At 45.9% G+C, this 144,179-nt stretch overlaps 1 protein-coding gene, 1 long non-coding RNA gene, 1 other non-coding gene and 2 pseudogenes across 3 annotated transcripts; 2 read left to right on the plus strand and 3 right to left on the minus strand.

The window, feature by feature from the left end:
• Positions 1-39,676: 39,676 nt before the first annotated feature.
• On the minus strand, positions 39,677-39,867 carry LOC142457425 (U2 spliceosomal RNA). The gene has a single exon (XR_012786172.1). It is a non-coding gene; the product is annotated as a U2 spliceosomal RNA (small nuclear RNA).
• A 20,571-nt stretch (positions 39,868-60,438) lies between these two features.
• LOC142457183 (tubulin delta chain pseudogene) lies at positions 60,439-64,954 on the plus strand (annotated as a pseudogene).
• A 4,182-nt stretch (positions 64,955-69,136) lies between these two features.
• Positions 69,137-83,331, minus strand: LOC142456318 (uncharacterized). Its single transcript, XR_012786061.1, has 3 exons — positions 83,194-83,331; positions 71,240-71,756; positions 69,137-70,034 (listed from the first exon to the last, which is right to left on the minus strand). It is a non-coding gene; the product is annotated as an uncharacterized LOC142456318 (long non-coding RNA).
• Positions 74,717-78,551, minus strand: LOC142456962 (AP-2 complex subunit beta pseudogene; annotated as a pseudogene).
• Positions 83,332-100,120: 16,789 nt separating the features above from the next.
• LOC142456732 (arpin-like) lies at positions 100,121-111,443 on the plus strand. Its single transcript, XM_075557966.1, has 6 exons — positions 100,121-100,372; positions 101,881-101,956; positions 104,668-104,800; positions 108,476-108,682; positions 109,281-109,444; positions 110,717-111,443. Exons 1-6 carry the CDS (start codon positions 100,125-100,127, stop codon positions 110,723-110,725), a joined length of 837 nt encoding a protein of 278 aa, XP_075414081.1. The 5' UTR covers positions 100,121-100,124; the 3' UTR covers positions 110,726-111,443.
• Positions 111,444-144,179: the final 32,736 nt, after the last annotated feature.

Below are 144,179 nucleotides of genomic sequence, written 5' to 3' on the forward strand. Positions count from 1 at the left end.
TGGGCAACCCTGATCGATCCCAGTGGCTGAATTGAATATACTTGGCCTAGGTGGGTCGAGGCAGGTGCAGCGCCCACCTAGGTGTACCTGCCCTTCCTGGTCGGAAAACTGGACCTCTGAGCACGCACAGTGCTCAGTAAATTTCTTGTTGGACAAAGGGGTCACCTCCTTGATTTAGAAAAGACTACAGGTGCCTTGTCAAAGGGAAAGATTTTAATTACAGGGGCCACACCCATGGACAACGGCGAGAATAACAGATTTAGCACAAGTGACAGTTACACGCTCCTTCCTGGTATTTCCTCAATGCCTCTTTCCCCTAATTGCTCGTGACTTATTATGAAAAATGGCGGCCATAATTACTTTCTCATCTGCTGCAACCACCTTAAGCCTTGAACTTGAAAAGCCAAAGGTTTTGCTCACCGCTCCAATGTCAGAGTGATATGTGCTTTATCAAGGAGCAGAAGAGACCTCCTCAAAGGAACTTCTTGATAAATGGCTAAAAGATATTCCTTTGTTTGGGCAGAGAACTACTTGCCAAACCTTTCTGAACATCAGGTACTGGGGTCGTACAATTTCTGTGCTCGGCCACACTGGTGTGTCAAGCAAACCCTACTCCCCCAAAAGCAAAGGTGGGTATTGCTGTTCACATATGCAGACTAAAGAGGACAGGCAGTTTGGTGCCCTGCAAGTCCACATGGAATGCTCCCCTGCTGCCCGTGCAGAAGCCGGGAACTGAGGACTTCCAAACGGTGCAGGATCTCGAGAGGTTAATGAGAGGATAGAAACTGTCCACCCCACGTACCAAACCCCGATACTCTGCTGAGTACTATTCCATCAAACTGAATTTGTTATACTGTTTTGGACTTAAGGATGCTTTGTTCTCCATACCCTTGCCCCTGCACATCAACCCAGTGAAGACTTATAGGAACACAAGGAGGAACACACCAAAACCACCTTGCTCTAGTATGCAGAGGACCTCCTCCTGGCCTCCGAAACCCTGGAGGAATGCCAACGGGCTACCAAGGACCTGCTACTAGTCCTTGGCCCATTGGGGTACAGAGTATCTGCAAGAGAGGCTCAACTGTGTGTCCATAAAGCTGTACAACTAGGCTACCAACTGGAAGAGGGAAAACGGACCTTGTCCCCCAACCGCACTGAGGTGACCCTCAAATCCCAGTCCCTGAGACGAAGAGGCAGGTGCAAGAGTTTCTAGGAGCTGTGGGGTACTGTCCGTTGTGGAATTTGGGATTTGAAAAAATAACAAAACCCCTATATGTAAGTACTGGGGAAACGAGAAAGACCTTAAATGGACTGAAGTAGAACAACAAGTGTTTGAATACTTTAAAAAGTCGCTCATATGGGCAACCTCTCTTGCCCTACTAGACATAGTAAAGCCCTTCCAAATGTTTATGTGAGGCCAGAGGCAGAGCAAAAGAAGTGCTAACTGAGAACTTGCGGCCATGGAAGAGACCTGTGGCCGATCTTTCAAAGAAACTGGACTCTGTAGCTGCAGGATGGCCAAGCTGCTTGCGAGCTGAGGCTGCCACGGCCATCCTAGTTATAGAAGCCAGGAAGCTTACACTGGGGCAGAATATTGCTGTGGTGGGGGACCTATGGTTGAACCACTCCTAACCAGTCCCCCGGACCGGTGGATCTAGAATGCCAAGACTATACCACAAATCTCCGAAGTAGTGGCTGTGACCATGCCATCCCCAGTGTTACTGCCACAACCTACATACTCAGAAAATGATCTAAAGATAAGCCAAGAGTTGGACTGCCAAAAAGACTGGGAGCATCCAGGGTGGCTGCTCCATCCTGATGGAAGAAGGTTCATGCCAGAAACTCTGGGAGAGATCTGATTCAAGGACTACATGAAGGTATGCATTTGGGATCCTCTCTAAACTGTCTCAGTTGCTCCTCAGGCACTTTTACATACCCAGGCTTGGACACTGGGTGGCAGATGTCACCCACCATTGATTGCACAGTGCTCGGGAAACAGCCCTAGAAAGAAAAGGAGCAACCCCAACCACGAGCTCGAGGTAGTAGTCCTGGAGAATTCTGGGAGGTGGACTTTATGGATATCAAACTTAGAAAGTATGGCTACCGGTATTTGCTGGTGTTTGTAGACACCTATTGTGCATGGGTGGAAGCCTTCCCAACAAAGAAGGAAACTGCTGCCATTGTGTGTAAATTATTAGTAACTAAAATTGTCCATAGATTTGGGCTTCCCACCACCTTGGGGTCTGACAATGGTCCAGCATTCATTGCTCAAATTACTAAAGTCTTAGCAATGCTTCTAAATATTAACTGGAAGCTCTACTGGGCTTATAGGCCCCAAAGTTCAGGGCAAGTAGAAAGAATAAACAGAACCCTAAAGGAATTGTTCGTTAAGTTGCATTTAGAAACTGGCGAGAACTGGGTTGATCCTTTCTTTACCTTTTGCCCTACTTCGAGTCCGATGCACTCCCTTTGTGAAAAGCATGACCCCATTTGAATTTATGTTTGGCAGACCTTCCCCAAATCCTCCCAAGATTGAGGGAAGTAGAAATAATGGAAGTGACTCCCTCATCAAGTGCCTGCAGGCTGTGCAGCAGGTGAGAGACAAATCCTCTGCTCTGACACCTTCATTTGGGGCCCACTCAAGGGATAGGTGAAGAGGCAGCCCACTACTTGCAACCTTGAAGACTGGACGTGGATAAAGAAGCACCAACCTGACACCTTAGAACCTAGGTGGACTGGCCCATACCAGGTGATACTTACAACACCAACTGCTGTTAAAGTAGTGGGGAAGGGGCCGTGGATTCATCAGTCATAAGTTTAAAAAAAGCCCTCCCTGAGCATATCCTGAAAAGATGGACACTCAGGAAGACGGAAAACCCCTCAAAATTAAGGCTTTACAGAACTTGTGTTTTCTCCGAGTATTGCTGACAGCACCCAGTTTCCCCCAACCACAAACACATCTGTGGACTGCTAGTCTAACCTCCAGCAGTGAATATGTAACCTCTTATACTGGGTATGACCCCGTTTTCATTTTCATTTGTTTGATTTGTTAGGAAAGAATTGGCATTCTGGATCCTTTAAAGGTAAAGGGCACAATGGGACCTATACTGGAATCCCGTCCTATGGGTGCGGAATACCCTCTATAGAAAGAAGGCTCCAAACAAACCATTTCTCTATATGCCCGGCTCATGGACTCCCTAACTGCCAAGGGGAGGGACATTACCATTGTGCAGCTTGGGGTTGTGAAGCTATCGTTTTCAGGGGGGAAACTTGTTAAAGACGACCCTATTATTTTTACAAGAATGAGACTCAAGTCGGAAGGGTTTGATCCCACCACATGTATGGTTTCCAAATGTAACCCAATAAGAACTGGATTCAAGCATTATTGGGTTCACTGGGAAAACACGGGGAATTCAACATTATGTAAATGATAGAGATCCCGGGACAACCTTTACTATGCAGCAAAGTAAAATATGGCAACCTGCCATCCGTAAAAAGGCCCAAACCTCGGGATAAATCCTGCAGAGCCACAGCTGGGAATCATTAAGATTCCTTTGCCGCACCCTCCAGCCTCTTCAGTAACTTTCCCGTTCACTGCCAGCCCAACTCAAAGGGCCATTCCCATTCAGGAGCCACCTCTGGGCTCTGTGTTTGATACTCTGGATGCTGTATTCAAATTTATGAACTCAAATCCTCACCTCACAGCTGACTGTTGGCTTGTCTGAACCCTGCTCCCCCTTACTATGTAGGCACAGGTACAAATAGCACTATTGGTACAGAGTGTAATCCAATTAAAAATGTTGGTAAGAAGGATTACACAAAGCAGCAGTCTGCAGGTGTGGTTAAAATGGACTCAATTCTAAGCTCACTTTAAAAGATTTGCAAGGGCAAGGACTGTTTTTATTCATCTAATTATCCCTTTAATATGTCAAGATATCGAGATTTTTTTATTTCAAGCTGTTCACATTGAACCAAATGCCGATCCTTATTTGTTATCTGCTCCAACGGGCACTTGCTTTACTTGTTCTACAAGACTAGCACCCTGTCTCTTTTCCCCAGTATTAGCAGCGGACCCGGGTATTTGTGTGCTAGTGCATGTTATTCCTCAGTGTACCTGTGTTCTGGTGAAGGAGGTGTAGGGATAACTTTGGAATTTCCGGAAGAGCTAAAAGAGCCCCAGTGTTGGTCCCACTGTAACAGGGCATGGGATTATGGGATTAGCTGCAGTCGGGTCAGTTGCTTTAATACAAGGAAACTTAAACTATCAGACTCTTAGTCAGCAAATTCATTTAGATTTACAGGGATTAAAAAACCCTTTTAGAAAGAGCCTTAGAATCCCTTGTAGCAGTTGTGTAGCAAAACCGCGGAGGGCTCAACTTGCTCTTTGTGAAACACGGAGTGCTGTGCACAGCGTTGGGAGAAACTTGTTTTGTGCAAAGCATTCGGGAATCACTAAAGGTAGTTCAGCCCCAGTTAGGAAAAGATTAGAGGAAAGAGCCATAAAAGAAATGAAGGAACCAATTGGTTTGAAAGCTACTGAATTGGTCAACCTGGCTAACTACCCTAGTAATGGCCCTAGCCAGACCCCTAATCCTCCTCCTGCTAAGCCTCACATTTGGACCAATAATAACCAATAAGCTAGTGGCATTCCTCACACAGAAAGTACAAGCCATAAAACTCTTAGTGCTGAGCCCACCATACACTGGACTGGCTACCGCAGATTCAATGACTTGAACTTGACTAAGAACAGGCGGGAAGGTAGCAGCTCTGGGAGAAGCTTAAACAGCCTTGACAAGAGAAGCCATTTTGAGCTGACAGAAGCCATTATGAACGGTAAATAAACTAGCTAGGAACTGTCAATGAACTAGCTGATAGTGGGGAAGTAGGCTGTGCAGACGTAGCCCAAGGAAATGTACAGAAGGAAATGGATGCTCAGAAGGCTTGCGAGAATGACCAGAGCAGTTTCTGTTCAACTAGGAATGGCTAACCCGAATACACCGCTTCTCACTCTGCCTGCTTGCATACCTGCACCTTGCAAATGTATAAAAACCTTTGGAAAATTAGACTGGGGCCGCTCAGTCTCATCTCAAGAGAGCTGATGGTCCCTGCGCAGGAAATGAAACTTGTTCTGATGGACTTTCCTTGGCACTCTGGGTGGTTTTCTTTCTGGGAACAGAGTGTAGCTACAACACACACAGGTGGCGCCATTCTGCCTGGGAGTGGAGTCACGTGTCTGGGAAAATGGAGGCCGCACATTGAGGCCTAGCCGAAAGCCGGCCTGGAGCCGGCCACCCAGCCAGAGTCCTGCCCAAACCAACAGGGTGGGTGCGGGCGCCCCCAGGCCTCCTGCTCTCCGGAGCCGCGGCACACCACTGTGTCCCGGTCTTGGCACAACAGACTCCAATTGGAGGCCTGCACCTCCATCTTAGCTCTCAAGACTGACCCCTAACTGACCTCCCCTCCCCTGCTCAACCCCAAATTCCTAGAACTAGTTCATCCCAAAGCCAGAATGTTTTCTGACGATAAGGTCACTCCACGCATCCCTGACATATAGGTAAGATTAACGACCTTCTCCCTTCTGAAGCACCTGTGTGCGCAGAGCCTTCCCAGCTATGATCCTCCCCAGCTGTGCCTGCCAGCAGTGGGCCTAAAAACGCCGCCAGGATTTTTTTCCCCCGGCGCGGCTTCAAAAGCTCAATACCCTGAGTTGCTGAACCCGCCCGCAAATTCACAATAAAGCCTTCTTCTAAAACTTCATTAATTGGGTCTTTAATTCTGTTTTCGCGTCCAAATAAACTTTATACACTGAGCCTCGCGAAGGCTTTGGGAGTCAAAATCCTCCCAACCTCCAGGCAGCAGCGTCCCAGCCCCCTCACAAATGCAGCCCGGGAAGGCAGGCGAGTTCCCGGGAAGGCAGGCACGTCAAGTCCCACACACCAGCAAGAAACAGCGCAAAAACGGACACCAGCAAAAAATGGCGCAAAGAAGGACACCAGCAAGGAACGGCGCAAAGACGGACACCAGCAAGAAACGGCGCAAAGACCGACACAAAAGTCTGGGGCTGCGGCAATACGGTACGAGCGCCCCCAGGGCACCCAAATTGGCTCACTTATGCCAGCCAGGTGAATTCAACACAACAATTCTCCCGAGGGGCCCCAAATCCGTGAGACCAACATGGGAGGGCCCACTCCTGGGGCCGGCTTACCTCATAGCTCCGAATCACACAGCACCGTTTCTGTTCGACCTCTCCGGGATAGGTGTGCCTCGTCCTTGGCTCCACGCGAGAAACAGCTCACGCGGAGACCTGGTTGGGGATCCCCGTGAGTTTTATGAGCGGTTAGGGAGGCGTGGTCGATGACGTAGATCGACCCCATTGGCTGAATTGTTGAATTGAATTCACCTGCCTAGGTGAGCCAATGCAGGTACAGCACCCACCCAGGCGTAGCTCCCCCTCCTGGCTGGAAACCTGAACTTCTGAGCATGCAGTGAGCCACTGCTTCATGAGCCGGTAGCTCAGACCTCTGAGCATGTGTAATAGGCCTGCCAGTCCCTATGCTAGCTCCCTAACAGGTTTTCCAGCCAAAGGTCTGCCTTCTGGAGCTGTTCTACAGAAAGCACTTAGTTCCTGACCCCTACGCATTCGGGGTGATGGATGCCCTTGCTTCCGTGCTTGCTTCTATGTAATTCTGGAATGGTCCTTGTTTCACAAGGTCGGCGAGGTCAGGAATTCTGGACTGGTTGGCTACCAAGCACAAAAGAAATAGCCAACAGATTGAAATCTCAACCCCTATTTTGGTTTATTATCGACCTCACACACTTGTCTTCTGGAACTTCCCTCCTAAATTTCTGAACCCTTGAACTCCTTGACACATGTACTTGGAAAGCAAGGATTCCAAACTCTGATCACCATATCTGACTGCTTCCCCAGTCCCTCTGCACTGTCAACCAGCAAAGTAGGGCCTCTCCATTTCTCAGAAGCTATAGAGTGTTATGTGAAATCACCTTGTGTTTAAATGTTAGTGATTATGCCATTTAAAAACAAATGTGTGAGCCAACTTGGGGCAAACAAAACTCGTTTCAAATACCAGCTCTGTCTCCTCTAAGGGCCCGTGTACAACTGCGACAACACAACAGTGGGTCCTGCTGGGTCCCCATTAGCATCTGGGAGGAAAGCTATTTATTACAGGGAATCTTACCTTGGTCCCTTGGTGTTAATTGCAGACTCACTGGGTGACGGCTTGTATCTGACACGCACCACAGTTCCCGCAGCAAACACCAACACTTTGTCAAACTCCGTTTGGTATTGCTCCATCCCGCCATTATTCTCCCTAATGACAAAAATAATTAACACATTCATATAAAAGCACAGGATGAGGAGAGCTTTAATTTATGCATCTAGTTCAGGGTCATCCCTGTTATCAATATAGGACAATCTAATGAGGCTTAGTCAAAAAGCAGCAGTGAAGCAATTTAGGAAACTGAGGGATTGTCACGAGTCCTGGTTGTGATAGCATGTTTTGTGCACCATGGAAGATAACAGATTGGCCTTCTGTGGTATCTCATATCCATCATCCCCAAACTACCTGCTCTTAGTGGTAGAGAGAGCGAGCTTGTCTTTTAAAAAAGTGCCTGGGTTTGGTAGCTGCTCACAGGATGGCAGGTGTAATGTATTATGAGAACTTAACAAGGCTCTGAGAAGATGGCTATTGGAAGGTCTGGCTGGAGGGCAAGGTCATGGCTCCTGAAGGATTCAGGATCCAAAAGTCAAGTCTGAACTGGATGCCAGAGACTTTTTCAATCCAGCACTCTTTGCCCCTCCCCTAAGGCCAATACATTTCTAAGGGTTATGGATTCTACTTCAGAATCTTTCTCAAACCCAGCGCCCTCTTCACCACTCTTGGCTAGACCTGGTCACCTCTTGCCTTACAAATAAAAATATGGGTTTATTGTAAATCTAGGTCTGTTAGGTTTCTTGGGTGGGAAATGTCTCAGTCCTGGGCTACACACTGGAAAGAAATTCACACCAAAGCCTGGTTGGTGATCCGAGTGGGCTTATATACAGGAGAGAAGAAGGTTTCGGCGTTACACTAAACTGAACACGGGCACCCTCATGACACTGCACCCCCAGCCCTGCTGAGTGGAAGGCAGAGAAGCAGCTGAAGGGAAGGGGCGGTGGTCTCCAGATTCCAGCCTTTTAAGGACTTTCAGCTGGGAGGCGTCAATTAAGCTCTCCTGGCTTGGGCTTAGCCCGCATTGGCTTCCAACCTCCTGTAGGGGGCCCCCTAAGCAAGGAGAGGAACAACCCCTTGTCTTGCTACCTAACAGGTCTATATTCCTGCATGGCTACATTGAGATGGAACTAGCCCCTTTAGACAGCCTGTGTGGTTCACCAGGAGCCACAGGCCCCAGCGTTCCCTGTTACCACCTTAAACCTTAAACTACTGTTGGAGTTTATATTACCTGTGTGGGTCTATGGGCATGGACATGTCCATGCCAGAGACCTGAAGTTGCACAAATAGGCTTCCAGAGCAGAACTCATCCAGGCTCTAATAAGATGCTCAGATGCTTCTCGCTAGGATGAGAATTCAACGAAGTGTGTGAGCAGTTCAGATCTTGTAAAGGAGAACAGGTCAGTAGTGTATCCAGAGAAGAGAGCAAAGGTCAGGGGAAAGGGAGGAGGCCCACAGACATCTGTGCTCTGTGTTTGGCCACAAGACAAGAAAACGGGTCTCCTTGCAAAAGAAAGCAGAACAGCAAGTCCCTAAGAATTAGGACATCTTTAAACCTGACCTATACAACACTCGGTTCAGGGAGGCACCTTGGAAAGCCATAAAAGCCCGAAAAGAGGGACTAGGAGGAAGCCCAAGTCTTTGGTTTTCCCTGCTGTGCTTTCAGTGTTGAAATGTCTGTGCATGGAGCCTTTGGAATTTCTGGATCAGAGAGTGGATTCACAAGCCAAGCTCCTGCTTTATTCTTCCATGCATTTTAGCCCAACTCCTCCTTGGTGACACGTGTAACAGAAATTCTGGACTTAGGAGCCACTTGGTCCTTGGACACTAGGAGATTTCAGTGGAATCTGAAACAGGGCTCTAACCACCAGCTGGACTGGCCTAGGAAGCCCAAGTATTCAGTCTCCCAAACACCAACCTCCCGTTGTTCTTCATCTGCCTCCACCTTGTTCCGCTTTACTTGTCCGTGGAAGCGTTTGGCACCCACCTGATGCGTCGGAACCCAGAAAGGAGGAAAGGTAAAGCTGGGATTCAAATGAAACAGACTTAAGCAGGACCATAGCCAAGATGTGCCCAGGGCTCCTCGCGGCAATTGTCACCTTCATTTCCCTCTTCGGACTCAGACGTGGCAAGGTTCAGAAACAAGCTTTACCAGAAAGAACAGGTGTGAACCCAGCCTGCTTCCAAGTGAGAAAAAGCCCTTTACACATGAGTTCCTGAGGTCAGCCCAGCCCTGTGTGCCCCCACCCCTCCCAGAGTCCCCTGCTCTCTGGCGAAGCATTAAAGCAAGTGGAAGTAGAGATTTGCTCAGAATAAAAAATCATTTTTCACAATAGCACGGCACGTTCTGGATGGCAATCACAGCTGCACAAACCGTGTCCGTCCTCCAGCCATAATGTTGGCGCCTCAGTGACCATGCACATACATTGTGTGGCGAGACTCAGAGCCTATTCCATTTGTGGTCAATTGTTTCCTCCCTCTCCATACTTTACACTTAGGAGACATGCTCTCTGGAGGTAGTTGAGGCTTGTCTTGTCACCAATAATCATCTCCTACACCTTCCTTTCGAGTCACTAATTTGATGTGTTCACTCAAAGAAATGCCAATAATATGAGGTTTCAGAGGAGAGCTCCCCCGGGCAACAAGGAGGCCGAGTATCACCGTCATTATCCTAGGCTGGGAGGGAGCACTAGTGTTCCGGAGGCTGGGAATCCGTCACTGCCTGCCCACCGCACAGACAGAGCAGGTGCTGGTTATAATTGCTTCCAGACGTCCTGCCATGCTCAGTTGAAAGTCAAACCCGTAAACGCTGCCCGACTACAATCAAACGGACATACACAGACATTTCTGCATCATTGCTGGGTGAAAATGTACTGAGTGGAGTTGGATGAGATGGCAGCAAGTGCCTAAGGAGGGGATGCTGCGGGAATACCCACAAGATGACTCTCAGTCTCCATTTCCTTCTCTCGTCCACTTTTTTTTTCTTTCAGCACCAAAAGACATGACAGACACATAAGGAAACAAATTTATCCATTTCCAGAGGAGTTTCCCACCCCACCCCCATCCACCTCTGGCCTCCTTTGAGCAAGTCAGTAGAAGCTTTTTTTAAAAAAAACCTGGCTTCTACTATGGCAATTTCTGGAGCTGCTGTGTGGCTGTGTTTAAAAATCGCCTTTGGGATCCAGAGTGCAATCCTTGTCACAGAGGCCTCCTCCCAGTCCCAAATAGCAATGCGACCTCATTTCAGAAGGTTGTTCTTGTTTCCGTAGACCCAGAAAGGAGTTCAAGCTGTTGATCTTGACCATGGTTGTTGAGTCAGGCTCTTATGGGCACCTCATGGTCAGCGGAGCAAACTGTGCCAGTCTGTGCTACCACCAGGGCTGGGAGGGGAAGCCAACCAGTCTGGCAACACCATTGAAGCCTGCTCAGTGTCGTAGCAACACACAAACCTTCACTGACAGTCTGGGGCACATTGGCTGCAAATCAAACCCAGATCTTCCCAGTGAAAGACTATGAGAGATCTACCGCTGAAGCACCGTGGCCCTCACCTCAAACCAGGGCACTCATTTCCCACAGATCTACCGGAGTTCAAACCAGACCACCATGTAGGATGACTGAGATTGCCACCAGAATCTGATACTGATGCAGGAAAAAAACCTAACTACCATTTTATTGACTCCCACTCATACCGGCCCAATAGGACAAAGAACTGCCCCTTTGGGGTTTTGAGACTTTAAAATCCTTACAGCAGCGGTTCTCAACCTGTGGGTCGCGACCCCTTTGGGGATCAAATAACCCTTTCACAGGAGTCACCTAATTCATAACATTAGCAAAATTACAGTAATGAAGTAGCAATGAAAATAATTTTATGGTTGCAGGTGACCACAACATGAACTGTATTAAAGGGTGGCGGCGTTCAGAAGATTGAGAACCACTGCCTTACAGAAACAGACAACCTCATATTTCTCCCATGGACGAGCTAGTCAGTTCAAACCCCCGACCTTGCGATTAGCAGCTTAATGCATGTCCACTACACCACCTGGGCTCCTAATGATATAATAAGAGATACTATTGTTAGATCCCTCGTGGGAGAGATATACCTCAGGCCTTGGCTTCGCACGAGAAAGAATTCACTCCAAAGGCTGGATATTGATCCAGGTGAGCTTTTTGAGAGAAGTTTCAGGTTTACACAGGCCCCTCAGGGCCCCTCACGGGGCACAGCCTACCTAGAAGCTGCTGGAGAGAAAGTCACTCAGTGGGCTCCGGGATCCTTCCTTTTCTTTCTTTCTTTCTTTCTTTCTTTCTTTCTTTCTTTCTTTCTTTCTTTCTTCTTTTTATTTAGTCATTTTATTAGGGGCTCATATTACTCTTATCACAATCCATATATACATCAATTGTGTAAAGCACATTTGTACACTCACTGTCCTCATTATTCTCAAAACATTTGCTCTCCACTTAAGCCCCTGGCATCAAATCCTCACTTTCCCCCTCCCTTCCCGCTTCCCCATCCCTCATAAACCCTTGATAATTTGTGAGTGGTGATGCTGGGAGGGTAGAGGGAGGGTGGATTGGAAAGAGAGAACCGATTACAAGTATCTACATGTGACCTCTTCCCTGGGGGACGGACAACAAAAAAGTGGGTGAAGGGAGACATCGGAGAGGTCCAGATCCTGCCTTTTCAATTCCTCCATAGGGAGGCATGGTTGATGGTCCTGGTCAACCCCATTGGCTGGATTGAATTTACCTGGCCCAGATGGGCCAATCCAGGTGTAACGCCCACCTAGGTGTACCACCCCTTCCTGGCCGGACTTTTGAACCTGAGGATATGTAATGGATGACCCAGTCCTTATGCTAAGCTACCTAACAGTATTTGCAAGATGCCAAGAACCATTTTAATATTTTTGTAAATACTAATTCAATTATTCCACTCAACAGGTCTATGTGTGGACTCTATTCTTGCCTCATTTTACAGATGAAAAATCAGTGGCACAGGATGATAAAGTCATGAGCCTATGACCACACAGTGAGGAAGTGGGAAGGAGAGATTTGGACCCGGGCTGCAGAGCCCATGCCTTGGGTGCCTACAGCTGCCATGTAGGACACAGAAAAGCATGGAGCAGACTCGGCGTAAGACATTAGGGAGTTGGGAGGACTGTAGCATGAATGTATGTGCTATGACTTCATGAGAGTAGCTGCTACTCAGATCCAGAAGAAAATACAAGCCTTTTGCAAAAATTATTTTTGCCAAGAGAGAGTGGAAAACTGCATCTTGTGTGAAATCCCCCAACCTGCACATGTGCATAGCTACTTCAGAAGGTTCCAAACAATGTGTGCTGTGCAGCAAACCAAACTGAGCTCAGGGGGAGCTGGTCTGTGGGTTATGTTAGCCAGAAGGTGAGCAGTTTGAACTCACCAGCCACCACTCCAAGGGAGAGAGAGGAGGCTTTCTGCTCCCATGGACGTACAGTGCTCAAAGTGCGAGGGAGCAGTTCCATGCAGCCTATGATTAGGATCTAGGAGGGTGAGGGTGGAGTTGGTTGAGACCTGGCTTCAGGGCATTTCCCAGAAGGGCTTCCTCCAGTGGGTCTGCCTTCAGGAATGTCTGGTGACCCTGAGGGCAGCAAAGTCCTAAACACACTCAGGCAGTGGTTCTCAACCTTCCTGATACAGGTCCTCTTGTTGTGGTGACCCCCGACCATTAAATGATTTTCTTGCTACTTCATCACTGTAATTTTGCTACAGTTATGAATTGGGTGAGCCCTGTGAAAGGGTCATATGACTCCCAAAGGGGTTGCAACCCACCGGTTGAGAACCACTGCACTAAGGGTTCCCCTCCCGGGCAGCTCTACCAGTGTCTGGGGCGCATAGTTCTGTGAGGTGAGAGAAATGAACTTAGTGTCTGCTTCTGGTGACAGTTGTGGGTGGGCTTTCTCCCTATGTCAAGTCCCTCTCAAGCCATTTGTCACCACAACAGAGAGGGCCATGCACATAAAGCAAGAAGAGGAGGCAGCACAGCAGGACAGCAAGCAGAACAAAGACTGAATAAGCACAATTCACTTCAATCATGAATCGGGTCCCCTTGAGATGTGAGGAAGACCCCAGTCTAGTGACATTAGATCAGGTTTAGGGATCGAGTGAAGGGGCCCTCTTGGCTCCCCTCAGCCCCTATCGTGCTTTCCCATTGACCCTGACCCTTACATCATGATTGGTCCTTATTCCAGCATGATGGCTGGTTTCATAACCACGGCATATGGGAATGTGTTAGTCGACAGGTTATACAGGCACAGCCTCTGGAATGGGTAAGTGAGGAGGCTATTTGGGCTCACTCATGCAGACCTCTAGTTGTCCTTGACATCACTGGTAGAATGGATCATGTGAAGTGTTTTGAGATCGGTGTTCACACCTGATAGGTCATCTGGGCCTCTAGCTGATCCTGGCAGTACCCTAGTTCAAGGAAACAGAATGTTTGGCGTTTAAGTCGTATTTGAGCTTAAATTTTGAGCTATAGGCTGTGGCTCACAGTGACAGTCTATGTGGAGACCCTACATCCATTTTGAGGGGCCACAGATTCAGCCGCCATTGAGTTCTTTCCTACTGCTGACTGGCAGTGGAAAGCTTGGCCCTCAGGCAGTGTGCTTGCGTCCACTCCCCGGGCCAGACTCAACGATATACGGTAGTGTGCACATCCCAATGAAGGTCCCGCTCATGCTCTCACAGGCCCTCCTGAAACTCCATGAATTGATCTGTCTTCAGTCACAATTTTGTGACAAAGTTGTTTGTTTTCTATGTCTTATTTAAGTTTTCAGGAGCCCAGGTGGTAATGCTGGATAGTGTTGGACTGTTAAGAGCAAGGTCGCTGGTTCAAAGCCACTAGTCATTCCACAGGAAAAAGATGAGGTTATTGCTTCCTGTAAAGGTAGCAACTTCAGGATCCCTACACAGAGTCACTATGAGTCAGAGTCAGCAGGACAGAATGGGTGTCATTTTATTTATGTAACTATGGCTGTGGGTCCTTCTGACACCATTGTGGCCTCATGCAGATGCTCTCCTTCATCCAGAATATCGGTTTTTGCCTTTTTCTTGTGCAAAACATAGCAAGGAGTTCCTAATAAAATATAGTTGAAGGGTGGATGATACTTCAGGACCAAGGGTGTGAGGGACGATGCTGGGAAAGTGGAGGGTGAGTGGGTTGGAAAGGGGGAACTGATTACAAGGATCCACATGTGACCTCTTCCCTGGGAGAGGGACAGCAGAGAAGGGGGGAAGGGAGACTCCGGATAGGGCAAGATATGACAAAATAACGATGTATAAATTACCAAGGGCACATGAGGGGGGGGAAGGGGAGGGAGGGGAAAAAAAGAGGACCTGATGCAAGGGGCTTAAGTGGAGAGCAGATGCCTTGAGAATGATTGGGGCAGGGAATGTATGGATGTGCTTTATGCAATTGATGTATGTATATGTATGGATTGTGATAAGAGTTGTATGAGTCCCTAATAAAATGTAAAAAAAAGAAAAGAGGAGGAAAAAAATGATTAGGGCAAAGACTGTACAGATGTGCTTTACACAACTGATGTATGTATATGTATGGATTGTGATAAGAGTTGTATGAGTCCCTAATAAAATGTAAAAAAAGAAGAGGAGGAAAAAATGTTTAGGGCAAGGACTGTACAGATGTGCTTCATACAATTGATGTATGTATATGTATGAACTGTGATAAGAATTGTATGAGCCCCAATAAATTGTTAAAAAATAAAAATATAGTTGAATTGGGAGTCTTTTTCCCCTAAAACAAAGTAAATACATAGAAATGAGACTATGGTGCTAATAACCAGTTGGAGTTGAGAGAGCTGAACTCTCAATCCTGATAGAAGCCATTGTGACTTTGAGCACCTGCTCAAGGTCATCCACAGCCTATGAGGTTGAGTTGAGCAGACACAAAACAGATGTGTTGGGGAGGAATTGTGTACATTTAGTAAACAATTTATCTTTCTAAAGATTCTGTCTAAAACTTACTTTAAATAGTAAGTTTTCCCCTGGGCTAGGGAAAGGTCAGAGAGCTTAACCCCCTAGTATCCACCCCCTCTCAGCATTCATCGTGTTAGGCCAGAGGAGCCAAATCACACTCACTACCCAGGGAGCACTGTTTCCAAAAGCACATTGCCTGTGCTGTGGCAGAGGCCAGGTACCCGGACCAGAAATGCTCACGGAGTGGAACCAGAGAGCTCAACCCCCAGCTTCCCCAGGGAGCAGCTGTGGTCTTTCACTTCTGGATGAATGTGTTTGAGCAAATGCCAATGCATGACTTGGGCAGCATGAAAAGCAGATGTGCGGAGGTTATTTCCTGCATTCCAGAAGTTCACACACTCCCCAGAGGCTCCTTGGCTCAATGGCAGGAAGTCATTGGTGGCTTCCACCTTCAATCCCAAAAGGCCGCTGCCATCCAGTAGATTCCAACCACAGTGACCCTATATGGAGTTTTCAAGACTGTAAATCTTCATGGGAGCCAGCAGTCTCATTGTCCCCCTTGGGACAGGGAGCTAGCAGCCCGTTTCGCCGCCAGGGCTCCTTCCTCTCTACTTCTGGATCCAGTCCCCCAAAATATCCTGCCCTGCCCTTTTCTAGGCTTCTTAAATGCTTATGTTAGTCTGGGTACATTAGGGAAACAAATCCACAGAAACTCGTATGTATAAGAGAGAGTTGTATGTAAAGGGTGAGTGCACATCAAGAAAACATGCCCGCTTTTGCTTATGCACCCGCTTTGTCTTCAGTGATCATGTCGGGGCAGGCTGGTGTGCTTCTTCCATGTGGGCTTTGTTGATTCTTAGGTAGATGGCCCCTTGTTTATCTTCCAGCCTTAAAGACCCCAGATGCTATATCTTTTGATAGCCGGGCACCATGGTGTTTAACTACTACACTCCCAGGGTTCATTAGCATGTGACTTATCTCCTGCCATTCACACTAGATGCTCCAAATAGCAGGAAACCAGGTTTCTCCTTTGTGGCCACAGCAGGTACTGACAGAACCAAGAACAGAGACACGCTTAGTTATATATCTTGACTATCATTTGCATATTATATGCCAGACAATCTGTAAGCCTTCGCTCCCCTGACCTCTCACAACCTCGGTAAAATGAAGCTAATAAGAGTAGTGATCTCACAAGCTTAGTAGGAGATTAAACAACTCACGTAAGGCTACACAACCCATCAACCAGGAGGCGAGATGAGGCAGTGTGCGGCTGCTGAACCCACACCCTTCACAACACCTCCATTAAAATGACTGAGGGCTATGGGGAATCAGACAGAAGCAGGTGCACACCCCAGATTTAGTCAATTAAACTGCCTATTGTGCCTGACCCTTCTATCTCCAATCTTAGAAATGGGGTTCACAACAACAAAACACTATAGAAGAAATGTCCAGCAGGTGCCAGGCACACAATTAAAAAACAAAAAATAAATCACTTAAGTTGACATTCTAACTCCTGGAAACCCCTCACATGCGTGCAGAGAAGGATTGAGCCCCATATGGTGTTTCCAGTCTCCCCGCCCTTCCCACCTCAAATGAGCAGTTGATATGGTAATGCCTGGATTGTTCCAAGCCCAAGACTGTGGAGAACTGAAGGAAAACCCAGCATTGTGAACCTTTGAGCACAGCCCTGCTGGGAAACCGCCCTGCAGCCACTTACTGTTGATGACTGGAGGAGGGACAGGGGTTGGGAGAAGAACGGGGACTGAATGTGACACATAAGCAGGGATGGCCTACATTCCATAAAGGAAAAAACGCAAGGTCTGCTTTTCTGGTGCCGGAAAGTTAGAACCCTTTCAGTGCAGTTGAAAAGGGGGTGGGTGGGTGGGCGATGAGTCAAAAGGATGAGCTCCATCTGCAATTGTGTCACCAACTGCTTTCCCCTGCTAGCCACACGATATTTGTGGCTGGCCTGCCCGGCTTTTATTATCAAGCCCAGAGAGGGCAAGAGACTAGCTCTAAGTCACACTGCAAGTTGGCAGCAGAGTCAGGCCTAGAACTCGGGATGCTTAGAAAGCTTCGCACAGACCTGAGAAAGTACCAAGGGAAGACCTGTTTGCTAACTGGGCAGCCCTCACTGCATACCAGCGCTGCTCCAGTGCCCCAGTCAGGGCACTGCTCCCTGTGTCTGTGTGTCTTCAGTGATGCACACAGGTGACGGATTGGCTTTTAATAGCATGCTTGGAAGGTTGAGTCCACCCAGCGGCACCTCGAAAGAAAGGCCTGCCAATCTACTTCAGACCAAGCAGCCTTTCAAGATCGTGGGGAGCACAGTTCTGCTCGGACACACAAGGGGGCTAGGAGTTGAAGTTGATTCCATGATGTAGTTGATTCCACGGTTACTGGTTGTAGCTATACCTAGAGTCACATCCACATTCATGTTTATATCTCTTCACTCCATGGGGTGCTCATGGCTGCAACTCTTCTGAAACAGACCACCAGGATTATTTTTAAGGGGCCTCAGGATAGGTTTGAACTGCCAACCTTTTGGTTTGTAGCTGAGTGCTAAACAAGCTGTGATATGCAGGGTGCTAAGCTCAGAAACTCAGTCGGTGCTTGATGATCTCAGGTGGAATTATAGAGAGGGTCAGTGATGACCCATTGACTGCTGGGTAATTGTTGATGTAGTCTCTCTGTGCAGACATGTAAAGTACCTGAAAACTTAAAATCCAGCTCATCGAGTGCATTATCCTGCCTTGCTCCAGCCCAGCAGCGTGCTCTGCAGGGGACAGTTGGCCATGCCTGGAGACATTCTGCAGAAGGGAGTCCCACTGCCATCTAGTGGCTTGAGACCAGGGATGCTCGCTTAGCATCCCGGTGCAGAGAACAAGACGGCCCCACAGCAATGATGTTGCCCAAAATGTCAGCAGTGCTGCCACTGGGAAAATGGTCTAGTCCAAGCCCTGACCTTCGTAGAGGAAGAAAGCCGATCCAGAGCAGCTAAGTGACGTGCTGTGGGTTGCACAGTCTGATTCCAAGCGCAGTACTCCACCCAAAGCTGTTACCACGTCCAAAATTAAACAGCAATACCTGCCCAAAGGCCTCTTCGTTTGAGGACCAAGTAAGACATTAATGAGAAAGCCCTTTGACAAAAGTGGCATGCTGCACAAACATGAGCTTTTATTACCCAGGATCTTTTAATATCTGTAAATGGATATTGTACCAGGTCAGTTAATTTTCTAACTGCTCTATCTGAGCTTTCAGATGGCAGCACCTCTGTCCAACCCAGTAAAGGTCTCCTGTGCAGGCTGAGCCACCCTGGAAAGCCTCATGCCTGGCTTCTCCACCCCTCAGCTAATCTCCAAGTGATTAATAAGGACTCTCACTATGCTGTGCCTCCCAGCTGACAGATGCTAGGCTATCAATGCATTCATATCACCTCCTTGATGCCTGAGAAGTAATATAGTTTAATGTGTAAGAGAAGCCACGAATATCTCCTTCTCACAACTGTGCAGCAAACGAGATCTCCCAATCTGATTTTCAGCCCTCCGGTCTTTCCAAGTGAAGTGGATGGTCCATTTCATGTTGTCTCACGTCTCTGCACATTGCATGCCAACATTGCGATACAGGGTGCGGCTGTGGGTCTTAGTAGACAAAGCCCCCACCCGGACCCCTGCCCCCAAAGCTCCTTGGTCACCCTGCACAGCGCAGGTCCAGGCCGGGCTCCACACTGCAAGGCGATCAACCCTGACCCTCCAGTGTGGCCGTCCTCACACCCTGCTCCCACATCCACCTAGAAGGACTGGAGATGAGAGATTTCAGGAGCTCCCTGCCTCATCTGCCTCCATCCTGAATGACAGAGCAGCTGTAACTGATGAGGCAGGATGCAGCCTCGTTCCCAGTCCCCACCCTCTCTGGGAGAGCAGGGCTGTGTGGCACCTCATCCAAGGCCTTTCCCCTGTGATCTCATTACTGAGGAGCTGCTCTTCTACCGCCCACCTCCATCACCTCATCTAAATACGGGGGAGATGACTATGTCTTATTTGCTGCTCCTTCCCTGACTCCATCCCAGGAGCTCCCTGAACAGATCATCAGTCACTTCTCATTACACCTGCAGCAGCCTTCAGATACTGCTGAAAAGAGACAGGCGAACCTCCCCTGCTGCTGCCAGGCTCCAGTGCACATGTGCACACACATTGTACAGGCACACTCACATGTACACACGTGTGCACAAACTTTGTTCAGAGGTGGGGATTCTACCCATTTTGCCTCTAATATTGCAATCAGAGAGTGGTAGAACAATGAAAGATGCAGGTGGATGAAGGAAGATCTATTTATTCCCTTACTTGTAACATAAACCATTCAGGGCTCTTTTTTTTTTCGTACAAAAACACCACCACCACCATCAACAATGATCAAGTAGCTGTCATGTATGCAGTGCTGCCCTATTCAAGGCGGTGCTGAGTATGTGAGGAGGGTTCTCTCTAAAACACAGCTCTGAGGAAATCTGTCTCCTTCGCCCTTTTACACACGCAGGGAGCGGAGCCTGCAGGAGGCTCCGTGAGTTGGGTGAAACCACACGATGAGTGAGGAGACCGAGTGTGAAGCCAGGGGAGTGAGAGCCCAGAGTTCACCACTTCACCACCATGCTGGTGTGCACAATTATCGAAAGGGGGCTACCAACAGCAGGACAGGAAAAAAAACAACTAAAGCATGTAACTTGTGGTTTTAGCTCTGGCTTACTTCCAAAAGGAATATTTTTGTTGTTCTAGAGAGCTTTATACCTCTATAAAAACAAAAGGCTACTGCTGTCAAGCACCTTCAGACTCAAGACAGAGGAGAGCAGTCCCAGTGGACTTCCAAAGTTGTAAATCTGCACAGAAACAGAATACCTCCTGTGGAGTGGCTGGATGGTTCAAGCCAGCAACCTGGCAGTTAACAAGTACTTCCCTTGTACCTGTAATACCTGTATAAAGGGTATTAAATATGAACTACTCCTGGTGTGTGATTTTTTAATTGAATTAATGGGCCTGGAACTTTTTTTAATAGCTAAGAATGGTGAAATCAGACTCCTTTAGATGTTATGATAAGAATACACACTGCACAGGGCTTGGACCCAACCCATTTCAATTCAAAGGAAGACAGATTTATTTTCTTCTTCTTCCCAGAAGGTTCCTTAGCAGAACGTGTGTTAAACAAAATTGTTCAGATATGGAAAAGAGCAACCTCTTCTTGGGAAGGTTCTGGCAGAAAGGGGCTTCGGTTAGATATCCAGCTCAACCCAGCCCCAGAGGCCTCATCATGTTTTATTTTGTTTTGTCCTTGACACTGATTGTCTTGGGAACTTTGGCCCCCGAGCAATGGCCAAGAAGTCAGGTCTTCTTGATGTAAATCCACTAATATCCCCTACTATGATTTTCAGTGCCAATGGTAAGTCCCACCCAGTGGCTGCCACATGCCCCTGAGCAGACACGTCAGAGCAGATGAGAGCATGAGACAGCATTTAAGAGAATAGTAGGCTGATCCTTGACGTAGCTGTTTGGCCTCTCCTCAGAAATCATTAGTGACACTGACTGGCTGCAGTCATGGGTTTCATTAAGAACAAGTCTATCTTTACCAAAGAAAACCGCAAGGTAAGAGGACTTTCAGCTCCAGCTACATATGGCCCCAAACTTACGTACCTATTGTCCTGTTTTCAGAAGAAAAAAAAATTTGCTCAGTGCCTCCCTGGCAAATAAAAACTTTGGTACTACAACCCACAATCCCAGATAAAGTGTAGGTATCTGCTTTGGCAGCTCCCCTGGATCAAGCTGCTCCAGTAGCTCTTCACAACAACCCTGTGAAGAGATGATCAGTCAGGATAGCCTAGTCTGTTCTGCAGAAAGAAGCTATCCCTGAAACCTCAGTGGCTTAAAATCTAGAAGTTTATTTCTTGTTCATGCAAATTCTGATGCTGGAAGGGCAGTTCCACAGGGTGTTTGTCCCGCACACAGTCACTCAGTGATTCGGGCTGCTTCACATATATGGTGCCACCAGATCAAAAGGTGGATTCCAGGTCATCACAGCAGAGGAAGAGAGAAGTGGGGGTTGTAGATCAGTCTTTGCATGCTTTGACACTTTAGTTGACATAGGTCGCTGGATACTGCTGCTTATATAAAGGTTATCAGTTCAAACCCACCTAGCTGTACCACGAAAGGAAGGGGTCATCTGCTTTCATAAAGGGTACAGTATAGACAACCTCATGCAACAATTGTACTCTGTACCACAAGGGGCGAGCATGAGTCAGAACTGACTTGAAGGCAACAGGCTTTTTGTTTGTTTGTTTGTTTGGTTGGTTGGTTGATTGGTTGGTTGGTTCATTGGTTGGTTTGGTTTGGTTTGCTGGTGGGAGGTGGTTCTACCTACAGCGTATTAATCTGAACTAGTCACTTTAGTTTTTTTGTTTGTTTGTTTTTTGAGAGATGTGGAAAAGCTCATTGGCTTTAATGGAGAGTTAACTCTGTCACAGACGGCCTCCTCAAAATCCCCCCCCCCTTCAGAAACTAGCAGAGATTTTCAATGAAGGAGCCCTGCTGGCACCCGCTGCACATCTCCCTGCAAGGTCAGTCCTTTGGAGCCACTGGGGGGAAGAAAAATGAGACTTTCTATTCCTGTAAAGAACTCCAGCCTCAGAAACCCTCAGGGGGCAATTCTACCCTGTCCTCTCGGGTCGCTGTGAGTCAGACTTGAATTTATGGCTATGAGTTGAGTTTTAATTCCATTCACTTACTGCTATTGACAGGTTTCTAGATTAGGACTTGTCATCCCAAATGCCAACACTAAATGAAAATGAGCTGTCCAGGCCACACTAAAGGGGTTGGAAATAAAGCAGGCACACTAATTAGACACCTATGGCAAAATTCAGAACTGAGCATGCCCTGACCCAAGTCATCTAGGCCCAGGTAGAAGGCACACAGAATATGACATCACACACATGCGCCTAAATCAGCCAGTAAGATCGACCAATGCCCTCCAGTGGTGCTGGGAGATGATCCAAGCAGGCCTGGGCTCTTTGTTGCCCTCCCTTGTTCACGTGCTCTGCAAGTGGAGGGTGAGGCCCTTGGGGGTTCCTGCCGGGGCTCCTCAGCTGGTTCTGCACTCCTGCTCAGGTATTCCTCCCATGGAACCACCATATTCAGCTGCAAACTTTCCCCACCCCTGCCATGCAACCTAGCGTGCTTGTGGGAGAGAGCGGGTACTTTTTGAGACTGTGATACCTGAAACTTTCCTTCATAAAATTCACTTGGATTTACAAAAGTGCTTCTGCCATGTGAATTCTTTCAGTGTTGCTAAGCAAGAACTGAGGGCAACCACCCCAGAAACCTAAAACTATCAAGTCGATTCTGACATATCAATCGAGGGGATCCTCAAACTATGGCCACGGGCCACATGGCCCTCCGAGGACATTTAGCCGGCGCGCCGGGTGTTTTGCCCCGTTTTGTTTTTTACTTCAAAATAAGGTATGTGCAGTGCACATAGGAATTTGTGCGTACTTTTATTTTTAAACTATAATCCGGCCCTCTAACAGGTCTGAGGGACAATGAAATGGCCTCCTGTTTAAAAAGTCTGAGGACCCCTGAAAGGACTGTTAGGCAGCTTAGCCTAGGGAATTGGGAAGTCCATTTACGCATGCCCAGGAGAGCCAGCAAAGGACAAAGCTGGATTTTCCCGCCAGTGGGCGCAGATGGGCGTTACACCTGGAGCAGCCCACCTGGGCCAGGTGACTGCAATTCAGCCAATGGGATCAACCTCAGGTCGTTCACCACGCCTCCCCCGGGAATCCTTGAAAAGGCAGGGACCGGAAGGGAGAGGGGCTGGTCTGGTCGTCTTCGTGGGAGGAGAGAGATCCTTGCGTGACCCGGAGCAGTCTCTGCCAGGCCGCATGGTCAAAGGAATCCTATGGGTGCCGCGTAAAACCTGAAGTTTCTTTTAATTCTCATTAAATTCAATTGGATCAAACCAGCCTGGCTTCGGCGTGAAATCTTTCTCGTGTGGAGCCAAGGACTGAGGTTGGAATCTAGCCAGGAGAGAGACACCTTACAGGACAACGTAGAACTGTGCCTGTAGGCTCCCAAGGTCATAAGTCTTTACAGGAGCTGAGAACCTCACCTTTCTCTGTGCGCCACCAGCGATTCCAACTGGCTGGGCTCATGGTCACACACATTCCACCAGGCTCCTTGAGCCTTAACTTGATAATTTAATGAAACGACACTTCTCCCAGTCACATCGTATCATTGTCTATAATCTTGCTATTCTAATATCAAATTTAAAATAAGGAATATATTTAAGCAATCAGATCATTAAATCTCTTTGAACGCTTACTTAAAAAACGAAAAAACTCTGTCCAATTATTTTCAGCACAGAAAAGATTCCAGTGTTTACAGCTTAGTATTTAATTGCTTTTTCTTGTTTTCTTTTGCATTGGTGAATCATTTTGAGCTTATAATAATTTCAAAAATAAATATTTTTCAGAGCCTCCAGCCATTCAATGTGCAATGATCATTTAAAAGATTTCTTGGTTAGAGGGTTCTCAAAAGAATAAAAAGCTTGTCCGCATGCCTGGTCATTTCTGTATTCAAAAGATGAAATTGCTCATTAAATGCTATGAGTCAATTTCTTCCTTCAGCCAAACTGCCCATTTTAGCAAAGATTCCATCACTGAATTAAGCAAATGGTTCTACATTTCAAAGTCAACAACGATACTCTTTTCCCTTTAACATGAGCATCTTAAATAGCTCCAAAAGTAGTCAAGCTCTTTATTTTGCCTTTTCCTGAGAAAGCTGTTTTGTTGTTTGTTTTATTTATTCATTTAGACTTTCATTTTAAGATTTGTGTATTTTAAGTTCTGCTAGTCAGGACATTTTAAATGGAGCCAGATATTTTTTTTGCACCTTGTCTTTTAAAATATAACGAGGCTGATCAGTACATTCCATAATGAAATATAAAGTCTTCCTGTTTCTGTTTGTTTGTAATTTCCCTAAGGATAACTGTTAATGTAGTAAAACCAACCCCCCCCCCCCCTAATGAACTACATTTGGTCTACCGAGGGTTGTGGCCAACCTTTTGATAGAAAAGCCCAGTGACCCCCTTCTGCATCTCCTTTCCCAACCAAACCCCGGTGGCTGGAAGCTGGAAGGAAGAAAGAGGCTGGGCTGCTAGGGCAGGGTGAAGAAGGTATGACCTTGCAGATTATTTCAAATTCTACCCTGAAGGCAGAAAGTTTTCCAAACGCGATAGCTAGAGATTCACTTCCTTAGAAAAAGATTAAAATGTATTTGTCCCTTAGAAAAGCCAAAGGAAAAAGTTGTTATTAATTTAGGCAATTAAAGAACTTTGAAAGCTGTGTCTAGTACAAAAAAAAAAATCTGTCCCTAGAGCCCATCGGCCTAGGAAAACGGAATTTTTATATCACGTAAAATAAAGAAAGGTTATTTCTTAGACTTGCTCAACAGAAGACTGTCATTTAAAAACGGTTATTGTAATGAGAAGCTGGGTTTTCTTGAGTCAGTTTGAAATGAAATTAGAGGTGCATGTTCTGCCCATGGCGGCATATCCGGAGGAGTCTGTGTTCCCGTGACTCTTGCTCTGTCTCGTGCCTTCTGGGAAACTCACAGCTTGGTGCCCACATCTAGTCTCTTGGACTTTCTTGCCAGCTTTGGAAAGGTGTTGAGTCTGTTGGATCTGCTGCACAGAGACAGCATGCATGTGGACCCTTCCCAGATTCCTCATAGAGCAGCCCCCCAGTGTAAAGCTGTGGGTGAGGTTTGATGACCGTTGCGCCTTCTATAAACCCTATATTCTTTGACAGACCCAAGCGCTCCCCCGAGGCATTACCGGAGAAGCAGCTACCCCATAGTTTCCAGATGGTGGGTATCAGCCTGTGTGCTCATTGGGATCGCCAGAGAGCTTTCCAAGAGATATCTTTGTCCCATCTCCATGGAGTCTGATTTTATTGGCCTGGAATGCAGCCCAGGTGCTTGGATTTTTTTCTCTCTCTCTTAAGTTTTTATTGTGAATTGGGTGAAGGTTTACCAAGATCATCAGTTTTCTATTCAACAGTTCATACACATTGTGTTTTATGCCACTTAATGCAATCTCCACAATATAATATCACTTGTTCCACTTCCTACTTGTGCCTTCCATTTCCATTCCTCCTCCCTTCCTACCCTTCTGAACTTGGGCCTTGGATTAATCCTGCCCTTTTGAGATCAAATGGTTTGCTGTTTTAAGGTTTGTGTACCTCACTTGTGTTATTGCTCCCATTGTAGACCGATCTATTCTTTGGCTGAATATTGAACCACAGGTATGGGTTCATTTTCAGACTTAGTGAATAAGGACCATCGTTTCAGAGGTTCTGTTAGTCCCTATCCAGCCAATAAACCTGGTCTCTTTTGTGACTGTGAATTTTGCTTCACTATCTAGGACCTTTTGATGTGATCTCTTTCAAAGAAGTTGGAATTGATAGTTGGAGATCATCTAGTTATTCTGTGCTCAGAGTCATGAAGTCTACTGTTCATGTGGCCCATTCACCGCTCTTCTTTCCTCCAGGGTGAGAGTGACAATACTTGCCCACTAATGGCCACTTGTGAGCTTCTAAGATCCAGCTGCTACTCACCAGCGTGGATGTCGAACATTGTCTTTACCGTCTAGATTATGACAATTGACCTTGGTGTCCCTTACAACTATAATCCCCAGCCCCCAAGCCCAGTAAAGCACTCCCTCCAGTTGTTTGGTTATGCTTAAGGAGTTTTTATGTCTTTATCCTCTGTGTGCTCCGGAATATTCAATTCCCTGCATGATCAGAATGCTCAGTCAGGGCTCAGAATCTTGGTGGTAAGGCTCCTGGTGAGATCCTGGTACATCAGACACAAAGTAGAGGGTGTGAGGCTAGAGGATGAGCAGAAGGGATCATACTGGGTCTAACAAGGAAAGAAAAGGAAATGAAGGGTATAAGTAATTAAAACCAAGAGCATAAATAGATACAAATACACAGATGTCCCTTGCAACATCATTCCCAATCTCGCAAATGTGTAAACAGTCTAAATACCCATCAGTAGATGAATGGATAAGTAAAACATGTTGCCTACGGTATATACAATGGACTGCTACTCAGCCATAAAGAGAAATGAAGTCCTGACACAGGCTACAAGAGGAATGAATCTCATAAACATTATGCTGAGTGAAATAAATCAGCTTAAAAAGGGACAGATTTTGTTTAATTCCACTTACATGAAATATCTAGACTAGGAAAATGAATAGAGACAAACATCTATCAATTGCTTCCAGGGATAGGTAGGAAGGTAAATATGGTTGTTACATAATTTCATGTCAATTGGATAAATAAGTGGGGTGGAGTCTTCCTTACACCTATATGAGTGTCCTTGGATTTATTTCTCTAGTCAACCCAGCCTAACCCAGTAGGGCCTGGAGGGGAAGTGCCAGCCCTGAGACGATACTGAGCTTCCATAAGGGTGATGGCATAATTTTGGAATGGGTAAGGATGATATTTGAACAACTTGCAGAATGCCACTTAATTATAATCTTGTAGAGTGTGGAAGTGTCAAGTGTTTTGATTCATGTATATTTACTACAATTTTTAAAGAGTGTATGCAAAAGAGCAATATGGCAAGTCTGCGTTACCATTTGCTGCTGCTCAGCTAAAAGCGATTCGGGCCTAGGTAGTCCAATGGGAACCGCAGAGGCTCAGGAGGAAAGCTGGTACCATCTGGAAACTAAGGCTTGTCTGACCAAATGCAGAGTCTCCCTTCAAGTAACTGACAGGTCAGAGGCAGCTCATCTCTGCTGCAGAAGCAACGATTTGTCTTAATTCCTAGACCACTGCCACAACCATGCCTTGTTGCCCTCGGTGCCCTCCTTCCCCACCACAATAAGTCACTAGAATGTTGTGCTTCATTGAAAAACAAACAAACACCTTCTGTCTCCATCCTGGCACTGTTTCCACTTATTTAACATCATAACATATGTCACCTGTTTCCGTAAACAATCTAACATGGACATGGCATGATGGGACTGATGATTTAGGCAAATGAGAAAGAGCCTGCCCTGCGAACACACACGACGGCATTTGATTTGCTGTCAGTAGATGCTATCGTGTTTCTGCTCCTCTTTCCTGGAAAATAAATACAGAAAAGAAAGAGGACATGGAAAGGGCTGCAAGATGTTTAGCTCTGGTCCTTCTAGAAAGTCTAGAAAAAGTATGTGAACCCTGCCTGCCTTTAGATGCCCCACTCATCTGGCAAACAAGGATTGCGCATTGACATCTGGATCTGGGGGGAGGATATGACAATTGCCCCCACCAGCAAAGAGCTTCTAGATTTACGGGAGAGCACAGGCCAGGGAGCAGCTCATAAAAAGAACAAGATTAATCACATAGGAGGGTGTGCTCCAGCACCACTTCGTCCAGCTGCAGACACATGAAGGAAAAGCTTCCTTTGCTTTGAGTCAAGTTTATGATTCCCACTGCATCCTTACCAACACCTTCACAAAGATCTAGGTTCTTGGGTTGTTTCAGTCCAGGGCTGACATCTCCTTGGTAAAGCCACACTTTATGGACAGGGCATGGTCCAAGAATTCCACTTATATGTTCTGAAAGGGGCCACGCTAAAACCCCTGGCTCAGACTTTCAGGACTGGGCACAACACAGCAAGCCCACCATGGGGACAGCGGGATTTGGTAACACTCTCATCTCCATCACAACCTGGAACTGGCAAACCTATTTTCTTCCACTCACCATCTTTCAATCAATAGTTACTCAGCTATTAATTGCTCCCAGCCTCAACATCAGAAAAGTGTTCAGACATTACCAAATTGTCCATCTAATGGTAGAGGTCTGTACAGAGATATGAGAGCAAGAGGCTCAAAGATGATCAGTAGGTAATGAGAGAAGGATTTGCCTTTGAAAGAAAGCCCCTGAGCTTTAGTCACATTGGCAGACTTTCCCTGGAGCAAGCAAATAAAGCTGCTCCTGGCTCAGCTCCATTCCTGATCTGATCTTGCCATGAGACTATCCAACCCCAACCCCACGTACTGGAAACCACAAGTGGAAGGAGGTGGGTCTTGGGGATACCATTGAAAAGAATGGGAATTACAGAACACTTCATTGTACTGATATGGAGCTTACACATAGACCAAGAGATAGGACAAGGTGAGACTGTGAACGGGACAAGGTGATACTGCATGGTTTAAAATCAGAAAAGGTGTGCATCAGGGCTGTATCCTTTCACTGTTCTTATTCCATCCGTATGCTGAGTAATTAATACAAGAAGCTGGTCTATGTGAAAAAGAACATGGCATCAGGATTAGAGGAAGGCGTATTTAATAACTTGTGATATTCAGATGACACCACCTCGCTTGCTAAAAGCAAGGATGACTTGAATTCATTTCTGATGACAACCAAAGATTGCAGCCTTCAGTGTAAAGAACACCAATATGCTCGCAACTCCATTTCAAGAATAGCACAATCCACAGAAAATAGGGAACATCATGACAGATGGAGAAAGATTACAGTTGTCAAGGCGTCCATTTGTCTCACATCCACAATGATGTTCATGCACATGTTATACAAAATATTGCATTGGGTAACTCTGTTGCGTATGACCTCGTCAAAGTGTCGAGGGCCAAGAACAGCACCTTGAAGACTAAAGTGGACCTGACCCAAGCCATGGCATTTCAATCACCTCGTGTACATGTGAAAGTTGGTTAATGAGTCAGGGAGATTGAGGAAGAATTTATGTAGTTGAACTCCGGCGTTGATAAAGAATCTTGAAAAGTACTGTGGACTGCCAGCAAAACAAATAAATCTCTCTTGGAAGACATGCATTTAGCATGCTGCTTAGAGGCCAAGAATGGAAACACTTCATCGCACCTACTTTGGGCATGTTATCAGGTGAGCGCACTCCTTGGACAAGGACATCGAGCTTGTTAAAGTGGAGGGGCTTGAAAAAGAGGAAGACTCTTACGGAGATGGATGAACAAAGTGGCTGCTTCAATGGGCTAAACCCAACCCAATTCTGAGGACGGCACCGTACTAGGCAGTGTTTGGCTCTGTTGCGCATAGGTTCACTAGGCGTCAGAACTTAATAACATGCACTTGTTGGACTAGCAGGGATCAGCAAATGCAGCCCAAAGACGTATGCAGCACTTTGAGCATGTACAGGTGGCTCTGAAGTAAAATGAAAATTTCTAAAGGATGTTATTCAGATAACGAGGATTTCATTTGTCTAGAAAAAATATATTTATGGCTCCAGAATTCTTTTTAAATGCTTGTTAGGGACAGGATTAGCTCTTCCATCTCAAAGGCTTGCCAACCCCTGGTCTTGCCTAATGCTTCTCCCCTGCTCCAGGTCCTTAGTCATTCATTCCCACCGAAATATTCACTACTTGGTTCTTGTAGACCCCAAATTCCTCTACAGTCCCGAGACCCATACTCAGTAAATGTTTAAGGGTGCTTTTCCATTCTCTCGGGGGGAAGAAAAGATTGAACATAAAAATTGTCACTGTTCATGTTATTCTCAAATAAGTTCTCCATTTCTCAGAAACATGCAACGTTATGATGCAAAGTCTCTCACCATAAACGGTACAGGTCTCGGCTGTGTGTTCCACTAAAAGAGGAGAAAGCTGGAAAACAATTGGGCTCAGACTCGGGCAGATGGACAAAATCAGGGACAGTGAACACTGATCACAAGAAGACAGACTGTAGCCTAAAAACTTTGGAACAGAGTGCTTAGGCACAGAATGAATCGACATGGAAGGTGGTGATCTCCTTGGCCCAGGGGACATGCAAACAGCTAATAGATCATAAATGGGTGAAAAAACTATAAAAGGAATTGAAAGAAGACGAAGAACTTTGCTCCAGTGTCAATTACGTGTCAGGCACTCCGTTTGAACTTTGTATCTGTTACTTCATTTAATACCCACCATAGTGCTGAGGAAGATCTTGTCATTTGCACTGTGCCCACGAAGCAACTATAGCTGGAAGAAGGGGGACAACATTAAAATGCTATAACTGGTGAGTGGGCCTGATGCAAAAGCTCATCCTTTTTCTATTGGAACATGCTGCCTCCTTAGCAGGGACCAGGGACAATGTACAAGATTCATTTGTTCATATATACAAATATCTGGGAGTTTCCACAGACTGGAGTGGACCTGGGGACACAGGGAAGAGTGCCCGTGACACCAGGATCCTGGAAGGCAGTTCCAGCAGCTGCTGAGCTCACCACAAGAAGGACTTGCCAGGCCAACACTCCTTCTCCTTCTGTGTATGTTTAGATCATGATTAGAGCTGTATGAGCCCCCAGCAAAATGAGATTTTTTTTTAAAAACCCAAACCATTTTATTAGGAACTAATCTAGATATCATACCATTCTATAGTTCAATAATATCAAGCAGTACTGTACAATTACTACCACAATCTATTTTAAAACATTTTCTCCCTTCTTGAACTCCTTGATATCAGTTCCCCTTTATCCCTACCCACCACCTCCCCTACTGCACCTCCCAGGGACCCTGATTCTAGTTGTCTCTGTAGGTTCATCAATCCTGGGTTTCATATACTGAAAAACATAGAAAAACAAAAAACGAGTCAAAGTTACCCACAATGTCAAAAGACAACAGAGATAAACCCCAATATGAAAAAAATAGAGAGAAAATATTAAATATCAGATCAAGTCCAAAGTGTATCAGAGGGAAAATCAAGAGGAAAGGTTCTAACCATTAAAGTCAGATTTATCATTTTAATCTACTATATATAGTCTTTTTGTCTCCTAGTCTCTCTGTCTGATAACCAAGTGATTCCCAGGCCTCAGTTATGGTTCGAGAAATTACTGGATGAGGTTTATTTCCTGTGTAGATCCTGAAAATGTATTTTGGGATTCCACTGTCGTCCATAACCTCCGCACATCAGAATCTCACAATTTAAGCTCTGATACTATTCCCTCCTTCAGATTTGGATTTATAATCCTTGAATCATGGATGTTGCTGTGCTTCTTCCATGTGCCCTTAGTTGACATCTCACTTAAATGGCTGCTTGTTTACAAACAAGCCTTTAAGATCTCGTGCATTATTTTATCTGATAGCTGCCATCATCTAATTTTTTCACCACACTTGGCTATAGCACTCATCAGGAGGGTTTCCATCATGAGGGTGAGTATCAAGTACTAATGCTCCTTTTGACCAGCCTACTGACAAAAGCATACAAAAAATATGCCCCCTCCCCAATAAAAAAACAAACCCACTGCCATCAAGTCAATTATGACTCACAGCACTCCTGGGTGGCTGGTAGAACTTCTCCAGAACGTTTCTGAAACCATAAATCTATATAGGAGCAAATAACTTCATCATCCTCTCCTGGAGCATTGATCTTGTGATTACAGCCACATATTTAACCCACTGTACAGCCAAGGTTCCTTGTGTCTAAACAGGGTTACCCAAGGGTGAATGTCCCATTCTTTTTCCAATTCATTCACCTAGAAGCAGTATTTCCCAAAGCAAGTCCCCAGAACACAGAGCCATAGTCTGCTGCTTAGACTAAGATGATGGGTCCAGGTGGTGAGCTTGCCTGCAGGTTGCTCTTGCCACTGGAAGGTATCAGTAAATGCTGGTCCCTAGCAGAACTTCTTAAACATTTTCCATTCTCCACCCCTTCTTGCCTGAGCAAATTATATTCAATCTCAGGTATATAGGTATGTAAAACAGGTAGACAAATCAAATGCTTGTAGTAGTTGTTGTGTGCCATGAAATTGGTTCCAACCCATAGTGACCCCAAGCACAACAGAGGGAAACATTGCCCAGTCCTGCATCATCCTCACAAGTGTCCCTGTGCTTGAGCCCATTGTTGCAACTATTCTGTCAATCCATCTCCTTGAGGGACTTCTTCACTGACCTGCTGCTTGATCAAACATGATGGCCTCCTCCAGGATCTGGTTTCTCCTGACAACATGGCCAAAGTATGTAGAAGGAAGTCTCCCAATCTTGCCTCTCAGGAGCACTCTGACCTTACTTCTTCCAACACAGGTCTGTTTGTCAATTTAGTAGTCCATAGTACTTTCCATAGTCTTCTTCAGCATCCAAATTCAGATGCATTGGTTCTCCTGTTTTCTTTCCAACTTTCATATGTATATGAGGCGATTGAAAATACCATGGCTTGGGTCACCTACACCTTAGTCTTCACAGTAACATCCTTGCTTTTCAGTACTCTAAATAAGTCTTGTGCGGTAGATTTACCTAATGCAAGTCTTCTTTTGATCTTTTTTTTTTGATTGCTGCTTCCATGAACATTGATTGTGGATCCAAGCAAGACAAACTCCTTGACAACTTCAACCTTTTCTCCATTTAGCATGATGTTACCTATTGATCCATTTGTAAGGATTTTGGTTGTTTTTACATTGAGCTATAATCCATAATGAAGACTGTCATCCTTGGTCTACATCAGCAAGTACTTCAAGGAATCCTCCCTTTTCTTGCACAGTGTTTGGAGCAAAATATTGAATGATGAGGAAGCATCCAAAGAAGCTGGAAAGAATACACAGATTCACTGTTCCAAAAAGAACTCGTCAACACTCAGTGAAATGCCTTGGCATAGTCAACGAAACCCAAGTAGACATCTTTTGGGTATTATCTGCTTTGAGCCAAGGTATGATATCAGCAGTGATATCCCTTGTTCCATGTCCTTTTATGAATCCAGACTGAATCTCTGGTAGTTCCCTGTTAATGTACTACTGTAACTATTGTTGATTGATCTTCAGCAACATTTTACTGCCATGTGGTATCAGTGATATTGTTTTATAATTTGAGCATTCTACTGGGTCTCCTTTCTTTGAAATGGGCACAGATATGGATCTCTTCCATTCAGTTAGCCAAGTATCTTCCAAATTTTCTGGCATAGATGAATCCTCATTCAAGTTTTTAATCAACTTAATGAAATATTTGGATTGGTATTCCATCAATTCCTGGAGCCTGTTTTTGGCTAATACTTTCAGTGCAGCTTGAACTTCTTCCTTTAGCACCATGGGGTCTTACTGGTATGCTACCTCCTGAAAATGATAGAAGGTTGACTAGTTCTTTGGGGTACAATGTCTCTGGTGCATTTTTCCATCCTCTTTTAACACCCACATTCATTCCACATCATTCAATATTTTATCCATAGAATCTTTCAACATTGCAATTTGAGGCTTAAATTTTTTTCTTGAGGTCTTTCAGTTTAAGATATGCTAAGACTGTTCTTCCCTTTTGGTTTTCTAATCCTAGGTCTTGTACATTTTAATATACTATTTATCTTTGTCTTCCCAAGTTACCCTTTGAAATTTTTTGTTCAGTTCCTTGGCTTCATTCTTTCTTCCATTTGCCTCAGCTATTCTATGATTAAAAACAAGTTTCAGAGTCTTCTGACATCCACTCTGATCTTTGCTTTAATGCTTGCCTTTTTAATGACCCTTTGCTTTCTTCATGAATGACCATCTTGATGTCCTCCCACAGTTCATCAGGTCTTATGTCATTATTGTTCAATGCAGTAAATCTGTTCTTGAGATGTTCTCAAAATTCAGGCGGGATAGACTAAATGTTGTATGTTGGATCCATGGTTTTGTTTTAATTTTCTTCAGCTTTATCCTGAACCTACATATGAGCAATTGATGGTATGTTCCAAACTCAGCCCCTAGCCTGATTTTAGCTGCTGATATTGAACTTCTCCATCATCTCTTCTCACAGATGTAGTTAATTTGATTTCTATGTACTCCATCTGTAGAAGTACATGTGTGTAGTCGCCTTTTGCATTGTTGAATACAGGTATTTGCTATGAGCAAGTTGTTGGTTTTGCAAAATTCTATTATGTGATTTCCAGTTATGTTTCTATCCCCAAGTCCATCTTTTCCAACTAATGTAATGTTCCTTCTGTTTTGTTTCTATATTTTGCATTCCAATCACCAATAATTACTAATGCATCTTGATTGTATGTTTGATCAGTTTCTGACGGAAATCATTGGTAGAATTCTTCAGTTTCTTCATCACTTACTTTTGTGGTTGGTGCATAAATTTGAATAATAGTTGTATTGATTGGATTTTCTTGAATGTGGATAGATAAAATTCTATCACAGATACTTCATGATGGATTTTGCATGTCCTTTTTTTTAAACATTTTATTAGGGGCTCATACAACTCTTATCACAATCCACACATATACATACATCAATTGTATAAAGCACATCCGTACATTCTTTGCCCTAAACACTCTCAAAGCATTTGCTCTCCACTTAAGCCCTCTGCATCAGGTCCTCTTTTTTCCCCCCTCCCTCCCCATTCCCCTCTCCCTCATGAGCCCTTGATAATCTACAGATTGTTATTTTGTCATATCTTGCCCTATCCGGAGTCTCCCTTCCCCCACTTCTCTGCCGTCCATCTCCCAGGGAGGAGGTCACATGTGGATCCTTGTAATCAGTTCCCCCTTTCCAACCCACTCACCCTCCACTCTCCCAGCCTCGCCCCGCACACCCCTGCTCCTGAAGGTATCGTCCACCCTGGATTCTCTGTGCCTCCAGCTCCCATATTGCATGTCCTTTTTGACAATGAATGTCACACCATTCCTCTTGATTGGATTATTCCCGACATAGTAAACCACACACTTTTCTGATTTAAAATGATGAATACCCACCCATCCACATCAGCTAACTACTGCCTAGCATATCGACCATTATGCCTTCCATTCAATTTTTGACCACCTCCAATTTCCCTAAACTTCACACATTTCAAGTTCTGATCATTAGCAAATGTTTACACCTGTTTCTCCTTGCCCTGAGTCGTGCCTTTTCAGAAATGAAGATCCTGAAAACTCCACTCACACAGCCTTTACTCAACCGAGGTCGCCCTGGAAAATGACTCTGAGAAAGCAGCTCTTCCTCAGTGACCTTTCTAATGCCTCTGACCTGCGGGACACATTCCCCAACAATCTCCCATAATGCTCTGCTTCCATTCACTACGCCTTCACTCTCTGACAATGTTTCTAAGCTGTGTACTAGATTTTCAGTGGCTCCTTCCTCTGACATGGGGAAATGAGTCCTTCTTTGTTGTTTGTTCTTGGTCTGGAAGTTCTGCTGAAACCTGTTCACTTTGGGTGACCCTGCAGGTCTTTGAAATATCAGTCACATAGCTTTCAGCATCACAGCAATACACTTAATTAATAATAAGTCCGAAATAAATGTATTCTAAAACATTCTTTGGTATACATATTATTTTACTATTTATTAAAGACTAAATTTTTCATAGTAATGAGATGTATGTGCTTGTTTATTTTTACATATAGAATTTAATCTTGGTGGATTATTTGATATTGCAGGGCACAGAGCATCTCTAACACTTTTCAGTTTAGCAATATTTTTATTTTATTATCATCAATGCTGAGAACAACATATAAATATGTAGTACAAAATTGCAGAAGTATGTTTAGGGCTATTTCAAAAATTGTTAGAAATTCTGTTATAGTCACAAGCCAGAATTTATTTAACAATTCTTTTAGGGAACTCCAGTTTTAAACCCGTGTCTCTTAATAATTTGGCAAATTCTTCATGAACTTTTAATGACCGATGATTGGCATTGTTTTATTATTTCAACTGAGTATGGTTAATGAACCCAATTTATTTTTTTAGAATCAAAATTTGAAGTCAAGTATTCTGAAACTGTATCTCCAGGGACTTCTAATGATCAATTTAACTCTTACAATTAAATATTTGGGAAGGTTATTTTCAATTTTAAAATAATCTGTAGCTGTAAACATTTCTGAAGGACTATTTTCCACCTTATTCTTCTAAATGCTAACTCTTTTAGTCAAATTTTCAATTTTTATCCTTTAACATAAACATGCTATACTTTTTTCTTCAAAGAAACATGTCATTGAGTTTTTCAAAAATAATTAACAGATAATATAGTTTGGAAAGTCATAATTCATTATAAAAATTAACAAATTCTTATTTATGCTCCATCAAAAATATAATTAGCTTCTCTAATCTGTTTAACCTTTGCCCTCTTGAGAGCCACCTTACTTCTACATGCAGTAAGAAGACTCGTAATTGGAGTCCATGGCTTTGCATAAGTTTAAAAACAAACAACTGTTAAGGATACTTAATGAAGTTAATAATCTTGATAGTAGCTTGAAGTACAACATCTAAGTCTGGTGATTAATTTTTATTTCAAATGCCTCCTGTTGGATTATGTGGTGAGTAAAAGTATGTTCATTGCCATGACCTTTAACTGTTGCTACAAGTCCAACATTCTCACGCATCGTGCTTCAGCACTGTACAGACTCCCATGCAAGTTTTCCAATGTAAACCCTTTATTTGTGGAAAATTCCTCGACTTTAAGATATATTTATATATATTCTTTTCTTGTGTGCCCTTTCAAAGGGCAGCCAGACAGTAATTCTTCGTGTATGCTTTCTTCAGAGACATATCTTACATAAAGTAATAGCTGTGCTATATTAGTTGTTTCATCTCACTGAATTGCAAATTTTGGCTTCCCTTAAACCTGATAAGAAGCTGACACAATTGGTCATCACTAATTTCAGAAATCCTTTTGGAAATAGTATCATTCAATAAAGGAATTTCATTAATTTCTTCCCATACATTTTCCCATGAACTATTTCTGACATTTTAATTGCAGCAGGTAACACAATATTTTCTTCTATCATATAGGTTTTTTAAAATAGAAATTAAATAAGAAGTTCCATTATGAAAGTAAATAGTTTCCATTAACATTAACAAAATTTTGACACATTATTTTTCTTTAATTTTTAAGGCATTTTAAATATTCCTTTGGTTTATTGTAGTGTGCTGCATAATTGCTATTAAAAGGTAATTTTCATTTTGCTGGTTTCATGCTCTCCACAGCTAAAATTTCACTACAAATTAAACAAAGAGGCTTCTCCACACCATCACTATCATTAGAAGTAAATTCATATTGCAAAAAGGCTGCTACCTGTTTCCTTTCTCTTCTTAATTTGGGTGCACTCGACCCACTAGTGAAGACTTAGCTGCCGTATCATCAGTATTTTTCCATCTTCTGTCTAAATTTAGCCACTTACCCATAATAAAAATATTTTATCTTAAGATATAGCTAAATATTGCTAATGCTTTCTACCAACAGAAATGCACTTGCTTACTCCAAAATGTGCATAGTCCCCTTCCCCTGTCTTGACTTGACTTTCCCCTCAGCATCACTTATCTTTCTGGTAGGAGTGTCTGTTCATTTCGGGTGACCTTAGCATAATTTTGTTTGTCAGCAATTAAAGGTCATCTCCCACTCGCCCAATCTTGCACATCTGACCCCAGCTGAAGTGAGGCCTCCTCTGTCAAAGTGATTTTTGAGAAATGCATACAAAGAGGATGCTGCATTCCAACACGATGCAATCCAGGGATACACTCTACTCATATGATATGTATATGCTGAGGAGTGACAGTAGAAAAATATTAAAAGTCTGTCTGTCTGTTATTAAACTATTATGTCTCTGCAAGAAACCTTGCAATACACAACACAAAACTGTCTCGACTCTGAGTCGAGGTGCCTGTAGCAGCGCTTGGTGGCATTGCCTGGCGCGAGGGCACAACACGTGCAAAGTGAACGTGCTGTGTGCTCAGAACCAGGGCTGCAGTGTAGCCCGCAATACAACATGGATTAGCACTGCCTAAAACAGCTCAGACCCATTACGTGTTTGATTTTGGATTAAGTTTGGGTCATGGTGCATTCAGAAACTTTATATTGTTGCCAAATTTTCGTGACCCACGGGTTGAGATGTTTTCGACTACCTTGGGCCAGCCCCTGTGAAGGCTCAAGCTCATTTCCAACCCGGATCCTGAGAGGGTTCACTGCTCTCTTTATAACAATTGCTTCCCAGGACAGATGATCCCTTCAGGACCGGGGCTGAGAGTGGCGATACTGGGAGGCAGGTGTGGAAAGGGGGAGCCGATAACAAGGATCTACATATAACCTCCTCCCTGGGGGACAGACACCAGAAAAGTGGGTGAAGGGAGACATTGGACAGTGTAAGACATGACAAAATAATAATAATTTATAAATTATCAAGGGTTTATGAGAGAGGGGGGAGCGGTGAGGGAAGGGGGGAAATGAGGAACTGATACCAAGGGTTTAAGTAGAGAGCAAATATTTTGAGAATGATGAGGGCAACAAATGTACAAATGTGCTTGACACAATTGAGGTATGTGTGGACTGTGTAAGAGTTGTATGAGCCCCCAATAAAATGATTTTTAATTGCTTTCAAATTTATTTGACTGTGGCATTTTATATTCAGCCCTACGCAAATCACGCCACTAAAGCCAATGTATAATGAAACAATACTTATCATTATTGTGTGGGGCAAGTGCAAATAGTTTCTGTCCTGTTTTCTTTTTACCATGGCTCAAGACCTTCTAAATCAATTCATGACACCATGGTTTGAAAAAACTGATCTAGAAACCATCTTGATTTCTAGGTAAGCTGACCCCACTCTAAATCAGAGGGTCAAAGAAAAGGTCACAGAACTAAGAATCGAGAGACTGAGACTCCAGCCCCAGCATCCCTGCTTCCTGGCAGCAAGACCTCAATCCAGGGGCTTCTCCTCCCTGAAACCCTGATCACTTCCATCCATGCTGGTACAACCTGGAATCAGACAGGAAGTAGATAAGGTTCTCAAGGAGAATTGAAGGGACATAAGCATTAGTCGCTGGGTCAAACCCACCTGCCACTCCTCAGGAGAAAGTTGAGGTTATCTGTTCCTGTGAGGACCCGATATAAGCCAACATAAGTAAGAACAGATGGTAGGATGGCGGTCAGAGAGTCCAGAGATGAGAAGAGGAAGCATATGCGGGAACCTGGAGGGAGAGCTGTAGGAGGACCCCCCACAGAGCACAGCCAGTACCCTTTAAGATGTATCCATTGCTGGATGGATCAGATATCACATCTGATGAAGCAGAGGCAGTGTTGAGAGGGGGAGACCCCCTGTGAGGGGAATTAGCGAAAGAACTACAGCAATGACCTGGACATGATAACAGACTGAGCAGCATTTCTTTCTTGTACCCAAGGTCACCAGAGCCGGGCAACCTGAAGGCAGCCGACAACAACCCAGTTTCCATGGTGGTTGTCTCTGGGGGTCTTTGAATGGAAGGTACTGCAATAAATAAGGGATGAATTCCATAGCAGGGCTCCATCCATGGGGCGGACCCTCTAGGACTGGACAGAGGCAGTGGCCATCCACTTCTGGCAGTCAGGGGATCTTAGCAGAACCATGAAAGTTCAAGGTCCTGGGCCTGTTTCTATAGAGGAAAGCACTGGGATTTTCCAGAGGAACATAAAGAAAGGGTTGCTAACTTTTGGAATTCAGACTCTTGGAAGGATTTTATTTTAAGCAGGGAAAATGACACAGCAAAAGCTTTCTTTTTTAAAATCCCCCGAAGGGGTGTGCCGTTCCTGAAAGTACTGCAATGCCAGGTCGATGCGTGGAGTGGACGGAGCAAGCTCCTATTCCAACTCCCTGCTCCAAAAATCCATTTAATCTATTGTCCTCAGATAGAGGACGTATCAGATATTAAACAGATAAGAACAGATACTACACTTGATCTTAGCCAAAAGGCTGAGAAGCGATTTAAAAAGGCTTTTTTAAAAAGAAAGAATTCCATCTGGCAGCTCTGTGGAGGATAGAAGGGAGAGAGATGCTGGAGTCTGTGAGAAGGGATTAAATTGGAATGCCCTGACCACTTCAGTTCCCTGCTGGACTGTAGGTAGCAGGGCTTGGGGGATAGAGAAGTGTTTTCACCTTCAATTTCTGCAAATTTAACGAGCTCCCTTTCAGCAATAGTGAAAGAATCTAAACATCACCAGTTTCCAGATTGGTTTGTGGGGCTCAGAATGGAACTACGAATCTCCTTGCCCTTGGCCAAAAGCACACAAAGGAAAGTGTTTGAGAACAGATGAGATGGCTGCTTTAAAAAACATCACACACAGGTATCTGCAGAGGAAATTCATCCAATGTTTGTGGATTAAATTCCCCATCAGTCATCGAAGATTTAATTTTAATTAATGGAACAGACTGGTAGAATACCTTTGGTTTCACTAGGGGAAAGTATCTGAGTCTAGATTTGTTCAAGATGTGAGTATTTGCTTGGTGCAAAAGACCTAAGGAAGATGAGAAGCTCAAAGCTAGCTAAGTGTGAGTGTTGACCGACTCCCAGATTGCAATGTTTTATTGAACAATATTTAGTTCATTTGCCATTTGGGTGGAAAGCTTTTCATTCCAGCAGTACTCCCAATCAGCCCTCAGAAGGTACTCTGAACACCTTAATTAGCACCTATGAAAAGTGGCCCAAACTTGAACTACAAAAAGTGAAATAATAATTGGGGGATTTGCCATACTTCAAAGCAAAGCCCTTCCCTATCCCTAGTTGGCAAGGATGTCTGCTGGGTTTCATGAATGCTGCATGCCATGTGTAATTATGTTGAGTAATCACAGCTCTCCCAAGCTCCATGCCTGATGACAAATGGGCTGTGGCAGGCTCTTGTGGCAGGCTCTATTTCTGATCTTCGGGTGCAATTATTCAGTAAGTAGACTTTATGCTGTTTGGGCACATAAACATACATATTTATCACAACCCTTTGCAAATCTGACACCATATACTTGAAGACACTGTCCTATCTGTGGGTAACCAGTACTTCATGAATATTAGATTTCTGTCTTAATTTCACTACCGTGACTTTTTTCTTGGCAGGGAAAAGTCAAGACTCAATCATGTTCATGCCACTAGCAAGCAGCAGAACAAACTCCTGTTCCGGGCAGAAAGATGTTATCATGGAGGAGGTGAATTAGATCTTTCATCTACCTCTTTACCCTGACAGTCTCCTAGGTTCTCAATGAAACTCGCTAACACCTCGCCTCCCAGTCTCATTGTCCAAGACAAAAGCTACCAAGTCAACCTCAAGTCCCGGTGGCTCCATTGTGTGTCGAAGTAGACCTGTGCTCCACAAGGTTTGCTTTGGCAGCTTCTTTTAAAAGTAGATCACCAGCCCTTTCTCCCCAGGAGTCTCTGGATGGACTCAAATCACACTTTCCATTAAGAGCCGAGTGTCATCTGCCAACAACTGTAAGACACACTAACAAACTCATCACCATGGAGTCGATTCTAACTCATAGCGACTCTGTAGGTCCGAGTAGAACTGCCCCTTTGGGATTTCCAAGACTTTACATCTTTCCATGAACAGACAGCCTCATTTTTCTCCCACAGAGCACCTGGTGGGTGCAAATTACTGACCATGTACTGAGCAGGTCAGGGCTCTTTGCCCCACCCAGAGAGCAGTAAGTGATTCTTACTGAATGACACAGCAAAGATGTGCCAATGGCACGATGACTGGAGAATAAAAAACGATAAGGAAGTGGTGCATTGTCCAAAGGGCCCTGCATGGCAGCCCAGCTGCAGTTCCTAAAGACACCAAACCCACTGAGAGATGTCTCTGTTGCCAAGATGGCTCCAAGAATGTTTTCTTACAACTAACAGACACTCAAATCTTCCCCCTAAATCAGGCACCTTCAACAGATAGAAAAGGAGACAGAATTTTTTTTAATTTAACAATTTATTAGGGGCTCATACAATTCTTATCACAGTTCATACATATACATACATCGATTGTATAAAGCACATCTGTACAGTCCCTGCCCTAATCATTTTTTTCTCCTCTTTTCTTTTTGTACATTTTATTAGGGACCCATACAACTCTTATCACCATCCATACATATACATACATCAATTGTATAAAGCACATCCATACATACCCTGCCCCAATCATTCTCAAAGCATTTGCTCTCCACTTAAGCCCCTTGCATCAGGTCCTCTTTTTTTTCCCCTCCCTCCCCTTTCCCCACTCCCTCATGTGCCCTTGGTAATTTATACCTCGTTATTTTGTCATATCTTGCCCTATCCGGAGTCTCCCTTCCCCCCTTCTCTGCTGTCCCTCTCCCAGGGAAGAGGTCACATGTGGATCCTTGTAATCAGTTCCCCCCTTCCAACCCACTCACCCTCCACTCTCCCAGCATCGCCCCTCACACCCTTGGTCCTGAAGGTATCATCCACCCTGGATTCCCTGTACCTCCAGCCCTCATATGGACCAGTGTACAGCCTCTGCCCTATCCAGTCCTGCAAGGTAGAATTCGGATCATGGTAGTTGGGGGGAGGAAGCATCCAGGATCTGGGGGAAAGCTGTGTTCTTCATCGGTACTACCTCGCACCCTAATTAACCCATCTCCTCTCCTAAACCCCTCTATGAGGGGATCTCCATTGGCCGACACTTGGGCCTTGGGTCTCCACTCTGCACTTCCCCCTTCATTTAATATGGTGTATATATATACATATACATATACACATATATACACACACTTATATCGTTGTTGGTTTTTTTTTGCATGATGCCTTATACCTGGTCCCTTGGCACCTTGTGATAGCACTGGCCGGTGTGCTTCTTCCATGTGGGCTTTTTTGCTTCTGAGCTAGATGGCCGCTTGTTCACCTTCAAGCCTTTAAGACCCCAGACACTATCTCTTTTGATAGCCGGGCACCATCAGCTTTCTTCACCACATTTGCTTATGCACCCATTTGTCTTCAGCGATCCTATCATGGAGGTGTGCAGTCAATGATATGATTTTTTGTTCTTTGATGCCTGGTAACTGATCCCTTTGGGACCACTCGATCACACAGGCTGGTGTGTTCTTCCATGTGGACTTTGTTGCTTCTGAGCTAGATGGCCGCTTGTTTATCTTCAAGCCTTTAAGACCCCAGTCACTATCTCTTTTGATAGCCGGGCACCATCAGCTTTCTTCACCACATTTACTTGTTCACACACTTTGGCTCCAGCCGTTGTGTCGGGAGAGTGAGCATCATAGAATTCCAATTTAATAAAAGAAGGTATTCATGCATTGAGGGAGTGTTTGAGTAGAGGCCCAAGGTCCTTCCGCCACCTTAATACTTGACCTATAAATATAGACACATAGATCTATTTCCCCATCTTCCTATATATATTTGCATGTACATGTCTTTGTCTAGACCTCCATGAATGCCCTTTGACTCCTAGCTCTTTCCTCCATCTCCCTTGACTTTCCTCCTGCCCTACTACCATGCTTCATTGCCACCTGGGCTAGAGTATACCTCTTCTCTAAGCAACCTTACCCTTGATCATTTCCCACCATGCCTGCCACTCCCCCTTCTCTACCATTTGGGGTCCCATGTTTTTCCCTTGTCCCTGGGTTTGTTAACACCACTTCCTTACCCCCCTACCCCCCCACCCCAAGTCCCCCCGGACAGAATTTTTTAAAGAAAAAGAAACATTGAGGGAATTAAGCAGTTGAACTCTGGGAGATGGTCCAGGGCTAGGCTAGGCCCTGATAGCTCCATCACTGTCTTCTGAAAAACTTCTACCCCATCAGGTAGCCTTGAATTCATTCGGTTCCCATTAGATGAGCACTGCCTATCTACCAAGCATGGCGTTAAACACTGACAAACAAAGATGAATTAGACGATCTGTCAGCCTGTGAGTCATTCATTTTATAATCATTAATTTACTGGTCTTCTCCTGGGTGACAAACACGGCCATGTTCTGGGTTTACAGTGAAGAACAAACCAGATGCGGACCTATACCCATGATGCTGAAAGTTTGTGTGGGTAGATGTGTGATTGTGTTTTTATTTGTTTGGTGACTAATTAAAAATTTTGCTAAGTATTATCAAATCAAGGAACTATATTTCACAGCAAGAATAACAGGAAAGATCTGATCTAGCCTGAAACATCAGAAAAGGTCATTGTGAAGAAGTGGCACTTGAACTGAGATGTAAAGAGTGGGATGAACATTCTACGCACTAGGGAAAGAGGTATAAAGACTTTGACATAGCAAGAGTTTGACATGTCCAAGGAGGCACTGCCAGAAGGACTCTGCTGGGGCAGAGGCCATGAGGAAGGGTGGCAAGAGATGGAATGGGAAGGTGGTAGAGCCTGACTAAGGAGGGTAAGCTGGAATTCAAAGACCCCACCGAGAATGGCTTTCATGGAAAGAAGCCATTGAGTCTGTAACCTTCCATGGGAATTTTTAAGAAGTGATGTGTCAGTTCTCTGGCTTCACAACTCAAGTCTGAACTCATTGCCATCAAGTTGATCCCAACCATAGCAACCCTGTAGAACGTCTCCCTATTTCTGAGGCTGTAAATCTTTTATTTTTATTATTTTCTTAAATTTTAATAAATCATTTTATTGAGGGCTCTTACAGCTCTTATAACATTCCATGCATCAATTGTGTCAAGCACATTTGTACATAGGTTCCCATCATCATTTCCAAACATTTTCTTTCTACTTGAGCCCTTGGTATCAACTCCTTTTTTGACTGCTTCCTCCCCCGATCCCTCCCACCCTCTTGAATCCTTGATAACTTACAAATTATTTTCATGTTCATATTTTATACCATCCACTGTCTCCCTTCACCCATGTTTCTGTTGTTCATCCTGCTGGGCGGGGCAGGGGGCAGTTGTTGTATGTCCATCATTGTGATCAATTCCTCCTTTCTCCCCTTCTCTCCCAGCTTCCCCCTGCCCTCATTGTATCGCTACTTTTATTTTTTGACCTGAGCGATTTATCTGTCCTGGATTCTATGTATTCGGAGCTCTTATCTTTACCGGTGTACATTCTCTGGTCTAGCCAGATTTGTAAGGTAGATCTGGGGTCATGATAGTGGGGGGAGGAAGCATTAAAGAATTAGAGGCATGTTGTATATTTTGCTGGTGCTGTACTGCATCCTGGCTGGCTCATCCCTTCCATGTGACCCTTCTGTGAGGGGATGTCCAATTGTCTACAGATGGGCTTTGAATCTCCAGTCCAACTCCCCTCATTCACATAGAAATGGTTGTTTATTTGGGGTCTTCTGATGCCTGATACCTAATCCCATCAATACCTTGTGATCAAACAGGCTGATGTGTTTCTTCCATGTGGCTTTGTTGATTCCCTGATAGATGGCCGCTTGTTTAAGTTCAAGTCTCTACGACCCCAATGCTATATCTTGTAATAGCCAGGCACCATAACTTTCTTCACCACATTAGCTCATACCCCCATTTTGTCTTCATCAATCATGTTGGAAAGGTGAGCATCACAGAATGCCAGGTGATTAGGACAAAGTGTTCTTGCATTGAAGGACAACTAATACCTAACCTATAAATATATGTACATAGACCTGTACCCCTGTCGTTATATATTAATAAATTTATACATGTACATGCCTATGTTTATACCTCTATAAATATCTTTTGCCTGCTAGTTCTTTCCTCTATTTCCTTTTACTTTCCTCCTGTCTCACTATCATGTTCGACCTTCATTCAGCTCTCTGTACTTCAAGGCTATAAATCTTCATAGGAGTAAAAAGCCTCATGATTTTCCCTTGGACTAACTGGTGGGTTTGAACTGCTGATCTTGTGCTTAGCAGCCCAAAATATAACCCACTACACCACCAAGACCCCTCTGGCTTCACAACTCACTGCCATCCTGTCAATTCCGACTGAAGGCAATGCTGTGGGACAAAGTAGAACTGGCCCTGTTCATTTCTGAGACTGTACATCTTTATGGAAGTAGAACGTTTCATCCCTCTCTGGTGGCTTCACAGAGGGGATGGAGAATCACCGCCATCCGCATCACCTGCTATAAGCCGGCTTCTAGGAGGCCGGGGTCTGACATGCCTCCGCCCTCCAACTGTCCTTGTCATTTCGAATACCAGCCATCCCTCCCACAGCACTCTCTAGCCTCTGTGCTGGTCATTCCCTGTCATGGCCACACAGAGCTCACAGACAACATTCAAGATTATGGGAGTTGTTAATAGGCTACAAATGCTCAGGATACAATTATTTAGCAGGGACTGCCTGCAGGCAGGCCTCTCTCTGGTCTTTGGTCTCTCAGCTACAGGGTCCCTTAGCCTCTACCCTGCTCATGCAATGTGACAAAGTTCTTCAGGGATGACAATAAATGCAAAAGGGCATGCCACTCCACTGCAAGCCTCAGTTCAAAGCCACTCAGCTCTAGCTCTGAGAATCAGCAAACCTAGCTCCTCTAATTATATGCTTGGCGAAATCTCATTCCACTAGGCAACCAATGGCACTCAGCTTGATTTCCTCCATGGGCTGGGAAGTCCACTGCCATGTCTCATTCTTTGACTCTTGATTCTGCTGCATCATTCCTCTGTCACTCATTGACTGCCCCTCCTGGATCAAGGAGTTTCAATACACAGGGATCTCAAGGTCCAAAGGACTCGTTTCTGGCTCTTTTCAATGGACAGAGGTTAATAAGATCCTCCCCCAACACCTTCTTATTCTGAGATGGTTCATTTTATACCCAACAAGATGGCAGTCACAATCAGCAGTCACTCATAACTGAATCCTATCAGCATCTCCCCACACATGGTCCCTTGGTCTCTACCCTGACTGAGACCCATCAGGAAGAGGTTTGGTGGGAATAACAAAGACCATGGCTAGAAATGCCGTGTTAAATAATTCACTGTGCTGAAGAAAATGGTCATGATGTTCTCTAACGTCTAACTGAAATGAAGTTGTCTCTGTGACTTTGCCATCAATAGAAACCACAGGTGTTTTCGAGTCACATTACAGTTGCTGCAAATTTAGTGCGATATCATTTATACCCACTACTACATTGAAATTAGCACAATGACCATAACCGCACCCATATCCTTTCTGTAGTGTGGTGCCAAAGAAAGACAGGAAGACATTGAATTGGCTCCCAGATCTTGGACACCAAAAGTGAAAGCATGACTGCGGACCCCTGTCAAATACGATTCATGACCAGACAAAGGAGGCGAGGCAATGTGCTCTGCTAAAGGAAATGAGGTTTGGAAGGGAGCCAAACCAAATGAGTCTGAATGAGAATCCTGGATTGGTGGAGGAAGAAGGGGCAATTGAGCAGGGTCACCAGGGCACCGCAGAGCCTTACAAGCCCCAGACAATGTCACCACCCCCTGTGTCTCTCGTAAGCCTTCATTGAAGAGGAGTTTTTCCAAAAAAGGTATTATCATGTGACACAGGTCAAAGCCTCTAGAAAGGTTTGTGGGAGTGATGCTTGGATCCAAAGGGGAGCCAGAGGTATCCAACACAGCAGATGCATCAACTGTAAGCCTACACAGCAGGTGCTTTCTCGGTACCACCTCTTACTACTGCTCCTGGACTGAGTGCAGTAAAGTTTCCCCAATGTCACTGAAGGAAATGGGTACACAGGTTGCTACTTGGAACAGTTTTGCATCTAGGCCTATGGTCCTTCTTGAACCCTCAAGCCATATGAAGATTCCTCGAACGGGACTCCAGGCTACTCCTTTCCACTAGACAGTGCAGAGAAAGTTGGAACAGAGAACTAGAGAGTGATCCAGTTGCTTGTTCATATGGTGGAAGTATTAGACACCTTGGTCTCTACCACACATTCTTTCGGCCTTCCTGAAAGCTTTACCCACCCAAACAGATCAGGAAACAGAGTCTTAAGAAGGTAAATACCATGTCTATAAACTTAGACAATGCATCGTCTCATGTGCAGCAGGCCTCATGACCCTCCAGAGGGCTGCGTTTGATCTCTTGGGAGGGTTGAGTCAGAGGACTAGAGTCCCTGTGAATGTTCCTGCTTTTAGTAACTGCACACTACCTACCCGCATCTTATTCTAGCCTTTCTTCTCAGCCAGAGGGACACAAAAGAAGAGGCAGTGCTTCAGAAAGCAGACATCCTAACCCAAGCCCTCCAACTTCTCTACCTGTTGAACAGAGCTGATGAAGATACGAAGTTGTTCAGTAGATGGTCTGTCAAAAAGCACATCAGCGAATTTAGGAAGGGCCGCAGGTTGGGAGACAAGGCTAGATGAGGATGAGGTTTCTGATGACAGTGATGAAGTTTGTGACAACCTCGCCCTTTCTCAGATGACTGGATCATGAAGAGAAGCCTTCATTTTTTCTGAGCATAGTGACAGATGGAAGTGCAAGGAACTAAAATGATGGAGGATAGAGTAAAGGTCCTAAGTTGAAATGCTACGTGTCCTGGAAGATAGAAGAGATGAGACAGAAGGGAGGGGACCAATATGCCTGTGGAGCCCACCCCATTTAGGAGAGAGGGTCATGGTGTAGGTTTCTCAGAGGGGTTCCCCCTGTTCCTGCTTCTCAATGCTGAAAGAATTCACGGGGCAGAAGCATTTTTGTAAATCTAAGTAACTTTTAGGAGGGAAAGGGAAGTTTCAGGTAATACACTACAATCTGAATGTGCTACATGCAGATACACATGCTATCTCTAGAAAGTATGGAAGGCCTCATGGTGTGCGGGGAGAGTTCACAACTGAAAATGGCCGCTTTGGAGGAGTTTGAAAAACCACGTGGGAAAATGGCTGGTTAAGAGGAGGCCCAGAACCCCAGCGAGAAGTGCTGGGACCCAAGGAGAGCGCCTGCCGAAAGAGAGCAAGCTGTGGAACTGGACAGGGGGCGAGGACGTGTGCATGCGTGCTTCACCTAAGGGAGAGACCCGGCCCTCCAAACTGAAAGAGAGGGCACCTGTCCTCCATTTCTGCTTCTTATCCCCTCCTACCTATACATGGCAGTGAAGACCCAATGTGACCAGCTTTCTGATTTTTAAAAAGACCTGAGAGATCTGTTCATTCATGTGATAGCTCCTGGTTTTTGAATGCTGGCAATGAATTCCAATTATAAAACAAACAAACCCTATGCAAGGTGTGTGTGTTTGCACCTGAGAGCTGGATGTAGAGGCCACCATGGGGTCACCTGTGAGACTGGACTCATTCCCAAAGGGATTCCTGGTACCTTGGGCCCAGTGTCAGGATCCAGAGCCTCTTTTTGGGGAAAAGGCGCCCAGGTTCAGACTTGTTTTTAAAAGCTGATTGTAAATGAGCTGGAAAAGAGAGGAATAAAAACAATTACGGTCACTCTAAGAAAGCATTTCTAGTCCATGGATCATTTACTATTGATCATCGAAACACATGCAAGTGTGCATGCCCTATGGCTGACTTTCAAACCTCTGTATCTTTGGAGTTTTTGATTTACTTAGAAGCACTATAATAAGCAGCACATGACAATTACTCCCTTCAGTACTCCCTGTAATCAAGATAAATTATCTTGCTATTGATGCAAATGGGATAGGAAAACCTAGAGTTCTCTAGAGGAGGATAAACTCCACATTATGCTCACCACATTTGAATTTTGCAGCAAAATCATTTTGGGGTCAATCAAAAACTTATTCTCCCAAACTTTTATTGTCATTCATCCTAAGTCACCTCCAGAAATAATTAACAAACCATACCAACAAGTTAGTGTTTAGCCTAGCAGTGAATTGTTTTGCTTTTATCACTTACCCCTTATAGAGCACTATGCCCTCAGACCAGGGGCATCATTTGACACTCACAGGTGTATTATTACAAACACATTTACATATTATTCATATTGATTTACAATTCCTTTCCTTCCACTGCCAAACCAAAATGGAAAGTACAATTAACCATATAGGAGTTTTTGTAAACCCAGTCAATTCAATTTGCATTCTCTCCCCTTTTATTTCTCCCTCTTCTTTTTTTTAAATACTTTTATAGTGGGCTCTTAGATCTCTTATCGCAATCCATACATTCATCCAGCGTGTCAAACACATTTGCATATATGCCACCATCATCATTTTCAAAGCATTCTCTTCCCACTTGAGCCCCTGATATCAATCCCCCCCATTTATTCCCTCTCCCTACCCGACCCACACTCCCTCACGAACCCTTGATAAGTTACGGATTATTATTTTCATATCTTACATTGTCCTCCATAGCCCCTCATCTACTTTTCTGTTATTCATCCCCCTGGGAGGGGGTTCTAGATTGATCCTTGTGATCAATTCCCCCTTTCTCCCCCCACCCTCCCCTAATCCTCTTGGTATCTCTGCTCTCCTTGTTTGTCCTGAGGGGTTTATCTGTCCTGGATTCCCTGTGTTTCAGGCTCGTATCTGTAGCAGTGTGCATTCTCTGGTCTAATCTGATTTGTAAAGTAGAATTGAGGTCATGATAGTGGGAGGAAGGAAGCATTAAAGAGACAGAGGAAAGTTTGTATTTCATCCGTGCTGTACTGGCTCATGTCTTCCCTGGGACCTCTCTGTGAGGGGATGGCCAGGTGCTTTGCATTTCCTAGCTAATGTCTCTTTCCCCAGAAAGGGGCCTTCCACGGTGGTCCTTGTTCTTCCTGCCCTCCGCCCAAGCTTTCTGCAGGCCAGTGGGGCGCCCCCAGGGCAGACCCCTCCAGGCAACCTTGAAGCTTTTCGTGTACCTAACTTCTCCTGTGCTGCTGCGGTTTAATTTGTTTTCTTCTTACTCCACATCTTCATTACAAAAGCTCCTTCTTTTCAGCCATCTTTCAGTCATATCTTCCCAAGTGACTTCTCAGTTTCAGTTCACCCAATCCTCCCCCTGCCAAGAAGAAAGGCTGCGGGGAGGAAGGAGGAGAGGAGACCGGAGAGCGAGGGAGCAGCTTCATCAGCTAACACTCCCTTGAAATCACAGTGGTGAGCCCTGTGCGGTAGGAGTGTGAGTGATCTTATTTTATTGTGTTCTCTGTTTTTGGGGATTTTACCACTTGTTGTCAGTGAAGATATGCGCTTGGTCAGTGTCCCTAGAAAAAAAGAGTGCAGCAAAAGTTTGTTTCTTCGCACTTGACTGGAGGAGCATTCCCGGGAAAGCGAAAGTGCGTGTAGAAATCCAGACCCATTGCCATCAGTTGGAGGCTGTGGCAGGGAAGGTTGGGTGGAAATGGAAAGCTAATAACGGTGAGTGCCAGAATGAAGACAATGCACCTCCCCCCAAACTATCATGATCCCAGGTCTACCTTACAAATCCGGCCAGACCAGAGCATGTACACCGGTACAGATAGCAACTGAAAACACAGGGAATCCAGGGCACTCTGGACCCCTCAGGATCAGTGGTGAGAGTGGCGATACCAGGAGGGTGGAGCGAAGGTGGGATAGAAAGGGGGAACTGATTACAAGGATCTACATATAACCTCCTCCCTGGGGGATAGAAAACAGAAAAATGGGTGAAGGGCAATGTTGGACAATGTAAGATATGACAAAATAATAAATTATCAAGGGTTCATGAGGGAGTGGGGAGCTGGGAGGGAGGAGGAAAAATTAGGAGCTGATGCCAGGGGCTTAAGTGGAGAGCAAATATTTTGAGAATGATGAGGTCACCGAATGTACAAATGTGCTTTAAACAATGGATGTATGGATTATGATGAGCTGTATGGGCCCCAAATAAAATGATTTTTAAATGAAGAAAATGTTCTAGAACTGACTGTAGTGATGATTGTACAACTCTTCTTGATATGAGTAAATTATTGAATTGTGTGATTTTTTAATTATTTGCCAATAAAACTGTTTAAAAAATTGATCGGCTCATAGAGACCCCAGAGAATAGCCTAGCACTTCCCCACAGGGCTTTCCAGACAACCATATTTACAAAAGCAAACAGCACATCATTCTCCTACAGCGTAGCTGCACCGCCAGGGCCCCATAAACATATCCCAAATGGTGCGAGCTGTTCCCAGCTTCACCAGAAAACGTGCCTGATTACTCGCACACTTTCCTCACTCTTAACTGCTTCTCACCCGAGAAATTTGCAACGCTGGCTGCCACGCACTGCCAGAAACCCCTCACCTTCATTACAAGTTTGATTTTGAATTAATTTTTGGTCGTGGCATATTCAGAAGCCTTTTACTCTCGCCAAATTGTTCACAACCCCGCATCCAGTTAGGGGATCCCCAGATGGGGTTGCAGCCCACAGCTTAAGAAGCTTTGACTTGGAACATATCCAGAATGGCCACCGGGAACGATGTCACTTGCTGGTGCCTTTGTCTCTCCTGTTGGCTTGCTAACTGCCCCACAGGTGCAGCTCATGCTACCCAGCTCCTTGGGCAGCCCCTGGAGAAGCCCGGGCGTCTTCCATGCGCGGGCCCATGTGGTGCCCAAGGGAAGCCAGCCCTCCTTCTCTCCCTGCCATGCACAGGGACCCTCGGCCTGCAGAGCTGACAGTGGGAGCAGAAGCAGGAGCCAGGGCTTTGTGAGCACACTCGTAGCCTGAGCTATTTCCAGGGTTGCTCCAGCCAGGAAACAAGGCACACAGCCAAAGCCCACTGATCACATTTACTTCTATCTAAAACAGGTCATTACACTGGAGATCCCCTCATAGAGGAGTTTAGGAGAGGAGATGGGTCCGTCAGGCTGCGATGTAGTCTGATGAAGAACACAGCTTTCCCCTAGATCCTGGATGCTTCCTTCCCCCAACTACCATGATCCGAATGCTACCTTGCAGGACTGGATAGGGCAGAGGTTGTACACTGGTGCATATGGGAGCTGGAGGCAGAGGGACTCCAGGGTGGACGATACCTTCAGGACCAGGGGTGTGAGGGGCGAGGCTGGGAGAGTGGAGGGTGAGTGGGTTGGAAAGGGGGAACTGATTACAAGGATCCACATGTGACCTCTTCCCTAGGAGATGGACGGCAGAGAAGGGGGGAAGGGAGACTCCATATAGGGCAAGATATGACAAAATAACAATCTATAAATTATCAAGGGCTCATGAGGGAGGGGGGAGCAGGAGGGAGGGGAAAAAAGAGAGGACCTGATGCAAAGGGCTTAAGTGGAGAGCAAATGCTTTGAGAATGATTGGGGCAGGGAATGTACGGATGTGCTTTATACAATTGATGTATGTATATGTATGGATTGTGATGAGAGTTGTATGAGTCCCTAATAAAATGTAAAAAAAAAAAAAAAAGAAAATGATTAGGGCAAAGAATGTACAGATGTGCTTTATACAACTGATATATGTATAGGTATGGATTGTGATAAGAGTTGTATGAGCCCCTAATAAAATGATTTTTAAAAAACAGGCCATTAAATTTAAATGTATCGATCCCTTTAGTCTTTTCTTATTGTTGGTCTGTTCCAACTCCTTTACATCCCAGGTCCAAACTAGACACAGTGCTTTGAGACAGAGGTTGTAAACCGCAAAGCCCACAGGGGCCAGACCAGTAGCATCAATAGCGACACGCGCTCAGAGGCAGCCATGCCAAGTGCAAGGGCTGTGGCATGTGGATTCGTTCATAGCTGCTCGGCTCCAGCCTAGCACTGTCACAGCTCATGTCTACTCTCCAAAGATTTTAAATTGAAAATCAAGACTGGTCTAGATTATCTTTTATTTTATGGTTGAGATCAAATAAAAGTGCCTGGTTCAAATATTTTGGATCAAATAAAGCACGTCAGTTGACACTAGATTTTTATCTAGCTGACCATCAACCTGTGACATTTGTTTTTAAAAGGACACTGTCAAACGTAGAATAACTTCACTTGTCCAGGCTTTGCATTGCCCCTAAATACTATTTCATACTTACTAAGCATGTTGCATGTACATAACATTATTCAATGTAATGCATGGATATCCTTCTTAATTTTCAGTACACTATTATTCTATATTGATCACATTGCTCATGTCAGGTCATCTTGGCTCAAAGCAGAGAATACCAGAAAGATGCTTACTTGCATTCCATTGACTATGAAAAGGCATTTGACTTCATGGATCATAATAAGCTGCGGAAAACCTTGAAAACAATGGGAATTCTAAAACACTTCATTGGGCTCATGTGGAACTTGTACGTGGATCAAGAGGCAGTGTGAAAACAGGTCAAGGGGATATTGCATGGTTTAAAATCAGGACAGTTGTGCAGCGGGGTTGCCTCTTCTCACCGTACTTGTTCAATCTACATGCTGAGCAAATATCCGGAGAGCTGACCTTTATGAAGAAGAGTGCAGCATCACAATTGGGGGAAGGCTTACTAAGAACCTGGATAAGCAGATGACACACGTTTACTTGCTGAAAGTGAGGAGGAACTGAAGCACTTGCTGATGAAGATCAAGGATTGCAGCCTTCAGTATGGATTGCAACTCAGTGTAAAGAAGGCCAAAATCCTCACAACTGTACCAGGAGGTGACATCTTGATAAATGGAGTAAAGGTTGAAATTGTCAAGGATTTTGTCTTACTTGGAACAACAATAAATGCTCGTGGAAGCAGCAGCAAGAGATAAATGCGATGTATTACAGTAGTTAAATCAGCTGCACAAAACCTTGCTACAGTACTGAAGAGCAAGGATGTTTCTTTAAGGACTAAGGTGCCTGACCCAAGCCATGGTACCCTCCACTGCATCATATGCATGTGGAAGTTGGACACTGAATAAGGAAGGACTAAGAAGAATAGATGAACTTGAATTGTGGTGCTAGAAACTAATATTGAAAGCACTATGGCCAAAAAAAGGTAAAACGGGCCTGTCTTAGAAATAAGGCCAGAGTGCTCATTAGAAGCAAGGATAGCAGGACTTCATCTTACATATTTTGGACATATTATCAGGAGAGACCAGGCTCTAGAGAAGGACATCATGTTGAGTGACGTGGAGGGATGGCAAAAAAGAGCAAGGTCCTCAAGGAAAGGTATTGTCACAGTAGTTGTCTCAATGCGCTCAGGCGTAGGATCAATTGTGAGGACAGTACAGGGCCATGCAGCATTTAATTCTGTTTTGAATAGGGTCACTATGGGTAGGAGCCAATTCAATGGCACCTCCCAACAATAACAACACTATCACCCTCACTAGACTACTTGTCTGTCAGTTGGTTTTACTGAGCTGTAAATTAACCAAAAAGTGTCCCTACCCATAATGTGCACAGAAATCCAATCTCTAGATATACTATCTTTTTTAAGAAAGAAAGAAAATAACTTTGTTGAGAAGCCCTGAGCAAGGATCCAAGAAGATTCCTAGGCTCTTTAAATACCTAGATATTTTCAGAATTACAGGGAAACAGAGAGGTAATTTATACATATTCACAAAAAATGGTGAGGTAAGACAAGGGATTGGGTGAATTTATGTGCGCTTCCATTTGTTAAAGAGCTATGTAATTTTTAACTTACTGTGCAGGTATTCAGAAAGCACTGGGGTTTGGGCTCCAGGAAACCAGGAAGTATGCCTGAAGGGTTTAATAAATCTGACATTAATCCAAGTTGCAATCAAGATATGTTGGTAATTATTGATTATTGGAATGTAAATGTGGCAAGCAAAGATGAAGGATAACTCAAAACTCACTTCTATCTAGTCAATGCCAACTCATAGTAACCCTTAGGATAGGGTAGAGTTCTCCTTGTGGGTTTCTGAAATTATAACTCTTTCTACAAGAAGAGAAAGGCCTAAAGCTGCTGTTTGGGACAGCTAGTGGTTTTGAACTGCTAACCTTGTGGACTGCACCCCAACACATAACCACTACACCACCAAGTCTGGTTTAAAAATAAGGCCTTGATGATAGAAATTATGCCAGAGAGCACATGATAAAACTTTATAAGATCAATCACTTATTCACTGCGATTACTTTTGTTCAACAACATAAATGACAGCTATGCATGCGGGTTCTTCCAGATGGAATAAACAAGAATCAAGTAGACTACATCTGTGGAAAGAGACAATGGAAGGGCTCAATATCATCTGTCTGAATAAAATCAGGGGCCAACTACATCAAACTTATTCCTGAAACAGTCTCTAAATTTAGGTTGGAACTTCCATATGGACAATTCATGGAAGTTTACACTGAACTTAAACAAAATCAAAACAAGTCAGGAAAGCCAAATTATAGTATTGAATCCATTCTATTTAAATCAAAGACTATTTCAAGAATGGATTCAACACATTGGATACTAATGACAGAAGACCACACAACTTGTGAGATGGCATCAAGGCCATCACACATACAGAACTGGAAAAGTCATTAAAAAGAAAGAAAAGATCAAAGCAGATGTCAGAAGAATCTCTGAAACTTGCTTTAGAACAAAAGAAGCAAAAGCGGTAGGAGAAATGATGAAGCAAAAGAACTGAACAACCACATGGCCAGCCCCACTATGAGATATGATGTCCCTCACTGACCCATGGCCCTGCAGGGGATAGCATTGGAGACACAGTGTGGGAATTGTGCCAAAACTGATCCCACCACACCGAGACAAAGCACTGGGGGAGTGCAGCAGAACAACAAGGGAATGGAGCGACAAGGTCCCCAGGGAATGCTGAAAATGGACTTTGGGGCCAGGGCATGGTGCCCCAACAGACTGGACTGGAGAACACTCCTAAAGGCCAACAAGCAATCCTTGAACTAACTACAAGCTTTTCTTTCTTGATGTCTTTTGTTTTGTTCTTTGTCAGTGGTTTGTTGTTGTTGTTTTGTTGTATACTGTTGCTTGGCTTTCCTCTGTCTTTCCTCTGTTTCTGTGCATGTTATTATCTCCACAGGTCTGTCTAAATAAGATAGGCAGGATGAAGTATCAGGAGGAAAAACAACAGGACCGACAGTTCCGGGGGGACTTGGGATAGGGGGACGTGGGAGTAAGGAAGTGGGGTTAACAAACCCAGGGACAAGGGAACAACAAAGGGTCCAAATTGGTGGTGAGGTGGGAGGGGGAGGCCTGGTAAGGAATGATCAAGGGTAAGGCAACGAAGAGATATAGCTATAACCCAGGTGGAGATGGAGCATGATAGTGGGGCAGGAGGAAAGTCAAGGGAAGTAGAGGAAAGAGCTTGGAGGCAAAGGGCATTTATAGAGGTCTAGACAAAGATATGTACATATGCAAATATATATATGAGGGTGGGGAAATAGATCTATGTGCCTATATTTATAGGTTTAGTATTAAAGTGGTGGAAGGACCTTGGGCCTCTACTCAAGCATCCCTCAATGCATGAATACTTTCTTCTATTAAATTGGCATTCTATGATGCTCACCCTCCCGACACAACCACTGAAGCCAAAGCAAGTGAACAAGCAAATGTGGTGAAGAAAGCTGATGGTGCCTGGCTATCAAAAGAGATAGCGTCTGGGGTCTTAAAGGCTTGAAGGTAAACAAGCGGCCATCTAGCTCAGAAGCAACAAAGCCCACATGGAAGAAGCACACCAGCCTGTGCAATCACGAGGTGTGGAAGGGATCAGGTATAAGGCATCATCAGAAAAAAAAAAATCTTACCACAGTGAATGAAGGAGGAAGCGCAGAGTGGAGGCCCAAAGCCCATTTGTCAGTCACTGGATATCACCTCACAGAAGGGTCTAGGGGAGGAGATGAGGCAGTCAGGGTGCGATGTAGCACTGATGAAGAATACAGCTTTCCTCCAGTTCCTAAATGCTTCCTCACCCCCAACTACCATGATCCGAATTCTACCTTGCAAGTCTGGATAGAGCAGAGGTTGTACACTGGTGCAGATAGGAGCTGGAGGCACAGGGAATCCAGAGCGGATGATCCCTTCAAGACCAGGGGTGTGAGTGGCAATACGGGGAGGGTAGAGGGTGAGTGGGTTGGAAAGAGGGAACCGATTACAAGGATCTACATGTGACCTCCTCCCTGGGGGACGGACAACAGAAAAGGGGGTGAAGGGAGACGTCGAACAGGGCAAGATATGACAAAATAATAATTTATAAATTATCAAGGGCTCATGAGGGAGGGGGGAGCAGGGAAGGAGGGTCAAAAAGAGGACTTGATGCAAAGGGCTTAAGTGGAGAGCAAATGGTTTGAAAATGATTAGGGCAAAGAATGTACAGATGTGCTTTATACAATTGATGTATGTGTGGATTGTGATAAGAGCCTTATGAGCCCCAATAAAAAGATTTTTTTAAAAAAGATTAGACCTTTGCTTGAGTTTAGGGTTAGGGTTACTGGTAGCTTTAGGTTTAAGGGTAATGGTAGGGCTCGGTTTAGACCTAGGGTTATGATGAGTGTTAGGGACATTTAAGTTTTGAATCCACACAGGTGAACTTGTGTGGGAAACAGAACCTGGGAAAGAGTGCATGCGGACAAATTCTCAACATTCATATGTTAAGGGGTCTTCGAGGCCAGGGCTTCTGAGAAGGGAACCTTCACAATCGTAAACTGGAGATATGTTCCAATAACATTCTCCTAAAAAGTAAGTCATTCCCCTCAATGTCCTCCCATAATAATGCCAAATTTAAGGAGATGTTTGCAAACACATGGTCACTTACTAGGTGCTTGCAGGTCAACTGCTTGAAGGCTATCTGCCTGAAGGGTGTCTGTCATCAAGAGCAATCAGACCCTATTGTCTGCCCCACCCTAAGTACAGCCCACTCCCTTCTGATAAGGATCATAGATGATTCCCCTGGAGGAGAACTCAAAGACACCTAAGGTCAAGCCAGCTCAGAGACGACCAAGTTTAGGCTGCCACCTTGACTACAGTCCATCCATCTTGTTACATATGTACCGTCTATGTATCTTCCTGTCACATGTATACCTCTAGTCCCTCCCTTTCCTATTGTGTGTATACACCTAGCTCATCCCCATCCCCATTACGTGTATGTCTCCAGTACGATCCCTTCCTGCTATGGATGTGTTTACCATGGTTTGCATGCCGGAGATTATATAAACTCATGTGATCACATTACACTCTCTCTAAGAACCAGGACCTACAAATCAAGCCTGTCTCCTCTGAAATGTAGGGTTCCTATGTAATGGCAGCTCTGTAACACAAGATCCATGTTAAACCAAAATTTTATTTACCCCAGTGTGTTAGGCAGGGATCTCTAGAGAAACAAAATCAGGACACTTGTGATTAGATAGATAGATAGATAGATAGATAGATAGATAGATAGATAGAGAGATAGATAGATAGATAGATAGATCTATGTAGTGAGAGGGAGTATAACAGCTAGTTAGCCCACACAGCAGTACAGAGGGCTCAGTTCAACTCACTTTCTTTGAACAGTTAATATACTGATAGCCCTACAATTCACAAGGGCTGCAGGTCCAAGGTCAAGGAAGCAAACAGCGGCATCTGCTCTCAGGCAAGACAGGTAGAGTTTGCCCACTGACAGCAGACAGTAGGGTGGGGCCGCCACAGGTAGTAGCGTGGGAACATGGTGAAGCAGGCCCCAATGGGGTCTCAAGCTCCAGGAATTTCTGAACAGCAACACCACCAGTAGAATGGCAAAGCTGGTCTCGAAGGAGCCTCAAGTTCTAGCAATGCACAGCCAGGCGACAGACACAATCCACAGGTTGGCTCAGCCCACAGGTAGTGCAGCACATGGTTGAGGCAAAGGATTAGCCCAAGCAACAGCATGCTGGTCCAATAACCAGGGAGAAAGAGAAACGGGAGGCCAGCCTTGGAAAGTATTTATCTCGGTCGCCCTCCAATCAAGCTGTGACCTGATTAAACTCCGTCCACATGTTCCTACAGAGGCCTAGTCTGCACAATAAACCTAACTATCACACTCAGTTTGTGCCCGTCATTCTATGATTTGTGTCTGACTGAAGAGCTATCCCACCAGCATGTGTATATATGTTATATACACAAAGGGACAAGGAGGCTAACATTTAGAGAGACACCCCCATGACTATCTCCCGCAGTCTCCTTTCCCACATATGTGAAAATAAAATTTAGAATCTTTCGAATCCACCTGTTTCTGTAACCTGGCAACAGTGACAGTGCAATATGGGGCCTCTCTGTTACCACCGTGCAACACAAGGAATTTAAGGATGTAGCTTAAAGGGTGTCTGAAGATAAAGGAAAAAAAGAATTTTGGAAAGTGTGAGGGAATGAAAATTCCCTGATCCTTTCAGAGAATTACATCCTGTTAACTTACAGACAACAGAATATTCTGGAGCCCAAGACAGGTAAAGAGCAATGAAGGGCTGACACAAGAGAACTTTGGGCTTAGACATACTTTGCTTTCCTTTTACATTTTCCTCACACCGCTGAGATCAGGTTTTCTCCATCACAGACTAACAGGCAGATAAATTCAAAATAATTACTCTACAGTGGCCTCAGAAGAAACCAGGGAGATTGACTTCAGTCCCTCTCTATTTATAATGGCAAGGATCACTCACATGCAACTTATTCTTCAGGCACTAGGGTACAAATCCACCTGCAGTGTCTCTGGGTTCTCCATCACCAGTAGTCACTGCTGGCCCTGCATCTGCCACTTTCGGGAAGGGACTTCAGTGGGTGGGACTCATATGCTATGATGGTAATACAAATTATAACCTGCCCTTCAAAAACCAACTCTCCATCACTACAGACACATCAAATACTCAGTTATTCCTGAAGCTGAGCTCCATGACTGCTGAGGACATGGTCATGTGTTACTGTGCAAGGTACATAGTGAGAGGAAGTCTGAGAGCCAGACACCAACCCACCCTGCAGGGAGGATGGCTGGGCAGCAAGGGGTGCACAGGACCACCCAGGATTTAGATACTGAAGCAGGTGCAGATGGCTTCAGAGCAGGTTTCATTTTGTGGTTTCTGATTCATATATATCTCACAGCTTCCCTAAGGTAGTTCTATTTTCTTAATTCTGTTTACTCCTGATATCTGGGAATTCAAAAGTTGTATTATAATAGGAAAAACTTTTCTGTCTTACAGCAGTCAAAGGAATGCAACCGGAAATGCTGGTGTGTTGTTGTTGTTGTTGTTTTTCTCCTGCAGGGGTGCAGCCAATTTACCCTCTCCAAGTCAAAGGAAGAAAGGAAAGTTTTGATTTCAAATGTATCCCAGTGAGGAAACCACAGCAGTCCAAAATAGAATGTCTTTGTGGTATTATGCTTGAAATCAGAATACAGAGAGAATATAAGAGGGTATGCAAAAACAAAACAAAAAATTATTTTCAAACTCTGTATTTAAATTTTTTAACAAAACAAGCTTACACTTAATACATTTGTCAAATCTGCAATTCCATTCTTGGAAACATTTTTCAAACTCAACTGTTTAGATGGCTAACAGCACCTCCCTCGTTTTTCTCTTCATGTCTACGTTCATCAAGTCACTGGCTTTTCATGTTCGTCTTCATTCATGGAAACAAAAAGAAGTCACACAGAGCAAGGTCAGGTGATTAAGGTCCGTGGGGCAAGAGAGGCATGCTGGCTTTTTCCACAAACTGGTGCACTGAGATAGCTACCTGAGCAGGTGCATTGTCATGGTTGCAAAACCAGCCCCCGTCTGTCACAAATCAGGACTTTTTTTGTTGCACTGTTACACAATCTTTTCCCCCATAGAAAGCTTAATTAACAGTCTGACCTGGTGGAATGAACTCCAAATGCACCAGGAGTCTACATTTTTGTCCGTTGGGGAAGGTGACAGGCCTTCCAAACAAGGTTTGTTATCAATGGACATTTCATCTTTTTTGAAATGAGAAAACCACTTGTACACTTCACACACACACCCATAGCGCTGTCCTTGTAAGCTGTGTTCAACATCACAACAGTTTCTGTGGCATTTTTCCTCAGCGGGGGGGGGGAGGGGATTTCAGAGCTGCATGCTGTTCTCTTAAATTGGCCATCACAAAAAAAATGAAGTTCAAGTGAAACTGCTTTTAGAGAAAAAATTCACTGTGACCAGTGAGAACCTTCCCAGGTGAGGCCAGTGCCTGTACTAATTCAGAAGGAGTTGCTCACAGGAGCCAGAGGGAGGGGGTTGGGAGACGAGGGGGTTAATGGGATGTGTACTGTTGGTTTTTTCTTGGGGATACCCCTCATACATACTTTTGGCTTTGGAATTTACACTTTGAGGAGTCGCATGTAGATACTTTATATTGCCTGGGGTTTCAGGTCATTCACGTGAAACAACTGTTGCCCAGGAGAAAACATACAGAGCAAGAGGGTCCTGTGAGCCCTGGGCCAGTCTTGGGAAGTCTTCATTGACTAACTACGTAGCAGGGTCTACATTTTAATCACTCATAGTCTGGTAACTAAGAGAAAACTCCCAGTATTATGGACCCTTTTACTTGGCCATCCACGTGCAACCTGCCTACTTCTGAGCAATGTAGCAAGTTACAAAAGTTTCATAGAGACCCTAAGGAAGCGCCCTTAGGCTAACTGTATTTTATAAAGGAGGATTTTTGTTACAACGGGAATAAAAGGAAAGGTGTCTGTGAGAGGTTTTGAGAAGGTGAGGGGTTACGTTATGCTCAGCAGGTACTGAGAAGAAGTTACAGAGGCTGGCATCAAGACCCCTTCACTCAATAAACCTTAAATTCCTGCCTTTTAATAATATGGAATATGGGCAAAGCTCTTTGTCTTCTGTAATTTCTTCCTGCTGGATGCTTGGTGAAGATATGTATACTTTTCTGCAAGAAAAAAAAGGAAAACAATGAAACAAAATATACATACATATTAAAATGAGGCATCCTAGGAGCAGCAGGACCCATGGATCAATTAAGTCTTTTTTAATCCAGAAATTCCAAATGTATTTGATCAGACAATGTGTCCAGGGGTACATATTTTGAGAAAGTTTATTTTACACTTCACATTTTAAAATTTCACATGGTGGAATTAGATCAATGTGTTTCATTTTAGGCTGATTCCTCCCCACCCCCCACCCCCCGCCCCTTCTCTTCTATCTCAATAGAAGGAAATGTTTTCCAACATGGACCAGGCAGGGATTCTTTTTTCAGGATTTGTCACTTTCTCCCAGCCAGCTTGTTCTTGCACCCAGTCTCAGTAACTGCTATCTGGTCAACTCTGACTCGCCGCGACCCTGTAAGACAAGACTCTTTACGGGCATAGAAGGCTTCCTCTGTCTCCCTCGCAGTGACTGGCGATTTCAAACCTTTCTTCCTTTCTTTTTAAAAATCATTTTATTAGGGGTTCATACAACTCTTATCATAATCCATCTATATATCAGTTGTGTCAAGCACATCTGTACGTTCATTACCCTCATCATTCTCAAAACATTTGCTAAGCCCCTGGCATCAGCTCATTTTCCCCTCCCTGCCCATCCCCCCTCCCCCATGAACCCTTGATAATTTATAAATTATTATTTTGTCATGTCTTACACTGTCTGATGTCTCCCTTCACCCACTTTTCTGTTGTCCGTTCCCCAGGGAGAAGGTTATGTATACATCCGATAACAAGGGATATTCGGTCACCCAATTAGAGTTTTGTTGAAAGGATGTCATGCTGGGTGCTCTACAGGCCAGGAAGGTGTTCATCAAGCTTTACTGTTTCCTGTTCGTTTATAGGAATTAACATGCAGGTACACCCCTGTCCATCGTGTTCCTGTTCTTAGATGCTGTCCAGATGATTCTGACCCCTAGTGGCCCCTTGGGACAGAGTTGCCCCCTAGGGTTTTCTTGGCTCAAATCTTTATGGAAGCTGATTGCCGCTGGGTGGGCTCCAGCCAGCCCCCTTTTGGTTGGTAGCCAAACGCTTCACTACAGAGCCCCTCTTCTGGTAGAGAATTAAATTGTCATAGCGATTAGATCAGGGCCCCTCAGACAATTGGCACCTCCAGCTCCCTCTGCCTGCCTCTGATGGCTACCGACGGCGGTGGTTCATCCTATATCAGATCCCCTGGTCCAGCAAGAGCCCTGATGGCTGGTCCCCTTCCCCTCCCCCACTTCACCTGTTCCCGAGATGACAGCTGGCCTGGGATATTCCCTAGTGCTGCGATGTCCACACCCCCAAAGCCCCCAGGGAATTCTTGTGCTGTCACCTTGGTGCTTGCTACTCAGTGTGTCCACCCGGGAGTCCGTGAGGGTGCAGACCAAGTTCAGCTCTCCACTTACACAAGTCTCCCAGGTGACCTGCCCGGTCACCTGCTGTGAGATTGTCCTACCCCAGCTGGCCGAGGCCTCAGTTCTTGAGCCACACCTGGTGGCCAGGGACAGTCTGGAGGCGAGGTGAGCCGCTGCTGCCGCTGTGTGGAGAGGCGCCTGGCCAGCAAATGTTTGTGGTGGCTAAGCCAGGATCAGAGAGGGACTCCTCTTTGCGCTGGTTGGCTTTGAACTTGCTGCTCTGTAAACTGTGCCTCATCTGACTGTGTGGGTGTTCTGACCCTGCCAACGACTTCCTTGGTTGATTGGGTCCCTCAGAGGGCTGTCCCTCCTGTGAGTCCCCACCCCCACTCAGCCTGAGTGCAAGCACCCTGGGGGCTGAGGGGGGGGGGGAGGGTCGGGTGCCCTTGCCCGCCTTGTCTGTGTGTCCCCGTCCATCAGTGACTGTGCCAAGGCGGTAATAAACATCTGTCAGCCGGAAAAAAAATTGGGAGACTTAATGGAGAATCTTGTTCCCCACCCTGAATTCAAGATGCTGGGTGTGCGGACCATTCCTCAGATGTCTGAGAACCCACTGGCATACAGCACATTTACTTGGGCAGGCCTCCTCAAGCATTTGAGACAGATGCTCATTTCTAATGCAAACGTGGAAGAAGGTATCAACTGGCAAGTACGGCCACCTGTATCAGGACTGCCTCCTCTTGGCAAAACACCTTTCACCAGGGAGCTTCATTTGAACACTTCTATTGCTAACTTGGTCATCCTTCGTGGCAAAGATGTGCAAAGTGCAGATCTGGGGGGATTGAAAGATCCAGCTCTCTATACTTCCTGGTTAGCACCTGTTGATGCTTTTAATGTATGGAAAACTCAACGAGCCTTCAACAAGTATGAGAAGTCTGCCACATTGGTCAGCAACAGCCAGTTCGTAGTCAAGCCACTTGATCTGATTGTCGGCAAAGCGTGGAATGTGTTTGCTTCAAAAGCCTACATCCATCAATACACAAAATTTGGAATTGAAGAAGAGGACTTCTTGGACACTTTCTCTTTGTTAGAGCAGGTCATTTCCAGTCACTGTAACCTCTGATCTTGAACAAGAGTGTTTTGGGACTAAAATAATTATTGTTAATATCATTTCTGTAAGGGTTTCAACGTCTTATTTGTTAAAGTAACAGTGGAATGCTGGTTTCGTTGTGCACACTAGACCCAAAGGAAAGGAGGGACATCTTTATATTACAAAATAATGTTTTCAATGAAAACATCTTCTACTTACTTTTCATTTTTAGGGGAAAAATTGGTTCTTTTACAAAGAATATTAGAAACCCTTGCTGAGCTGTTGAGACTCGTGTCTGGAGTAGCCAAGGAAAAAGAATATTCCACTTGCCCTCATATTCCTAAATCTTCCGTCTTTTCTGAAAAAGAAAATTCATTCAATATAAAGTAAACCTCTGCTGCAAAATGTTAAGCTAAGAAATTCCAGTTGCATACGTAAATACAAATGTATTTATCTTTGAAGTGCACGCTTTGAGCCAGCAGAGGGAGCTGTTGTCAAAAGCTACAACGAACATTTAAAAGTAAAAAGTCATAAAAATAAGTTGTTGTTTTTTTAAAGTAAGATTTTTTTCCCACTTAAGCAACTATTTAAGAAATGAATGTCAGGATTTTTATAATAAATATACATCATGTATTTCTTAGGGCTGTCCTCTCTGGTGGAAACTGAATTGGGTATCAGGAGGGCTACGTAGATTCCTCTTTTCTTCTCCATCTCACTCGATGCCTTGTTGTGCCTTTTTAACAGCGAAAGAAGCAGGGTCCAAAGTACATAATTATACATATTAAACTAAGAAGTCCCAGAAGTGGTAGGAGCCATGGGGCTCAAGATTTCAAAATAGTTTTTAATGTTCTTTTCTTTTAAAGAAACCAAGGCAAATAACATCCACTTTCCTCAAACCTTCTACAATGTACTGTATACCTTCAAGTTTAGCCTACTGTCCATCCTCTGGTACACCCAGACATCCTAAGACAAGCTCCTCTTTTTGTGTTTTTGTTTTTGTAATCATTTTTATTGAGGGCTCATACAACTCTTATCGGAATCCATCCATCCATTGTGTCAAGCACATTTGTACATTTGTTGCCATCATCATTCTCAAAACATTTCCTTTCTACTTGTGCCCTTGGTATCAGCTCATTTCCCCTCCCTCCCCCACCATCCCTCCTTCAGGAAACCTTGATAATTTAGAAATTACTTTTTTCATGTTTTACACTGTCCAATATCTCCCTTCAGCCACTTTTCTGTAGCCTGTCCCCCCAAAGCTACTTTCTTTAACCTTCTTACATCCTCATTGTTTGCAGGTATTGCAAACCCTGACAAATACAGTTCACCTTTCCTCAATCCTTCTCCAACTTACTGCATACTCTCAAGCTGCGCTTTGCCCTCTTTCATCTTCTGGCACAGACGTAAAATTCACGTTCTTCTTCCTTCTTCAGCTTACCGAATCTTTTCCCCTAGCTGGCATTGGAACTTCACTTCTTGGCATCTATGATTTTTGCAGTTAACATAACTTTTAAACCTGCCCAATTGCGTATTGGGCAGAATAGTGGAGAACAGAGTGTAAGGGTTGGGAACAATGGGATGAATCGGCAAGACAGCAAAGTTGATGATGCTTTAAGATCTTGAACTAGTCTGTAGTTGCTACTGGTTTAATGACTGGCAGAATTGGTAAGTTGTAGGGAGAGTGAGTGGGCCTTAATAGGCCCTCCTTCAGGGGTTTTGACATTATAGGTTTCAGGCTTTTAAGTGTCAAAAGTGATAGGGGACTGAGGCACATTAGGAAATGTCAAGGTGTCATTTAACCTGATGTAAACAGGTTAGTGACGCAAAGTAACAGCATTTAAATGATATACCTCACCCGTGGGTTAACCAGAGCAGGTAGTAAAGGAGGGAATTGACAGGGAGGTACCAGGACACTAGAGCTATTTTGGGAGGAAGTGAAGGCAGGTAGCATTGTAAGAGAAGTAATAGGTTGGGAGGCTGTGAGGCTTCTGTCAATTGTATAGATATTCCTGTTTTGAATTGAGTACGGGGATGGGCAATATGGAATGGGTAGAAGCTTGTGTGAGAACTGCACATTATACCAGTGATATGAAAGTGTTCGTGTAATGAGTGACTCTGATACTACACTTGTGACTGCTGGAATAGTGGCTGGTGCTAAAGAAGTGTGTCCTACGTGTGTAAGTAATGTAGACTATGCAGAGAGGAAAGAAATGGGCTTACCAGAGATGACAGTAGTTACCCTGGGCATGAGGTGGGTGGTCTCCGTGGGCCTCAGACCCTGGACCCAGTTCTTGATTGCTGAGCCTACGAGCCCTGATGGTGAGGCATTTTGAGGAGGTTGCTCCAGAGACATTATGGAAGAGGTGATCCTTCCCACTTTCTGGCAGAAAAGGCAATCAGCATCCTAGAGTCCCCTTTTGATTGTATTCTAGGACAGGTTCTGGCGGAAATCAGGGTCCAAGTGGCTTACCCACTTGTGGTTGAGTGTTAACTGGTTCAGATATACCCATTGTGCTTTGAAGGGTAAAGGCCAGCAAATGTATAAGCTCTTTCCTCACCTTGGGAGATGTGAGATAAGATGTGGATGAGGTAATGTAGTGCCACCTAGTGTTGAAAGAGTAAACCTGGTGAATTTATGAAAAGTCTTTGAGAGGCTATATGACAGTGGTTCTTAACCTGTGGGTCACGACCCCTTTGGGGATCAAACGACCCTTTCAAAGGGGCTGCCTGATTCATAACAATAGAAAAATTACAGTGATGAAGTAGCAATGAAAATAATTTTATGCAAAAAAAAAAGAAAATAATTTTATGCTTGGGGGGGTCACCACAACATGAGGAACTGTATTAAAGGGTTACGGCATTAAAAAGGTTGAGAACCACTGCTATATAAAAACTGTGCTGAATTTTCTCATGGGTTCTAGATATGAATTTCTATTGCTTCTCTGTAATGCCATATATTAGTTACATAATCTGTTGTCCATTTGAGAGGATTAAGAGCCAGGGGGTGGGGTGTAGCCTGTCAATCAGGTCACAGCTTAATGACCTTATTTGGAGGTGCTAAGGAGATAAATAGCTCACTGGAGGCAGGACATAGTATGACTCCCTGAAAGACATTCCACCTGAGAAGACATATGGAGCTAAACTAATGCCCTGAGCTTGAGGAGCCATGTAGAGACCCCTGCCAGTGCTGAGATGCTTACACACCACTGGATCCATAAGACTTTGCACCCACACTGGCCTGTGATATTTCTGCATTTGGCATCATTGCATGTGTTGTGTGAGTCTGAAGAGGAATTTATACACTGGAATCAGATATATGGCTAATATCGGACTTATGGATTTGATCTGGACTAGACTGGGACATTTTCTCAATATTCAATTACTCTTGCATGTAAAGCTCTTTCTTATTCACATATGAGTCTCCCTGGATTTGTTTTTCTAGTCTACCCAGACAAACCATGCTGCTACCCAGACACTCTTCCTGTCTTTTTTGTTTAATCATTTTACTGGGGGCTCATACAATTCTTTTTTTTTTTAACAATTTATTGGGGCTCATACAATTCTTATCACAGTTCATACATATACATACATCAATTGTATAAAGCACATCTGTACAGTCTTTGCCCTAATCATTTTTTTCTCCTCTTTTTTTTTTACATTTTATTAGGGACTCATACAACTCTTATCACAATCCATACATATACATACATCAATTGTATAAAGCACATCCATACATTCCCTGCCCCAATCATTCTCAAAGCATTTGCTCTCCACTTAAGCCCCTTGCATCAGGTCCTCTTTTTTTTCCCCTTCCCTCCCCTTTCCCCCCTCCCTCATGTGCCCTTGGTAATTTATACATCGTTATTGTGTCATATCTTGCCCTATCCGGAGTCTCCCTTCCCCCCTTCTCTGCTGTCCCTCTCCCAGGGAAGAGGTCACATGTGGATCCTTGTAATCAGTTCCCCCCTTCCAACCCACTCACCCTCCACTCTCCCAGCATCGTCCCTCACACCCTTGGTCCTGAAGGTATCATCCACCCTGGATTCCCTGTACCTCCAGCCCTCATATGTACCAGTGTACAGCCTCTGTCCTATCCAGCCCTGCAAGCTAGAATTCGGATCATGGTAGTTGGGGGGAGGAAGCATCCAGGATCTGGGGGAAAGCTGTGTTCTTCATCGGTACTACCTCGCACCCTAATTAACCCATCTCCTCTCCTAAACCCCTCTATGAGGGGATCTCCATTGGCCGACATTTGGGCCTTGGGTCTCCACTCTGCACTTCCCCCTTCATTTAATATGGTGTATATATATACATATACATATACACATATATACACACACTTATATCGTTGTTGTTTTTTTTGCATGATGCCTTATACCTGGTCCCTTGGCACCTCGTGATAGCACTGGCCGGTGTGCTTCTTCCATGTGGGCTTTTTTGCTTCTGAGCTAGATGGCCGCTTGTTCACCTTCAAGCCTTTAAGACCCCAGACACTATCTCTTTTGATAGCTGGGCACCATCAGCTTTCTTCACCACATTTGCTTATGCACCCATTTGTCTTCAGCGATCCTATCATGGAGGTGTGCAGTCAATGATATGATTTTTTGTTCTTTGATGCCTGGTAACTGATCCCTTCAGGACCACTCGATCACACAGGCTGGTGTGTTCTTCCATGTGGACTTTGTTGCTTCTGAGCTAGATGGCCGCTTGTTTATCTTCAAGCCTTTAAGACCCCAGTCACTATCTCTTTTGATAGCCGGGCACCATCAGCTTTCTTCACCACATTTACTTGTTCACCCACTTTGCTAGCTTCCAAAAAGAAAAAACCAATAGCCCACTTGAAAGGTGGGCAAAGTACTTGAACAGAAGTTTCACAGGCGCAGAAATCCGAATGGCCAACAAACATATGAGAAAATGTTCCCGATCTTTAGCCATAAGAGAAATGCAAATTAAAACAACAATGAGGTACCACCTGACACCCTCAAAGGTAGCCCAATTCAAAAAATCAGAAAGCAACAAGTGTTGGAGGGGCTGAGGGGAGACAGGAACTCTCATCCACTGCTGGTGGGACTGTAAGTACGTACAGCCACTATGGAAATCAATCTAGCGATACCTAAAACAGATGGAAATAGAGTTACCATATGACCCAGCAATCCCCCTACTGGGCATATACCCAGAAGAGGCAAGAAACAAACCAAGACCAGACATCTGTGCTCCAGTGTTCATTGCGGCACAGTTCAGAATTGCAAGGAGTTGGAAGCAACCCAAATTTCCATCAACTGACGATTGGATTAAAAAACTGTGGTATATACATACAATGGAGTACTAGGCATCACTAAAAAGCAGTGATGAACGTATGAGGCACATAGCGGCATGGGAAGAACTAGAGGAAATCATGCTAAGCGAGGTAAGTCAGGCACAAAAGGACAAGTACAACATGAGCCCGCTGAGGTAAGAATTAAAACATTTTTAAAAAAGCAAAAGTGGCATAGGGAAAAAAACTACTGTATACAAACATTTTTTTCCCGCCATATATACAAACATTTTAGGGGTGAAGACTGTGTAGTATGGAAGAGACCAGACCAAAACCAGGGATGTACATGGTAGACAATGGTGGAGGAAGCGGGGAAAGGAAAACAAAAGGATGAATACAAGGAAGAAAAGGGTAGTGGGGTCATGGGGCATTAATCCACCCAAGGGGAGGGTATTGTTTATATCTCATACAATTCTTATCACAGTCCATACATACATCCATTGTCAAGAACATATGTACATTGGTTGCCATCATCATTCTCAAAACATTTGCCTTCTACTTGAGCCTTAATATCTGCTGCTCATTTCCCCCCTCCCTCCCCACTTCTCCCCTACCTCGTGCACCCTTCATCATTCATATATTACTATTTTGTCATATATTACACTGTCTGACATCTCCCCCTGCCCTCTTCTCTGCTGTCCCTCCCCCAGGGAGGAGGCTATATGTAGATTCCTGTAATCAGTTCCCCCTTTCTACCCCACAGTCTCTCCACCCTCCAGGCATCACTACTCTCATCACTGTTTCTGGAGGAGTCATCTGTCCTGGATTCCCTGTGTTTCCAGTTGCTCTCTGTACCAATGTACACCTTCTGTTCTAGCCAGTTTTGCAAGGTAGAATTGGGATCATGATAGTGGGGAGGAGGAAGTATTTAAGAACTAGAGGAAATGTATATGTTTCATCATTGCTACCCTGCACCCTGCCTGGTTCATCTCCTCCCCCCAACCCCTCAGCAAGGGGTGTCCAGTTGGCTACCATTGGGCTTTGGGTCTCCACTCTGCACTCACCCACATTTTCAATGAATGGTGTTTTGTTCCTTGATGCTTGATACCTCATCCCTTCGACAGCTCATGGTCACACAGGCTGTTGTGTTCTTCCATGTGGGCTTTGTTGCTTCTGAGCTATATGGCCGCTTGTTTATCTTCGAGCCTTTAAGACACCAGACACTATCTCTTTTGATAGCCTGGCACCATCAGCTTTCTTCACCACATTTGCTTATGCACACGTTTGGCTTCATTGATCATATCAGGGAGCTGGGCACCCACTGATATGGTTTTTAGCTCTTTGATATCTGATAACTGGTCCCTTCTGCACCTTGGGGTCAGACAGGCTGGTTTGCTTCTTCCATGTAGGCTTTGATGGTTCTCAGCTAGGTGGCCGCTTGTTTATCTTCAAGCTTTAGGAGCCAGAGTAGTTATATGAATAATATGAATATCTTTCCAGGTAAGATTATAAGACTGAGTGATATTTTAAACTTTCTGGCATAAATGTCTACGTCAGAGGCAAAAGTTTCCAGACATCTTCCTAGAAAAAAATAAACCATAAATTTGAGAAAAGAATATGCATTTTTACCAGCCCTTCTGCTCCCATGACTTCTCGGAGAGGAAGGAAGGAGGCAGGGTTTGAGGATGGACTCTGGATTCAAAGAAGCTGCTTCTGTGCAGGGAAGAGTTGAACAAAAACTGGTGAGAGGAAGGAATGATGCCAGCAGCAGGGGAGAGATGTCAGATTGCTCAGAAGATGGTGCTGATGGGAGGGCACTCTGACACAGAAGGAGTGAGGGGAGAAACTTGTGGTGTGGGGAGGGAGAAATGACTGCAGAAGTTGTATAGATAACAGGGTAGGGGGTATGGGATTACAGAATGTCAGAAGGTGGTGGAGGAGATGGAGGTGGAGGAGATGGGATTACAGAATGTCAGAAGGTGGTGGAGGAGAAGGTGGTGGAGGTGGGAGTGGGAGGGGTTTAGAACAAAGGAAGAAGACATTCTTGAGGAGGGGGTGAAACAGCACTAAAGGAAGAGGCTGACTGAGGCTTAACGTGATCTGAAAAACTAGAAGGGCAATTTTACCCTGGGCTTGCAGGAATTGAGGAGGAAGGCAATCCTGATAGAGATGGGGATGAGAGCGGAGACTATAGAATGCTTGCAAGTATGGTTGTTGAAAAAAAGAATTTGATTTGCAGTAATCATTAGAATTTTTAAGTCAGGAGTGCCATCTAGTGGACATTTCAAATTGTGAGGATTAATTTGTAGTCGCTAGATTTTCTATAATCAGTTGGATACCCAGCAGTTCCAGGTTGCATTCACAGTACATCCTATAATCAAAGGCTGAATGAGTGAAAAATTGAGCTCGTGAGAGGAGCCACTGGCTGAGAAGGACATCTGACTGCAGATGACCCTGGAGTGGGGAGCTTTGGATTTTACACTCACAGATCCTTTCGAATTGGAATGTCTCTAACCGCAGACATACAAGACTGCTGTGATGGGTCCGGGAAGAGGCCACCAGAGAATCAGTATTAGAGAGGCTAATGTCTCAACAGTCCTGGCCACAAATACCTCTCTAGAGTTTCAGCACCATTATGTTGGAACGGGAATAAAGGAAAAGCAGAGCCAGATAATAGATTTTAATTAACAGGTTTTAGTAGAGTTAACGAACTGCCAGGGTGTTTAGATTGGAATGAGAGTAAAGAGGGCAGGTTAAAGGAAGTTTGGAAGACAGTAGAGAGAGAATATCTGACAGGAAGAAGGGAGAGCTAGAGAGAGGAAGAGACTGAGGGACTTGCGGCCACAGGAGAAGGTGCAGAAAGTCAGAGAGAGAGAGAACAAAGGAATCCCATGTTAATAATCTTTGGGGGCAGAAATAAATCATTATGTCTAAAAGGAGTCTACTATTCCCCACATTGCCTGTGGCACCAGGGGAATGGTGAAGAGAGGGGGCAAGGTCTCTGTGAGACTATTTTGAGAAGACGAGGTGTCACAGTATGGAGCTACCTCATGGGGGTGGAGAAAGGGTTAGAGACGCTGGCTATGGCTGAGAGCTGCCCCTTCGCTCAGATGGACCTTATAATTTTCTAAAAGCATTCAGTAAAATAACTTGAGGGATTAAAATCAATGAGTAATTTAATCAATGAATTTTTTCAGATGATAAATTTTATTTGGGTCAGTAATGGAAAGGATGAGAGTGTTACCGGATATGTATAGTATATTGTAAGCCTGTCTGATTATGCAGAATCTAAACCATAATGAAACTAAACCAAGAAAATAATCATGAAATAATTATGAAAAGTAATTTGATTATTTCCAAGCTGTATAACAAGGAGTATCTTAAAAGGAAAACACATAAATTCTTTGTAAGACCTCCAAAGTGAAAAATGCTACCATGTAATTTACAAAATTTCCAGTGATATATGCACTCAACCTCACTGCAGATCTATAAAATCTAAGTATCCCATTGTGTTGGACAGCAGAAGGAAACACTGCTTAATCCTACACTGTCCTTTAAACCAAAGGAGGAGGAGAGGGAAGAGGAGAAGAGAGAAGACTGTCATGGAGATAAAGTGACACATGGCTGGGAAAATTGGGCTCCAATATCAGCACTGTGAGGAGGGTACAGGGCCAGGCAGTATTTCCTTCTACTGCATGCAGGCTCTCAAGGAGTCAGGACTGACTCCAAGGCACCTAACACCACCACACTGTCTTAACAATATTTGCTATATTGGAGCCCAGTGTTGCAACAGCCACTGCATCAATCGATCTCCTGAGGACTTCGCAAAGGAAATGTCTTTCCTTTCCATGGTCCTTTCAGTCAGCACAGCCTGTTTTCAGATTAAGAGCCTGCCGTCTGAGGACACTGACACCGATGACCATGCAAGAAACAGAGAAAAGTCGCATCCTGAAAATGTCCGAGACCCACAGCAGAAGGTGGCTGTGCTGGACGGGGGCAGGGACTGGGGCAATTTGTTTGCAGACTTGAATTGACTTGCTGAATACAACTTTGTAAAACAGGAAACTTTCACTTCCTGTTAACTACTTTCAGTTCTGGGCCATTAAACTCATTCCACAAAATGGGAGAGAACATGCTTTCTGACTCCAATCATACAATCATACTCTGTCATTGAGTCTATTCCAACTCACAGGGACTTTATATAGGGTTTTCTGGACTGTAGATCTTTATGGACAGGTAATGTAATAGTTCTCCTTAGAAACTGGAGTTTCGATGGCCAGTGCTCTAATCACAGTGCCACCAGGATTTCTGTATCCTCATTGTATTAAAAAACAGAATAAAAACCAACCAGGTGTTGTTTTAGTTTGTGTAGAGGTGATTCTGGCTCAGAGTAAAACTGCTTCTCTTGTGTTAAAAGAGAAGAGCAGGGCTTATTCATTTGATTCAGCAGGGACCCCATATCAACCGATGAAATAAAACTTAAAGTACAAAATGAAACTTTTTTTTTCAGGAACACTTCCTTACTTTACTTTTCCCTCTTTTCTGCTTTTGAAAGGAGTGGTTGGTTTCAAAATATCAAATGACACTCAAAAGCAGATGTAGACAACACCAATCATTGGCATAGCATGGAGAAGGCCACAAGTAAGGACCAGATAGCAGCAGCAGGTGACAAATGGGAAGCGATTGAAGCAGTGGTTATACAGGTTCACACGAAGCTCAAAATATGCGGCAGGTGATGCCCTACTGTTAGTACAGGTTACATCAGTCACTACTTTAGTGGGTACCCTCAGTGTGTTTGTGTTTAGATTCTGTACATCAAAGCAATTTCCTCCAGTGAAGAGCTCATGGCTTACACGAAACACAGGGTTGCTGGAGGGCACTGGACCCGTCCATTAGTTTCTTAAGATGCTGTCATAAATCTGATAGATGTACTGAGAGACTTCAGAAGCTCTGCACTTCAGTGACAATATATAATTGGGTTTCCTGACTGGATAAAAAGTTTGGCCAAAATCCATTTCCCATGAGCTTCAGCGATTGGTACAGTATGTTCTGCTCTTCCATATTTTGCTTGGCAACAATATAAACATTGCTGTTTTGCAATTTTCCGGAAACAGTGTTGGCATTTAAATGACATTTCTTCATCTGAAACTGAAGTTCATTTTCATTAGGAATATCCTTCCATGTTGCAAAGAAGATCTGGCATTCCATTTTGCCATCTTCTACAAAAAGCATATTGAATGGAATGAGGTAGCTGAAGTAGAAAACATCTGTGTTAGTCTGGGTAGACTAGAGAAACAAATCCATGGACACACATATGGGTATAAGAAAGAGATTTATGTATGAGCAATTGGACATTGAGAAAACATCCCAGCCCAGTCAAGATCAAGTCCATAAGTCCAATATTAGCCCATATGTCCAAAACCAATCTATAAAGTCCTCTTCAGACTCACGAAACACATGCAATGGCACCGAATGTAGAAGATCACAGGCGAGTGGGTAGAAAGTCTTTGGATCCAGTGGCATTGGAAACATCTCAGTGCTGGGAGGTCTCTGCATGGCTTCTCCAGCACCTAGGGCTGCATCAGGGTGGGTCCATGTGTTGTGGCAGCTGCTTGTCTCCCAGGGTGTGAGCAGAGTCTCCCACCTCCAAGGAGGAAATAGTGGAATTCCCAGAATCCTTAGGGGAAGGCTATGCCCACACAGAAGCCTCATTGGTTATGACCTGATTGACAGGCTGGACTCCACCCCTACACGCTTAATCCTTAAATTGACTGTTATATAACTACCACGACATCCATATTATTTTTCACAACCACCTGCAGAAGTTCCATCTTCATGACTGGGTCTAAGGTGTTGAGAAGAAGGGAGATGTCAATGCTCTGGTTTGGCATCAGTGGTGTATAGATGGTCAGAGGTGTGCTGGGCATGGCACCAAAGTTATTCTTGTTTAACTGGATGGCAAAGTCTGTCATGTGCTGCAAACCTGTGTGGGTGAAGTTCATTTCCATATAGATGTCGCCTTGATGGTAAGTGAATGTTCCTGAAATCTCCAAGCCTTTAAACTTTGCTGCAGTCACATATTCTCCTGTTTCTGTGGAAAATTCAAAAAGGTCATTCAGCAGTAGTAGGTGGTCAGCAGTAGTAGGTGGAAGAGCAAATTTTGCAGGCACTGAAGATGGGATGCAGGACTGCCCAGCCAGACTATCTAGTTCCCCTGCCAAGAGATCCACTGCTCCCATTTGCATGGAAGACACCTGTGGCTCATTGACTGGGAGACTAAGATCAAGATTCAAAAGATCTCCTTGAGGAATCAAAAGGTTGCCTGAGTAAAGAAGCTGAGGTTGTTCCAAGTTGGTTGCAGTGATCGTGCCAACAGGGTTGTCACCAGAATCAGTGCTTCCATATTGAATGGGTGTTTGTTATGGATCCTAAGACTTCCTTCTACAAACGCATTGGGAAGCTGATGGTACACAGAGGCTACAGAGTCAGTGTGACAGATTAGTTCATCTAACAAGGTTGGCTCAATAAGGTCTGTTTCCTTGGAGATCAGTGGTTTCTCAGACAAGACTACTTCTTTGGCAGTGACGGAATCTGTTGACAGAAGGTACCAGTGAATGTAGCCCCAGTTGCAAAGTTCAGGGTTACCAGAGTCCTCGGTTGCCGAACTTTCTAGAATTCGTTGATTCCCTTTTCATGCACAGAAAACATCGTTCTAATACTATTTTCTCTTTTTACATGTCCAACACACACCAAACATACATCTTACCTAAACAAATCCACAGGTGTAGTGAAGTAAAAATCTATACATCTATGGAATTGTATGTTCTTGTCCCCTGAAAATGTATCACGATGCTTTTCTCACATTAATAAATGGTCCATGAGATATTAATTTTAAAACTTTACTCTTTCCTGTAATTACAAGGCATTTGAATTACCAATGATATTGGAGGTTTTCAGAATTATAGGGAGAAAAAATCAGAAGCAAAGTTCCAAGTCACATCATATCACTTGGAGACTGGGAGACTGGTGACAAGAAGCAGAAAGTTAGTGGAAGTAGCACTGTGCCATGGATCAGAAATACCCACTGAACTCAGAGACGTGGTGACATGATGATTCGGGGTGGTAGTAACATAATCTGTTGTCAATTTGAGAGAATTAAGAGTGAGGGAGTGGAGTTTAGCCTGTCAAGCATGATGCAGTTTGATGACCACATTTTGGAGGCAGGAAACAGGCCACTCCCAGAGAGACATTCTTGTTGACAAGCCACATGGAGACTGACTGATGGAAGTCAAAGCCTCAGAGGTGAAGGAACCACGTGGAGAACCCTGCCAGCACTGAGATGCCTCCTCCACCACTGGATCCACAAGACTTTCCCCCCACCAGCCTGTGGTCTTCCTACATTCAGCATCATTGCATGTGTTGCGTGAGTCTGAAGAGAAATTTATAGACTGGTACTGGACATATGGGCTAATATCAGACACACGGATTTGGACTGGACTGGGCTGCTTTCTTAATGTAAAATTGCTCTTGTACATAAAGCTCTTTCTGATACACATATAAGTGTCTCTGGATTTGTTTCTCTAGTCCACCTGGACTAACACATTTTGGTACAAAATGAGAAAGAATTAGGAAATTAGCTCTACTACTGTCTGCAACTCAATGGGACAGTTGGAACAAATTAAATCCATGTTGATAGAGGGAAGTGGAAGACTGTCGGCTGTTGATCAACTCTGTAAATGTACCATATTTAATTGAGATTTAGTTTGTTAAAAGGCATTTCCCATTGCCTCATTTGCATGTGAAAGTTGGACACTGAATAAGGAAGACCGAAAGAGAACCACTGCGTTTGAATTGTGGTGCTGGAGAAGGTCATGAAAATACCCTGGCCTAACAGTACAAACCAGTGTGTGTTGGAAGGAGTGAGGCCAGAGTGCTTCTGTGAGGCAAGGATGGCAAGACTTTGTCTTGCACACTCTGGACAGATTGTCAGGAGATAATTCCTGGAGAAGGGCATCGGGCTTGGTAAAGTGCGGGGGCAGCAAAAAAGAGGAAGGCCTCAGAGAGATGTATTGATACGGTGGCTGCAACGATGAGCTTAGACATAGGAACAATTGTGAGGTTGGCGCAGGACAATGTAATGTTTCATTCTGTTGTGCATAGGGTTGCTATGGGCTGGAACCATCTTGATGGCACCTAACAATAAGGATAAACCAGCTCTACAGTAAATTCATTAGTAAATTCTATTGTAAATTGACACCTGTTAATTCTTGAAGATCTGGGCCTGTGAGAAAGTCTGTTCTAGGGGCTCTCCCTTACCCCACCCCTGCCAGTAGCATACTCTGGGGTGCTGTAGGAGTGGGGCCCCACCAGAATCATGCTTCTTGGGAGACCCCTGGCACCCCCCCCCACTGGGAGCATGCTTGGGGGCGGCTGTAGAAGTTGGACACCACCAGAAGTATGATTCTGGGGTCTCCCTCTAGCACCTCCTGAAAAAAGCATGCTCAGCAGGGTGGGGTAGGAGTGGAACCCCACCAGAAACAAGCTCTGGGGAGCTCCCCCTGGCACCCCCATCAAAAGCAGTCTGTAGGGAGGTGTAGGAGTGGTATCCTGACAGAAGCATGTTTCTGAAGGGATACCCCCCTTCTCCCCCTCCCATCCCACCCCCACCCCACCAAGCAGGCTCTGGGGGTATGTAGGAGTGGCACCCAGGCAGAAGCGTGCTTCTGAGAGGGGCTCCTCCTGCCCCCAACCCCTACCAGAAGCAGGCTCTGGGGGGTGGTGGCAGGGGTACACCACCAAAGCATGCTTCTGGGGGGCTCTCCCTGGCAGCCCCTCATGAGAGATATGTCTCTGGTGGGCCATGTGGGAATGGGAACCCATCAGAAGCCTGCTTTTGTGGAGCTTCCCCTGGCACCTTCCCCAGAAACATAGTTGGGGCAGGTATAAGAGTCGGTCCCAGTCAGAAGCAGGCTCTGAAGAAGGTATAAATGGAACCGCACCAGGAGAATGCTTCTGAGGGCTCTCGTTGCCCCACACACACCAGAAACATCCTCTAGGGGGATTGTAGGAGTGGAATCCTGCCAGAAGCATGTATCTGGGGGGCTCCCCCCAGCACCCACCGCCAGAAGCAGGATCTGGAGAAGGGATGTTGGGGTGGGACCCTGCTAAAAGCCTGCTACTGAGGAGCCCCCCTAGGACCCCTCACCAGAAGCATGTTCTGGGGAGGGGGTGTAGGAGTAGGACCCCATCAGGATGCTTTTGTGGGGCTCCCTCTGAATCTGCCTGCAGAAGCATCCTACAGAGAGGGTTGTAGCAGTGGGACCCCAAGAGAAGCATGCTTCTGGAGAAACCCCCTTGCATGCTTGGGGGGCTCCTTGAATCTCTCTCTTAAAGTATTCTCCCCCTTGCACTCCACCAGAAGCATTATGTGGGGGGGCTGAAAGAGTGGGGCCCTGCCAGAAGCATGCTTCTGGAGCTCCCCCTGACCCCCCCTACAAGAATTATGCTGTGGGGTGGGGGAGGGGTATAGGAGTGGGATCCCACTAGAACCATTCCTCTAGGGGGCTCACCCTAGCACCCCTCCTCAGCAGCAGCCTCCCTCCGGGGTTGTATAGGATGGGACCTGAGCCTGCTACAGAGGAGCACTCCCTGGAACCTCCCTCCCCTCCAGAAGCAGGCTTTGGGAAGGGGCGTGGGTGTAGGTGTGGGACTTTACCAGAAGCATACTTCTTGGGGATCCCCCTGCACTCCACACCAGAAGTAAACTCTTGGGGGGGGGAGTGGGAACCTGCCAGAAACGTGCTACCTAGCAGGCTCGGTTTGGGTATAGGAGAGGGACTCCACTAGAAGCATGCTCTGGGGGGGGGTGTAGGTGTGAGACCCCTCCAGAAGCATACTTCTGGTGGGCTCCTCCTGGCACGCCCTGCAAAAAAGTAGGCCCCACTCCCACACTCCGGATGGAGGCATGCTTTTTGCTGGAGCTGGTGGGGAGCAACCCTACAGGAAACAAAGATTTCTCCCGAGTTGCCTCCCCCAAATATATGCCAAACTTAGGTGCTTGCTACGTATGGTAAATGACTACACTTGGAGGCCAAGGAAAGTAGTAGGTCAGGGGTTATTCTCCCTGGGGGTTATCAGCCATCCAGAGCAAGCAGACAACACTGTTTATCCCACAATAAGTAGGGCGGAGAGAAGTTCATCGGTGGGGCTTCAAGCTGAGTGCCCTGTTCCTTGGGAAGGTCTGAGACTAGGACCAGCAATGGCCCTAACAGGGCCTTCCCTGAGCCACGGGGAGGTGAGTGCCCAGAGTAAAGGGCTCAGCACAAGGGCAGACTGGCCAGGATAAGCCGTGGACTCAGCCTGCGGAAGGGACCGGTGGATACCTTCTTAGCTGGAGCTTGGAACACTCACGGCTGGCAAAGTTGAGTTCAATGGCTCCGGTGAGGCACCCTCTCCTGGGGCCACACCCAATTCAGATAACTCTCTCCTGCCCTCTCCTCTTCCATCTCCATGTGGACCACCAAGTGGGGCTGAAGTGAGCATACTACCATGAAATATGTCTGACTCCTTCACTTTACTCTCTCTTCTATCTCTCATGACCTCAATGACTTTACTACAGTAATGTTTACTTATTATCTCTGTACAATTGGGCCTACCAGACCTGCGATGATTCGTTAGGGGCTGGCTATCCTGACACAACTTCGAAGTATGCTTCTGGCAGAGTCCCACTCCTAGACCCACACCCAAACCCACCCCACAGAGGCATGGCTTTCGACAGGATGCCAGGGGGAGTCTCCCAGAAGCATACTGCTGGTGTACACTCCTACACCCCCACACCAGATGCAAACTTCCGGAGTGGGGACTGCCAGGGGGAGCCCCTCAGAAGCATGCTCCTGGTGGGATCCCATTCCTATACCACCACCACCCCAGATGCATGTATCTGGAGGGGTGCTAGCAGGGGAAGCCCCCAGCAGCCTGTTTCTGGCGGGGTCTCACTCTTACACCCACCCCAGAGGCATGCTTCTGGTGGAGGCTGCCAGGGTAGCTCCACATAAGCTTTCTTTTGGCAGGGTCCCAGTCCTATACCCCCCTCCTCAAAGGAATGCTTCTGGTGGGGTCCCAACTCCTATATCGCCCCCAGTGGCTTGTTTCGGGATTGTGGGGCCTCCCAGAGGAGCCCTCCACTAGCAATCTTCTGGCAGGGTCCCTCTCTTCCAAGTCCCCTAGCCATGCTTTTGGCAGGTGGTTGCCTGGGAGACACCCTCAAAAGCATGCTTCGCACGGTGCCCTACTCCTTCACCCCCGAGAGGCATGATTCTAGTGAAAGCTGCAAATGGGAGGCCCCCAGAGCATGCTCCTTGCGGGTCCCATTCCTACACCAACAGTGGGAGCCATCAGAAATAGACTTCTGGTGGGGTCCCACTCTTGCACTATTCCCCAGAGGTATGCTTCAAGAGGCTTCTGACAGGGTCCCAGTCTACAAAATCCCAGAGGATGCTTTGGCAGGAGGCAGCTAGGAGGAGCTCCCCAGAAACAGGCTCTTGGCAGCATCCCACTCTTATATGCCCCCAGAAGCATGTTTGGGGAGGGACCAGGGGGAGCTTCCCAGAAGCATGCTTCTGGCTGCAGTCTGACACTAGCCCCTCTCCCCTCTAGGCATGCTCTGGCAAGGGTATTCCAGAGGGTGTGTCCAAGAAGCATGATTTTGCATGCTCCCACTCCTACCTACCCCCACCCAGTGGCATGCTTCTGCTATAACCAACCCAAAAAGCAAGCTTCTGTTGGGGGGCTGCCAGTGGGTGTTCCCAAGATGCATGCTTCTAGCCCTCAAGCCCACCCAACTAGACTTCAAGGCTTCCAACTGGCTCTCAGGCCTCAAACTAATCCTCAAAGCCCCAAACTAGCCCTGAAACCCTCAAGCTAGCCCACAAGCCCTTGAGTGGCTGGTAGACCAGAACCACTGGCCTTCCTGGTCATCAGGGTGTAGCCATTGCCCCACCAAGTTGCCTTCCTTCGTCATTAGGGAGATGTTTGTAAATCACACACATAGGGTGGCTACAATAAAAAGACAATGGAGGTGTTTGAGAGGAAGTGGAGAAATTGGCACCCTTATTCAGTGCAGATGGAAATACAAGATGCTGCAGCCACTTTGGAAAACAACTTGGCAGTTCCTCAAATAGCTAAGTATACTGCTAACATATAGCCAAGCAAGTCCACTCCAAGGTATACAAAGGGGTTAAAAAAACTCAAAGGAAAAAACCCATTATTCATTATTTTTTAATTCCATTGATTCATTTTTTGAAGTCCCCTCTTATAATCAAAACTAAAACCCTGATAGCAACCCTATATGCAACTGGTGAATGGAAAAACAAACTAGTATATCCATACAATGGAATGTTATTCAGCAATGAAAATGATTTATGCTACAACTTGGATGAACCTTGAAATTATTATCCTCAGTGAGATTAAATCATTAAGTAGAAGATAACAGTCACAAAAGTCACCCCATCTGATTCCATTTAAGTGTAATGCCCAGAATAGGGAATTCTAAAAAGAGAGTAAATGAGGGGCTGGCAGACACTGGGGGAGGGGAGATGAAGCATGATCACTTGCTAATGAATATAGCTTTCCTCTGGATTGATGAAAATGATCTAAATTGATATTGGTGATGCACAACTTTGTAAATATAGTGAAAACCCATTTAATTGTACAGTGCAGTTAGGTGAGTGTGATGTGTGACATCTTACTAAACTTGTTTTTTTAAAACCGAAGAAAAAGCAGTAAACACAGAAAGTAGGAACAATGTTATTACATTGTGGGGATTGCAATTAATGCCACGAATCACAGAGTTTATGAGCTGTTGAACAAAAAAATCACTTTGCTCTGTAAACTTTCACCCAAATCACAAAAAGCTTTTTAAAAACAAGAAAATTCACACAAAGAATACAAGTGGAATGTGAATAGTTATACTCAACACTCATCTACCTTGATGTAATTTATTGGATAAAATGTAACCTACCTAATAAAAATCCCATGAAAAAGGTAAATTGTTTCTTGTCTAGCCGACAAAAGGCTATTAACTCTGTAAGAGGATGAACTGGTCGGGAACTTGGCTGAAACCTGCGTCTCGGTTATCTGTCAGCAGCTCTGAAACCTAATCCCTAAAAAATAAAAACGAAGTGAGTAAGGGCGAGTAACACTATTTGTGGTTGTCTCAGACACACTTTTGGAACATTCAAATACACAGATCATTTGAGTCCTAACGCGGCAGTACTTTTTAAGTTCTCATCTTCCCACTTAGCCTTCAACGCCAACACTGAAGCCAAGTACTAACTTTTCCCGACCCAACCACAGCCAAAGGGTTAAGAATCCGTCTCCTCCTCCAAGCCAAACGGTACAACCAGGTTGACAACCAACGCAATTAGGAGTTCCGAGTGAGACACACCCCCAACTGTTGCTTATACCTGGTATGCCACACAATGACGCCGGGGCTCCAGAAGAGGTGGGCGGGAATGCGGGAATGCGGGAATGCGGGAATGCGGGAATGCGGGCCTGGGCCGTGGAACAAAGGGTCTGGTAGCGGCCTCGGTGCAGGAAGGAGGTTAAGGAGAGTGAGAGGAGACTGAGCCGGCCAGAGGTGCCCCGGGCGCCCTGTGGGCCGAGAGCCAGGGAAAGGGCCCCCGGGTCGGCGACGCCAGGCGGCGCTCACAAAACACCGTTAGAAGCGAACCAGCTGCGGCTTTCCGAGGTGAAAACCAGAATGGACCGAATCACCTTCGCGGGGCGTGCCTCTCTCGAAACCAGCATCTGGCCCACAGTAGCTCCAACCTCCCCCACGGGAACTCCCGCCCACCGGGAACTCCCGCCCACCGGGAACTCCCGCCCACCGGGAACTCCCGCCCACCGGGAACTCCCGCCCACCGGGAACTCCCGCCCACCGGGAACTCCCGCCCACCGGGAGCTCCCGCCCACCGGGAGCTCCCGCCCACCGGGAGCTCCCGCCCACCGGGAGCTCCCGCCCATAGGGAGCTCCCGCCCATAGGGAGCTTCCGGTTGGTGCGCGGCAGCAAGTGGGCCCCGGAAACCCGTCTCCGGCGTCTGGGGTCCGGGCCGCCCGAGGGTCCGGCCTCGCCGCGGTGCGGGGAAGGCTCCCAGTGGGCGATGCGCTTAACCAGGGAGGAAGACCTAGCGATTCAGGGCCCGACTAGGACTCGACCCGGCTCCGAACCCTTCCCGGACCGACCGTTTGCCTCGGAATCCCGAGCACCTTAAGAAGCCGGACACGTCGGAAAAGCAGTCGTTAGCAAGCCTAGGGTTGTATGGAGATGCCAGCTAATTTGTCTGCCCTCTGTGTGGGAGCATCTGATTGTTCTGACTGTTCACTTGTCACCCCTCGTGCTGCAGTGAATTATATGGAGCACCTCCGCGAACAAATGGCCTGATATTTCTCTTTAGAAAATAATAAAGAACGATGGAAGTAAGGGGTCGGTCTTAATGGGATTTTATTAAAGGGTGTGCGCGATCCCAAATTGGTAACGTTTTTTAATTTCTTTTAATGACCTAATGTTGGGTGATAGCAGCGAAATGAGCATGTCCACACAAATAGCCTGAAAAGGAGAATCGCCTATTGAGTTTTGCTCGACGATAAGTATGTACTGTTAAGGACAGAACAAGGAAATTCCTGCATTTGGTGCCTTTTCCAAATAATTGCTTTCCGAGCAGAAAAGGGGGCTAAAACCACAAGAGCAGGGACTCTGAGGTAAGGGGCTGTACCAACTTGGAGCCTCCGGAGTAGGGGTGGCAAATGACTTAGATACCCTTAGATTCACTAGTATTGTAAAAGGCGCATATCCTCTAGCACCATGGCAGTTCAGAGCCCAACCAATTCAAGACAGGAGAGGGGTATAGCAGTTACATATTCTAGTGTCAACTTGAGACTATTAAGAGTGGAGGGGTGGAGTTTAGCCTGTCAATCGGGTCACAGCTTGATGACCTCATTTGGAGGCACTATGGAGACAAAAAGCTTATCAGATGGTAGATGCACTCTCCCCTTGACATCCCTGATGACAAGCCACATGGAGCTATGCTGATGGATCCACAGCCCTGGAGCTAGAGGAGCCACATGGAGACTCACACCAACACTGAGATGCTTCCACCACCACTGAATCCACAAGACTTTCCACCCACTAGCCTGCGATCTTGCTGCATTCAGCATCATTGCATGTGTTGTGTGAGTTTGAAGAGGAATGTATAGACTGGAATCAGACATATGGACTAATATCAGACTTGTGGACTTGATCTGGACGGGCCTGGAATGTTTTCTTAATATACAATTACTCTTTAATATAAAACTCTCTCTTACACACATATGAGTCTCCCTGGATTTGTTTCTCTCACTAGTCTACCCAGAGTAACACAAGGGACAAGGGATGTCACTCAAACTGGGCGGGGGTAGGAGGCTGGGGGAACATTCCTATTCCCAGAAAAACCCTGACTTTCTCCCCTAAGCATATATTTCACATCAAGATATAAAAGCCCTTGCTTTGTATCATAACTGAGTCTTCTCCATTCTGTGGAGAACACCTATCGTTCCTTCTTTAGAATGTACTTTAACTTGTAAGTAAGTGCTTGATGAGTGAGTTTGTGTGGTATTTGATGCCATGGCCAACTCTGATTCCTCCCAGAAAGGGGAGTGGCAAGCCAGGTAAGTCCATCATGGACAGCATCTTTGGTATCAAATTAGACTGCTCGATAAATCTCCCTCCCTACAATTGTGACATACCACAGTCCTATAGGAGTGAAACTAGGAGGAGTCAAGAATTGAGTCCTCCTGTCTCTGGTCAAGACTGTGAAGAACCATGGGAATAACACAAGATCATGCTGAGGTTGATCTGGGCTGCTATGACTCCCAAAAGACAGCTGGAGACACCTGTTCAAGAAAAAAGAAGCCACTCTCAGAAAGCTAAGCCTTCTAGTGTTTTTGTAGAATAAATGCATTCCTTGGGCAGGGATTGTTTTTGCAGTTCCACTTTGCCTAATCCTGGCTGTGACCAGAATTTCTTCATGATGTTTGCTTCCTGTAAGACAGGGGTTCTTATCACAAGCCTCCTTATAAGTTAAAATGAATATTTATTTGGAGTTGTAACTGGTGGCTGCAACTGGTCTTCACTGGAGCAGTGAGAGAGAATAATTATCTCCCCCTCACTAGGACTGTGATTTCGGGTCAAAATCTTGGTGACTGAAAGCTATGCCATCAATCCCCCAAGGAGAGGCTCTCAGCCTCTTCCACCTTTATCCCCACTCGCAAGTCTCTGTAATCCCAAGATTCCTAGGGCAGATCTGTGTCTCAGCACCCAGCAGTAGTAGGAATACAGAACCTCCATTTGGACCCCAAGTAATTTTGCTATACAACAAGTCCACAAGTGGTACTGTTCTTAAATGCCCTCAGCTATTCGAGGACTGGGGGGACAGATCACACCACGTGGCAATCATCCACCCAGGGCTCCTCAAACTTTTTTAACGGGGCCAGTTCACTGTCACTCAGACTGTTGGAGGGCTGGACTATAGTTTTTAAAAAAACTATGTACAAATTCCTATGCACACTGCAGGTGTCAGCTGCTAAGCAGGACAGGCAGCGGTGACAAAAAACACCCAGCAGGCCAGATAAATGTCCTCGGTGGGCCGCCTGTGGCCCATGGGCTGTAGTTTGAGGGCCCCGATCCACACTTTACTATTAACAGTTCCCTGAGGAATTCGTTTGGCAATATACCACATTCACAACCCAAACTCCACAGAACTGCACCATTGGACCCTTCTCTTTAATAAATAGCACCATAAGGACGATGAATGTATATTATTACACTGTCACCCCTTGTGCTTTATCCCCTTTACAACACCTCCAGAGCAGTTCCTGAACTCCAACCAGGTGACGTTCTAGTGTGGAATCAAAATGTAACTCAAGTGGATGGGCCAAGCATAGCCAGGCCCCTTGCATACATTTGTGGAAAAATAACATTTGGGACTAAAACCTGCCATCTGGCTGGGCCTTTACATGTAATTGTTATTCTTCCCAGATGTTTGCATATCACTGCTTTGATGGGCATTGAGCAATACACAAAAATTTAAAATCCGGACTTTAGACCCTTATATCCAGTCTATGTGGGCAGACCAGGCCAGTGGGACCCTCACCAATACTTCCAAAGATGTCAAGGCCAAGGAGGGGATAGCAGCAAGCTGGGGACCAATATAGGTAGGGCCTGAGATATACAGGGGTCCAAGTAACCTGCAAAAATGGGCAGGGCAGATTAACTCTGCCATTATAAACACCCCTCCCTACACATGGTTTGCATGTGGATGGATCAGTGCTTCCAGTGGTGGGGATTCACTTGGTTAGCCCAATCTTCAGTCAAGGGAATGTATTCTCTGGGCTGAGGGACTTCCCCCACAAGTTCTGTGTTCGTCTGGGTTGACTAGAGAAACAAATCCAGAGACACTCATATGTATATAGGAAAGAGCTTTATATACAAGAGCAATTGAATATTGAGAAAACAGACCAGCCCAATCAAGATCAAGTTCCTAAGTCTGATATTACCCCATATGTCAATACTAATAGTAGTCCATCAATTCCTCTTTAGATTCCTGAAGCCATGCAATGATGCTGAATGCAGGAAGGTCACAGGCCAGTAGGTGGATAGCTTTGTGGACCCAGTGATGGTGGAAGCATCCGCGCTGGCAGGGGGCTCCATGTGGCTGCTCCAGCTCAAGGTGCTAGCATAGTTCCATGTGTCTTGCCAGCTGCAATGCCTCCCAGGGAGTGAACAGAGAAAGTGTGTGTCTCCTCCTACAAGGAGGAGTAGCAGAGCTCCCAGAATCCTCAGGAGAAGGCCATGCCCACACAGAGCCTCATTGGCTATGACCTGATTGACAGGCTATACTCCACCCCTTCACTCTTAATCCTTTCAAATTGACAAACACTCATATAACTACCACAGTTTCTATTCATATATCCCAAGATTCCAGTCCTTTCTACCTCCACTCATTCCTCTGTTTCATCCCATGCTACATCCCCGAGAAACTACCTTACCTTACCTCCAAGGAGAGGACGAGGAATAGCTATGGAAGGAGTCACAACTGTAATTTCAGCCCCGGGCTTAGCTGGAAGAGTGGCCTACAAGGCAAACATTATCCAAACCACCTCCTGCATGTGGACAAGACCTGCGAGCCGTCAAATGTCCGTGGACTCTTGGGCTCATCAGACACTAGACTGACAAACCCCCCCGAGGCTGCCTATTAACCACGGTGGAGTCTGTGCTCTTGCCAATGCCGCAGGTTGCTTTCACAGAGGTCAGCCGGTAGTGTTGAGAGCAAGCAACCTATTTCACCAGGCCAAGTGGTGGAGAGAAAACCAGACAGAGTTCACTGAAGATATCTGGAGAAATAGAAAGAGCTTTCTTCCATCTGTAACGTGGTTCCTCTTCTGGGATGTCTTGATATGATCATATTTTGTTTACAGTTTGGACCATATACCATCTGTTAATTTATTAAAGGAATGTGTTTCCTCTTGCTTTCAAGCCATCTATACCCAGGTTCTTTGAGACCCAGATGGACACGCCCTCACAGGGATTGAGTGACTCATTCAAGAGAAATGGATCCATTGTCCAAAAGGACATTTAAAGATGGGTCCTGAAGTATAATGCTGTCTGTGATATTCCTGATTCCAGCAGTATCACCAGAGTAAACAGGTTTCAGTGGAGCTAAGAAGCCTACGAAGAAGGAATCAGCTGTCCACTTCAGAGGAATCGGTCACTGCACACCTGTGAACAGCATTGAAAAATTGTCAGACACCCAAGGCCAAATGGATAGAAGCAAAACTTTGTCAGAAACAGTGCTGGAGGACAGAACTTAGGTCAGAAAGCCCTCAGAATATGACCGTCGATGAGCTGCCTGCTCAAAGGAGGGTCAACCAGAATGACATGAATGGAGTAAAGTCTGTGAGAATAAAACCACTGGGGCCTTCGTTTATTGACGGGGCACAACTCAAAATGAGAAGAAACAGCTGTAAAAATCTAATAATTGGAACTTGGAATATAAGCAATCTGAATCTAGGAAAATTGGAAGTCATCAAAGTGAAATGGAACATGAATATGGATTTCCTAGGTGTTAGGGAGCTGCCATGGACTGGTATTGGCCATTTTTAATCAGAAAATCATATGGTTTACTACGCCGGGAATGACATGGTCAAGAGGAATGGTGTTGGGTCCATCACCAAAAAGGGCATTTCAAGATCTATCTTGAAGTACAATGCTGTCTGTGATAGGATTACATCTGTCCCCACTTCAAGGAAATCCAATCAATATGACTATTATTCAAATGTATGCACCAACCAGCAAAGCTAGTGATGAAAAAAATTGAAGAATTCTGCCATAGTTTTAGTCTGAAATTGATCAAACATGCAATCAAGATGTATTGATAATTACTGGCAATTGGAATGCAAATGTTGGAAACACAGGAAGTAACAGCAGTTGTAAAATAAGGTCTTGGCGATAGAAATAAAGCTGGAGATCTCATGACAGACATTGCAAGACCAGTGACTTATTCGTCACAAATCCCTTTTTCAACAACTATCTACATGGACTTCTTCATATAGAATACACAGAAATCAAATTAACTACATCTGTGACAGGATGTGATGGAGAAGCTCTGTATGAGCAGGTAAAACCAGGCCAAGGGATGACTGTGTGTGGTAGTTACATAATCTTGTGTCAACTTGAGGATATTAAGAGTGAAGGGGTGTAGTCTAGCCTGTCAATTAGCCTGATGATGCTTCCTTGTGGGTGTGGCCTTCTTATGAGGATTCTGGGAACTTCCTCTCTTTCTCCTGGGAGGCCGGCCACATTCTCTCTCTGCTTCACCTTCCTGTTGAAGAGCCAGCACTGAGACACTTTCACTGTCATTGGACCCACAAGACTTTTCACCCACCGGCCTATGATCTTCCTGCATTTGGCATCATTTCATCATGTACTGTGTGAGTCTGAAGAGGAATATATGGACTAGTATCAGACATATGGGCTAATATCAGACTTATGAACTTGATCAGGACTGGGCTGGGATGTTTTCTCAATATCCAATTGCTTTTTCCTATAAAACTCTCTTTTATACACATATGAGTACATCTGGATTTATTTCTCTAGTCAATCCGGTCTAACACATTGTGGAACACACACCATCCATTGCTTATATGGGAAGTTCAGGATAAAACTAAAGACTGGAGCAAGTCCACCAGAGTCTAAATAAGATCTTGAGTCTATCTCATCTGAATTTTGAGAACATCTAAAAAACATTGACCACTAATGACAGAAGATCTGATGAGCTGTGGAAGCAAAACAAGAATATTTAGTGACCATTAAAAAGACAGGAAAGAGATAAAAGCTCAAACTGATGTCAGACAAAACTCTGAAACTTGAATTTAACGGAAGAGTAGCTCAATCAAATGGAAGAAACCGTGAAGTAAAGAGCTGGATGGGAAATTTCAAAGGGCAGCTTGAGAAGACAGTCAAATATTATCATGAAATGGACAAACCAAAAAGGAAGAACACGTGCATATCTTAAACTAAAAGAACTCAAGGGAGAAAAAAAATCAAGTCTTGAGTTGCAATACTGAAAGATTCCATGGTAAAAGATGAGGCAGGAAGCATCAAAATAAGATGGAAAGCATATTCAAAATCATTGTACCAAAAAGAACTAGTTAACAATCCACCATTTCAAGAGCAAGAACCAATGGGGCTGAAGGAAGAAGTTCAAGCTGCACTGAAAGCATTAACCGAAAATAAGGCTCCAAAAATGGATGGAACGCTCGTTGAAATGTTTCAACAAGCTGACAAAACACGGAAAACACTTACTGGTCTATGCCAGGAAATTTGGATGACAGCTACTTGGTCAACTCATTGGAAGAGGTACGTATTCGCACTCATTCCAATGGAAGGTGACTGAACAGAATGCTCACATTATAGAACAATATTACTGATATCACATGTAAGTAAAATTATTTTGAAGATCATTCAACAATTGTTGCAGCAGTACATTGATAAGGAGCTACTAGTTCAGGCTGGATTCAGAAGAGATCTTGAAACAAGGGGTATATCATTGGGACATATCAGGGGATATGGCAAATGGATCTTGGCTGAAAGCAGAGAAAACCGAAAAGATGTTTACTTGTGTTTTATTGACTGTGCCAAGGCATTCAACTGTGTGGATCATAACAAACTATGGATAGTCTTGAAATAAATGGGAATTCCAGAACATTTCATTTTGCTTATGGAAAATTTATACATGGATTGAGAGGCAGTTGTGTGACTAGAACAAGGGAATACTGTATGGTTTAAAATCGGGAAAGGTGTGCTTCAGGGTTGTATCCTCTCTCCATGCTGATTCAATCTGTATGCTGAGCAAATAATCAGAGAAGGTGGATCATGAAGAAGGATGTGGCATTAGGATTAGGAAAGGCTCACTAACAACCTGAGATATGCAGATGGCACACACTGGCTTGCTGAAATGAGGAGGACTGGAAGCACTTGCTGGTGAAGATCAACGGCTACAGTTCTCAGTGTGGATTACAACTCAATGTAAAGAAAACCAAAATCTCCACAACTGGACCTGTAGGTAACAGCGTGACAAATGAAGGAAAAATGTCAGTTATCGGGGATTTTGTCTTGCTTGGACACACAATCAATACATATGGAAGCAGCAGTCAAGAGATCCAACGACACATTGCATTAGGTAAATTGGCTGCACAAGACCTCTTTCAAGTATTGAAAAGCAAGGATGTTACTTTTTTAAAATTTTTAATTTAAGGATGTTACTTTGAGGACTAAAGTGTTCCTTATCCAAGCCAGGGTGTTTTCAATTGCCTCATACACACTTAATGCAAGTTGTACATTGAATAAGGAAGACCAAAGAAGAATTGATGCATTTGATTTATGGTGCTGGTGAAGAATATTGAAGGTACCATGGACTAGCAGGTGCATAAGCAAATGTGGTGAAGGAAGCTGATGGTGCCCAGCTATCAAAAGATATAGCATCTGGGGTCTTAAAGGCTTGAAGGTAAACAAGCGACCATCTAGCTCAGGTATGGATCAGATATCAGGCATCAAAGAACAAAACATCATATCATTGTGAATGAGGCAGAGTGCAGATTGGGACCCAAGACCCATCTGTAGGCAACTGGACATCCCCTTACAGAAGGGTCTCAGGGAGGAAATGAGCTAGTCAGGGTGCAGTGTAGCAATGATGAAACATACATCTTTCCTCTAGTTCTTTAATGATTACACACACACACACACACACACACACACACTATCATGATCCCAATTCTACCTTACAAATCCAGCTATTCACTGGTACAGATAAGAACTGGAAACACATGGAATGCAGAACAGATAATCCCTTCAGGACCAGTGGTGAGAGTGGCGATACCAGGAAGGTGGAGGGAGGATGGGGTGGAAAGGGAGAACTGATTACAAGGATCTACATATAACTTCCTCCCTGGGGGATGGACAACAGAAAAGTGGGTGAAGGGAGATGTCAGAGGATGTAAGACATGACAAAATAATAATAATTTACAAGTTATCAAGGGTTCATGAGGGAGGAGGGAGTGGGAAGGGAGTGGGGAGGAAGGAGCTGATACCAAGGGCTCAAGTAGAAAACAAATGTTTTTAGAATAAGGATGGCTAGAGATGTATAAATGTGCTTGACACAATGGATGGATGGATGGATGGATTGTGATGAGTTGTACAAGCCCCCGATAAAATGATTTTTAATTAATTTAAAAAATTAAAACAAAAAAGGTAAAACAAAATAAAACGTACCACAGACTGCCAAAAGAACCAACAAATGTGTCTTGGATGAAGTCAGAATCCTCCTTAGAGGCAAGGATGGTGAGACTTAGGTTCATATACTCTGGACATGTCAGGGGAGGGCAGTCTCTGGAGAAGGGCATCATGCTTGGTAAAGCCAAGGGACAGCAAAAAGGAGGAAGGCTCTGGCCAAGATGGGCTGACCCAGTGGCTGCAACAATGGTCTCAGAGAACAGTTGTGAGGCTGGCCCAGGACTGAGCAGTGTGTCCCGTTGTTGTTCATAGAGTCGCTGTGGGTTGGAACGCACTGGACGCTGCGGCAGAGGCTAGGACAGGATAAGTGGCCAAAGGCTCTAGACACGTGAAGCTGAGAGGCTCTGACGTGGCATTAAGACATGTCTGCTACAAAGGCATAGGATAGATTTTCTTTCAAAACGAGGCTTACTCCCTTTGCATTTATTGATGCAATATGATGGGTGGGTGTAGTCCTCACTCTGGCATCTTGTTTTATGTTATGCTTTCTCTATTGAGTGCCTCCTTTGTTTTGTGGCTCCCTGCTCTCTGGTGCGTGTGTATGTAAGCATGTATCTATATTTTCCTTCCGGCTATTTCCCCACAAGTGAGCATGCGATTTCTCCTGGAACCACCAGGCTTTGTCAGGACAAGATGTGTCAGATATGGTAAGATGTGATCTCATGCATAAAGCCTACGACTCCACACACCAATGCACTCCCTCTTTGTTTCACTGCTACGCACACGTGCACAGCTTTAGTGAGACAATTCCTGAGAGAGCTTCGATTTGATCAGGGTCATTGAGAGCCAAAAGCTGCATGAAGAATTTCTCATGTCTGAGGCCAGGAGGAGTGTTCTGCATACCAGCTCCATGGCCCCCGTGGTCTCAAGCCTGGCTCCTTTCCACTGCCCACATAGCCCAGTGTAAGGGAGGCACTCGCTCTAGGGCATATTTCCAGCTCTAGCTTCACTCCTTTGGGGCACAGCATCAGATGAGTCAGCACAGAGTGTGGCCAAGTATTCCTGGAATTCTTACCACTGTAGCACAGCTGGCAACAAGCTAACCATGTATGGACATGACACAAAAATGCCCTTATATCCCACTAACCCAAATGAAACCTTCTTGTGTCAGCTGCTGCCGGGTTGGTTTTGATGTGTGTCAGAGAAGAACTAAGCTCCATAGGGGGAATAGATGGCCAGGCCTTTCTTCTGAGGGGCTCTAGATGGAGTGAAACCTCCAACCTTTGGCAGTAAAGACCATTAATCATTTGCACCACCCAGGGACTGCATATGACATGTTCCTCTTCTTAATGTCCCTTCACCCAAATCTCACTCTAATGTCACTTGATGTGTTACACAGGGTTCTCTAGAGAAACAAAACCAGATTGCTAGTAATTTTATATATATATTTATAAAGATAGATAGATAACACAAGAAATGAACAGTGAAATTATAAAGCAGTACAAATGGCTCAGTGCAACTCACTCCCGTGAGAGAGTTGTGAGACACTGGCAGTCCTTCAAGTCTTGAGGGCCACCAGTTCGTCCTCTGTAGAGAGAGCTGGGCTATATATCCCCAGGCAACAAACAGCAAGGCAGGTCCCCAACTGTCACTAACCATCAGTCCTCAGCTCCAGAGATGTGCATTCCAATCATGTGGTCTTAAAGGGACCTCAATTTAAAGCGACACAGTCCACCGGCTCATCATCCCACAGGTAGTGTAGCCTGTAAATTGAGACACAGAACAAGCACAGCTGGTCAGATGATCAAAGAGCAAGAGACAATAAAAGCGAGACTCACCAAGCCATTTATCTCTCTGCCCTTCAATTAATCTCACTTGTGTTTATCGGCCAGGCTGGCACAATAAACTAACTATCTCGCTTGACATAAAGCAAAGGAGACCTCTTGGCAAAGAAAAGAGAGTGGTCTCAACTTCAGCAAAACTACTTACCATTGAAAATGTCACAAAGCATACATACTCGTGTGAACACACTGTCAGTTCCCCATGGCACAGAGGGGTCCAAAGCTTACGTTTTTGTAGCCGAAATTCCATTTGTGCCAACAATAATTTCAAAAACAAAAATAAGTTGCTGTTGTTTTATTATTGGGGGCTCATGCAATGCTTATAACAATCCATACATCCATCCTTTGTGTCAAGCACATTTGTATACCTGTTGCCATCTTCATTCTCAAAACATTTGCTTTCTTAAAAATAAGTCTCAAGGGAAATGTGATGACTCCATATTCAGAACAAGAGGACTCCGTTGTTGAATATGAATGCCGAATGCTACTCTCAGGACATACCTGCATGCTGTGTTTCCAGACAGATGTTACACCTCAGGGCGTTTGGCTTAAAGTTAAATTGTGCCATTGAGCCGATTCCAGTGTAGAGTGGCCCTACAGGACAGAGTGGAACTGCCCCCAGAGGGTTTCCAAGGCTGCCACTTACCAGGAACAGATTGTCCCATCTTCCCTCACAGAGCAGCTGGGGGGTTTGAACCACTGACCTTTAAGTTAGTCATCAAGCGCTTAGTCATGGCTCTGCCAGGTGTCCTACGAGAACATAAACTGCAAAGTTAAATGCAAAAAAAATCTAACAAAGTTCTATTTTAAATGCTTCCTGGTTCATTTAGATTTCTCTGCCTTGGTGGTGCCTGGTCCACCTAGTGAGCTGACGCAGCAAAGTTGCAGAACCTGCGACCCAGAGGAGATTGGTCTTCCCAAGTGTAGTGCTTTCCAGCATTGGTGGCGAGTTGGTCTGCAAACAAGGTCACCCCTTCAAATCCACCCAGCTCTCTGCAGGAGCGAGATGAGGCTTTCTACTCCTGTAAAGTTACCTTCTCAGAAGCCCATCCTGCGCTATGGAGTCACCGTGGGTCAGAATGAACTCGGTGGCAGTGAGTTTTTGGTTTGTCCTACAGAACTTCCTGCAGTGATGGGCAGCTTCTGAATCTGCACTGTCCAATACGGTAACGACTGGCTGTTTGTTGGTACGTACTGAGCCTTCCAAACGTGGCCAGTAAGACTGAAGGATGGAATTTAAGTCTTCTTTCAGTTTAATTAAACAGTCTTAACTGGCTGCTTAAATTTGGAGCCACGGTGTAGGGGAAGATGACACAGAAGGAAGGTAGGAGGAGGGCAAGATAGCCAGGGAATCAGCCTGGGAGTGTTTGGGGGCAGGAGGGCCCAGGAAGGACTAGCTGTGCCCTGAGGGCTCCTGCAGGACTCTTCTGTTTCCTCCTTCTCTGCCTTTTACTGAGAAGGCAGAGAGGTCAGCCAGGGGTTGGGCTAACTTACCCAGGAGGTACAGTAGCTGGGTCTCCCTTGAGAAAGAAAAACCCGAGAACAAATGGTTGCATTCGAAGATGGTGTTGGCAGAGAATAGTGACCACACCAGGAACTGCCAGAAGGACGGACGGATCTGTCTGAAAGAAGCACAGCCAGAGTGCCCCTTGGAAGTGCGGATGGCAAGACTTCGTCTCACGGACTTTGGACATGTTCTCAGGAGAGACCAGACTCTGGAGAAGGACATTGCGCTTGGTAAAGTAGAAGAGAAGCCAAAAAAAAAAAAAGAGGAAGATCGTCAGTGAGCTGGATGGACACACAGGGGCTGCAACAGTGGGGCCAAGCCTAGAAATGACAGGCCAATTGTGAGGATGGCACAGGGCCTGGCAGAGCTTCAGTCTGTTGTACATAGCGGTTCTAAGAGCCGGAATTGACCCCAGGGCACTTAACTTCTATGTTACATACACATTGGCCTACACATAGAAGAAAATTATATGAATTATATACATATATTACAGACATATAATTTTCATAGATCTCCACATAACAAATATGTACAACATACACTAAAAGATTTAAAAGTTATATTTCATCACTATTGGCATCAAGATGAATAGTATATATCAAAATAATTTCTTTGACCTGAAAGTTCCTTTTTCTTTCTGCTGACATATGCGTATGCATATGTATGTTGTTGGACTTTCGGCGGAACGAAGCACTGCCAGGTTCTGTGCCAGTCTCACAACTGTCATTATGTGTGAGCCCATTGTCGCAGCCACGGCGTCAACCCATCTCATTGAGGCGCTTCCTCTTTTTCGCTGAGCCTCCACTCTATCGAGCCTGATGTCCTTCTCCAGAGATCGGCCTCTCCTGAACGTGTCTGTATTAGGTTGGGTTTGCAGGAGAAGTAAAACCAGTGATGCTCATTTACATATAAAAGGGAACTTGATATCCAGAAGGCGCCCCAGCCCAGTCCAACTCAAGTCCATGGGTCTGATGCTAGCCAAGCCCTCTGCAGACTCACAGAGCTGCAGCAGTGAAGTGGGAAGCAGGGAGCTCACAGGCCAGTGGGTGCTGAGTCATATGGATCCAAGGTCAGGGGATATGTCACAGGACGCTGACAGTTCTCCAGGTCAGCAGCTCACATGGGGTCACTCTTGGAGGCAGACTCAGTGAAGTCCCAGCCAGGAGGAAGCGAAGAGCCAGAGAGAAGAGAGAGAAGAGCCTCACTCTCTTTCTTACCCCCTCAAAGCAGCAGCATCAGGCTGTGACCTGATTAATAGCTTCAAGTTAACAAAAAATTAAATGGCTACAAATATCCAAAACATGGGAACAAAGTCTCACCATCCCCAATGCTAAGGACATGCTGGTGCTCATCCAACAGAGGTTTGTTTATTCTTCTGGGAGTTCGTAGTATCATTCTTCACCAGCGCCAGAGCTCAAAGGCATCAATTCTTCTTTGATCTGCATTATTCATTGTCCAGCTTCCAAAGGCATCCAAGGCAACGGAAAAGAGCATGGCATGGGTCTGACAGGTCGCCAGATTAGGGATCAGGGGGTTGACTCCACCAAACGCCTACCCTAAGCGAAAATTAGCTGGTCATGCCACAATAAAGGGGTGGGAAAGGAATCAGGCTCACATTAGACGTCCGAGGGGACAATTCAAAGCGGACCTTGCTCAGATCCTGGGACATAATACATCACACGCGTAGTCCTGAATATAGCATGCTCCTGAAACGGAGCATGCGCAGACTACACTCACCTACTTAGGTGCAGGCGCAGGTCAGCCTTCACAGGTCAACCTCACAGGTGCCCATGAACTTAGCCATCAGGCATGGTAATACCCACAACCACGCCCCCTCAAGGAATGTAGGAGGGGATAGCAGCAGGGCCAGCTGTGTGTCTCTTGGTGGTTCTGCTCTGCTGGCACCACGCTCTGGTTCCACTCGCTGCTTCTGACACTGGTTTCACGTGGGTTTTAGCGCTCTCCGGAAGTGGCCTTCTTCAGTGGGGAAATCTTGCACAACCTCCTCTCAGCTTTGCATGCTTTCCAGAGATAGTGGGTACCCTTTGAGACTGTAATACCTGAAACTCCCCTTTCCCTCCTAAAAGTAACTCGGATTATGAAAGTGCTTCTGCCCCATGAATTCTTTCAGCGTTGAGAAGAGCCAAGGTAAACCAACCCAGAAATCTAACAGGGCAGACGCACCTTAATCTTCAACATGGCATTTTTGCTTTTTCATGCTTTGAGGAGCAGATTTCCCCAATGCAATACGTGATTGGGTTTCCTGACTTTCGCAGACCTCGATTGTGAATCCCAGGAAAATGCAATCCTGGACAACTTCAGTCTCTTCTCCATTTATCATGATGTTGTTTATTGGTCCAGGAAGGAATCTTCTTTTCTTTACAACAACAACCACAACTCCAGTTGGTGCTGACTCATAGCAACCCGACAGGGCAGGGTAGAGCAGTCCCTGTGGGCTTCTGAGACTGTAACTCTGTACAGGAGTAGAAAGCCCCATCTTTCTCCTGCGGAGTGGCTGATGGTTTCAAACTACTGACCTTGCAGTTAGCAGACGAACTTGTAACCATTAGGCCACCCAGGGCTCCTTGTTTTCTTTAAATTGAAACATCATTCATATTGAAGGCTGTCCTCTCTGATCTTCATCAAGTCCTTTTTGCTTTCAACAAGATTGTGTCACCTTCAAATCACAGCTTGCTAGTGAGTCTTCCTCCAATCCCGATGCCATAGTCTTCTGCACATGGTCTAGCTTCACATGCTATCTCTTCAGCAAACAGAGTGAGTATGGTGAAATGTACACCCCTGGCATACACCTTTCCTGGTTTTCTTTTTAATTGAACTTTTCAGTGTGAAGTAGGTGAAGGTTTACAGAGCAAATCATCTGTTGTATATTCACTATCTCATCAAACCTCCCAATGTCTTGACCTTTCTTTGGTGAATTGAAATCACACGGTCTCCCCTTGTTCTGGTCCAACAACTGTCCCTGGCTACAGGTTCCACATGAGCACAATAGATGTTCTGGAATGACAGTGCTTTACAATGTTACCCATGTCCCAATGTTCTGATCTACGCAAATGCCTCCACATTGTCAATAAGACACCAAGATCTTTGTCTAACTACAAGGATATTTATTTGGGGGGAGGGGGAGGATGGCTGTTGTCTGGGGCCCACGGAAACCCTGAGGTGAGAGGGGGAGGGCACACAGCGCTCTCACACTGTCTGGCTACCTCCCTTTGAAAGAGCCCTTCGGCCAGAACAAGGTCTCCCTGAATAGCCCCACACACTCCTGTGCTCACTCCCAGGACAGGTTTGAAAAAAGATTCTGCCTTCTCTCTGCCTCAACCTGAGGGCCACTGTGCCAGCACAGGAAGGGATGGGCAGTGGTAAACTCATCCAACCCCCTTTTACAGAAGAAGGAGCGTGGGCGCAGAGAGGTTGAGGAGTCCGTCCAAGCGCACACAGCTGCATCCAATCCTTGCTCAGGTTCCCAGGCTCAGAGTTATTTGTCCCAGAGCTCTGGAGCCCCTTCCTCAGCCACTGTGGGACCACGAGAGGGCACAGGTCGGCATAGCGTCATTCCTGAGGGCTGTCCCCCTCTTCCCCATTCCTGCTCCCCCCAAACCCATCCTCCTACATATCTCCTTTGTGCATGTGTTGGGACAAGGGCCTCCCTCCCCTCGCAGGGAAGGAGGGAAAGTACCCTGAGCCCGCGGACGCAGGTCCCTAACCCGCGATGGGCGTCGCGCAGGAAGCCCGCTCCCAGCGCGCCGGGCCGGAGGGAATGGGGCTCGGCTCCTTTAAATCCCGCCCGGGCGCGCCCGAGCGGAGCCGCGCCCTTCCCGGACCCGCAGCCCCGGCCCGGCGCGTCTCCGCCACTCTCCGCCCCGCGCCTCTGCTCCCGGGAGCCGGCTCGCGCCTCGGGCCTCCCGGCGCGGCCATGAGCCGCATCTACCAGGACGGCGCCCTCCGGCACAAGGCGGTGCGGAGCGCGCGGCTGCCCGCCGCCTGGGACTCTGGCGCCCACCAGGGGTAGGCCCCGCCGCCACCAACTCCCCAGGCTGCGGGTGGCACGGAGGAAGGGAAGATTGGGGTGCCCAGATTGCCCTCTCGGGCCCGCGCCCCGCAGCCCGAGCTGCACCCCCTGAGACAAAGATGCGCAGGGCCACAGGCCGGCTTGCCCGCGGGCTCGGACCTGTCCCGACCTCTGTCCCTCCTCCAGCGCGGGCCTTTGCACGGGTGCCCACCCCCTCTAGAAAGGACCGCGCCCTTGGGGTGCCGGTGGGAGTTGGCGAGTCCAGGGCAGAGTTGGGTGCAGGAGAGCCCGCCCCGGCGGATATCCAGATCCTAAAAGCAAAGGAGCCCTTCCAGTCAAACTGACACGCCACTCACACCCCTGCCGGGAGCCGATCCCGCGCACAGCGACCTGGGAGCACGGAGTAGAACCGCCCCGTGCGTCCTGACGCTGTCAGTCTTCAGGAAGCAGGCTGCCCAGCCTTTTCCTTTGGAACAGCCGGTGGGCCCCTGTTTTCTTTTAGCAGCCAAGTGCCTTAACCATTGTGCCACCAAGACTGCCTGAAACCCAAATGCTACCTCCTGTTTTGTATGTGGTGGTTGTGACAAAATAAGAGTTGTTTTCCAATCGTGATTTCCTCCCCCCACCCCACACACCTTGTCAGCCTCTCTCCCATTTCTGCATTCCCAAAGAGGGAGCCTCCGGTTCTGATTTTATGCAGAGTGGAACCAGAAAACCTGGGGTTCAGCTGATCTCACAGGCCACCCTGCCATCTCAGTCTGGTCAGGAAAATCCTAAGTCCCCGCATCCCCGTTTCTCCAGCTCCACCAACCACTTCCGTGTTAGGTTGTTGAGGAGCACTGCTGGCGTAGTATGCTGCTAACCCAAGGTCAGAGTTCAAAACCACCGACTGCTCAGGGGAAAGTTGAGGCTTTCCACTCCTGAAGACATTGACAGTCTGGGAAACCCACAGGGGGCAGTTCTGTCCTGTTCCAGAGGGTCACTAGGGGTCAAACTTGATGGCCCTGAGTCATTAGGTCGTCCCCTATGTGATGTGAATGACAACAGAAATATATGCACGGCTTTAAAGTCAATGAGAAGGGATGATCATAGATAGCCCTTTAGAAACACCCCCCCCCGCCCAAAATTGTTTTTCGGTTAATAAAAAGGCAACATCCTTTATATGTAGTAAACATTTTGATAGTTTACAAAAACCCTTCGTGCCCACGGTCTTTGTCACCTGAGGAGCAGTGGGGAGTGCTGAATGTGTTCTCTGCCTATTGTATGTAAGACTGAGTTCTGGGCTCTGCAGGGGGGCCCATTGCTTGGTCTCAACAGCACTGCCCTCTGGTAGTGCCCTCACTTGCACACCCACTCTGGGATAATAAAATCCACCCCTCCCACCGCCCCCCATCCCCCCACCCCCACAGGTCAGGATCTTGCTTCGCGGATCTTGGGCCATCACACTGGAAGGGGGCTATTTTCTGGCAGAGCTGACCCATCCCTTCTCTTCCTCTTGTCTCAGGGGCAACGGGGTCCTGCTGGAGGGAGAGCTGGTGGATGTGTCACGGCACAGCATCTTGGATACCCACGGCAGGAAGGTGCGCTGCTTCTGGGGTGGCAGCTCGGCGCTGGCTTTAGTCCTTCCAGAAGTCACTCCCTGCTCCAGGCTCTGCCAGTGTCGAGGACTGGGGAGGGATGCAGCTTCTTCACTGAGTGGTGCACGGGTTGTTGGGAGATGTGTCCCAATACCAACACCAACCAAATGTGGCTGAAGATGGGAAGGGATCCATTCAGGCCATGCTGGGCAGTGTGTGGCCAGGAGGAAAGGCCCGGGTCGTAGCTCAGAAAACAGACCAGGCCCTGGACCCAGATAGTGTGATTGGGCTGAGATTGGGAGCCTGAAAGCAGGAAGGGGTGAGGTGGATGCTTCAGGACTCAGCTTGTGGATGCCCTGAGGAGGGCCTGCAGGGGTGACTTATGAAAGGAATGGGGCCAGGAGCCTTGCTGGGCATGGAGTAGAGGAGGGGAGGAAGGCAGGATGGGTGGCTGGCTCTTTGTTCTTAGAGTCTAGGGCCCAGATCCCTTCCCTCTGGCCTGGTACTTCCCACTGCCTCAAAGTAGCAGGCAAGGTCAGAGAGGGCAACCAACGACCTCACCCCTCCTGGGTACCAGCTCTGATCCTGGGCAGTTGTGCGCATGCCAGCCCTTGGGAGTGGGTTATCATAAATGTACCGCTACGTTTGTTGTTTGCAGCTCTATAGAAGCAGGGCGGCTCTTGGCACCGACTCATCTTTTTTCATTGCTGTTTGCGACTGGGCATCTAAGAATGTTGGGCGTTTACAAAGCAGGTCACCTGTGTGGACCTGGATCTCCACTGGGTGCACATTGGTGGCAGGGACTATGGGAGAGGGCTGCTGTTTTCTGGGCTTTTATTTCCACGCTTCATGTGACCTCTCCGTTGTTGACAGTTAGTGACTTCCCATCTCCTTGGAGCCCCTGCCACTGTTGCTCTCTCTCATGTCCAAGGTGACATCTTACACAGCCATCTCTTTGCTGTCGCTCGTTGCTGCGCCAAAGGATCCCTGCCTGTCTGCCAAATAGAATCCCAACCCAGAGCGCCAACTGAACGGCTGCCTCCAGCGGATGCTGCTTGTTCTGAGTGTCCGCGCCACCCCATGGCATGGCCCGGATATGTTGACAAGGTGACTCGTTGATAGTAGCACCCTGTCAAGGTGGCCAATGGTGCTACCCAGAGCCTTTCTCTCTACCCCATGAGAACGCCCCCCCCTCCCAGCCCCCCACTACTTTGATGCCAAGAAATGCTTTGCTTCGCCCTTCCTGGCCAAGCCAATCTGGAGTCCTGAGCCAACCTTCTCAGGAGAGTCCATGTGCACGCCCATGCTGAGGCTGAACTTCTGCTAGGGCTGACTTGTGCCCAGGCAGGCAGGGTGCTCTCCTCAGCCCGCTCCAAACTTGCTTCCTCCAAGTTTCTTGGTGAAGCTAGAGCTAAAAAAGCAATGTCCAGTCAGGTCGAGCTCCTCCCTTGGCCATTCCTGACCTCCCTCATCCATATCCACTCACCTCGGCTAGATCCTCAGGAACGCCAGTCCGTCGTGATGGGCTCTCCGACCTACCCCTTCTGACTGCCCCTCGCTCCAAAGCTCATTCCTGCCCTGTTGCCAACTTGTTTCCTGAGAGACCCTCTGGGGTCTTTGCTGCTCCGAAGGATTCCTTCTTATTTACCAGATAAGCTCCCAATGCCAACTGGGGATCTGCCTCCAACTGATCACGCTTGCCTTCCTAGCCTCGGCTTCCCCAGGTCTTGGCCAAGTGGCTCAAGGCGCTCCACTGTAGGTGGGACTCTAGATTTCTGTGTACCTGTCTTGTGTTTAATATCTATTCTAGTCCCTTACCTCTGCACTTGCAGGTCTCTCTGCTCTCTGAGACTTCACCTTCCTCAGCTCTCCCAGGAAGTGGGCATCTCTTCATCAGTCTGCTGGCATCATGCGTTGGCCTTTTCTTGTTAGACTAGCCGGCAAATAGCAGCTAGGGTTCGCTTCCCGCTTAACACCGTGCTTGCTCCTCCCCAGGATCCCATTGAAGCCTTGCAGCATTCCTAAGGGTAGCCATCACTTCACCCCTGGCTCGCAGAGGATCCTGGAGCTTGGGAGGCTGGGAGTGATTTGTTCCAGGTCATGAATCTGTTGGAAGAGGCAGAGGGGCCACTGGGCCCAAGGTCTTTCTCAGTACCTTTCCCATGACACGTTGGCTGTATCCACTTCTGCTTTATGGTGTTCGGGGTGCTTCATGCTTTGTGCTTGGCTCATGGATTTTTGCATGTACTTTCTATCCTGGTCATGTGCAGGCCTTGTGCCCACCCTACTATGGACCTCTAAACCTCAACTCGCAGCCATCTAGTAGATTCTGACTCATACCAGGCCTGTAGGACAGAGTAAAACTGCCCCCTGTGAGTTTCAGAGAGTGTAACTGCTTCCAGGAGTAGAAAGCCTCCACTTTCTCCTATAGAGTGGCTGGTGATTTCGAACCGCTGACCTTGTGGTCAGCAGCCCAACATGCAACCCACTACACCACCAGGGCTCATTGTGTGCTCTACTGAACACATGAATGAATAAATGAATGAATATTTGAATGGGGGACATCAGCCCAGCTTGAATATTTTTTAGAGCTGAGGTGGGACTTGAGGGTTAAGGTGAGGTTGAGGAGGGCCACGCCCAGAGCCCAGGGGCGTTGTGTGTTGAGGTGAGCACAGTGATGGCAGCCTCCTCATTCTCTCTCTGCCGGACCACAGGAACGCTACTACGTGTTGTATGTCCAGCCCAGCAGCATCCACCGCCGCAAATTTGACCCCAAGGGAAATGAACTTGAACCCAACTTCAGCGCTACAAAGAAGGTGAACACGGGCTTCCTCATGTCATCGTACAGTAGGTATCCTTCCACCCTTCTCCCTCAGGGCCCTCCCACAGGGCGTTCTTCCTTGGCCCCTGAACCTCTCAGCCCCTAGATAATATCTTCCCAGGATGGTTAGCCTTGAAGCTACCTTGGGACCAGGGTCCTGTCTAGCTTTCTATTTCCCTTCCATCTTCTCCTACAGGCTACAAGACCACCCATGACCTGGCTCTGGACTCTTAACTGGTTGTGTCCATCTGTTTAGGTCATGCTTCTTAGTGGTTTGATAAACACTAAGTAAACAGTCTCCATTTTGTGATCTGATGTGAGTGGTCAATCCATTGGAAGAGGCATTTATTCCCTTGTGGGAATGGCCTGCATCCAACAGCTGTAAATGTTTTGGCAAAGCCTACCCTTTCTTGATCCTGTATCTGATTTGTCATCCTCTGACCTCCTGGTCTGGGGACTTGAGCCAGCAGCCTTTCATCTGACTTGCCGATTTTGGGATTTGTTAGCTTCCATTTTGAATTATGGCATTGGCAAACATATTGACTATACCATGGACTTCCAGAAGAACAAATCAAATTGTCTTGAAAGAAGTAAAACCAGGATGCTCTGTAGAAGGGACGATGTCTAGACTTTTATCTTGTGTACTTTGGACATGTTATGAGGAGACAATAGCCCCAAGAGGAGAGTATCGTGCTTGGTAAAGTGGTGTCAGTGAAAAAGAAGACCCTCAGTGAGATGAATTAACACAGTGGCAGCAACAATGGGCTCAACCTTAGCAGCTATTGTGAGGCTGGTCCAGGACGGGGCCGCGTTCCGTTCTATGGTACATAAGGTCACTGTGAGTCGGAGCCGGCTCGAGAACACCTAACAATAACAACAACCCCCAAAACCCTGCGAGCCAGCAGCCTGCTGCCTGACCTGCTGCTTTGGGGTTCTTCCGCCCTTGTAACCATGTAAGTCAGGAGAAGCTTCCAGTAAGAGGGGATCCGTAGAGCATCTGGAGACCACTAAAGTTTGTTCCTGCTTCAGCAGATCCTCCCTACCTCTCCCCAAAGCAGTAAGACTCAGGATCTGGAGAGATCCCTGCCTGGCCTCCATGGTTTCAGGGGGAAGGCAGAATTCTGTAGTGAGTTTGGAGACTGACTCGGTGTGTGATCTTAGAGCAGTAACTTAACTTCTCTGAGCACAGGTTTTCTCATCTGTAACATGGGAATCTTAAAGATGGAGTAACCCTCACTGAGATTTACTGGTCAGGAAGATACTGTGCTGACACATGCTTTACAGGCCTCATTTCGTTTACAGCTGCTGTCAGTCCTGTCAAACAGGCACATTTTCTCCCTCCTTTTCAGGCGCAGGGCAATGAAGTAATTTTCTCTAAGCTCAGATTCATGAGTACCCACAGGCCTGCTGTGCAGTCTGTGAGGGGTGACTGAGGCAAGGCATCTAGAGCACTCAGTCACAAAAGACGCTCTGTGGGAGTAGCAGAGGGAGGAGGAGAGTCGGGCATAGGAGGAGGAATGGAAGGGGTAGCTGGCTAACTCCATGAACAACTGCCCCCTTTGCCATGAGACCAGAACTGGAGCGTGCACAGCGACCATTACCGAACAGCTGATTCCTCAAAGACACTACAGGAATCCTGATCTAAACAGGGATTATATGGATCAGAAGTTCAAATTCTCAGGGACTCCAGACTTTCTGGAGCCATGGAGGCTAGATGAACCCCTGAGCCCAGGGCCCTGAGATCATCTTGAAACCTGAAACCAAACATAGGTATCCCCGAAAGTTTTTTAGTGAAGACTGTTTTGAGCAGTCTGATCAGTCAAGATCAATCTAGATCAGTGGTTCTCAACCTTCCTACTGCCATGACCCTTTCATACAGTTCCTCATGTTGAGGTGACCTCCAGCCATATTTTCATTGCTACTTCATAATTATGGAAAAATGTAATTTTGCTACTGTTATAATTGGGATACCCCTGTGAAAGGGTCATTCGACCCTCAGGGGGTCGCGACCCACAAGTTGAGAACTGCTGATCTATAGGGTATTAAATTGACAACAGCTACTCTTGTGGATTAGACAAGAAGCATGGGGGCGGGCAGTGAGTTTATGGTGATGCAGAAGGGACACTTGGGGAAAAGGAGGCCGGGCATGGCGCCACAACTTGAAGAATGTAATCAATGTCACTGAATTGCTGGTTGGGGTTCCAGTTCATACGAGCAATGACTGATGACTGGTGGCAGATAAGTTCTCGTAGTAATATCGTCTTAGTTTCGTGAGGTACCTTCAGCAAAAGGCATACTTCTATGTCAGGAAAAACCATTTTGAGGTCAGGGCTAATATAAGATTTTTAGCAAAACTTAGATGAACATCTTCTAAAATCACCGAAGCTTCGTAACATAGATAGGCTGTCCTACGTAAAACAATAGTTTTTAGAAGCACCAAGAATTTTGAGGAATGCTGGAAAAATTTACGAAATGAACCCCAAGAGGGAAGACAGTCAACCCGGTGAATGAAGAAACAGCGTCCGAAGAGCAGACACTGGTCGAAGACTATGGGATGACCATTGTTAAGGTAGCTCTTGGAGTTGAGCTCTCACTGGCTCGGCGTTTTCAGTGGTAAGTGATCAAGCTTTGGGTTGAACGGTTTCTAAAAGCACTGCATGAAGATGGGCTGGCTCGAAGGGCTGATCTTTCCAACAAAGCTGAAGCTCCTGAGGACGAGCCTTGCCGCTGCCAGTCCAGTCCCGAGCGAGCGGCGTGCGCCAATCAAAACGGTGGCTTCTGAGGGAGCTGCGGGGCCAGTGAAATGAAGGCAGAGAGATCAGCTGAGAAGTTCTAGTGCCGAAATTTTTGGATTCCAAAGAGGTCATATTGGTAGATTTTCTCAGACCTGGTGATTGCGGAACTTATTTTGAGGAGGATTTCAGAAAATTGAAAACCACAGTGGTGAGGAAAAGGCCAAGGAAGTTGGACCAAGGGGTAATTTTACCCATCAGCCGTGCAGCTGCTCCGTCTTTGAGGGTAGCAGAATGGCTTGTGAAAATCTCATTGGGGTGCCTTACCCCATCTACCCATGGCCCTACCCCTGGTCTGGCCCCTTCAGGCGTCCTTTTGTTTCCCAAACTCAAAAGGATATTTCAAAGAAGAATGATTTGAGACCCCAAGAAGGCCAAAGCTGCCATTTTGCCCTGGTGTAAATCAGAGAATGCAGAATGTCTGGGAGATGGAAGCGCCACCTTCCGAAGAGGGTGGACCTAAGTGTGGACGACATACTGAGAAAACGGTAGCTTCGCGATTTGATGTTTCTCTTGAAGAACATTTTCTATGACTTTCTAGCCATGTTTTTTGACTTACCCTCATATTCTCAGGAACAGAAATCAAAAGAAACGTAAAGGGGAAAAAAAGAAGAAAGAAAAGATAAACATAAGCCCTTTGTAAGAACTTCAGGAGTCTTGGTGACATAGTGGATTATGCCTTGGGCTACTTAACCACAAGTCCAGCAGTTCAAACCCACCAGTCACTCCGAAGGAGAAAACTGAGGCTTTCTGCTCTTGTAAGATTCACAGCCCCAGGAAGCCACAGGAGCAGGTCTCCCCTGTCCTGCAGGGTAGCTTTGAGCCAAGCTTAATTCGATGGCAGTGAGTGTGTGTTTTTGTTTCTGTAAGTGAATCGATAATAACCCATCCAATGCTGTCTATCTGCAGAGGTAGAAGCCAAGGGGGACACGGACAGGCTCACCCCTGAGGCGCTGAAGGAGCTGGTCAATAAGCCAGAGCTGCTGGCACTGACGGCGAGCCTCACCCCAGACCAGACCGTGGCCTTCTGGATGCCCGAGGCACAGATGGAAGTGATGGAGCTCGAGCTGGGGGCCGGGTTACGGCTGAAAACGCGGGGAGATGGCCCCTTCCTGGGTGAGCAGTACAGCCTTCCTGCTGACATAACTTCTTGTGTGGGAGTTGAGGACTCCTGGTCCCCTTCCTGAGCCTTTCCTCGGAGCTCATGGCCACTGGCTAGTCCAGTCTCGGTGGGCCCCAAGTCACTTGATATTTATTTTAAAATTCCTGGACACATGCCTTTGGGGTCTTGGCCTGGATGCCCTGGATTCCAGAGTGTTGTCCAAGCCCATGGTTCTTGTGAGCAGCCTTATAGCCTAGTAATCTAGTGCAGTGGTTCTCAACCTGTGGGTCGTGACCCCTTTGGGGTTCAAATGACCCTTTCACAGGGGTTGTCCAATTTATAACAGTAGCAAAATGACAGATATGAAGTAGCAATGAAAATAATTTTCTGGTTAGGGGGGTCCCCACAACATGAACTGTACAAAAGGGTCGCGGCATTAGGAAGGCTGAGAACCACTCAGAGACTCCCTCACCACACCCTGGCTGAGACAGTACAGAGGACAAAGGCTGAATCGAGTCCCACAGGACCCCCCACCCCAGACGAAGCCCTCCCCTTCCCCGCAGTGTTTCCCACGCAAGGCAGAAGGCCATTCAGCTTCTCTTCTTCTTTCAGAGTCATTAGCCAAACTGGAGGCAGGAACCGTGACCAGATGTAATTTTGCTGGGGATGGAAAGACAGGCACTTCCTGGACAGACAACATCATGGCCCAGAAGTCTTCAGAAGGGGCCACTGCGGAGGCCCGCGAGCAGGGAGACGGCGCAGAGGACGAGGAGTGGGTAGGTCCGGGAGACGGCTGTGGACCTGGCCTTGGAGTGCTCCTCTCTTCGGGTAGTGTTGTGGGACGAGGGGAGGACAGCAGCTCGTTTATCGGTCGTGATAAGCTCCTCATGGAATTCTGAGGGGTGAGCCCAAGCCTGACAGCCACGGTGAGGGGGACCTGGACGGGCAGTGTCCCCGTTCCGCTGCTTGTGGCGTTGCTGAGTCACAATGGACTCCAGGGCACCCTACATCCACGCACCAGAAACATTCCTACAAGGTTCCGGGGGCACACCCTCCGTCTCAGTATCTGGTGCTGCCCGAACAGAAGCCCCATCCGCGAATGGCTTCAAGAGCAGATGTGAATGTGCTCCCCTTTGGAGGCTCTGCATCCAAACCGGGCCTGGCAGGTAGACCCTTCTGTGAATCTCTTAGTGCGCAACGTCCATTGACCGCTGTCCGTGTCCCTTGGCATGTCTTTGCATGAGTGCCGCTGTGGCTACTTTCGTAACTCAGAAGTGATTGGGTTTAGGATCCACCCTACGTTGGATTTTCTCATTAACATAAGAACAGGAAAGGCAGGTTGCAGCCCCAAAAATAGATGTCGCAGGGGAGACAGTTTGACCTGGAACCTTTCCGAGCTGGGTCTGTCTGCATGTATGCCCCAAAGATGTAAGGAAACCAGGAGGATTGGAAGAAAGGGGTACTGAGGAGAGCCTGCAAAGGCCAGTAAATCTCTCAAGCATTTCCACTGCAAGTGATTGCATTAGCCGGGCCGGGTCAGGCCGGGCCGTGGTGCAGGCGCATGAGTGATTGGCTTCTTGTTTGAAGTAGCTGGGAAGTGACTGGGTTGCTCCTCACTAGTTTTTCCCCCTGGGTCAGCCTCCTGGTTTAGCATCAGGCTGCAGGCTCTTCACAGTTGGGTTGTTTTCCTAAACTGTATTTCACTCAAAGATTTGAATCGCTATCAAAGGCCCCAATTTGAACAGTAAAAACAAAAATGTTTCCCAACAGGAAAATGAGCCATTTATCTAGGTGATAAAGATGCTTTTTATCTATCTATCTATCTATTTATTTATTTGGGGGTGACAGAGAAAGCAAGGCCAGATAGAATCGAGAGTCTGGATTCTCTTTTGTCTTGGGACGGGGGATCTGGACTGCAAAATCACTGAGAGCTGCCGGCCTGGCTCCAGGGCGAGCCTAAGGAAGAGAAGCTGTTTACCCAAAGACTCACTAACATGCTTTTACTAAGAGCTCTCTCTTTGTGTCTCTGCCCCCTTGGGTTTCCCCAGGATGCCTGAAGTTCATGGAGGACAGCAGGGCTCCAGGGCCCCACCAGAACCTGCTGTGGCGCTGTTGAGAGGTTCTTCCACCCACTTCCACTCTGGAGCTGAAGACAAAGAGCAATCCACCTGAATCAGCCTTACCTGATCCTTCCTACCCCCATCTTGGAACACCCTTTGGATAAGCTCCTCTCGTGGGGGTGGGGGCATACAGTGGCTCAGGGAAGGACCCTCCCTGGGTGAGAATCTAGTCTTCTTAGACCTTTTCCATCCTGGCCCATGATCTGGAACTTATTTTGAGAGACAGGTGGTAGACAAGTCTGGGGCAGTCTGAGATGAACTGGCTTGGTCTTGGTGCAGAGTTGGGGAGCATCCATTGGTCAGAATGGAGGGGGAAGTTTCCAGGGGGCACTTTTCTCTGTGCCTGCGATTCTTCCTGCTTTCTTTCCACACACCCACACCGTCCCAAGCCCCACACTCTGCATTGCAGCCTCTGCTCTCCTGCTCCCAGCCTCCTTGTCCCTGTCCCTGCTTCCATCCACTGATCCTGTGCCCCCTCTGAGTTTCCTGTCTGCTGCTTCCTTCCTGGGCTGGTTCTTGGTGAATGCTGTTCTCTGCGAGGCCAACAGTGTGCACTCTCACTCCCCATCTCTCAGACTCACTCTGCCAGGCTGCGTTTTTGAAAACACTTCTGTTGTTGTTTTGTACCTTGGGAACTTTTTAATAAACAAGTAAATTTTCAGAAAAGAATTCTTCCAGCGTGCTGAGTTCTTGTCACGTAAACAGTGTTCCAGCTGAGTAGCGTCCCGATTGGAAGGACTCCCATTTCTCGTTGTTCTTGAACTTTGCCTTGCTGGCTAGTGTACCCAAATGCAGATCCGAGGAGCGAGAGGGAGTTAAGTGTACATGTCCTAAGGAGGAGTAAGGACTGGGGGGCACGTAGATGGACCTTGCTTGACTTGAGGAAAGACAGGGGGTGGCGGTGAGCTCACAACGATGGTGAATTAAGATGACAAGGAGTCGGGGTTCCCTAGTGGGTTATGCTTTGGGCTGCTAACTCCAAGGTCAGTAGTGACAAAACTGCTCCTCAGGAGAAAGATGAAGGCTTTCTACTCCCGTACAGCGTTACAGCCTGGAAGCTCCACCCTGCCCCATAGGTCACTGTGCGTCGGACTGGGCTGGGTAATGGTGAGTGCTTGATGTGAGGATCCATAGTCTCGGACGTTGGAATCAAATTGATAGCAGTGGTTGGGTTGGACTTGGTTAATATATCAAGAAGGAGCCCTAGTGGCACTGCCGACTGCTAACAGCAAAGTCAGTGGTTCAAACCCACCAGCCGCTCCAAGGGAGAACGATAAGACTGTCTGCTCCCATAGGGATTCAGTTTCGGAAGCTCAATGTGTCAAGGAGTCCCTGTGTGGCACAAACAGATCACACACTTGGCTGCTAACTGAAAGGTTGAACATTCAAGACTACTGCAAGGCTACTTGGAAGACTGGCCTGGAAATTTACTTCTGAAGAATTAGTCATTGAAAACCTTATGGAACGTAGTCTGAATTGACACACCTGTGATTTCCTTGAATCAGCATCAATTAGATTCCACCTGGGCGACCATGCCAGATGCTTTCTGTGATAATAGCTCCAGCCGCCCTCTGTGAGTGCCCCCGTGTGCTGGCACTGTGCTGGGAACTGGCACGATCTTATTTGTAATTTCCACAGCAATTCCAGGAGTACCTATGATTATTAGCTCAATTTTTCTCATATGAAACTGAAGCTCAGCAGCTTCATAACCAATATGAAGGGCTTCAAAAAAGCTGGGGGGGGAAATGGAATGGAAAGCGAATACACTTTTCCCACAAACTTTCTGAAGGCCCTGCATATGTAGGAGAGGACTTCAAACCCAGGCCATTTGGCGGCAATGCCAATATTAATGATCACACCTTTCGGCTTCTGTGTGTATATTACAGAGGAAGAACGAGGCTTCAGAGAGATTGAGCAGCCGAGCCAAAGTCACTCAGCTACTAAGCAACAGAGCCAGAACTCAAATCTAGAGTTGTGTGAATGTGGCGGTTACATAATCTGTCAACTTGCTAAGGGGTGGAGTTCAGCCTGTGCGATGGAGATAAATAGCTCACTGGAGGCAGGAGAAACTCACTCTCTGTATTCCTGATGACAAGACACATGGAGTTAGGCTAGAGCCCTGGAGCTGGAGGAGGCACGTGGAGACCCCTGCTAGTGCTGAGATGCTTCCACCGCCACTGGATCCATAAGACTTGCCACCCACTGGCCTATGAGTCCTGCATTAGGCATCATTGGTTGTGTTTTGTGAATCTGAAGAGGAATTTATAGATTGGTATTGGACATATGGGCTAATATTGGACTTATGGACTTGATTTGGACTGGGCTGGGATGTTTTCTTAATGTGCGATTGCTCTTTGATATAAAGCTCTCTCTTACACACAAATGAGTGTCTATGAATTTGTTTCTTTAGTCTACCTGGACTAACACAGTGAGGCAAGACTTCTGCTCCTTCCCTGTGCTCTCCTACTGAAGAGTGGAGGGCACAGAGTTCTATGAAACAGGGTTGTCATCCCAGACTGCAGGGGGCTTGCTCAGAACCTTGACAGCTAATCTTTCCCAGCGGGCCCACCTCTGTTGTTATCAATAGGTGAATAATTAATATTGTATGTCCAGGGTTCACTGTCATAGTTCAAACATTTGTTTGTCCTCCAACCTATTTATGACTCGGCTCAACTTAATGGCCATGAGGCTTAGGATTCATACGTTAGCTGGCCGCCTGGAAGTCAAGAGATCAAAATGATGCATTCTTCTGCGTAACTTTGCTCCCCCGAGACATCTTTAGAGTGTTGAAAAGCAAAAATGTTACTTCGAGGACTAAGGTGCGCCTGACCCAAGCCGTGGCATTTCTAAATGCTTCATGGGCATGTGAGAGTTGGACACTGAATAAGGAAGATCGAAAAATAATCTACATGTTTGAATTGTGCTGGAAAGGAATACCGAAGATACCGCAGTCTATCAAAAGGACAAACGTGTCTGTCTTGGAAGAAGTACGGCCAGAGTGCTCCTTAGAGGCGAGGATGGCGAAACTTTGCCGTGCATCCTTTGGACATGTTGTCAGAAGAGACAAGTCCCTGGAGACGGACACGATGCTTGGCGAAGTGGAGGGGCAGCGAAAGCGAGCAAGGCCTTCCAGGAGTCGGACTGACACGGTGGCTACCACAATGGGCTCAAGCATGGGAAGAAGGCTGAGGATGACAGAGGACAGGGCAGTGCGTCATTCTGGTAGGGACAGGGTCAGCACAGGTCGGGCCTCGGGGACAACTTGAAGTCATAGGTCATTGAGAAGTAAGCCTCTCCTCTCTTTGCCTCGCAGTCTCTCACCTCAATGGTTGTCGTAGCCACCTCACTGGTGTCTTAGAGCTGCCCCGAGGCTGGGACCTTGATTGTGGGAGTGGTCAGGGAGAGGGTTGAGTGAGAGGAGGACTGGGAAGCCTGAGCAGAGGCACTAGTGGGGGCATCCTGTTGCTCAAAGCACTGTGGCCAAAGGGTATGGCAAGTTCTGTGGGCAGGTGACCATCCCACCTACCGAGGACTAGCCTTGGGAGTCTGTGGCAACACCGCACGCGACCGAGAAGAAACAGCGACTGTGGCAGGAGCGTGGAGAATGAATAGAGTTGGATGTGTTGGAGGTGGGCAGGGCACCTTAAGCATGTTCAAGATTGGGCCTTAACAAATGATCCCATAGAGCAGAGGCGGGGAATGTCAGGCCCACGGGCCAGATAAAGCCCATCACGCTTCACCAAAAGAAAGCAACTCCAGCCATCATATTAGGGATGAGCTCATACAATGTTTGACTAGTGTGGCTTGCAAACCAGGTTATGAATATCCAACTGGCCCTTGACAGACAAAGGTTTGCCATCCTTACTGTAGAGGGTGGTATGTTTCACGTGACTGCAGGGAACCTGGCGAGGGCTCCAGTGGTTGGTTCTACAGCAGTGGCAGTAGAGGTGGGAAGAAGAAATGATTTGAATCAACAGGACTTGGGGAGCAAGATGCCCAGATTCTGGGTGAATGGAGGTACTGGAGGGTGGGGGTGGGGAAAGCCATAGTTTCTGTAATTCTAGGAAGTATTGGGAGTCGAAACCAGCACTCCCTGGGAAGGGAAAGCTTGGGGGTAAGAAGTAGGGTTCTAGGCTTAGCAGGTATGGCCACTGAGGCAGAGCCCTATCCTGGCACTAGGAAGTGGGGAGCTGCTATGGCTCAGGCTGTGTGGGTGTCCAGGAAACTTTCTGACTCTGGTAGAAGAGCCAGTGCTACCAAACTCAGCCTCAGGCTCCCACGAAGATGGTGAGGTCATGACCTTTGACTTCTCGCCTTGTTTAGCACTGGCTCAGGTATCAGGCAGGCCCAGCTAATGGGTGGAGCATTATTAGATGCACATCTCGGTCAGGGAAACAGGCAGGGGATAAAATCCTGTTCCAGGGCACCCCAGATGACGGATTCAACTGTGCTCCCCCTTACCCTCACCCCCGCCCCAGATGGATGTTAAAAATCCCAACTCTGGTTGTAGGAGACAAAAGAGAACATACACACCCAGATCTCAAATATTTACAGATAACCTTTGTTTAGCATTGAAGAGGACAAAGACAAAGCCCCGCCCATCACCTGGACGAAGGAGGCCATCAGCATGAGGTCATAATGGAATTGGCATCTTGAATAGCACATAGGAGTTGTTTGGGGCACAAGAGACCCACCAATTTCAAATACAATTTAAGAAGAGCATTTAAGTCTTAAAGAGGACAAAGGCACATCATCCAGATGAGGGAGCCCTTAGTACAAGATCGTAATGGCATTCGAGGGTTTGCTGAGATAATGAGCTATAAAAAGGACATCAGAGGCCAAAGGAAATGGTCTGACAGGCATTCTGTTGACAGATCAATGCCTCCTAATTGGGGTAACAGACACGAGCCTGAGACGGTTGGGGCACATTCAATAAATTTGGAAGATTAGACTAGGGCCTTCCTACCAAGGCAGTTGGGGCATGACAGACAGAAACCCCCAGCAAGGTCATCTTGAAGGACAAACCTAGGCAGGACCCTAAGGGAGGGTAGCCCTCCCTGGCTGGCTGGAGAGGGTGTGGAAGTAGGCTATGTTCTAATGAACCCTGCCTGCGGGCAAGACCATCATGGTTAATGGTCAAAAGGAATTCAATGGGAGCTTAATTCCTGTGGGGACTCTGTAAATGGATTTGGGGCCTTCACTGTCATCCAGAACCTCGAGCAAAAGGGTTGCTTGAATTCAAGCTCTAAGACGGAGGGCAAAGGAAACTGTCACAAAAGCTCAATTGGTGGCTGATCAGTGCATCACCATTGCGGCTGGGACTTTAGAAGCAGGACTGGGTCCATGATTGGGACACTTACATTATGTCAGACAGAAGAGCTTACAAAGATTGGCTTAGGGCCCACAGATCAAGGCAGTCAGGATGTTACTCATGGCCATACTACCTTAGTACCCCAAAGTTCCAACAAGGACAAGACTCCCCAAACTCACTGCCGTTGAGTGGGCTCTGACTCATAGTGTTCCTATAGGACAGGGTAGACCTGCCCCAGTGGGTTCAAACTGCTGATCTTGGGGTTAGCAGCCCAAAGCATGACCATTATACCACCAGAGTTCCTTATCCATCAAGGACACACCCAGGCAGTTCCCTAAAAACTAGACCCGACCCTCCTAGGACTGGTTAGGGGAGTGGCTGGAATCTGCCTTCTAGTGTACTCTGCCTGAGGGCAAGGCTGTTCCCATTGCCAGGAAACCATCAGAAGAAATTCAGTGGACATTTAATCCATGTGGAGATTCAAAATGAATTTGGGACGATCCCTCTCTGTGGACTCAGTGCTCAGAATTTAAACTGGAACACCGCTTTGCCATGAGCACACCACAGTTCCATTTGGCTACCAGTTCTCTCTGAATGAGACAGGATGGGTCTCGAATGTGGTTTAACCTCTCTTGAGATATAATGCAGATTAAAGGAGCAGAGATTGGTGGGAGTAGATACCCTAGAAGCAGAAGCTTGTTGACTAGGATGTTCCTCCAGAATCAAAACCGAAAAACCAAACACCCTGCCATTCAGTCAATCCTGATTCCTAGCCAACAGAGTCCTGCCCCGCCCCACCCCACCCCCTGTGGGTTTCTGAGGAAGTGAGATGTCAGAAGTGACAGCCTCATCTTTTTCTCAAGGAGTGCCTGGTAGATGCTAACTGCTGACTTTGCTTTTTTTAACATTATTATTATTATTCACAAACATATTTTTGTTTTATTGTTTATTATTTTTGTTTAATTTTTAAAATGTTTTATTAGGGGCTCATACAACTCTTATCACAACCCATACATATATCAATTGTGTAAAGCATATCTGTACATTCATTGCCCTCATTATTTTCAAGCCCTTGGCATCAGGTCCTCTTTTTTTTCCCCTCTTTCCCCGCTACCCCCTCCCTAATGAGCCATTGATAATTTATAAATTATTATTTTGTCATATCTTGCCCTGTCCGACGTCTCCCTTCACCCCCTTTTCTGTTGTCTGTCCCCCAGTGAGGAGGTCACATGTAAATTCTTGTAATCGGTTCCCTCTTTCCAACCCCTTTCCCTCTACCCTCCCAGTATTGCCACTCACACCCCTGGTCCTGAAGGTATCATCCGCCCTGGATTCCCTGTGCCTCCAGCTCCTATCTGCACCAGTGTACAATCTGTGCTCTCTCCAGACTTGCAAGGTATAATACGGATCATGGTAGTGGGGCGGAGGGTGGGTGGGGGAGAAGCATTTAGGAACTAGAGGAAAGCTATATTCTTCATCAGTGCTGCATCACACCCTGACTGACTCATCTCCTCCCCTAGCCCCCTCTGCGAGGGGATCTCCAGTGGCCGACAAATGGGCTTTGGTTCTCCACTCTGCACTTCCCCCTTCATTCACTATGGTAAGATTTTTTTCACAAACATAACTTTAATAACACATACATTTACACTGCATGCATGGGTAAATAAGGGGTTGAAATATTCTATTTCAGTACATTTAAATTGTTTCCAATCTTTTGCTTTTGTAAAAGGAACTGGGTCTCAAAATGTCATTCAACTAATATTTGGGATGTAAAACACAAACAAACCCTGAAACCCTGGCCTCTCAAGGCCCATTCACTGGTTAGCTTGAGGGTGATGGGGAAGGCAAATTCAGTCCTAGCCAACAATCCTTCAATCTCTTAAAGAAAAATGGACCGCCTTCCAAGTACTGTCCAAGATGGTCTCTGAGGAATAAAAAGGGAAGGAATGTGATTTCTGAAACCCCATGGACAGGGGTCGGGGGATACTCTGGGTCTTCCATGGCGTGTTTTCACAGGCTGATTTCAGGGTGATGTCTCACAGTGCCCGTCCCTTTCAACTTCACTGTTCTTTCTCAGCTTCGCTTGGATCCCTTCCACCACAAGGGGGCGCTGCAAAAAGATCAGGAAACCTAACCACAGCACCTCCCTCCAAGAACCCCCGCTGTGCTAAATGAGGTGACAAAGCCTCCTATCCCGTGCACGGTTTAAAATCAGGACAGGTGTGTGTCAGGGTTATAGCCTCTCACCTTACGAATTCAATCTGCACGCCGAGCAAATCGAGAAGCCGGATTACGTGAAGAAGCATGCTGCATGAGGATGGGAGGCAGGCTTATGAACAACCTGCGACATGCAGGTGACACAGCCTTGCTCTGAAAGTGAGGAAGACGTGAACCACTTGATGATGAAGATCGAGGATCACAGCCTTCAGCATGGGGGACATCTCAATGTCAAGAAGATCCAAATCCTCACAATTGGACCAATAGGTAGCATCAGAATAAATGGAGAAAAGGTTGAAGTCGTCAAAGATGTTGTCTTGCTTGGACTCGTAATCAATGCTTTAAAAAACAGCAGTCAGGAGATCAAAAGATATGTTGCATTGGGGAAATCTGCTACTCTTTAGAGTATTGAAAGACAAGCATGGTACTTTAAGGACAAGGGATGCCCAACCCAAACCATGGTATTTTCAGTGGCTTCCTCTGCATGTGAACGTTTGACACTGAAGAAGGAAGACTGAAGAAGAATCCGTGCACATGCACTATGGTGCTGGCGAAGCACAGTGAACTACCAGGGAACGCCCAAAGGACAAACGGGTCTGTTTGGGAAGAAGGACAGCCAGAGAGCTCCTGAGAGACGAGGAGGGTGAGACTTTGTCTGAGACGCTTTGGACATGTCATCAGGAGAGACCAGTGCTGGAGAAGGACATCATGCTTGGTCAAATGGAGGAGCAACAAAGAAGAAGATGGCTCTCGACAAGATGGACTGACACCGTGGCCGCAACAATGAGCTCAGAAAATCGGGAGGACGCACAGGACCAGGCAGCGTTTGGTTCTGTTGTTTTAGGAGCCTTATGGGTGAGAACTGGCTTGATAGCACCTAACAAAAACGAGCCTCCCGTTGTCACAAGACTGTTTTTAAGGCAGTCCCCTCAGGGGCCGCAGGCAAGGGACAAGGGCAAAGCGCCTCCATCCTGGCAGTCACTGATTTCTGTAGCTCTCATCACAAGCTGCCCGACTTCTTCTCCTCCTTCTCCTCCATTGCTTTCATCCTCCCACTTCCACAGGGCTTGCCACGGGCAGGCTCCTACCCGGCTCATTACCTATGATATTTTCCCTCTTGTGCCAACAGGCCTCATATGCTGCCTTTTGAAACAAGACCTGCCATCGGGCCCAAGCTGATCCATAGTGCCTCTCTAATTCCTTGCCTGGAACTCTTTACGGGAGCACGGAGGCTCATGGTTCTGCCTCTGAGCTGGTGGGGGCTTCCGCATGCGGACCTTGCGGTCAGCAGCCCAACTGGTGAGCATGCCACCACCAGGACTCATCGCCAGAACAGGGGGCTGTCTCTCCCCTTAGGGGAGACCAAGACAGAAGCCTGTGGGCTTCAATGTTGATGTGCTAAAGGAGGAGGCAGGAGGCCTAAGATTTGTTTAGAGTTTCAAGAGATGGCCAAACGCAGATATCATTTAAAGAGGATGTTTATTCAGCCTTACACAGGACAAACAAGACAAAAAACACATTGTGTAGATGAGGGAGACCATTAGCATGATGTCCTAATGGTGTCCTAGGACTTAGTCACTAATGGGACCGGGACTGGAACAAGTACATTGTGTTGGATGAGCTTGCAAGCTTGGTCCAAGGCCTGCCTACCAAGGTGGTCAGGGTCTGATGAACATGGGACCCTGGAGAAAGTGGTCTCCTCAAGAACGCACACAGGTGAGCCCCTGGGGAGACTGCTGCTCACTGGGCTGGCAGGAGAGGGGTGGAGGGAACCCAATTTCCAATGCACGTTGCCCGAGGGCAAGACTATGCACCTGGTCAGGGGTCAGAAACGCTTCGGCAGAGGGTTAGTGCATTTCAGCGGTGTGCACTTGGGCTTGGGCTTTCACTGTCAGCTAAGTGAAGGCTACCCGTTGGTTTGGACTCAGCATGACCCTCTGCACAACATGGTGACCCCGCCACACACACACACACACACACACACACACACGGCCTGTGCCATCCTCACAATTGTCGCCATGTCTGAGCCCGTCCTTTCAGCCACTGTGTTCAAGCCATCTTGTTGAGGATCTTCTTTCTTTACTGTCCCTTAACTTTCCCGAGCATGACGTCCTTTTCCAGGGACTGGCCTCTCCTGGGAATGTTAGGTTTGGGGGGAGGGGGGGTATACCTCGGTTCTTGGTTCACTACGCTGATAGAATGCACGCGGCAGAAGCAGGTTTTGTAATCCAAGCGATTTCTATGAGGAAAGGGGAAGTTTCAGGTATTCACAGGAAATCCCAAAAGAGCGCCCTGAGACAGAGGCCTGAGAGGGAGCTCGGGTGCCAGGTCGCAGGTGGCACACACGTGCCTCCACCCCGGCTGGCAAGAGAAGGGTCAAAGAGGAGTCAAGAGGCTCAGCCTCCCCGTGTCAGACTCTCACCTTCTCGGCTGGGGTTGAAGACATTGGCCGACCTCACTGGCTGAGTTTAAGCACACCTAGGTGTGGTCATGCATTTGGACCTACTCTGTGCACCCAGGTGGGCCTCCCACCTGGGCCCAGGGGCCATGGGTCTGAGCATGCTCAATTTGGATCTTAGCATAGGGTCGAATGGGTGCCTGATTTCTTTCCAACCCCTTTGCCGTGACCCTACGCAGGCATCTGGGGAGACACCCCTTGAGTCCCTATTCGGGCCTCCTAACGATAACCCGTCCAAAGTACCGCTGCCATGGAGGAGATGCCGACTTACGGTGAGCGACCCTGAGCAACACGGTAGCTAGGCTTCTGCAGACGGCAAGCAGATTCAAGCTGTTAAAACGGATGTAAAGAAAAGCATTCAGAAGAGTTTTTCTAAAGACAGGGACCCGTGGACAGCCCAGACCCCAGGTTGGGTGTGAGAACCCACCCAGGGGGATGGAGAAAGAGAGGCCTGACCATCTGATTGCCAAAGGTCACAACCTTGGAAACCCTCTGGGGTGTAGCTCTACTTCCCCACAGATGGAGTTGCTGTGGGTGGCAATGATTCCACGGCAACTGCCTCCTCGTTTCTTTCTTTCCTCTTTTATAAAAACTGCCCTTTTCTGACTCGAATGAAGGTTTACAGGGATCAGTTTTCCGTTCAACAATTCATACCCAGTTCATTCATGCCATTGATTGTAATCCTCACAATATGGCATCATTTATGCCACTTCCTCCCTGTTTCCTGTTTCCATTCTCTCTTTTCTAACTCTGACCTTTGCCCTTGGGGAAATGCTGCTCTTTTGATCTCAGATGCCTGATGGTTCTAAGGTGAATGTACCTCCTGTTATTGTAGTTCCTTATCTTACGACAAATATCCATCTCACAAAGCTAATGTTTTTACTTAAAAAAAACTATTTTGAATGTCCAAATTGTGTATAAAATTCCTTTTTTCTTCCTTATTTTTATGATTATGCAGGTCACAGAAACTAACATCATCAGTTGTAAGATTCAGCTTAATGGTAACAAGTTAGGTTGAGATCTGCAAGGTCAGCAGTTCAAAACCACCAGCCTCTACAAGGGAAAAGGCTGGGGTTTTCTACTCCCATATAGAGGTACAGTCCCTTGACCCTGCTTGATGCTCACCCTCATGAAGAGATCACTGAAGAGATGGGTGCTGTAAGAAAGTGAGGTGAAGAGAGCAGATGGTGCCTGGCTATCAGAAAAAAACAGTATCTGGGGTCTTAAAGGTTTGTTTTCACACAAGCAGTCATCTAAGTGAGGTGTCAATTAAGTCCACATGGAAGAAGCATACCAGTCTGTGTGATCCAAGTATTGTAAATAATATAATCCAAATATAAAGGAGGGAACGGCATCAGAGCTTAAATTGTAAACACCTGGTTTGCTGAAGGCTAGGGCTGACAGTGGAAGCCCAAAATCCATTTACAGGGTGGCCACCTTCTGGTCATAACGGAGGCACATGAGTAGCTGTTATCAGACAGAGCGCCTTGTGAAGTCTATTAGGGCAGACATAGTTAGATCAAAATGGAATGTCTTATCATTGGATCTCCATGGTTTAAAGATGTTTCAGTTAAAAAAGGAAAGGAGAAAGACATGTGGATTAAGGCCCTGGTGAATCCCCTTGGAACGTGGACCAGAGATGCAAGTGGCTTTGCTGTCCCGCAGGGCGTGTTGGACAGTGGATTGTTGAAGATGCAGTTAGGATACCATCTTACCCCCTGTCATCTGATCTCCCTTACAATCCATTTAAACTTGTTCTAGTTTCTAATCGTTTCTGCTTTCTTTTCTATTGAGGCTTGTTATACTTTGTTAGTGGTGTTAGTTCTTTTAAACAACATTTTTCTGCACATGAGATCCAGGATAGGTAAATCGATAGAGAGAGTGGCTGGAGAAACGACTCCATGGGGGTATGGCAGGTCAAGTTGGGGGGGAATGAGAACAAGGATGAAGAAAATGTTCTAAAATGGATTGTGGTGATGATTGTACAAATCTTTTGGATGCGATCGAACTATTGCATTGTATGATATGTGAATTATATGCCAATAAAACTGTTAAAAATAAAATCCAAACTTAAAAAAAGAGAGACACAGTGTTAGAAACTCACGGGGGGCAGTTCTGCCCTATTCTACAGACAGTGAGAGTGAAAACAAAAGCCACGTAGCCAATTAAATAATGAACAAAGGTTTGCTGTCATTTAGAAGTTTGGGGTGGGGGGTTGGGGCTGGATGGACAGGCACCTCCCCCTACCCATCCCTCCTGTGTGTGGTTGGAAAACTTTGTTTTTTGGGTTTGTTTTTTTTTTTTCGGAATAAAAAAAGATTCTACTAAAAAAAAAAAAGAAAAGAAGTTTGGTTCATGTTTATCAAAAGAATTCTTGAAAGAGCTCTTTGTATATTTATCTATCTAGCTTACATTTTCACTATATATCATTCTTGTGAAATGTGAAAAGGAAAATGCATATAAAATAAATTGGAAAGTATTCCCCAAATGGCTTTACACAGGGAGACTAATTCTTCTGAATCCCTGTTCTTTTTTGTTTTTAAATGTATCTTATTTATTGTGAATTAGGCAGGACGTTTGAATTTCAGACCATCTACATTCGACAGTTCAAAGTATTGATCAACACCCACCCTGAATTCAATCTCACCACCACCCTGCCCCCTGCCCCCCACGCCCCCCATTTTTCTTCTCTCTTTTGTGGACCTCTATCCTCCCGGTCATCCAAGTGGTGCTTGTCAAATGTCTGGCCCATTGATTCATCTTCCTGTCCTGCCCTCCCTCTGTTGGGAGCCTCCAAAGTCGGTGCCCTTTGTCTTGGTCCTAGCCTATCCTCGCAGCAGCGGTCTCATACAATATTTGTTCCTTTGTGATTGACTAACTTCACTCAGCATAATGTTCCCCAGGCCCATCCATGTCAGGAGGGGCCTCGTGATTCACCGTTTTATTTAGTTAATTAATGTTTTAGCGGTGCACAGTATTACACTGGGTCTTGGCCCCATGGTTTCTCTATCCATTAGTCTACCCGTGGGTACCGGCTCCTTGTGGTTGTGAGAGTGCTGCCTGCGATGAGCATAGGAGTGTGTATGTCTCTTCGTGTTAGGTTTCTTAGTACCTAGCAGAGGTATTGCAGGATCATGTGCGATCACTATTCCCAGTTAGTTGTCTCAGGCAGCGCCATATTGCTTTTCACATGGTTGTACATGGAATCCCTCTTCACCCAGCGTTCTTAGCAGCTCCGCTTCTCCTCCCAGTGTCGTGTGTGCCATGCAGAGTGCTGGTGATGGCGAGTCTCTAGGAAGTCCCTCTTGCCTCTGGGGTTTTCTTCCCCACTGCTCACCTCCACGCTGCAGGTCTTTGAGTTGCACCTCCTCAGGCCTTAAAAATAAAATAAAGTCAATCTGTTGTTTTCCTTAAAAGGTGTGTGCTGGGGGTGGTTCGTTGCCATGGAGTGAGCTCTGGCTCACGGACACCCCAGGGGTGCTGAGAACTGTGGGGAGCAGACGCCAAGCTTGTCTTCTGAGTCATGGCCTCTCAGTGGGTTTGAACTGCCAATCTTCCTGTTAGTAGCCCAGCTCGGAACCACTTATGCCACCTGGAGACTCTTAATCACTCTTCCAGGAGGTGTTGCTAGATGGTTTTCAGGCAGGCTTTGCACATGGAAACACAATGACAACTGCACTGTGACTACTGCCTGACCACCAGCTATGGTGCGCGTCTTGATTGTAGGACTCATTCCGATATTGAGTAGACATAAGTCTTAGGAATGGTGGATCACTGTAGACCATGATAGTTTTCCTCTCACCCCTCCTCTTCTAAATCCTGCAAGATAGATGCTTCGAGTCAAACAAAAAGGAAGCTGTGTACTTAGAAAGATTCCTTGACACTTTCTATTCTATTAATCCTGCTACCTAAATAGGATTTGTATCTCAGAAACAATGCTAGAAAAGAAATCTTTGAATATAAAACATTGATTCGAAATTTTTATTAACTAATTTTATTGGGGGCTCTTACAGCTCTTATCACAATCCATACATCCACCCATTGTGTCAAGCACATTTGTACATATGTTGCCATCATTTTCAAACCATTTTCTTTCTACTTGAGCCCTTGAGATCAGCTCATTTGCCCCTCCTGCCCCCAACTCCCTCCCTCTTGAACCTTTGATAAATTATTATTATTATTTTCATATCTCACATTGCCCACTGTCTCCCTTCACTTACTTTTCTGTTTCTGTCCCCTGGTGGTGGGCATGGTGGTGTTTATATGTCAGTCATTGTGATCGATTCCCCCTTTTTCTCCTCACCTTCCGCTTACCTTCCTGGTATCTCTAGTTTCTTTATTGGTCTTGAGGGGTTTATCTGTCCTGGATTCCCTGTGTTGCAAACTCTTATTTGTAGCAGTGTACATGTTCTGGTCTAGTCAGATTTCTAAGGTAAAATTGAGGTCATGGTACTCGGAGGGAGGAAGCATTAAAGAACTATAGGAAAGTTGTATATTTCATCAGTGCTATACTGCACCCAGACTGGCTTGTCTCTTCCTTATTACCCTTCTGTAAGGGGATGGCCAATTGTCTACAGATGGGCTTTGCGTCTCCATCCTGCACTCCTCCTCCCCTCATTCACATTGGTATGATTTTTTTGTTCTGGGTCTTTGATGCCTGATACCTGATCCCATCAACGCTTCATGATCACACAGGCTGGTGTGCTTCTTCCATGTGGACTTTGTTGCTTCTCAGCTAGATGGCCACTTGTTTACCTCCAAGCCTTTACGACCCCAGATGCTATATCTTTTGATAACTGGGCACCATTAGCTTTCTTTACCACATTTGCTTATGCACCCGCTTTGTCTTCAGTGATCACGTCTGGAAGGTGAGCATCACAGAATGCCAGATAATTAGAACAAAGTGTTCTTGCATTGAGGAAGTCCTTGAGTTAAGTAGGGAATTTGGATATATAAAACTCAAGTTGACTTTTCATGACTAAATCCTAATCATTGGATCAACTCTGTGGTAGGTGTGTATATACGCTCTCACACACACTATGACAGCTCTGGGAAACAGGGAGTGTCTTCTCACTGCCATAGAATTCATTCTGACTCATAGTGACCCTGTAGCACAGGGTGGGACCACCCCACTGAGTTTCTGAGACTGTGGCTCTTTATGGGAGTAGATGGCCCCTTTTTCCAAGGAAGGAGTGGTGGTTTCAAATGGCTGACCTTGCGGTTGCAGCTGAACACATAACCACTACACCACCAGGGGTCCTCATGAGTACTCTTCGTGTACAAGAAAGGACCAGCCACCCTTGAAAGACAGGAGGAGGTGGAGGCTAGTTTGGTCCCCTCCCATGGAACTTACAGACAATAGTCAAGATTATGGGGCTTATGAGGGAGGTTAACAGGTGTCTTAGGCTGGATTCTCTAGAAAAGCAAAACTAGTGATACTTATATATGTATATTTACAGAGAGGTTTATGTCCACGCAGTGATTTACAGGGCTGTAAAGGTAAGCAAGTTCCAAGTCTATTGGTCAGATGTTAGACTGGAGGCTTCTCCTGATTCATGCAGCTGATGGGGTTGGTGAACCCAAGACTGACAGGTCAGATGGCAGGTTTCTGGCTGTAAAGGTAATTGAATCTAAGGTGAGTAAGTAAAATGGCAAACTACTGATGACTGATAGGATTGGCAGGTAATACAGCAGGCTACTGGCTCAAGTTCCAAGAGCTGGAGGTTAGATCACAAGCCAAATGCAGGATCCAGACCTAGAAAAAAACTAACACGTTTTCCCACAGTGTTCTCTCATACTGGAAGTCAGCCATGCCCCTGAGGAGATCTCATCTTGGGCGGTTACTAAATCTTAATGCCAAACTACTAAGAATCTTGATCCAGCCAAGTTGACACTATCACAACAGGTTAAGATTGAGGATCAGAAATGCTCAAGAGACAGTTCTTCAATCAGGACAACTTCATCTTAGCCACGCTCATAGACACACCTCTCTCTGGCTCAGGGCCTCTCAGCTCCTTTGCTTCTGTCCTGTTTGCACAAGTGCTATAAGAGTATCTTAGTTCTGCCAATGTGCCCAAGGGCATCCTACTAGCCAATAAGCCTCTGCTTGAAGGCAATCAGCTAGAGCTCTGTGGGTGGGCAAACGTACTTTCACAGATAAATGCCTGGAAGCATGTCACCATTCTACCAGAAAAATCCCTGCCCAGGGCACTCAGCTTTCTCTTTCTTTGGGCTGGGAAGCTGACTGCTCCTTCTCCTGCCAGTTCTGCTGCCTCTGTTGCTATAGTTTCTCCGCTCCTGCTTCTCTCGATCTTTCACCATCTCTGGTGCTTCCTGGATCAAGGAGGTTCAGTGCAGAGATCTTGGGTCACTTTCCTGTCCTGACTCTTCTTTCTTGGTAGTGATGAGAATCCCTCTTCCACCTCTGGCTCATTTTAAATCCTAGTGATATGAAAAAACAGACCAAGCCCCATGTCAGAGTTCCTTACACCCTATTTATGTGGTCCCACACTAAAAGGGTACCATATTCCTTATAAGTGAGCTACTCAGGCTTCTTGGTGGGCCACTACCTCCTCAAATTTATATAGTTCTACCCAATCATTTAAAAGAACCCTGGTCCCCCAGATCCTGGATGCTTCCTCCCCCCCAACTACCATGATCCGAATTCTGCCTTGCAAATCTGGATAGAGCAGAGGATGTACACTGGTGCAGATAGGAGCTGGAGGCACAGGGAATCCAGGATGGATGATATCTTCAGAGGTGTGAGGGGTGATAATGGGAGAATAGAGGGTGAGTGGGTTGGAAAGAGGGAACCAATTACAAGGATCTACATGTGACCTCCTCCCTGGGGGACGGACAACAGAAAAGGGGGTGAAGGGAGACGCCGGATAGGGCAATATATGACAAAATAATAACCTATAAATTATTAAGGGCTCATGAGGGAAGGGGGAGTGGGGAGGGAGGGGGAAAAAAGAGGACCTGATGCAAAGGGCTTAAGTGGAGAGCAAATGCTTTGGAGATGATTAGGGCAAAGAATGTACAGATGTGCTTTATACAATTGATGTATGTATAAGTATGGATTGTGATAAGAGTTGTATGAGCCCCTAATAAAATGTTTAAAAACAAAACAAAAAAAGAACCCTGGTGGTGAAGGGTGGGGTGGAGTGGTTGCGGGAGGGGTTACAAATTAGTTTGCTAGCCATAAGGCCAGCAGTTCAAACCCACCAGCTGCTCTACAGCAGAAAGATGAGGCTTTTTGGTCCCCAAGAGATTTACTGCTTCAGAAAGTCTAAATAGAGTCCAAACTTACTCAATAGCAGTGGGTTTGGGCTTCTAACCCACTCCTTTGGTGGGAGCTACAAAGACTGGACAGAATGAGAAGGACCATATCAAGTAACTCACTGCACTGCAAGGAAAGATAAGAAAAACATATATCTAGAGAAATAATGGTGAAATTTAAGAATATCAAAGGCAAACAGGGAAAAAAAGAGTAAGGTTACAAGAAAAAGAGCCAGTTGTACCAAAGGGAAAAGTGCAGCTTCCCGTTAACCTTTTTACAGCAGGACTGGGTGCAAAGAGAAGAGAATGTGTTTTCAACTACTGAAGGAAATGAAAGCAGAAACCTAGACTTCTGTATTTAACCAAACTGCCATTCAGGGTATGAGAGCACTATTTTTGAAAGATCATTAAACAGACCATTCCTAGAAGATTTGCCACACCCAAGCCCTTCTCCGACTTGACTTAAAAGAAAGAAAAAGAAAAGAGAAGAAATATCCAAAATAAAAGAAAACATTGCCATACAATCAATATAATGTGGATGACTGCCTCATCAAAGTTCTCTGTTGTTTGAAAGAACATTTTGTTCTAACAACGTGGTATTCTGTGATGCTCAACCTCCCAACACGATTGCTGAAGACAAAATGGGTGCTTAAGCAAATGCAGTGAAAAAAGCAGATGGTGTCTGGCTATCAAAAGATATAGCATCAGAGGTCTTAAAGGCTTGAAGTTAAACAAGTGGCCATCTAGCTGAGAAGCAACAAAGTCCACACGGAAGAAGCACACCAGCCTGTGTGATCACGAGGTGTCAATGGAATCAGGTAATAGGCACCAGAAGACCCCAAACAAACAAACAAAAAACCCCTCATATTGTTGAGAATGAGGTGGGCTGGAACAGAGACCCCAAACCCTTCTGTAAACAATAGGACATCCCTGCACAGAAGGGTCACAAAGGACGAGTCGTCCAGGGTACAGTAAAGCACCGATGAAACACACAATATTCCTCTGGTTCTTTAAGGCTTCCTCACTCCCCACTATCATGACCCCAGTCCTACCTTTCAGTCTGGCAAGACTGGAGCATGTACACTGGTACAGGTAAGAGCTCACCAGACACGGAATCCAGGTCAGATAAACCCTCAGGAACAGAATTGGGAGTAGCGATACCAGAATTGGGGTGAGAAAGGGGGAACGGATCACAATGATCGATGGTTAATCCCCCCATCCCCAGGGGACTGAACAACAGAAACGTGGGTGAAAGGAGAACAGCAGTTGGTATAAGACATGAAAACAACAATAATGTATACAAGGGGTCATGAGGGTGGGAGAAGGGGAGGGAGGGGAAAAAAGGAGCTGATACCAAGGGCTCCAATAGAACATAAATGTTTAGAAAATGGTGATGTCAACATATGTACAAATGTGCTTGACACATGGATGAATGTATGGATTATGATAAGAGATGTAAGAACCCCCCAATAAAAATATTTAATAATGAAAGAAAATATCAACAAAAAGAAATTGATGTAATCATTCCAATATTAGCTATTTTAGATAAGTAATGATCTTCATCTTCGCCTTTAAGTCAGAGTATTATTAGTGTTAGAGAGGGTCACTGTATTATGATAAGTAGCAGAACTCTCGTCATAGCAATTTCAAACTTATGTGCGCCTAACACAGTACCCCACCAGCATGAATATAGATACAGAGAGACCTGCCTCCTTGACCAGGACGCCAAAAGAGCCAGAAGATTCCTGACCAAATGCGGAGGAATGTAGAAGGAATATAGAACAGAATTCCAAATTTTCATGGACTGCAGGCGTTCTGGAGCCATCAGGGCTGGATGAGTTCCTAAATGATTTTCCCGAGATGAACTTGAAACGGTAAACCAAAAACATCTCCTGAACTCCTCTTAAAGCCAAATAATAGCTTAGCTCAGCTAATTAAAAGAAAAAGTCACCCTTGAGTTTGATGTGCTTCTTGCAGAACTATGTATGTAGGATCAAATTGACAACAGGAACTTTAGAGGCAGTGAGTCTGCTGCGGGGAAGAAACGACTCAGAAGAGAAGAGTAACATCGTTACACAACCTGGAGACCGGCATCAACGAACGTTACTGCATTTACACGCAGAGAGTGTTCAAGGTGTCTATGGTTTGCTATGTATATTCTCAACAACGAAATAACACTTAAAAAAGAATAAGAAAAATAAATCAAAGTGGGAAACAGCAACCCTGTTCTCTGGATAGGTCAAATAGGAAAACAAACAAAATCAGTACAGAGGCAGGCCATCTGGAAACACAATGAACGAATTGGCCTAATGAGGATAAAGGGCTCTGTACCCAACAGTGAGAAGAAAAGTATTTCTTTTTCTGAACCGTATGTGAAGTGGCAACAAAAATGATCCAGAAAGCCTGCCCACTCCGTTCGGTGCCTAGGATGATACAAAGTTCAATACAGTTCAAAGTTAACAGGGAAAAGAGCTTCCTGGGCCCCAGCTGCTCCTTTTCAGGCACCTTGGCCTCTTCCATCCTGGCAGGGCCAGCCCAGGGCTCGGGGCCCTTCACCTCCCTCGCCAGCCGGTCACTGGCTGAGGCCTTGGGGAGGCAGCCGGGCAGGACCCCGCATGAGAGGCGTATGGGCGTGCTCAGCTGCATGGGGCTCTGTCCCCACCGGTGCTCCGCAGCCCTGGGTGGCCCGAGCACAGAACAATGCGGCTGACGGTGGAGAATCCGGGGGACAGTCATCCTCAGCTTTCCCAGGTAGATTTAGTAGTCGGGTGAGTTCAGGGGCCCGCGAGGGAAGGCAGTGGACTAGCTAGGGAGCATCCCTGCTGCCCAAGCAGCCACCTGAGAGGTCAGCGGTCAGAGTCACCCACCGGCCAGCCCCCTCGTGGGCCCAGACTCCACTGGCCCTCTGAGGCTGTTTTGGGCCCTGGGCTGACTGGGTCCCTGCCCTCTACAACCTAACGGCTGAGAAAGCCTACAAGACCAGAGGCTCTGTCCCCTGCCCCGCAGTTGGAGGATAGGCGGTGTGCTGTCTGTAGTCCAGCAGCTTCGCACAGATTAGGGTGGCTGGTCAGAGTGGCAGACAGGGGAGCGAGGGAAGGGGAGGAAAAAGAAAAATAGGTAAATGAAAAATCCCCACACGTAGCCATAAATCACTCAGATTAACGACATCAACAGGGAAATTTAAAATAAGTAGGGCAGAATAATAGCAAGCATTATCAAATTTCATGGCGTGCTTCAAGTTGCTTACATATTTGTCTGAAATAGTTGTATCAAATGCCCTTATAAATATCAAGACACGCCCAGGTTGGAAGTGAAAGGCTGATTGGAGTATCTGTTAGCATCGAGGTGAGAGGCAAGGAAGCCCATAGAGTTTAATCTGACTCTATGGTGGGAGAAGTGGCCACGAGCCAGGGACTATTTGGTGGCTCCAGGCATGGTGTTTTGTTTAGTTGGTTGGTTTTTCCAGTTACTTATGAATAAGCAACCAAACTATGGACAGCAACACATAGGGAACATGGAGGTGGAGGAAGGCATGCCTCCATAGTTTGGGATTTATACCTTCAGATATACAAGCCCTAAAGGTCTGCGGTCATAAAGAATTCATCTAGGAGAACACTCACACTGATACAAGGGAAACACTTGTGGGAAAATCCCACTATATTTTCATTCTATTTTCCCCACAAACTTTTTGAAACTCCCTCACACATGTAAGGATTTGAATAGTACAATAAGATTGAGCTAAATTCCGGCTTTTGTTCATTCAGTAAGTATTTAAAACTCGTTGCCATCGAGTCGATGTCAGCTTATATCCGCCCTGTGGGGCAGGGTAGAACTGTGAGTTTTTGAGATTGTACCTCTTTAAGGGAGTAAGGAAGCTTTGTCTGGGTCTCGGGGAGGAGACGAGCCAGTCAGGGTGCAGTATAGCACCGATAAAACATACAGCTTTCCTCTAGTTCTTTAATGCTTCTTCCCCCGACTATCATGATCCTGATTCTACCTTACAAATCTGGCTAGAGCAGAGTATGTACACTGGAACAGATAAGAGCTGGAAACACAGGGAATCCAGGGCAGATAAACCCCTCAGGACCAATATTGAGAGTAGCCATACCAGGAGGGGGAGGGGGAGGGGGAGGGAAGGGTAGAAAGGGGGAACCAATCACAATGATCTACATATAACTCCCTCCCAGAGGGATGGACAACAGAAAAGTGGGTGAAGGGAGACATCAGTCAGTATGAGACATGAAAAAATAATAATCATTTATAAATTATCAAGGGTTCATGAGGAAGGGAGGAAGGAGAAGGGAGGGGGAAAATGAGGAGCTGATACCAAGGGCTGAAGTAGAAAGCAAATGTTTTGAGAATGATGATGGCAACAAATGTACAAATGTGCTTGACACAATGGATGTTTGTATGGATTGTGATAAGAGTTATACGAGCCCCCAATAAAAAAATTTTTTCAATAAAAGATTTTTTTTTAAGAAAGAAAGCCTTGTCTTTCTCCTGGGGGAGAAACTGGTGGTTCAAACTGCTGAACTTGCAGTTAGGACCCCAACATGGAACCCCAACATGGAACTCCTGATAACTGTTTGCTGAACATCTCTCACATGCCATCCACAGTCCCAGGTACCGGAGAGAGAGCAGTAGGGGAAAAGCATGCATTTTAATGGTAAGTTCTAGCTCATTCCGCAAGACAAGAGTTTCTAGAGTTTAAATACTAGCAAGAGAAACCGAGAGCTGTCACTATTTGGAGTCATTCCAGCAGCATCAAGATGATTATGATCAACAAATTTAGCAATGTGGGTAGATACAGGATCATATGTTCCAAACACATAGGGGTCTATAGACCAGCAGTGACGATGAAAAAATAGAGAAAGAAAACAACTAATAACATGAATCTGGCAATGTCGCTGGGTACAAGTCCAAGATAAAGAAATTGCTACTAATTGGAAATAACAACTTGGAAAACATAATAGAAGGAGCATCTTGTTTCCAGGAGCATCTAACATTAAAGAATAACCTTCCCTTTCCTGAAAAAAAAATCAATACTAAAGCTTAGAGGAGCAGAGCAAGGTCCACATGAAGAAGCAGCTCGGCTTAGGGGGTCAGGACCCAAGTGCTCTGCCGTGGATTGAACTGTGTTCTCCCAAACACATGGTAGACCCCTCGTTATGTTACTGAGGCGATAGGGTGTGTCTTAAAAGTGACCACTTTTGAGATACAAGAACAGGCTCCAGAGACAAGCATCCACGAATGGTGGAAGACAGGTGCCACGCGGAGATTGCCGTGGCACGCAGAGAAGAAGGCTGAAGCCAGGGCTTTTCCCAAGAGTCGACAGACAGAGATAGAGCAGAGTCCCTTAGAGCTGGTGGCTCGCATTCAGACTTCTAGATTGCTGACCTGTGAGAAAACATCTATCCATTCTGTAAAGCGAGCCGCATGTGGTCACTCCGTTACAGCAGCCCTGGAGTGAAGAGAGCGCCCATGAGGGGAGGCAGCCTGACCTGAGGAGCCAGAGCACGGTAGGGTGGGGGAGGGAGGGAGTCCCCGAAGAGGAATGACCTGGCCTGGGGGCACGAGAGGAGGTGTCCTGTGTGGAGGTGGACCTTTCTGCAAAGATGGCGTTTCAGAGGTATGGAAAGGCACCCATGACCGAGAGGCGTGTGTGAGGTGTGGAGCCTGACGGGTGAGGAGGGTATAGAGATGGGCAGGAGTGACAGCTGCAAAGAAGTTGGTTACACAAATAACCAACCACACTAAAAAACTCATTTGCCCCTCAGTTGATTCTAATTTTTGATAATACCACAGTGTGTGTGATATAATCTGTTGTCAATTTGAGAGGATTGCAAGTGAAGGGGTGGAGTCTAGCCTGTCAATCATTGCATAGTCAATGAGGCCTCTGCATGGGCATGGCCTTCCCCTGAGGATTCTGGGAATTCCGGTATTTTCTTCCTTGGAAGCTGGAGACTCTCTCTCTCTGTCTCTCTGTTCACTCCCTGAGAGACACTCTACTGACAAGACACATGGAGCTATGCTGATAGACCCCCATACCCTGGGAGCTGGAGAAGCCATGTGGAGACCCCTGCCAGCGCTGAGATGCTTACAACACCACTGGATCCACAGACTTTCTACCCATTGGCCTGTGACTTTGTAGATTGGTATCGGACCTATTGGCTAATATCGGACTTATGGACTTGATCTGGACTGGGATGGGATGTTTTCTTAATATTCAATTGCTCTTGTATATAAAGCTCTTTCCTATACACATCTGGGTGTTTATGAATGTGTTTCTCTAGTCCATCTGGACTAACAGTGGGTCAGAATAAAATTGTACTCTGTAGAGTTTCAATGACTGATTTGTCAGAAGTTGAAAAAAATATGGAAGCAAACTCAAAACAATCAAGAAGATCATCCTCACTGGTCTGATGGAGACGGGGAGAACCTCTGAGACTGGCCCTTAGACACTCTTCAAATGCAGAACTGAATTCACTCTTGTGCCCCAACTTATAGCCAAACAGCAGGCCTGTAGGGCGAACAATGCACACTCCTTAGAACAAGCAGCCAATCATACAGCATCAGAAGGGCAAAAGGTGCCAAGCAATAAAGCTCAGAAGGCATGTGGGCGTAGGAAAGAGGGGATGGCACTACTAAACACACAGGGAGGAAGTATGAGGGGAGCTGTTACACTATGGGAGTTACCATCAATGTCACACATCGAAATGTGTATGAGGTGTTGGGTGGGAAACCCATTTGCTTTTACCCAAACCACAATATAAAGCTGTTGTTTTTTTAAAGAAAGACAAAAGAAGTGGATCACCAGAACTTTCTTCTGCATAGTCTGTGGGTTGATTGGGGGGACGGGGGGAAGAGGAGTAATAATATAGATATATAATTTTTTTCAAAAGTCCAAACTCACAGCCATCAAGTCAATGCCAACTCATTGCAACCCTATAGGACAGAAATGCCTCTGTGGGTTTCTGGGACTGGAAATCTTTAAGGGAGTAGAAAGCCTCATCTTTCTCTCGCTGAGCAGCTGGTGGAGATGAACTGCTGACCTTGCATTCAGCAGCCTAACACGTGAACAATGCCACCATGCTCCTTTAATATTTCAAAGGCAAAGATAGCCACACTTCTCACTGACAGAGATGAGAACAACAAATATGAAAAGGGAGGAAGCTATTATATATTAATGGGTTGGGTTAGAATTGAAATCCAAATCATGTGAACTCACCTCTTTCCATTTAGATGGACACAGAAGTATAGATGTAAATGTATGTGCATATTTCGAAACATCTATTCCTTAGGTCTGTTCACTGTGAGGGTCTGAGAGGTGACACCTTTCAGCCACACACATACCTGTCATCCAGGGATGCAATGGAGGTGAGGAACAGCTGCCAGAGAGCCGAGAGCAAGAGAGCTCCTATAGCTTATCTAAGACGCAGAGATATTTGGGCGCAAGTGACAAATGATAAGAAGAAGCAGGCAATCTGAATATCCTTGCACCTATTAAAGAGATGGAATTGCCGACACCCCCCCCCACCCGCCTTTACATGGACAGCTGTGCATGGGCTTGTACTAGAAAAAAAAAAGATGTTTCCTTGTTTCTTCAGTAACTAGAAAAAGGAGAGCCGCTTACACTCCGTGTCAGTGGATGGAAGAGAACCAGACAGAAGATAAGAGATGAAATCAATAAGATGGAAAATAGACAAATGTGAGCGAAAATCAATGAAGCCAAAAGCTGGTTCTCTGAAAAGATCGATAAAATTGATAAACCTGTAGCTAGACTGATCAAGTAAAAGGGGGAGAAGACACAGTACCAATACATTTTGACTTAAGTTTGCTTTACTATGAAGGCGAAAACTAATATAATTCTAGAGTCTGATCTACAAAACAAGGAGTATCCAGAGATGTACAGCTTATACCTTTGTCCCTTCCACTCCATTTTCATTCCTCTCCTATAAATCACTGTTTATTTTACGATTTTCTCCCCACTTTTTAAGCACAAGCCTATTGGCTGTATTTGTAGCATTGTTTTAAGGATTTTTTTTCTTCTCATAAAGCAATTTAAGATTCCTGTGAATGGAGTCTTGCATACCCACTCCTCACTTCACAACATGCTCGTTTCCAAAGACCAGGTGGTCATGTGAGCATCAGCATTTTGCAAAAATCAGTGTTATTCAAAAACAGCAGGTGACCACAACAGATCACAGAGTGAAGGACAATTACATCATCACCCGACCGCCACACCTGCGAGCATCTTGGCCCAACCAAGTTGACACTGAACCGTCACAACCTTGGTACTTGTTATTGCCAGACACGCTCACATGCAAGATAGTCCAGTAGCAGATGTTTCATGGTTGTCCTAAATGTGAAATGTCAGATAACAAGGTAGCCAAGAAATGAGGAGTCGGTGTCGTTCATACTATCAGTACATTAAAAACCATTAGTGTGCTCAAAACTTAAGCAAAATCACAAAACCAATTTCCATCCTTGTAGATTCAAACTAACAGTCACGCTGTAAGACAGAGTAGAATTCTGTTACCTGAGGCTGCAATCTTTTTTTTTCCCAACTGTTTTATTAGCACGTTAGCCACATGTCATACAATTAAATAATTCAATCTTTATCCAGAAGAGTTGTACAATTGTCACCACTTACATTCTAGCACATTTTCTTTTGTACAGATTGTTATTCATGTAATTTTTTTTCTAATTGTGGCAAAAATATATATAACAAAGCATTCTCCAATTCCACAACTTTCGCTTGTGTATGCAGTGCCGGCGACTGTACTTTTCATGTTGTTCAGCCATTCTTGGGACCCTTTTCCAAACTGTTCTACCACCATTGGCAGTCATTCTTTCCCTTCATCCATGGTAATAATTGGTCAAGTTTTTTTTAAGTGGTTTTCTTGGTATAGTATTCACATATCATACACTTCCATGGTTCAATCACTTTTCAAATGAGCTATGTAGCCAATCAGTTCTAGTGCTCCCTCCCAGCCACTGCATCCATTGTTTGCTCCTCAAATCCTCTCCCCTTCCCTGCCTCTCACCGATGCCCCACTTCCCGGATAAACCAGTGTATCAGGTATTGTCTCCATGCATCTACTCCTTCTGTGCGCCACAAACTGGGAAACCCAACAGAAACAATAAAAAACAAAATAAGATAATAATAACAAATAAAGTTAAAAATACAAGTAAAGAGTAAGAAAGAAAAGACCACCATCAATATGTTAAAAACCAGTGAAGACATTTTGGTCGTGACACTAGCAAGAAATACGTGGGCCCAGATTGAATTCAAGTTGGGTCAATGGGGAGGTCAACTGAACAGGTGATAGGTGATGCCGTGTTTGATCCACACAGTCAAGTTCACAATAACCTCGGATAGTAAAGGTGTTCGAGGACCTTGACTGTGGCAAGAAGGGATCTGCCACAGGCTTAATCTAATTAGATGCTCTGCAGATGGATTTTGGGTTTCCACTGTCCTCCATCGCCTTCTACAATTTTAAAAATCATTTTATTGGGGGCTTGTACAACTCTTATCACAATCCATACATCCATACATTGTGTCAGGCACATTTGTACATTTGTTGCCATCATCATTCTCTAAACATTTTCTTTCTACTTGAGCCCTTGGTATCAGCTACTCATTTTTTCTCCTCCCTCCCACACAGTCCCTCCCTCACTCTTGATAATTTATAAATTATTATAATTTTTCATGTCTTACACTGTCTTATGTCTCCCTTCACCCACTTTTCTGTTGCCTGTCCCCAAAGGAAGGGGTTATATATAGATCTTTGTGATCGGTACCCCCTTTCTCCCCCAACTTCCCCTTAGGCTCCTGGTATCGCTACTCTCATTATTATCCCTGAGGGGTTTATCTGTCCTGGATTCTCTGTGTTTCCAGCTCCTATCTGTAACAGTGTACATCCTCTTGTCTAGCTGGATTTGTAAGCTAGAATTGGGGTCATGATAGTGGGGGGGGGCATTAAAGAACTAGAGGAAAGTTGTATGTTTCATTGTTGCTATACTGCACCCTGACTGGCTCATCTCCTCCTCACGACCCTTCAGTGAGGGGGTGTCCAGTTGCCTACAGATGGGCTTTGTCTCCAGGCCTCACCACCCCTCATTCACAATAATATGATTCTTTTGTGAGGCTGTAATCTCTATTGACGTAGACTACCACACGTTTCTCCCATGGAGCAATGAATGGGTTAGAGCTCTTCAAACACAGGCAAGACTTGATGACATAGATCAATGCCTGTGTTACAGTCAATAAATATCTTTAGAGCATATCTGAGGCATGTTCCCTGACTGTAACCCTTTGCCAATAGACAAGCCATCTGACCAGCTGAACTAGACATCTGTGCTAAATATGTCCCCTTTATTCTCAATGTGTACAGTCTTATTTTGCATCCCCAAGGTCCGAATGTCCCAAGTGACCATTTTGCCAGTAGAGGTGGGCCCGCCGTCCCCGCCTGCACACACAGCATGCTGCCTTGGAGCGCGGGAACCTTCGAAAGCCTCATGTTTCCAGCGTCCAAATTGGTTACCCCTTTTCTTTTATAAAATGATGAGCCTTAACTTAAAATCAGGATTACAAGTATAATCACCTATTTGTTTTCTCCTAAAATAAAATACAATAGCTTCACTGAGGATACGAACAGTGACTACATAATGAGATTTAATATTATTGTTGTCCTCGGTTGCCAGATGGTGACTGCCTCCCCTGGAGCTGGGTTTACTTGCTATAATTCCGGATTCTGCTGTGGACACATAAACACTGTAGGGTCTGATGCAATTGTTTAAGTTTGCTTTCAAATCAAAGATGATAGTGTTTTAATAGCTTCCCATTGATACTGGCTAGAAGCTTCCAGTTACTTGTCCTGACTTGACAGACAGGGTTAGTTACTGAAGATAAGAGAATCTTCGTTTAGGAGATGGGTAGGAAGCAAGAGTCCTCATATCCAGGCCTCGGTGTTTTGATGAGTCATTCTCTGGTCAGGGCTGATTACCTGACAAGGGTCATAATACTCTTTGGAGCTATTGTTAGACAGAGAAACTCTATTTTCCTTTACTGTTTATAAGAGTGAACTTTATGCACTAGCTGAGAGGAATTACTGAAAGCTGAAGGAAGGTCGAACATGATGGTGGGACAAGAGGAAATTAAAAGGAAATAGAGGAAAGAACTAGGAGACAAAGGACATTTATAGAGGTATAAATATAGGCACATACATATGTAAATATATATTAATATAGGGATATAAGCTTATGTACATCTATTTATATGTTAAGCATTAAAGTAGCAGACAAACATTGGGCCTCTACTCAAGTCCTTCCTCAAAACAAGAATGATTTGTTCTAATAACCTGGCATTCTGTGATGCTCCCCTTCCTAACACAATTGCTGAAGACAAAATGGACCCATAAGCAAATGTGGTGAAGAAAGCTGATGGTACCCGGCTATTAAAAAATATAGCATCTGGGGTCTTAAAGGCTTGAAGATAAACAAGTGGCCATCTTGGTGGAAAGCAACAAAGCCCACATGGAAGAAGCACACCAGCCTGTGTGATCAGGAGGTGTCAATGGGATCAGGTATCAGAAGACCCAGAACAAATAATCATATCATTGCGAATGGGATGGGGGTTGGGGGCAGAGGAGAGACCCAACGCCTATCTGTAGAAAACTGGATATCCCCTCACAGAAAGGTCACAAGGAAGGAACGAGCCAGCTAGGGTGCAGTATAGCATTGACGAAACACACAACATTCTTCTAATTCTTTAATGCTTTCTCCCCACCCCCTCCCCCCACTATCATGACCCCACTTCTACCTTACAAATCTGGCTAGATCAGAGCATGTACACTGGTATAGATAAGAGCTCTTGACACATGGAATCCAGGACAGATAAACCCCTCAGGGACAGTAATGGGAGTAGCAATGCCATGAGGGTAGGGGGAAGGTGGTGGGAGAAAGGAGGAAGTGATCACAATGATCGACATATTAATCCCCTACCCCCTACCAGGGGGATGAACAACAGAAATATGAGTGAAGGGAGACAGCAGATGATGTAAGATATGAAAAAAATAATTTATAATTTATCAAGGGTTCATGAGGGAGGGAGGGTGGGGAGGGAGGGGGGGAAATGAGGAGCCGATACCAAGGACTCAAGTAGAAGGAAAATGTTTTGAGAAGAATGACAACAAATGTACAAATGTGCTTGACACAATGGATGAATGGTTTTAAGAGCTGTAAGAGCCCCCAATAAAATGATTATTTTAAAAACGAAAGAGTGAACCTTATATGTAGCTTTTTCTTCCTTCTGAACCATAGGGCTATTTTTGTTTTACTTATTTTTAATCTTAATCTATATCTTAGCTTCCCAAACATTTCATTTTCTCCCCCTTTCTCTTTCCAGGAAAAAAAGAGAAAATTACTCAGCATCCCTGGCAATTAAAAACTTTTAGACTGTAGCCCACAATCGAGAGTAAAGTGTAGGTATCTGTTTTTGCTGTCCCCCTGATTGTCCCCCCCCCCCCAGGGGGCGGTCTGGCCCACTTTGGGAAACACTGATCTACAGTCTTGACTGTAAGTAGACAATCATGGCGAAAAATTCAAATGACCCATTGCAGTGGGTACAAGACCTCTTTAGCGTATTGAAGAGCAGAGAGGTGACTTTGAGGACCAAGGTGCACCGGCCCAAGCCTTGCTATTTTTAATGGTCTCATATGCATGTGAAAGTTGGACATTGAGTAGGGAAGGCTACAGAAGGATCCGTGTTGGTGAAGAATATTGGAAGTACCATGGACTGCCAAAAGAATCAACAACGCTGCCTTGGAAGAAGTACAGCCAGAATGCTCCTCAGAAGCAAGCGTGGCAAGGCTTTGCCTCATGTACTCTGGCCACGATATCAGGAGAGACTAGTCACTGGGAAAAGGTCATCATGCTTGGTAGAGTAGAAGGATAGTTAAAAAGAGGAAGCCTCTCAGCAAGACAGAATGACTTGGTGGCTGCAGCAATGGGCTCAAATATGACAACACTTTTGAAGGTGGCACAGGATCAGGCAGTATTTCCTTCGGTGGTGCACAGGATTGCTATGAGTTGCAGCTGGCTTGATGCACGGAACAACCACACACAACCGACATCCAAACTTGTTACCAGTGATTAGGAAGGACTCCTAGAGACCCTCCGGGACAGAGCAGAGCTGCCCTATCTATAGGGTGTCCAAGGCTGTAAGCATTACAGAAGCAGACTGCCGCATCTTTTCCCCACAGGGAGGTTCGAACTGTTGACCTTTTGACTAGCAGCTTAGCTCTTAACCACGACGCTACCAAGGCTACTTAATCACACGCATAAAACATAGTACATTAAACGTTGCAAAAGAATGTGGTTTGTGACCAAAATTTTTAATGCCTAATTCAAGAAAGTGGAAAAGATAAAAAACAAAACAAAAACCAAAGTAATGCTATAGCCCAAGAAATTAAATTAAAGCTCTTACTTAGAGATTTTTAAACTTTAATTTGAAAACAGAATTAACCTTATATGGAGATATTGTAAGCTCAACCGAGAACGTATTATTTTATTGGCAGCTAGGGTGGTACAGGTATGGAGGCAGGCATATCCGATTGCCGCAAGGAAGGGGTCAGCCAAGCCTCTCTGGTGCATCCTGCATTCCCTACTCCAGTGAATCTTCCCTACATCTCTGCTGGGTTCAGTAGTTCCTACACGGAGCTCACAGGCAATACTCACCAATAAGGGGTTACTACAAATCAGGATTGGCAAACAGTAAGGATATAGTCACTGGTCTTCTCAGCCAACAGCCAAGTCTCTCTCCATTCTCAGTGTCTCGGTCACATGGTCTCTTGGCCTTTGCCTTCTTTTCCAGGAAGTCAGCCCACTTGTCACTCGGTCCCACAGTTCCGTAGCTTGGAACTGGTAAGGAGCTCCGCGTTGCTCCTGGGAGTCTCTGTACCACAGTCTGGATGCATCTGGTCTCAGCAGCCTCCACCTCTTCAGACAGGGATCTTGAGGGCGCTCTTCCAAGGTCTTCAGGCTTTGTCTCTCTGTTGCTGCTTCAAAGAAGGCTCCTCCTTACAGCCAGGGGGATGGCAGTAAACACTGACCAGTCCTCTCCGCCAGTGCCACACACCCCCTACGCACAGAGTCCCACCCCATCAACCCGGGGGGAGCCACAAGGCTTGAGTAGAAGAAGCATATTGAGAAATCTCACTCCACCACAGCTAGCAACATATTGAAGGAGCTTTAGTACCAGTGTTGGGTGTTAGATTACTAACTACACGGTCAGTTATTCAAACCCAACGATCAATCCTCAGGAGAAAGAAGAGACCATCTGTTCCAGTAAAAATGGAATCTCCATAAAGATGGAGAACCCTCTACAGCAGTGGTTCTCAACCTGTGGGTCGTGACCCCTTTGGGGGGGTTGAATAATGCTTTCACAGGGTCGCTATGGGAAAACACATAAAACATTTCACAATATGGAATTTCATTTTGTGATTAATCACTATGCTTTAATTATGTTTAAATATGTTCAATTTGTAACAATGAAAATACACCCTGCCTAGTCATAATAGTAGCAAAATGACAGTGATGAAGTAGCAACGAACATAATGTTATGGTTGGGGGTCAGCACACCCTGAGGAACTGTATGACAGGGTCGCGGCAGTAGGAAGGCTGAGAACCACTACTCTGCAGGGTTCCTGTATGATTGGAATCAACTCGTTCCCAGTAGGTTTGTTTGCTTGGTTGGTTTCGGGGTAACAGTGAGGGCGGTGGTAGAATTCTCATCTTCCGTGCAGGAAACGTAAGTTTGATTTCCGGTCAAAATACCTTAAGTGCATCCGTTTCCCATCTGTTAGCGAAGCTATCATACTGAACAGGTTTAAATGGAGTTTACCCAGTCTGATTAGGAAGAAAGGTCTCGTGATCCACCTCTAACGAGCAGCCGATAAAAACCCTGTGTGTGGTCCACTCCAAAACCCATGATGGGAACAGAGCAGGCGCTGCTGCCTTCAGCCCTGTTGTGTATGGCGGTGTCAAGGGCCAAGGCCAGCCCATGGCAGCTATCAATGACCCCACATTGGGCTCTCGGAGGAACCAGTGTGTGTTAGTTTGAGGCGCCTCGGGGGTCAACACCGTTGCAGCAGAATACCGGATCTTTTCTAAAGAAAGGGAGTCGATCTATCCTTAGAGACACATGAGGGAAGATACCGATTGGGAGATGTTTTCCATGAGTAATAAAGCTGGGGACATAAGGGAAAAACACATTTGAGGAAGAGGCAAAACTCTTCTTTTGACTTTAGGCTTTACAGCTAAATAGAGACCCGTTTTTGTTTTCTTTTTAATTAATGAATACATTTAATTTACCTATATAACATCACTTACCTTTTCTTGAATTCCATATATCCTATTAAAACTAGTAATATTTTACATTTCAGTTTGTTTTTGTCCAAAGTGTAAGATTATAAAAAATAAGTTCATAAAATGAATGTTGAAAAAGAGTTAATATTACTGTCAAAAATAATTAAAGAAAAAGTACACTTTTAAAAGCTCTACTACCTAGAGGGTTTAAGTGGAACTTTTCTATGAACCTAGAAGATTTCCAATGGAATTTGTTTTAGAGGAGTCAATTTATTATAAACATAATTAAAACACAATTATACAATTTAAAACTCCCGGACCTTGAGCCGGGTTGATAGCTGGCGGGCTCGGCCTGGTGGCCCCGGGTGCTGCGCGCCCAGGTCCACTCCGCGCGGAGCATCTCCAGACCATGGAATGCGTCCTTGCGCTCACCTTCCTTCTTCCTGTGTTTCTTCCTGCGGTCCAGCTGTGTCCTGTCGCACCTGTAGAACTTCAAGAAGCAGGAGTGAGGGGCCGGCCCTGACCCCAACCTGTCTGATCATGTTTCCTGCATTCCTGGACCGTGTCCTTCCGTTGTGGCGATCATGTCTGCAACCGTGACCACCCCGTGATCCCTGGAGGACCACATGCATCAGCTTGCAAGGCCCCACTCAGGGCCCTACCTCGTAACAATAAAGGCGACCGAAACCTTTAAACAAACAAACAAAAAATAATTTAAAAAATAAAATAATTTAAACCTATGCATATTATAAATATTT

The sequence above is a fragment of the Tenrec ecaudatus genome, chromosome 9, assembly GCF_050624435.1.
Source record: "Tenrec ecaudatus isolate mTenEca1 chromosome 9, mTenEca1.hap1, whole genome shotgun sequence".
NCBI classification, from domain to species: Eukaryota; Metazoa; Chordata; class Mammalia; order Afrosoricida; family Tenrecidae; genus Tenrec; species Tenrec ecaudatus.

What these genes read in the sequence shown, in the direction of transcription:
- LOC142456732 (XM_075557966.1), top strand. Translation starts at nt 100,125, where the DNA reads ATGGGGCTCGGCTCCTTTAAATCCCGCCCGGGCGCGCCCGAGCGGAGC. An exon ending in GACTCTGGCGCCCACCAGGG is followed by an intron (nt 100,373 to 101,880) that starts GTAGGCCCCGCC and finishes CTCTTGTCTCAG; the next exon opens with GGGCAACGGGGTCCTGCTGG. An exon ending in TGGATACCCACGGCAGGAAG is followed by an intron (nt 101,957 to 104,667) that starts GTGCGCTGCTTC and finishes GCCGGACCACAG; the next exon opens with GAACGCTACTACGTGTTGTA.